At 41.7% G+C, this 140,775-nt stretch overlaps 1 protein-coding gene across 1 annotated transcript; it reads left to right on the top strand.

Moving 5' to 3' along the window:
• Window positions 1-21,225: 21,225 nt before the first annotated feature.
• Window positions 21,226-138,154, top strand: nyap2a (neuronal tyrosine-phosphorylated phosphoinositide-3-kinase adaptor 2a). The gene is made up of 7 exons (XM_035748323.2): window positions 21,226-21,862; window positions 26,251-26,483; window positions 59,093-59,400; window positions 97,397-98,521; window positions 114,763-114,963; window positions 116,732-116,841; window positions 126,141-138,154. The coding sequence occupies exons 2-7, from the start codon at window positions 26,281-26,283 to the stop codon at window positions 126,378-126,380; spliced, it is 2,187 nt and encodes a 728-aa protein (XP_035604216.1). The 5' UTR covers window positions 21,226-21,862; window positions 26,251-26,280; the 3' UTR covers window positions 126,381-138,154.
• Window positions 138,155-140,775: the final 2,621 nt, after the last annotated feature.

Here is a 140,775-nt window from a genome sequence, read left to right as displayed (position 1 = left end):
CTGGCTAGCTAACCTAGGAAATCGCTCTAGACTACACAATTATCTTTGAAACAAAGACGGCTATGTAGCTAGCTATGTAGCTAGCTACGATCAAACAAATCAAACCGTTGTACTGTAATGAAATGAAATGAAAATGTGATACTACCTGATCGGGTTGTTGAATTCGATTTAGTAGACGTGTGTGTGGTGACGTTGGCTAGCTGTTAGCTGTTAGCTGTTGGCTAGCTAGCAGAGTCTCCTACGTTAAGGACGACAAATAGCTGGCTAGCGAACCTCAGTGAATTAAGATAATCACTCCAAGACTACACACTCTAAACTACACAATTATCTTGGAAACAAAGACAGCTATGTAGCTAGCTAACACTAAACTAATCAAGTCGTTCAGTTGAGTGAATAGCACTACAGTGATGCTAATCTGTGGGCGTTAGCTAGCGTTTGCTAGCTCCTGGGCGAATAGCAGTGAAGGCTATGTTAGGGCGACGAAATACGATAATTATGCAATTATCTCTGATACAAGGACGGCTATGTAGCTAGCTAAGAAGAATTGCTAGGATTAGACAAATCAACCGTTGTACTATAATGAAATGTAATGAAAAAGTTATACAACCTGCAGAGCGAAGTGCGAATGCGACCGCTCACCCCAACCCGGAAGCAGACCGAGGCTTTGCATCTTTCCTTGTTCTTCTAGACATTAGTGCTGCTTTTGATACCATCGATCACCACATTCTTTTGGAGAGATTGGAAACCCAAATTTGTCTACAGGGACAAGTTCTGGCCTGGTTTAGATCTTATCTGTCGGAAAGTTATCAATTTGTCTCTGTGAATGGTTTGTCCTCTGACAAATCAAATGTAAATTTCGGTGTTCCTCAAGGTTCCGTTTTAGGACCGCTATTGTTTTCACTATATTTTACCTCTTGGGGATGTCATTCGAAAACATAATGTTAACTTTCACTGCTATGCGGATGACACACAGCTGTACATTTCAATGAAACATGGGGAAGCCCCAAAATTGCCCTCGCTAGAAGCCTGTGTATCAGACATAAGGAAGTGGATGGCTGTAAACGTTCTACTTTTAAACTCGGACAAAACAGAGATGCTTGTTCTAGGTCCCAAGAAACAAAGAGATCTTCTGTTGAATCTGCCAATTAATCTTAATGGTTGTCCAGTCATCTCAAATAAAACTGTGAAGGACCTCGGCATTACTCTGGACTCTGATCTCTCTTTTGACGAACATATCAAGACCGTTTCAAGGACAGCTTTTTTCCATCTACGTTACATATCAAGACCTTACAAAAATCAGAAACTTTGTGTCCAAAAATGATGCAGGAAAATGAATCCATGCTTTTGTTACTTTTAGGTTAGACTACTGCAATGCTCTACTTTCCGGCTACCCGGATAAAGCACTAAATAAACTTCAGTTAGTGCTAAATACGGCTGCTAGAATCCTGAGTAGAACCAAAACATTTGATCATATTACTCCAGTGCTAGCCTCCCTACACTGGCTTCCTGTTAAGGCAAGGGTTGATTTCAAGGTTTTACTGCTAACCTACAAAGCATTACATGGTCTTGGTCCTGCCGTACATACCTACACGCACGCTACGGTCACAAGACGCAGGCCTCCTAATTGTCCCTAGAATTTCTAAGCAAACAGCTGGAGGCAGGGCTTTCTCCTGTAGAGCTCTATTTTATGGAATGGTCTGCCTACCCATGTGAGAGACGCAGACTCGGGCTCAACCTTTAAGTCTTTACTGAAGAGTCATCTCTTCAGTGGGTCATATGATTGAGTGTAGTCTGGCCCAGGAGTGTGAAGGTGAAAGGAAAGGCTCTGGAGCAACGAACCACCCTTGCTGTCTCTGCCTGGCTGGTTCCCCTCTCTCCGCTGGGATTCTCTGCCTCTAACCCTATTACAGGGGCTGAGTCACTGGCTTACTGATGCTCTTCCATGCCATCCGTAGGAGGGGTGTGTAACTTGAGTGGGTTGAGTCACTGACGTGATCTTCCTGTCTGGGTTGGCGCCCCCCTTGGGTTGTGTCATCTGCATTTTTTATGTATTTTTCCGTTATATTATTAACGAAAGCATAAAGATGTCGATGAAGAAATACAAAATGTCTCCAGCTGTCCATCACTACTGTAAATAAAAACACTGCATTTTATTTGTTTAAATCTACATTCTTTATGGTAACCACAATGTCACAAATCATTTGTATCTACCTTTCCAATTACTTTTAGAGTTGGGATTTACAAATATGCGCTTTTCAAGTCATTTTTCGTTAAATCCAGTTCGGATTTAAGTATAACTTTGGACTGACGCCTTTAGTGAGAGGTCTAATGCTTCAATATTGGGGTGGCAGGGTAGCCTAGTGGTTAGAGCGTCGGACTAGCAACCGGAAGATTGCAAGTCCAAACCCCTGAGCTGACAAGGTACAAATCTGTCGTTCTGCCCCTGAACAGGCAGTTAATCCAGTGTTCCTAGGCCGTCATTGAAAATATAATTTGTTCTTAACTGACTTGCCTGGTAAAATAAAATAAAAAATCATGCCCTTCCGAATTAATATCTAAGGGGAATTGTTCGTGCCATAATTAGTTACATTGTTTTACTTTGAGAATTTCTAAGGGGCTTTATATAATTTGAAATTAATTAACAATAATAATAGTAAATTGCTTTGTTTAAAAAATAACGATATTTTGGGGATTTGAAATAACCGAAAGTGAGCGAGGAAAAAGGCCATTCTTGAACATGGGGTGAGACACTGTTACTAATTTGTAAATAAAGCCAGTTTGTTATTTAGAATGATTTATTTCTGTTTTTAGTGGGAGAAAAACCAAAAGCCTGTTGTCGCCTCATGGGTCTCCCAGTCACAGCTGGCACAGGATCTGTAGTAACGCAGTACATTTCCACATCAAAGTTTCTCTTAGAATACAAACCTTAGTGCAACAACAGTTTTAGTGAGTAATACTGACGAGTAGTAACAAAAAAATGTATTTCTCCGAGTGTGCAGAACAGAGGAATAACAATTATTACACTATTGTTCTGAATTCAATCACCTTCTTCATCCTCATCATTCAGTCAATCATTCAATTTTGATGTTGTGCACAATTATAAGTTTCTATTTGGTTTATGTAGCCAATTCATTGTCAGTGCCTTGGGACCCAAAAGCATAATCAGTGCTAAAACTCCCCCTTGCGTTGGTCTGGAACAATGAAATAGTGACGCAGGGTACTGTAGGCCTACCGTAGGTTTTGTAGGTATTTTATTTATTTATTTTGGTGCTACCTGTTCCAGGGATAGGACTGTAACCACCAGAGGACTTGAAAATGAGTCGGAGCTGAGAGAATCAAAACTAAAGGTATTTTGGTTTCAGTGTATTTTCTTTAAAACAAATGTACAGCTGAAGTCAGAGGTTTACACGCACCTTACCCAAATACATTTAAACTCAGTCTTTCACAATTCCTAATATTTAATCCAAGTAAAACAATTCTGTCTTAGGTCAGTTAGGATCACCACTTTATTTTAAGAAAGTGAAAAGTATCAATAAAAGTAGAGGGAATCATTTATTTCAGATTTTATTTCTTTCATCACATTCCCAGTAGGTCAGAAGTTTTACATACACTCAATTAGAATTTGGTAGCATTGCCTTTAAATTGTTTAACTTGGGTCAAACATTTCGGGTAGCCTTCCACAAGATCCCACAAGAAGTTGGGTGAATTTTGGCCCATTCCTCTTGACAGAGTTGGTGTAACTGAGTCAGGTCTGTAGGCCTCCTTGCTCACACACACTTTTTCAGTTCTGCCCACACATTTCCTAGCTCAGGGCTTTGTGATGGCACTCCAATACCTTGACTTTGTTGTTCTTAAGCCATTTTGCCACAACTTTGGAAGTATGCTTGGGGTCATTGTCCATTTGGAAAACCCATTTGCGACCAATCTTTAACATCCTGACTGACTTCCTGGCTGTTGCTTCAATATATCCACGTCATTTTCCATTTTTTTTTTTTTTACCTTTTAACTAGGCAAGTTGAAAACTATAACAACAAAAAAATCCTACTTACTGAATTAATTTTTTCTCAGGTTTTTACCTCCCAAATCAGTTCTGTTATACTCACAGACATTATTCTAATAGTTTTGGAAACTTTAGAATGTTTTCTCTCCAAATCTACATTAAAATATGCAAATCCATATCCATATTTTATTTTCTGGGCCTGAGTAGAAGGCAGTTTAATTTGGGCACGCTTTTCATCCAAAATTCCAAATGCTGCCCCTACCCAAGAGAAGTTAAATAGTTGAGATTGGAGTTTTGTGGGTACGTCTACAGCGAAGAGGCGACTCCGGGATGCTGTTCAAGTCAAAAGGTTGGACACACCTACTCATTCCAGGTCGACTTTTGTACTATGGGGGATAGCAGATTGACATAAACCAGTTGTTACGGATACCAGTATCCTGTGTGTGTATCCTGTGTGTGTGTGTGTTTCTTTTCTCTCCTTCTCCCCTCACAGGTGAAAATCATCACTCCCCAATCAGTCAACAATCAATCATCAATCAGAAGACACACCTCCTCCTGTTTCCTACCCAATCACAGTTCCTTTCCCCTGGTTTAAAAACCCTGTCAGTTGTTTGCTCTACAGCTCAATCTCTCTGTAAATGCCATGTCTGTAGGTCTTGTGGTCTCTTTGTGTATTAACCTCTCTTTTGTTTGAGCACCTCCATAGCACTTTGTCATCACCTGTGAGTATTGTTTTTGGTTATTGTGTTTGATTGCTGGTGGGAAAAGGGAAACCAAGACAAGTCGCCCATGGGCATACACTACCCGTAGGTAAACTTTGTTAAATACACTAGTTAGAACTGGGTGGATCACCCACTGTATTTTTGGTTAGTTAGCTGTTGTTAAAGTAGGCTAGTCTAGCTTAGGGGTGTTTTTGAATACTTATTGTTTCTTTCCTTGGGTCCAGCTCCCCCTTTTCCTGCCCCCCATTACCGTGTGTTTCACAATAAACCCTGAGTTTGACGGTAGATTTCAGTTGTTGTGGTTATTTCGTTCACTTTTACTTTGTCACTATAATTTGCATGAGTTGTTACGGGTCTCATTACCACCCCCCAAGTTTGCAAATGACCATCTGGATGATCCAGAGGAGGAATGGGAGAAGGTCATGTGGTCTGATGAGACAAAAATAGAGCATTTTGGTCTAAACTCCACTCACCGTGTTTGGAGGAAGAAGGATGAGTACAACTCCAAACACACCATCCTAACCGTGAAGCATGAAACATCATTCTTTGGGGACCCTTTTCTGCAAAGGGGACAGGACGACTGCACCGTATTGAGGGGAGGATGGATGGGGCCATGTATTGCGGGATCTTCCCAACAACCTCCTTCCCTCAGTAAGAGCATTGAAGATGGGTTGTGCTGGGTCTTCCAGCATGACAACGACCTGAAACACACAGCCAGGGCATCTAAGAAGTGGCTCCGTAAGAAGCATCTCAAGGTCCTGGAGTGGCCTAGCCAGTCTCCAGACCTGAACCCAATAGAAAACCTTTGGAGGGAGCTGAAAGTCCATATTGCCCAGCAACAGCCCCAAAACCTGAAGGATATGGAGAAGGTCTGTATGGAGGAGTGGACCAAAATCCCTGCTGCAGTGTGTGCAAACCTGGTCAAGAACTACAGGAAATGTATGATCTCTGTAATTGCAAACAAAATATTTGGTACAGAAACCTAAGTTCTGATTTTCTGATGTATCAAATACTTATGTCATGCAATAAAATGCATATTAATTACTTAAATATCATACAATGTGATTTTCTGGATTTTCGTTTTAGATTCCGTCTCTCACAGTTGAAGTGTACCTATGATAAAAAATGCCAGACCTCTATATGCTTTGTAAGTAGGAAACACTGCCGATTTAGCAGGTTATCAAAAACATGTTTTCCCCACTGTGTGTGTGTGTGTGTGTGTATATATGTATACTGCTCAAAAATTAATGGAACACTTAAACAACACAATGTAAAGTGTAAGTCCATCACACTTCTTTGAAATCAAACTGTCCACTTACGACGCAACACTGATTGACAATACATTTCACATGCTGTTGTGCAAATGGAATAGACAATAGGTGGAATTTATAGGCAATTAGCAAGACAGTGGAGATAAAGGAGTGGTTCTGCAGGTGATAACCAGACCACTTCTCAGTTCCTATGCTTCCTGGCTGATGTTTTGGTCACTTTTGAATGCTGGCGGTGCTTTCACTCTAGTGGTAGCATGAGACGGAGTCTTCAACCCACACAAGTGGCTCAGGTAGTGCAGCTCATCCAGGATGGCACATCAATGTGAGCTGTGGCAAGACGGTTTGCTGTGTCTGTCAGCGTAGTGTCCAGAGCATGGAGGCGCTACCAGGAGACAGGCCAGTACATCAGGAGACGTGGAGGAGGCCGTAGGAGGGCAACAACCCAGCAGCAGGACCGTTTCCTCTGCCTTTGTGCAAGGAGGAGCAGGAGGATCACTGCCAGAGCACTGCAAAATGACCTCCAGCAGGACACATATGTCCATGTGTCTGCTCAAACGGTCAGAAACAGACTCGATGAGGGTGGTATGAGGGCCCGACGTCCACAGGTGGGGGTTGTGCTTACAGCCCACAGATGAAATCAGGTTCACACTGAGCAGGTGACGGATGTGACAGTCTGAGATACGCCGTGGAGAACGTTCTGCTGCCTGCAACATCCTCCAGCATGACCGGTTTGGCAGTGGGTCAGTCATGGTGTGGGGTGGCATTTCTTTGGGGGCCTCACAGCCCTCCATGTGCTCGCCAGAGGACTGCCATTAGGTACTGAGATGAGATCCTCAGACTCCTTGTGAGATCATTTGCTGGTGCGATTGGCCCTGGGTGCCGACTAATGCAAGACAATGCTAGACCTCATGTTGCTGGAGTGAGTCAGCAGTTCCTGTAAGATGAAGACATTGATACTATGGACTGGCCCGCCCGTTCCCAGACCTGAATCCAATTGAGCACATCTGGGACATCATGTCTCGCTCCATCCACCAACACCACGTTGCAACACAGACTGTCCAGGAGTTGGCGGATGCTTTAGTCCAGGTCTGGGAGGAGATCCCTCAGGAGACCATCCGCCACCTCATTAGGAGCATGCCCAGGCGTTGTAGGGAGGTCATACAGGCACGTGGAGGCCACACACTACTGAGCCTCATTTTGACTTGTTTTAAGGACATTTACATCAAAGATGGATCAGCCTGTAGTGTGGTTTTCCACTTTAATTTTGAGTGTGACTCCAAATCCAGACCTCCATGGGTTGATACATGTAATGCTCCGGGTGTCGTGGGTGTGGAGTCAAATGCAGGAGACAGAGTTCAATGCTGTGCGTCTTTTAATAGCACCAACGCACCACAGGGTGCTCACAAAAGTTACGTTCCCAAACTCAGGGAATCAAAAAATACAATGGAAAAAATCACGACCAGGCACAAACACGTACCTTTACAACAGAGCCGAAGGTTACAATGAAATAATCCCGCACAACAACCAGGCGGGCCGGCTGTCTAAAAGACAAACTAATTAACATGAACAGGTGCTACCACTAAACATACAAGGAGGGGGAGGAAAAACAATCAGTGGCAGCTAATAGGCCGATGACGACGACCGCCGTGCTCCACCCGCCCGGGAAGCGGAAACGCCCTCGGTCGGACTCGTGACAATACATTTGATTTCCATTGATCATTTTTTTTTTTTTTTTTTTTTTTTTTTGTCAGCACATTCAACTATGTAAAGAAAAAGTATTTAATAAGAATATTTCATTCATTAAGATCTAGGGTGTGTTATTTTAGTGTTCCCTTTATTTTTTGTCTACAAATTTCTTGTTAACAAACTATAGTTTTGGCAAGTTGGCTAGGAAATCTACTTTGTGCATGACACAAGTAATTTTTCCAACAATTGTTTACAGAAAGATTATTTCACTTATAATTCACTATCACAATTCCAGTGTGTCAAAGTTTACATACACTAAGTTCACTGTGCCTTTAAACAGCTTGGAAAATTCACAAATTACGTCATGGCTTTAGAAGCTTCTGATAGGCTAATTGACATCGTTTGAGTCAGTTGGAGGTGTAGCTGTTGATGTATTTCAAAGCCTACCTTCAAACTCAGTGCCTCGTTTCTTGACGGTATGGGAAAAGCTAAATACATCAGCCAAGACCTCAGAAAAACTATTGTAGACCTCCACAAGTCTGGCTCATCCTTGGGAGCAATTTCCAAATGCCTGAAGGTAGCATGTTCATCTGTATCAACAATAGTATGCAAGATTAAACACCATGGGACCAAGTAGCTGTCATACCACTCAGGAACGAGATGCATTCTGTCTCCTAGAGTTAAATGTACTTTGGTGCGACAAGTGCAAATCAATCCCAGAACAACCGCAAACAACCTTGTGAAGATGCTGGAGGAAACCGGTAGAAAAGTATCTATATTCACAGTAAAATGAGTCCTATATCAACAACCTGAAAGGCCACTCAGCAAGGAAGAAGCCGCTGCTCCAAAACTGCCATAAAAAAGCCAGACTACGGTTTGCAACTACACATGGGGACAAAGATCATATTTTTTTTCGTCTGCGATGTCGTGACTGCTCGAGCCTGTGGATTTCTGAAGATAACGCGCCAAACAAAAGGAGGTATTTTGGATATCAACAAAAGGAACATTTATTGTGTAACTAGGAGTCTCGTGAGTGAAAACATCCGAGGATCATCAAAGGTAAGCGATTTTAATCTATTGCTTTTATGACTTTCGTGGCCAAACTACATGGCTGCTAGGTTTTTGTATAATTTTGTCTACTGAGGGAGATGTTCTTACGCTTGTTATGCTTTCGCCCGAAAAGCTGTATTAAAATCTGACACGCCAGGTGGATTAACAACAAGCTAAGCTGTGTTTTGCTATATTTCACTTGTGATTTCATGAAAATGAAACATGTTTAGTAATTTAATTAGAATTTGGCGCACTGCAATTTAGCGGGTGTTGATGAAAATGATCCCGCTAAAGGGATAGGTGCGTCAAGATGAACCTCTCTGGGATATGTGGGGCGGTAGCGTCTCACCTGGCCAGAGAAAAGGCAGAGCGTCAAATTCAAATAAATTACTATAAAAATCTAACTTTCATGAAATCACACATGCAAGACTGCAAATTAAAGGTACACTTGTGAATCCAGCCAACATGTCAGATTTCAAAAGTATTTTCAAAGAAAGCAAACGATGCTATTATCTGAGGACAGCACCATAGTAAACAGAGAGAAAAGCATATTTCAACCCTGTAGGTGCGACACAAAACGCAGAAATAAAAATATAATTGCCTTACCTTTGACGAGCTTCTTTTGTTGGCACTCCAATATATTCCCATAAACCTCACAAATTGTCCCTTTGTTCGATAATTCCGTCGATACATATCCAAAATGTCCATTCATTTGGAGCGTTTGATCCAGAAAAACACAGGTTCCAGCTTCAACAACGTGACTACAAACTATCTCAAAAGTTACCTGTAAACTTTGCCAAAACATTTCAAAGTACTTTTGTAATACAACTTTAGGTATTTGTTAACATAAATAATAGATGAAATTGAAGACGGGATGATCTGTGTTCAATACAGGAGGAAAGCAAACTGTAGCATGCTTTTTGGTCACGGGCCTCTATCTAACAGTACACTTCAAGTTACCCTCGTTCAAGATGGCCGTACTTCTTCATTACACAAAGTAAAAACCTCAACCAATTTTTAAAGACTGTTGACATCCAGTGGAAGGGACGGAAACTGCAAGAAGGTCCCTTAGAAATCTGAAAAGAGTGTCTTTTTAAGTCAATCTGAATGCTTTGTCCTCGGGGTTTGCCTGCTAAATAAGTTATGTTATACTCACAGACATGATTCAAACAGTTTTAGAAACTTCAGAGTGTTTTCAATCACAATCCACTAATGATATGCATATCTTATCTTCTGGGGATGAGTAGCAGGCAGTTGAATTTGGGCATGCATTTCATCCGGACGCGAAAATACTGCCCTCTGTCACCAAGAAGTTGAGGACAACAAAGTCAAGGTATTGGTGTGGCCATCACAAAGCCCTGACCTCAATCCTATAGAACATTTGTGGGCAGAACTGATAAAATGCGAGCAAGGAGGCCTACAAACCTGACTCAGATACACCATCTCTGTCAGGAGGAATGAGCCAAAATTCACCCAAATTATTTTGGGAAGCTTGTGGAAGGCTACCTGAAATGTTTAACCCAGGTTAATCAATTTAAAGGCAATGCTACCAAATACGAATTGAGTGTATGTAAATTTCTGACCCACAGGGAATATGATGAAATAAATTATTCTCTCTACTATTATTCTGACATTTCACATTCTTAAAATAAAGTGGTGATCCTACCTGACCTAAGACAGGGAATTTTACTAGGATAAAATGTCAGGAATTGTAAAAACTGAGTTTAAAAGTATTTGGCTAAGGTGTATGTAAACTTCCGACTTCAACTGTGTATATACAGTACCAGTCAAAGGTTTGGACACACCTACTCATTCCAGGTTAACATTTTTACTATGGGGGTAGTAAATTGACATAAGATAGTAATTTTGCTGTTCATTAGGCCAACTGATCTTACAGGCTGCGGAAATTTCATGGTTGCCCTTAGTTTGAATATGTAATCCGGAGGCAAGTGTTTGTATTTATATTTATTATTGATCTCCATTAACTGCTGCCAAGGCAGAATTAAGGCAGTTATACAATTTTAAAACATTATAATACATTCATTACAGAATTTTCAACACACTAAGTGTGTGCCCTTAGGCCCATACTCCACAACCACATATCTACAACTCAAAATCCATGTGCCTATGTTTGTGTTACACTTTATCGAAGAGCAGGACTGTGAAGTATTTTAATTGCTTTTTAAATCTGATTCTACTGCTTGCATCAGATACCTGATGTGGAGTAGAGGTCCATGTAGTCATGACTCTATGTAGTACTGTGTGCCTCCCATAGTCTGTTCTGGACTTGGGGACTGTGAAGAGAGACCTGGTGGCATGTATTGTGGGGTATGCATGGGTGTCCGAGCTGTGTGCTATTATTTTAAACAGACAGCTCGTACCTTCAGCTTGTCAACACCTCTTACAAAAACAAGTAATGAGGAAGTCAATCACTCTTCCAATTTGAGCCATGAGAGATTGACATGCATGTCATTGTTAGCTCTCCGTTTACTTTTAAGGGCCAGCCGTGCTGTCCTGTTCTGAGCCAACGGAATAGTAGGCCTGTAGGACCTGCCTTTTTGATAGTGTTGTTAAGAAGGCAGAGCAGTGCTTTTATTATGGACAGACTTCTCCCCATCTTAGCTACTGTTGTATCAATATGTTTTAACCATGACAGTTTTCATTCCAGGGTTACTCCAAGCAGTTGAGTCACCTCAATTTCCTCAATTTCCACACTGTTCATTACAAGATGTAGTTGAGGTTTAGGGTTTAGTGAATAATTTGTCCCAAATACAATGCTTTTCGTTTTGGAAATATTTAGGACTAACTTATTCCTTGCTACCCATTCCTAAACTAACTGCAGCTCTTTGTTAAGTGTTGCAGTCATTTCCGTCGCTGTAGTAGTTGACGTGTAAAGTGTTGAGTCAGCAAATCATTAGTAAAGATTGTAAAAAGCAAGGGGCCTAAACAGCTACCCTGGGGCATTCCTGATTCTGCCTGGGTTATGTTTAAGGGGCTTCCATTAAAACCTCTTGGAACTACCCATCCCGGATCTGGGAGAATTGTCATCAACTACACTAATTAGCATAGCGCAATGGCCAAAAAATATTAATAGAAAATATTAATATCATGAAATCACAATTGAAATATAGTGAAACACAGCTGAGCCTTTTGTTAATCACTCTGTCATCTCAGATTTTGAAATTATGCTTTACAGCCAAAGTAAGACCAGCTTTTGTGTAAGTTTCTCGATAGCCTAGCATAGCATTATGTCCAGCTAGCAGCAGGAAGCTTGGTCACGAAAATCAGAAAAGCAATCAAATTAACTGTTTACCTTTGATCTTCGGATGTTTTCACTGATGAGACTCCCAGTTAGACAGAAAATGTTCCTTTTGTTCCATAAAGATTATTTTTATACCCAAAATACCTCCTTTTGTTTGTCACGTTATGTTGAGAAATCGACCGGAAATAGCGGTCATGACAACGCCGAAAAAAAAATCCAAATTATGTCCATAATATCGACAAACATGGCAAACGTTTTTTATAATCCATCCTCAAGGTGTTTTTCAAATATCTATTCGATAATATATCAACCGGGACAATTGGCTTTTCAGTAGAAGCGAGAGGTAAAATGACTACCTCAGTCTTCTACGCAAGAATCACTCTGAGAGCCCTCAGCTGGCCACTTATGCAATGTAGTCGTTTATGCTCATTCTTCAAAATAAAGGCCTGAATCTATGTCTAAAGGCTGTAGACACCTTAGGGAAGCCACAGAAAAGGGAATCTGGTTGATATCCTTTCAATGGGAAATAGGGATGCATAGAAAGACGGGGGTTTCAAAATAAGAGTCACTTCCTGATTGGATTTTTCTCAAGATTTTGCCTGCAATATCAGTTCTGTTATACTCACAGACGATATTTTGACAGTTTTGGAAACTTTACTGTTTTCTATCCTAAACTGTCAATTATATGCATATTCTAGCATCTGGTCCTGAGAAATAGGCGGTTTACTTTGAGAACATTATTTTTCCAAAAATAGTGCCCCCTAGTTTCAAGAGGTTAAAGAACACCCTCTGTGTTCTGCTAGACAAGTAACTCTTTATCCCCATTATAGCAGGCGATGTAAAGCCATATAGCACACAACTTTTTCCAACAGCAGACTATGATCGATAATGTAAAAAGCTGCACTGCAGTCTAACAAGACAGCCTCCACAATCATTTGTTACCCGATTCGGGAAACTAGGTGTATGTCAAAAATCACAACTTCACAGGAGAGCCGTTTTTTAAAATCAAAATGCGTTTTTTGGCAGAAATGCCTTCTCGAACATGTAAATGTTCATGTGCCTCAATAAACAACTTGCATGGCATCTGTAAATACGAATAAAATTGTTAAATTACAAACCTTGTTGGTTAAGCCACAGAAAATACAGCAACCATGATTGGTTGAGATAATGAGTTGGCTGAACATGCCAAGAGATTAGTTCAGATTTGTCTGCCATGTAGAAGGCTTCTGTCTATTTGAGTTCGTCAGTCTGTGTTGGTAATCCTGTTGAAAGCTGCTTTTTTAAAAATGTATTGTGTGGAGCTGCATAAGTGCTGCTCTCCATTTTCTGAAGGATCAAGTTTTGAAATCGGTGGAATTCGAGAATGACAGCTAAAGAGATGGACAAAACACCTGTCTCCGGGTTACATCTTAAATCTAAGGGCAACCGTGGTATGGCATACCTGACAGTGAGACATGTCCATCATGCATGATGATGTATACAGGTAAGACAGTCTAGCGTTAGCTAGCTACATTGGAAAGAAAAAACTTTGACATTTGAATCCTACAGACGAAGAAACATATATGTGACATAAAAAAAAAAGAGATATACATGAAAAATCATTATTGGACACCATTTTTCTACAGTGAACCGGTTTCACAAGCTTTCCACGCGCTAATTAACAATCATTTTAAATTTAAAGGCTCTCGTGGAATAACCGTTTATGTGCACCACTCAGAATGGACGGACAAGCGCACAACCTTTCTGTTGCTGATGAAAATCGCAGAAATGTGGGAAAGAAACGTAAAACAAAACTAAAAGAATGGAAAGACAGGCAAAGGAAGATCTTACGGGATGCGGGAAAACCCTATACAAATCGTAGCTAGCTATAGGTAACTAACATGTATGTCAAATTTGAAAAAAACATATTAGCTGATAGGAAAAGCTGTCCAAATAGAAGGTATGTGGAAGAACCGTAGACATTTATCAAACAATCCAAGCTAGCTAGCTATAGTCAGTACAAATCTTAAAAGTAACTAACATGTATGTTCTGGGTTGTCCAATTTGTAACTATAGAGAACATATTAGCTAAAGTTAGTTGGCTACTAACTCATACATTATCGTTACAAATGTTATTGCTAGATCATAGAAGAAGTAGACATTTAACATTTTACATTTAAGTCATTTGCGCGACTTACAAATTAGCTAGCTAGCTACTTTTTCTCCATCCACCGGATGATTCGACATGGCTACAGTAGCTAGCTAGTTACACTGTATTCTGCAGGGAAGAACGTGTTCCACGACGTGCAGAAAGGATTTTGGAAAGTTGACTGATGAACAGCAAGCTGCATCTGTTCAGTCTTGTAGCAGTTTCTACACATGTTCCCATACGAAAGAAACATGACAAGCGTCTGTTCAACAGATTCTCTCGTTGATTCTCTCCGGCTTAGAACAGGTTAGAAATAAGACAAAACGCCTATTATTATAATAGCTACATTGAACCCTTGCATAGTTTCACTTTGACAGTAATGATACGTACATTAACGTTAACTCTAAAAGTGCTGTGTTACACAATGGTGCAATACAAACTCATTCTGTGTATAGATTGGGAGTGTGTGAAAGATGGAGGTCCTGATCAAGCAATATCCTGAATGTGCTACAATATATTAAATTCTGAATTCATCATTGTCAATTTTTATTGCAGCATGAGTTGAAACTGAGACGTAAACCTGAGGGTACAAAGGAGAACAAACGACGGAAACAAACCTTCAAATACCATGTACAGCAAGCAGGCCAGAGATTGAATGTGTGCAAGGTTACTTTCATGTCTGTGTTCCAGCTAACCAACAGCCGTCTTCAGGCAAGTGAAAATATGAATTGATGTCTATATGAATATCAATTACAAACATATTGTATTCTCTGTACTAGTTTTTAATAACCTGCTAATTGAAATGTAATTGTTTTGGTCAGGTTATTCAGGAAAAGTTAGCTAAGTCAGGTGAGGTTGCAGGGTCTCCAGATCAGGCTACTGAGGCTAGGTCTCCTTTAGAAGATGGAAGAGGGAATGGTTTTCTGAACGTTTTGTAATATTGACCTTCGGGACCTGCATAATGGACATGCATATTGGCACATCACATTGATCCATATTTGATATTTACAAGTTGTGCTTGTTTTGATTGAATTAATTTAATTGTATTCTATTTTTGTAGTTCTATGGTATGTTCACATTGAGGGCTTCATTTTAAATGAGACTAAGATTTCATGACTCAACTTTTAAGAATAGTCATCAGTGCTAAAGTTGATAGACCACCTTTAAATGAACCTCCATACAAATGAATTAACTGCATATTGCATTGAAGTTATTTACATGAAGGGCATCTGTACTTGAAAGTACTTAAAACATCATATCAGATGTTAAAAAAGGACATCTTACAAGAGTCATGCAAAATGTCACATATACTGTTCTTCCACAAACTGAAATCATCACTGGAGATATACTGTTCTTCCACATTCTAAAAATTAAAACGGCAATAACAAAAGTATTATTTGAAATAACAAAAAAATATTAATTGTTGTTGGAAGATATGGGTATGGTGAATTATTTGTCAACCATAAAACACCTAATGTGGTACACACAATTAATAATATAAAAATAACTGATTATCTTAAAATGGACAAATTGTCACACGTGGTTCTTCGTCTGTAGGATTCATTTGTAGAAATGTTAAAATAATGTAGCAGAATATAACACAATAAATATGGTAGGAGAAAATCGAAAGAAACACCAACTGGATTTTTTTTTTTGGAGAGACCATCCTCTTAGAAATGCAAGAGAAAGCTCAAAACAGCTCCCTAAAATAGCTCAAATTCCTATGGCTTCCACAGGGTGTCAGCAGTCTATGTTCACAGTTTCAGGCTTGTAAATTCAAAAATAAATAAGAAATACGTTTTTGTATGAGGACACAGTCTTCAAAATCCGTGTCATCGCGTGCCATGATGAAGTTGCACACCTGCTAAAAAAAAACATCCGAAAGACGTATTATAGTTTGATAACATTTTAGGGTGTCTGAGTAAATACAAACGTATTTTGACTTGTTGAAAGAAAGTTTAGGGATAGATTTTCGGATTCCTTTCTCTGTTGAGCGTGTGGATAACTACAATCGATGGGGCCAACTATACAGACTTTTTGGGATATAAAAAAGGATATTATCGAACAAAACAACATTACATGTTGTCTCTGGGACCCTTTGGATGACAAATCAGGGGAAGATTTTCAAAAAGTAAGTGAACATTTAATCTTTATATGTGAATGTATGAAACCTGGCCGGTGGGAAAAATATTTTGATGTGGGTCGCCGTCCTCAAACAATCGCATGGCATGTTTTCTCTGTAATAGCTACTGTAAATTGGACAGTGCAGTTAGATTAACAAGAATCTAAGCTTCAGCTGATATAATACACTTATATGTACCTAAAATGTTTAACCACTATAATAATTATTACAATTTATTTGATTTACACACCCTCCAGTTAAACCGGAAGTTGATCTGCAAGCGGGACACCGATCCCTAAGGAGTTTTAACTAGCTAACGTTAGCTGTCTGCCTCGTTAGCTAATGTTACGTGATGTTTGTGATCTTAAACATTGTTTACCTAGCTAGGTTCATTGTTTACCTAGCTAGCTAGCTACATGTCTTTAGTTAAAGTGTACTGTCAGCTGGCTAGCTAATGTTAGCTGGCTGGCTCCCTGCTGACGTTGCTAGTTATATCCCAGAGCCATTTTCTTTTCTAGTTAGATCCTAATGTTAGCTAGTTAACATTGCACCTGATTGGTTAGCTTCCAGCACTGTGGCATTGTTGGCACTGTCTTCATTGTTGTTTAACTAGCTAACGTTAGCTGGCTGGCTCGTGTGTGTGATCTTACACTTTATTTACCTACCTTGGTTCACTGTTTACCTAGCTAGCTACATGTCTTAAGCTAGAGAGGACTGTTAGCAAGCTAGCTATCGTTAGCTGGCTGGCTCCCTAGCTGACATTAATATTCGTATCCCAGAGCCGTTTGCTTTTCTAGTTAGAGCCTAATCAAATCAAAGTTTATTTGTCACGCTCTCCGAATACAACAGGTGTAGGTAGACCTTACAGTGAAATGCTTACTTACAACACCTAACAACACAGTGCAATTTTAAAGTAAAAAATAGGTATTAGGTAAACAATAGATAAGTAAAGACATTTTTTTAAAACTGTATAATGACAGTGAAAATAACAGTAGTGAGGCTATATACAGGTTGTAGCGGTCCAGAGTCAAATACTCCGACTACTTTTGGAAGTAAGAGTTATTTTGCACCTCCAGCCAATCACAATCACTTTATGGAAACATATTGCAGACTTGTTGAAAAAGATGTTGTTCATCTCCTTAAGTACATATCTTTCCACAATTTACAGAAGAATGTAAACACGCTTTGCTTGAATTACAATCTGATACGTCAGTTCGTACCCGCCCTGCTGATAAGGGTGGGTAGGTTGTACTCATGGATAGGACAGTTTATGTAAATGAGTGTCAATAGACAACTGTTTGACAACACATTTTACAAGAAACTCAGAAATGACCCCACTCCCCAATTTCAGAACACGATCTGTACTGTCCTAGATGGGTATATAAGTTCTGTTCAGATAGCCCAAAAATCACACAACCTTTTGGCTATTCAAAACCCTAAATTTGCCACTTTTTATACTTTGCCGAAATTACACAAGAATGTTTACAAACCTCCAGGACGCCCTATTGTAGTGGGCATTGATGCAGTCACGGCCCCTCTATCGACTTTTGTTGACTTCTTTTATTGGACCACTTGCAGAACAGCTCCACTCCTTTGTAAAGGACACCAGCAGTATTGAATCTCTTGATCCCTCTCCCTGAGGATACTTTGTTAGTCACTTTTGATGTTGAGTCATAATACACAAATATTCCACACGGGGGGCATTGAAGAAAAGGAACATTTTCTTCTGCAATGTGACCCTAGTGAACTACCTTCCAGTGCATGTATTATAACATTGGCTGAAATAGTACTCACACACAACTACTTCATGTTTCTAAATTATTTCTTTATTCAGAAGATGGGTACTGCTATGGGACCACCCACGGCTCATAACTATTCTAATTTGTATGTGGGTTACATGGAGAAACAGTCTATTTTCAATCCTCTCAAAAATGTTTTCTTGCCTAACATCATTATTTGGAAACAGTTTATTCATGATATTTTTGTTCTATGGAGGAGTGATAGAGAACAGCTTCAGGCGTTCCATGCTTTTCTTAACTCCTCTTCTGAGCATCTGAGATTTATTATGCAATCTGATACACGTCAAATCAGTTTTCTTGATCTTCTGATCTTGTGTGAAGATAATGTTCTATACACTGATCTTTACAGGAAACCTACTGATCGTAACAGTTTGTTGAGGGCTGATGTCACCCACTTCCCTTGAAAAACAGTTTGCCCTAAAGCCAATTCTGTTGAATCAAAATCATTTGTAAAAAACGTTCAGATTTCGACAGAAATATGGCTGGGCCGCAAAGATAATTCAAGGAGAGGGGGTACAAACATGGTCAGATTAATACTGTCATTGAGAAAATTCAAAACAAAGCATGACCTTTTTCAAGGTCAGTCTCACAAAAATAAGCATTCTTGCATTCTAACTACCCGCTATTCAAAGTGCTCTGAACAAATCGTTCACAAACATTGGCACATTCTAAGATTTGATGATGAGTATCGGTCGGTAATGTTTTCGGACCATCCCTTGGTCGTAATCTCACGGGGCAGAAACCTCAGAGATCAATTGGTAAACTCTGATTTTCCACCCCAGGATATTCCTGCACAACATGTATTTGCACCCCTACTGAATGGAAACTACAAATGTAATGGCCGTGCTCAATGCAATGGTAAATGTAGATCCTTCGAACACCCCCAAACAAGGAAACAGATCCCAATCAAAAGGTGTTATCACGTGCTCCACTAAGGCAGTAATTTATCTTATAATGTGTCCTTGTGGTAAAAATGATGTGGGTAAAACAAAGTGCGAATTAAAAGTACATATCTCGGAGCATCGTACAAAATGCCCACTTTTTGGAGGAAAACCACTCGATTTCATCTCTGCGTTATAATGGCATCGGACATGTCCCTCTCTCTAGGAGAGGAGTTGACCTCGACAATTTATTGTTAAAACGAGAGGCTGCCTGGATCTTTAATTTAAAGACCCTTGCTCCCTTTGGTCTCAACGTAGACTTTGATCTGAAGCCATTCTTGTGATTTTTCTATTGTAAATGTTTGTACGCTTATGTAGCCAAATTGTATCTATGATCATACGCTATCATTTGTTTTTTGTATGCTATTTTAATACATGAGAATTAACCAATGATATCAGGCCACACACAGCCATGATTACAGACACCTGTGTGTCTTGACACTATATAAACAAGTCTCACAGTGTTTGTCATTATACCCTGATAAAGACAGCTTGTCTGTCAAAATGTTGAACATACATTTTTTTTGCAGCTGAGCTCCTAGAGTGTGCAGCTCACCTTTTATTTTTTCTAGTGTTCCACTCCGCTAGCCAGCACCTCGCCTAAATAGGTTTGTGTTTCTTTCGCCTCTAAGTTAGCTGGCCAGCCAGTCCAAATAATGACCATATAATGTAGCTGACAGTGTTTTTACTTTAGCTCATTTGTGTTCATTATTGTAGAGGCAGGTAGCCTAGTGGTTAGAGTGCTGGACTAGTAACCGAATGGTTGCAAGATTGAAAATAAGATTTTTTTGTTAACTGACTTGACTAGTTAAATTAAGGTAAAAAAAATGAATACAAATATTATAGGAAAATAAACTCAAGATCATTATTTACAAGTGAATGCCGATCCAATTACAGAAAATAGCTGACAGTTGTGAGCGTGATTAAATAAAAACAGGGCATTCTACCAGAGAATTTTAGAACTTGGACAATGTCTCATTGGCCTAACGTTATATCCTAATTTCACTTTGGTAAAGGTCATGCTCGTCACATTACCGTCGCTGGTAAACACATTCTATATCAAATAAAATCTAAGTTAATTTGTCACATGCACAGGATCCAGAATAATAATAATATATGCCATTTAGCAGACGCTTTTATCCAAAGCGACTTACAGTCATGTGTGCATACATTCTACGTATGGGTGGTCCCGGGGATCGAACCCACTACCCTGGCGTTACAAGCGCCATGCTCTACCAACTGAGCTACAGAAGGACAGAAGGTGTAGTGAAATGGTTACTTGCATAGTGGAGTCTTTTGTTTTGACAATTAGCTAGCTAGCTAGACAATGTGTCACTTTGCAAGTGCCAAACACTGGCCATGCATTCTGCAAGTTTGATTGTCTATTCAAACTATTTGAAAGTAAATTCTACAGCAAATACGACACTGTAGCCTGCTCTACCCATACTGTCAAATTATTTAAATAGGCTACTGATCTATTTACTTTCTAGCATGTTTGGCGATTAAATGAGTGATGGCGAAATAGTAGCCTAATGTGTGTTGCGTAGTGGGAATAATAATAATAATAATAATAATATATGCCATTTAGCAGACGCTTTTAAACCAGTCATGTCATAAAAGGAGAGACAAGTCCGGCAATATGATAATGGTTTCGGCCTATATAATAAAAGTTAAAGAAACATATTAGGCTACATGTTGCTATGCAATCTCCTTACCAATGACAAATGCAACTGTTTTTACATTAGGCCTACGTTTTAATGTTTTCATTAGCCTACCGTTATTATAATTGATCCAACACGAGAAGTTGGGCATAAGCATGGTCTGAGATGTGCATGGAGATACGCACACTTTCCGGTCAAGTTCCAAATTGATAAATACTAACCTTTGTTTGAAAACTAATTATCTGGAGAGCGAGATGAGACAGAGCATAAGGATGTGTGGAAGAGATACCGCATTGTGGGGGTAGAGCGAAGGAGAACAGGCAGTTGTGAGCCAGTGAGGAGCAGGGGAGGAGATTGAAGTAGAAGGGATTAGATTAGCACACTTGTTCTTCATCTGTGTTGTGGTTTACCACTCGGAATCAGGGATTAATTCACAGCCACTCTGCCACTCTGTGCTTGTCAGGCTGCCTGTGAGGCTACTACTGTATCATCATGAGAGGCAGCTGGAATGTGATAGAGAGCCAGACTGCCAAGGAGGTGACACCATCACCAGGGAGTGAGAGTTGCCCTGGACCATTTCTGCTTCTGATCGCTGCCTCCTGCACCTAGCCTTCTCAGTTTGTTTTGCTGTGTTGTGTGTATGTGAGAGAACAGTGTGTGTCTGTGTGGATATGTGTGTGTGACACAGAGAGAAACACAGCCGCAGCGGAGGAAGGAGGAGCCAAGCAACTAGGGAGGGAGCTGGATGCTTGCGTGTTGCCGTGACAGCACCACAGCCTGCTGTTTCTAGTGACGACTGATGCAAGAATGTGTGTCTGAACTGTTCTAGGGAGGGGGAACCAGTGGTTGTCTGTGTCCAGCCCAGCTTGCAGTGTCCTGGGTGCCCCTTCTGTGCCTGTCTATCTGTCCGTCACTGAGGTTGGAGGTGGCCCTTGCTTTTTTACAACGCGGTACTCAGTCACTGGAAGATGGTCAACCTCCTCTTCCTCCTCATGCGTCCCTGTGATCTCCAACAGAAGCAGCAGCACTACCAGGCTCTCTCCTCTGTCATGCTCTGTACCACTGGGGGCTCTATGGTGCTAAGCTCCGGGTGATCCTGTTTACCTGCAGCTCAGCCCCCTCTCCTCCCTCCTAGCCTGTGTGGTGGACAGGACTGAACACCCACTAGTGTGGTCAACCTCTAGGTTACCCTGGTCTGACCCCAGCACTACCCAGCCACTGTAAGTATCATTCCCCTTTGCCTGCTACACTATCCTGCTTTTATTCTGTTTTCCGGTTCCGCTTCAGCGTCTGCCTATGGATCTGTTTCAATGCTCTACTGTCAACATTGATTGTTTGTAGAATGTAGTCTACCTACTTCGAGCTATATGTTGTTGGTTGTATACAGTATATGTTAATAGGGAAAGACAGTCCTCAAAAAACACCTTGGAGTATACAGTAAGCCCATTATATTGTACATACTGTCTATCCATATTGTTATTTGTATTCAGACTATTTGTTAATGTCAGTTGTATACAGAATCTATGTCCATTGTAGCTATATTGGTGGTGCACTGCTCACCACAAACCACTGCAGATATAAAATTTCACGCTTCCCGTCTCTGAGGCGGAACAAATGTGTCTCAAACGATGAATTAGGAACTCCCTTTTCTGCATTATGTCACCCTCACCGTGAGATGCTGTTGCCTGGCAACAGCCGGGCTCACTCTCCATTCCATTTTTAGAATGCAGCTGTGAGTCCATCAGGAGAGCAAGGAGTGGGGGGTGGATTAGGAGAATTGGGCCAAGGATTAGAGGAGAAATTTAGAATAGGAAAAAGAGGGACAAGCGGAGAGAAAGAGAGTGGGTAAGTGAGAGAGTGGGTAAGTGAGAGTGCAGGGAATGACAAAGGAGAAAAGAGATCGATTAACTCCTTTTACATTCTGCACCTTGATTTATTCACACCCATGTGCACGGACACACACACACATACCTTCCCCCTCACCACATACAAGAGAACTCATCCTCCAATCCCTATAAATACAAACAAAAATATGCACTCCCACCCCATCAGCTATGTATCGGTGTGTGCATTTGTGGGGGGGGGGGCAAGTCTGGGCTAGCAGCAGATCAGCCTTTTAGCCTGCTAGCCATGTAGAGTCTTGCAATGGGCTACACACAGCTTGCATATCACCAGCTGGCTGAGGTCCGTACCACTCCCCCATTGTCTGTGTTCAAAACCATGATGTATCATTGATAAATTGTCACTGACTGACAAATAAATCAAATAAAAAATGAGTAGTTATTTATGAGGCGATTTGTAGATCAGTCAGTCTCGAATCAACTTCAATGTCGGCTGCAATGTTAAAGGTGCCCAGTATCTCTGGCATGATGCAACTGTTACTCTGAGCGAGAGGTTTCTCATCCAATCAGATCTCTCTGTGGTCTCTGGTGTGGCTAATAGGATCTCAACAACATACCCAAATTCACCCAAAATGCACTGCAACATAGGCTCACAAAAAATCTCTGTGATTTATATATTTATAAACCTTATTTTGACAGGGAAGTCATACTGAGACTAGGGTCTCTTTCGCAGATGAGCCCTGCATAAATACATCAAACACACACAATATACAAAATTACAAAAAATATTAAGAAAAACAGACACATTTATCAACATAGGTCTCTGATCATTACTCTGAACTGACCAAAGGGGACCAGAACATCTCATTTCAAAGAGCTCTGTAAGGTGTTCCACATAAAGGGTGCAAAAAAAATAGAAGCAGCTTTACCCAACTCTGTGGAGAATGAAGTGGCATCCAGTGTTATCCAAGCCTGAGACCGGCTTTGGTCATTTGTAAGTCTAAATTGTATTAATGATGATAGAGGCATAGGAAGTTTCTGCATGAGTGCTTTGTAGATAAACACAATATAATTCTTCTCACTCCTTACATGCGAAGAGGCCCAACCCACATTTTGATACAAAACACAATGGTGAGTTCTACAACCATCACCAGTAATAAACCTGAGGGTACAATGGAAAACAGCATCTCATGGTTTAAGTGTAGATGCTGCTGCATGCATGTAGACAATATCCGCATAATCTAAAATAAACATAAGTGGCCTCTGCGATTTCCTTCCTAATTACAAAAGTCAGACATGATTAATTTCTGTAAAATAAACCAACCTTGATCTTCAACTTCTTCACCAGCTCAGTGACATGTTTTTTAAATGGTCGTTTGTCAACAAGCCAGACACCAAGATATTTGAAGGATGGCACTCGTTAAATTTGTGTACCGTTCAAGCTAGTCATTACAAATGTATTTAAATATGGGTTATGGGACCTAGAAAAAAGCATTGGTTTTGTTTGCATTTAGCACAAATTTTAGATTTGCTCTCAAACAACTACACACACAATCCAAAAATGATAGACAGGATCATTTCAAATATGCTCACAAAATCATACACAACGCTGTTTGTGCTCAAACACACACACAGTCTTGTTGACATTTTTTTATTAATGCAAATCTACTCTAGATCCATACAAAAAAAATTACTACTACCCCACTGGGCACACCATGTCATTTCAACGTGGAAATGTGGGTAACGTTTGATTAACAAGCTGATCAATGAGATTTCAACCTTTATTCACCCACTCGAAAAGACAGCCAAAAGTGTGCTGAATTCCCAATCTGTTATTAAACCTCTTAGGGCTCGCGAACCGCTAGCGTGACACCTGTCGACAACCTCCGGTGAAATTGGTGCGCGCCAAATTCAAATGACAAAATCTTAATATGAAACATTCATGAGCATACAAGTGTCTTATATCATTTAAAAGCTTAACTTCTTGTTTAATGCAACTGCATTGTCAGATCTCAGAAAGGCTTTATGGTGAAAGCATACCATGCGATTATCTCAGGACAGTGCCCCACGTCAAAATACTTTTTCAACCAGCACAGGCTTCACAAAACCACAAATAGTGATTAAATAAATCACTTACCTTTTGAAGATCTTTTCCTCTGTTTTCAATGCCAAGGGTCCCAGCTACAAATGAATGTTTGTTTTTTTCGATAAAGTCCTTCTTTATGCCCAAAAAAGTCTGTTTAGTTTGCGCCATTGATTTCAGTAATCGACTCCTTCAACATGCATCCAAAGGAATCCAGAAAGTTCCGGTAAACTTTGTCCAAACAAGTCAAACAATGTTTGTAATCAAACCTCAGGTACCCTAATATGTACATAAATGATAATATTTCAGACTGAAAGAACGGTGTACAATAGGAAAGGAAAATAACGCAGAGCGCGCACTCATTCACTTTGGAAAAACTACTCGTTTTTCAAGAAACAAACCTGAAACAAACCTGAAACCCTGACATCTAGTGGAAGGATTAGGTTCTGCAACCTGGGAGCTATTTTTATATATAGACCCATAGACTTGCATTGGAAAGGCCTGTGACCTCCTGCCATATCAATTCTGTTATACTCACAGACATTATTGTAACAGTTTTAGACACTTCAAAGTGTTTTCTATCAAATTCTACCAATTATATGCATATCCTAGCTTCTGGGCCCGAGTAAAGACAGTTTACTTTGGGCACGTCAGTCAGGCGGAAATTCAGTATACTGCCCCCTAGCCTTAAATAAAATAAAAATGTATTTGTCCCTTGCGCTGACTATAACAGGTGTAGACCTTATCGTGGTATGCTTACTTACAAATCAGTAACCAACAATGTAGTACAACAAAGAGTTAATTGCTAAATAATTGCAAAATAAACTAAAGTAAAAAACAAAATATAAAGTAACACAATAAGATGTGCGGATGTACAGGTTAGTCGAGGTAATTTGCACATGTAGGTAGGGGTAAAGTGACTATGCATACATAATAAACTGAGTAGCAGCAATGTAAAACAAAAGTGTGTGTGTGTGTGGGGGGTCCAATGTAAATTGTCTGGGTGCCATTTCAATAATTGTTCAGCAGTCTTATGGCTTGGGGGTAGAAGCTTCTAAGCTTCCCAGTGATGTTTTGCGCCTTACGCACTACCCTCTGTTGCGCCTTACGGCTGGATGCTCTCGACGATGCAGCTGTAGAACCTTTTGAAGATCTGGGGACCCATGCCAAATCTTTTCAGTCTCCTGAGGTGGAAAAGGTGTTGTCGTGCCCACTTCACGACTGTCTTGGTGTGTTTGGACCATGATAGTTTGTTGGTGATGTGGACACCAAGGTACTTGAACCTCTCAACCCGCACCACTACAGCCCCATCAGTGTTAATGGGGGCGTTGCCCCTGAAAGTGAATATAATGCTAACGATCTGATGTTGTGTCAATGGTTCAAATTCAACATATTACATACCAGATTTGACTGTTGAAAATTGTTTACAGTGATGACATAATCCTATGGTTGTAAAGTCACCCTCAAAACAACAGTTTACATTGATGACTTTATTAAAATCCAATGTATTTTCCACATAGACTCCACGTCACAATATGTTGACAAATATTTGCGCCCAGTGGGACATTGCATGTCATTTCCCTGCTCAACGTCGTTATACACCAGACGTCATTACTATTGACTTGACCTCCTTATCGTGTAACTCAGCCCTGTCTGTGTGTCTACCCTATCCCTCTACTTGCAGTGCTTTCTGCTCCACTGCCAGTGAAAAACAATGACTTCTCAAGAGGAGGAAGCATCGTTCAGCAGGTTCTTCCAGTATGTGGAGGACAGTGGACTCAGGGCCTATGACGGACTGGTCATCCAGAATGCCTCTGACATCGCCCGTGAGAGCGACCGCGTCCGCAAAGAGACCAACTGGGCCTACCTTCAGGAGAAACACGATAAGAAGAGAAGACAGGAAGAAGCCATAAAGAGGTAAGACAAAGAGCTCATGCGCATGCACACAAATATGAACTAAGACACGTCATATGTATAAAAACCTGTGTGAAATCAATGACAGACTGTGGGAATGACAGACTGTGGGACTGTGTTAATTTTAACTTCACAGGACAATGACTTCACACACACATATACAGAGAAATACACACCAATGCAGTAGAGGAGAACTGGGACGAAAGTCACACTTTTTGTTTCTTTCTAATTGCTCAGAGATTGATAGAACTAGAGACACCATATTTTATTACAAACAGACAGATGTCCTCCACCATTAGTAATTTAATTTCTAGGGTAAATGAGTTTAAATTAAATAGACCGAGAAGAGAACTAGCCTAACGTTACTTTTGTACCTGCCGGTTGGGACTGAAGGAACATTGTCTCGGGACGGAAGTAAGTGCACAATATATTTCTTATCTCCATGTTTCTGGTTTGTAGTATGTTACTTTAAACAAATGTGACCGACCAGCTCAATTCAGTCTTATGTAGCAAAATTTGAAATTGTACAGACTCAGAGCTACAAAATGGTATATCATACACTGCAGTTGAGGAACAATGGGAAAGTGATTCTGCTTTGAAAGTTGATAAACCCGAACCACTTTTGAGAAAATGGCACATGAATGTTTTGGTACACCTACTGTAGAGCTCTTCTTTGTCTACACCTATTCAGCATTGTTCATATCCTCTTAAGTCTTAGCCCAACCCATCTCTTTAAGGATTCACATGTGAGGCCATGTGCTACACAGAGTAATTAAGGTAGTGTAGTAAACAACAAAAGATTTCAAGACTAAAAGTGGTGAAAGTATTAACTTACAGTAAAGACAATATTGACTGTCAAATAAAAGTTTATTTTTCACATGCCCAGGATACAGAATGGTTAAACAGTACAGTGAAATGATTACTTTGCAAATTTGCATAGTAGTAATATCAAAATTAGAAAGTGTCCAGATGAAAATATTTTATAAATATTTTACACAAAACAAAACTATAAATGCAACATACAACAATTTCAAAGATTTTACTGAGAGACAGTGGTTTTTCCTTTAAAAGTTACGAGCTTATGCCGCGACTGTTAGTGGGAGATGGTGTCATTGTACCACACTGTCACAAGAGGGAGTTAGAACGCTGATCTATCGGTAGTCTAAACTGTGGCAATTAATGAAGGTGTTTTCCGTCTGAGTCTCTCCTCTGGCACTGGAGTCCTGCATCAGGCAACAAAAAAAACTGTCAGCGATCCTGGAGTTAAGAGAGAACTTGGGTAAATGCAATGAGGGAAATTCACTTGACATGTGGACCGACAATTTTCAAAAAGTAGGCACGGTGGGATTTTGGTTTCTCTCAATCCGAAACCAGAAATAAATAATTCATAATAACAAACTGGCTTAATTTACAAATTAGTACAAATGTCTCACCCCATGTTCACGAATGGCATTTCCCTTTATTCAGATTACAAATGCTCACTTCCAGTTATTTGAAATGAAATCTCCAAAATATTGTTATTTTTTACCAAGTTAATCTGCTCATGTTGTGAGTGTTCAATTTGTGACATTTGTCACGCCAGCCTTTGCTTTGGCTCCCCTTCCTGTTCAGCTCAGGCATTCGGCATCGCCGGCCTTCTAGCCTGTTAAGACTCCCATTCCTGTGCAGGTAGCGTGTCTACAGCTCAAGCTCATTACCATAACGCACAATGCGCAAAAATATTCCTAAAAATATTTAACCTCCACACATTAACAAGTAAAATAGCTCAAATGAAAGATAAACAAGTTGTTTATCTAGCCAGCAAGTCAGATTTCTAAAATGTTTTACGGCGATAACATAGCACATATTTATGTCAAACCACCACCGCAGACATATCTCATTAGCATAGCCAAGTAGGAAAAAATATGCAATCAACAAACGCAGGATTAAAAAAAAAATCATTTCACTAACCTTTTGAAATCTTCATCAGATGACAGTAATATAACATGTTACACAGTACATTCATTTTTTTTTCAATAATATGCTATATATATCCATAAATCTCTGTTTACAATTACGCATCGTTCAAAAAATGCTACATTAAATAGCTCCGGCAGATAACGTCAGCTAACAAGGAATACACATCATAAACTTTGACTAAATATGCATGTTTTACATATGTATAGGAAGATACACTTATTCTAAATGCAATCGCTGTGTTACATGTATTTTTAACGTTACAGGTAGAGTTCACTAGGCTAAACTAGGAGTCGGCGCTCCAAAAGTACCATTCTGGCTCCTCTACCTTGGAGTCGACAGAAACCCAAAATTAACACATAAATATTTCCTTACCTTTGCTGTTCTTCCATCAACAGAACTGGAAGGGATTATACTCACCAAGCCAGCGTTTAGTTTTCAAGTCTGCGTCTTTCGGTTCTCAAAATACACGCATTTCGGTCAAAATGAAGGCAAAAATTGAAGTGGATGCGCACCAAAACGTCGAAATTATATATTATATGTCGAGTTAACTTGTCAAACTAACTTCATAATCAAGCTTTAACATGTTATAAAGGTGTACAGCAATTTTGAGAACAAACAGAAACACAGGCACCATTCAATCGATCTTGGAAAAAAGAGAGGACTTGACCACTGCGCACAGAAAAGTGACAGGTGTTTTTGAGTGACTGGGAGCTTACCGCGTGCTCAAACTCTCGCGAGCGGGCGATTCTCAAAATGAGAAGCCCCATTGAAAGCTGAGATCACGCTGAACACGTGGAGACTGTTCCTGGCGCTGTAACTGTTTGGGAAGGGTGTTTGCGATGAGGTCAAAGGTGGGCCAACTTTTCAGATGAGAAGAGATAGTTTGGGAGAATGCAGATTTTGAGAGTTCTGCTTTACATAGAGACAAAATTTAAACGATTTTAGAAGCTTTAGAGTGTTTTCTATTCGATAATATTTTTTATTTGCATATATTAGCAACTTTTGACAAAAATGTATCATGTTTTATATGGGTACCCAATTCCTCCAGAAGGGGCAGTAATCAGGGGTAGCCTTAACAGGCTAGCACCCCCACAACATGATGCTGCCACCCCCGTCCTTCACTATTGGTAAGGTCTTCTACGGCTTGAAAGCCTCCCCCTTTTTCCTCCAAACATAATGATGGTCATTATGGCCAAACAGTTTTGTCCCAATGTGCAGTTGCAAACCATAGTCTGGCTTTCTTATGGCGGTTTTGGAGCAGTGGCTTCTTCCTTGCTGAGAGGCCTTTCAGGTTATGTCAATATAGGATTCGTTTCACTGTGGATATATATACTTTTGTACCTGTTTCCTCCAGCATCTTCACAAGGTCCTTTGCTGTTGTTCTGGGATTGATTTACACTTGTTGCACCAAAGTACGTTCATCTCTAGGAGAAAGAACGTGTGTCCTTCCTGAGCGGTATGACGGCTGCATGATCCCATGGTGTTTATACTGTACTTTATACTGTGGTTTGTACAGATGAACTTGGTACCTTCAGGCGTTTGGAAATTGCTCCCAAGGATGAACTAGACCTGTAGAGGTCTACACATTTTTTTCTGAGGTCTTGGCTGATTTCTTTTGATATTTCCATGATGTCAAGCAAAGAGGCACTGAGTTTGAAGGTAGGCCTTGAAATACATCCACAGGTACATCTCCAATTGACTCAAATTATGTCAATAAACCTTTCAGAAGCTTCGAAAACCATGACATCATTTTCTGGAATTCTCCAAGCTGTTTAAAGGCACAGTCAACTTAGTGTATGTAAACTTCTGTGTTTTCAATTATTTTCTATGGGAAACTATATTTATGAGGAACCTGGTTACAGTTCCTATGGCTTCCACTAGATGTCAATAGTCTTTAGAAATTGATGGATGTTTTTCTTTTGAGAAATGAATTAGTAGGATTGTTCATTGTGAGTGTCAAGCCAAGTGGACTCTTCTGTGTGGCGCGCGTGAACTGGAGCTCACTTCAGTGAACTGGAGCTCACTTCAGTGAACTGGAGCTCACTTCAGTGAACTGGAGCTCACTTCAGTGAACTGGAGCTCACTTCAGTGAACTGGAGCTCGCTATCTGCTATAACACATTGATTATTTACGTTTTAGGATGTCTAAGGTTGGATTAGGAAAGTTGTTTGGACCAAGTTTACAGGCAACTTATTAGATACTTTATAGTCATGTTGGGCGAGTTGGAACCGGTGTAATTCTGAATCAAACACGCCAAATAAATGCACATTTTGGGTATATAAAGAAGGAATTTATCGAACAAAAGGACCACTTGTGAGGACCACATTTTGGAGTGCCAATAGAAGAAGCGCATCAAAGGTAAGGCATGAATTATATCGTTATTTCTAGACATTTGTGTCGCATCTGCCTGGTTGAAATATGTTTTTCATGTGTTAGTATGTGGGGCTCTGTCCTCAGATAATCGCATGGTTTGCTTTCGCCATGAAGTATTTTTGAAATCTGACACAGCGGCTGAATTTACAACAAGTTAACCTTGATTTTATGAAAGTTAAATATTTATAGTAATTTAATTTGAATTTGGCGCTCTGCAATTTCACCGGATGTTGTCGAGGGCGTCCCACTGATCCGAAAGTAGTTAAAGTCTTGTTCATCTAACTGCATTGTCTGATTTACAATAGGCTTTACAGCGAAAGCATGCCATGCAATTGTTTGTGGACCGCGCCCCACATCAAAATATTTTTCAAACAGCACAGGCTTCATAAAATCACAAATAAATATTCACTTACTTTTTGAAAAGTAAGTTGACTGTGCCTTTAAACAGCTTGGAAAATTCCAGAAAATTATGTCATAGCTTTAGAAGCTTCTGATAGGCTAATTGACACAATTTGAGTCAATTGGAGGTGTACGTGTGGATGCATTTCAAGGACCTTCAAACTAAGTGCCTCTTTGCTTGACATCATGGGGAAATCAGCCAAGACCTCAGACTTCTTTTTGTAGACCTCCACAAGTCTGGTTCATCCTTGGGACCAATTTCCAAATGCCTGAAGGTACCACGTTCATCTGTACAAACCACTGTACGCAGTAAGTAAGTATAAACACCATGGGACCACGCAGCCATGATAGCTTTCAGATGGACATTCGTTCTGTCTCCCAGAGATGAACGTACTTTGGTGAGAAGTGCAAATCAATCCCAGAACAACAGCAAAGGACCTTTTGAAGATGCTGGAGGAAACAGGTACAGAAGTATCTATTGTATAGCCACAGTTAAACGAGTCCTATATTGACATTACCTGAAAGGCCGCTCAGCAAGGCTACGGTCTGCAACTGCACATGGGGACAAAGATCGTACTTTTGCTAGTAATGTCCTCAGGTCTGATGAAACAAAAATAAAACTGTTTGGCCATAATGACCATCGTTATGTTTGGAGGAAAAAGGGGGAGACTTGCAAGCCGAAGAACACCATCTCAACCTTGAAGCACGGGGGTGGCAGCATCATGTTGTGGGGTGCTTTGCTGCAGGATGGACTGTTGCACCACACAAAATAGATGGCATCATGAGGCAAGAAAATTGTGGATATATTGAAGCAACATCTCAAGACATCAGTCAGGAAGTTAAAGTTGGTTGCAAATGGGTCTTCCAAGTGGACAATGACCCCAAGCATACTTCCAAGTTGTGGCAAAATAGCTTAAGGACAACAAAGTCAAGGTATTGGTGTGGCCATCACAAAGCCCTTACCTCAATCCAATAGAACATGTGTGGGCAGAACTGAAAAAGCGTGCATGAGCAAGGAGGCCTACAAACCTCCCTCAGTTACACCAGCGCTGTCAGGAGGAATGGGCAAAAATTCACCAAACTTATTGTGGGAAGCTTGTGGAAGGCTACCCGAAATGTTTGACCCATGTTAAATCAATTTAAAGGCAATGCTACCAAATACTGATTGAGTGTATGTAAACTTCTGACCTACTGGGAATGTGATGAAAGAAATAAAAGCTGAAATAAATAATTCTCTCTAATATTATTCGGCCATTTCACATTCTTAAAATAATGTTTGGATCCTAACTGAACTAATACAGGTAATTTTTACTTGGATTAAATTTTAGGAATTGTGAAAAACTGAGGTTAAATGTTTACATACACCTTAGCCAAATACATTTAAACTCAGTTTAGCCTACCTGTGTGTGTATATATATATATATATATATATATTAGTCTTACAGAGCCTTTTCATAAGTCCACTCAAGTTTCTTCAACTATCTTCTGACTGTGATTAGAGTGATGTTGTACCGTGATGCCAGCAGATTCCAGATTTCATTTGCCGATCGTTCATCATCTTCAACCATCAGTGAGTCGAATCGGTCTTGCTGGAAATGGAATACAATGTAAAAATGTTCAACATACAGTAAAGTCCAGCAGTCGATTTAAGCATTATTTTTGATCATTACTATGCCTACATTACAGTATTGTAGCCTACTATACCTGTTAATTTTCCTGGGCTTCGTGATCGGCGTAACACAGGCGAATAGCACTGTCTGTGACCATAGTCCCCAAGTCTAACCGTATTTGACCAACATGTTTAATTAGTCAAGGTTCCTTGCTCTTCCACACTTGATTGTTTATCAGCAGGACAATAGACTCCTACCGAGTTCTCCAAATGCATTGTTTTCTAACCACATCTGGATGGATCCAAAACTATGGGAATAAAATAGGCTAATGGGAATAAAACATACTGAATGACAGAAATATTGGAATAAAATAGGCTAATGAAGGCATCAAATTCTTGCTTACTGGAACACCCAAAGTCATCCAATTGTTATAACAAGATTTGAAGCAATAGCCTACCTGTGTGTGGTCAACTATTTCAGCACCGATTCGTGCTGCTCTGAGACAAGCATGGGGACTGGTCTTGATAATGATGATGAGATTTTAGTTTTCACTGAATCTTTGTTTTGAGTTTTGGTTAGCCTACAATTTGGGTGTGTAAATGTACAGATTATTTTGCTTTTCACTCACAGTCACCGGTCACATTGTACAGCGCTATATTGTCCGTAAAGCCTGAGGGTTTAGTTTATTGTTTTTCTTGGAATAGAAACAACATAATATCAATCAAAAATGTGTTCATAAATTCTCTAGAACAGCCAATATTTAAAACAGTCAAATGCTTCTCAAAGATGCCCTCTGGTGGTCAAACTAGCACTAACTTGCATTAATGGCAACAATGGCTGACACTTACATAATGTGCCATAGAATTCTGCGGCAGCCTGCAAGCTGTGCTGCAGTACGATGCAACTTTTAAAGGAAGAACCACTCGAGTTCAAATAAGAAAATCAGTCAATTGAAATAAATAAATTAGGCTCTAATCTATGGATTTCAGGACTGTGAATACAGATATGCATCTGTTGGTCACATACTTTTTTTAAAGTTAAGGGTGTGGTTCACAAAACCAGTCAGTATCTGGTGGAATCACCATTCGCTCCATGCAGCACGACACATCTCATTGGCATAGAGTTGATTAGGCTGATGATTGTGGCCTGTGGAATGTTGTCCCAATTCCTCTTCAATGGCTGTGCGAAGTTGCTGGATATCAGTGGAAACTGGAACACGTTTTCATACACGTCAATCAAGAGCATCCCAAACATGCTCAATGAGTGACATGTCTGGTGAGTATGCAGGCGATGGAAGAACTGGGACATTTTCAGCTTCCAGGAATTGTGTACAGATTCTTGCAACAATGGGGCTGTGCATTCTCATGCTGAAACATGAGGTGATGGCGGCGGATGAATGCACGACAATGGGCCTCGGGATCTCGTCATGGCATCTCTGTGTATTGAAATTGGCATCGATAAAATGCACTCGTGTTCGTTGTCCATAGCTTATTCCTGCCCATATCATAATCCCACCGCCACCATGGCATACTTTGTTCACAACGTTGACATCAGCAAAACCAGTCACCCACATGACACCATACACGCTGTCTGCCATGTGCACATGTGTAGACATATAGACAATAGTGACCCATCCACTTAGCTAGCTAGTTAGCTGGACAATGATCTAAAACCCCAACCCATACTATTAGCAATACAAAGTGATTGTCATAGCTAGCCACATGAAATGCTGTAGTATGAATCTGCAAGTAGCTAAAACTAACCATCTAGGTTCAATGTTAGATAGCTAGCTAACAGGCTATACATATCAATGCAAATGGCTTTCTGGGATACAAATCAAATTGCTACATAGATCATACATGTAAAGTTAGCTAGCGAGCCAGCAAGCTAATGTTCGCTAGCTAGCTAACAGTACGCTTTAACTTTAACAACTTCCTGAAAAAATGTAAAACCAATAAAAATCTAAAAATGTAGCTAGCTAGACTTTAACCCATATACATGGAAGAACACTTGGTATCTTGTCCATTTGGTTTGTAACTAGCTACAGCTTGTTTGGGCCGTTGCTGTGTTAAGTCACTCCGGATCACACTAACTGTGTGCAGAAAGTAGTCCCACAACTTTTCCCCACTGAGCTTTGTCGATAGTGCATGCTAAACTTTGCTCAGCGATGTTGTTGACAGCAGAAACAACACTTTTGCAGTTTTCCTTGGCTAATGTTATATCTTTCAAAAAAGCAGCGGAAGCAAGGCTTATCTACAAATACTGAGCAGCTCATGTTATAGACAGAAGCGTGCTACTCTCGGCATGTCCAGCCCATCGATTATCTCAGCCAATCATGGCTAGCAGTAAGGTTCCTGTTTTTTCCCGTGGCTAAACCAAGTAGGCTCGTAAATATAACATTTTTATTTGTATTTACAGATGGCATACAAGTTTGTCATTAAGGCACATGAAAATGTACATGTTCCAGAAGACATTTCTACAAAAAACACACTTTGATAATACATATATTTTTAAACATTCAAATGCATCTCCTGTGAAGTAGTGATGGACACCTCGCTTCTTGAAATGGGTCACAGATGTACTATCAGTCGTTTTAAATAAGTATTGCTTACGGTTCGACATTTATGAAAATGAACCACGTGTCAACATCACAAGGTTGTGTAACCATAATATTTTGCCTTACAATATTAATCGAAATAAAATAGATCAACTAATAGCTATTTTAACCATAATTTTCTCATCTCACTTTAACCTTTCTAGGGCAGGCGTTCCGCTAACAGAACCCCTCGACAACAATCCTCTGAAAAGGCAGAGAGCGAAATTCTAAAATATTTTTTATAAATATGTAACTTTCACACATTAACAAGTCCAATACAGCAAATGAAAGAAACTTCTTGTTAATCTACCCATCATGTCCAATTTCATAAATGCTTTACAGCGAAAGCACAACATATGTTAGATCACCGCCAAGTCAAAAAAACACAGCCATTTTTCCAGCCAAAGATAGGAGTCACAGAAAGCTGAAATATAGATAAAATGAATCACTAATCTTTGATTATCTTCATGAGATGACACTCATAGGACATCATGTTACACAATACATTTGTTTTGTTCGATAATGTGCATATTTATATCCAAAAATCTCAGTTACATTGGCGCCGTTACGTGCAGTAATGTTTTGATTCCAAAACATCCAGTGATTTTGCAGAAATACTCATAATAAACATTGATAAAGGATACAAGTGTTATTCACAGAACTAAAGATAGACTTCTCCTTAATGCAACCGCTGTGTCAGATTTTTTTTTTTTTTTACTTCACGGAAAAAGCATAATCTGAGAACGGTGCTCAGAGCCCAATCCAGCCAGAGGAATATCCGCCATGTTGGAGTCAACAGAAGTTCGAAATAACACTATAAATATTAACTTACCTTTGATGATCTTCATAAGAAGGCACTCCCAGAAATCCCAGTTCGACAATAAATAGCTGATTTGTTCCATAAAGTCCATCATTGGTTGACATTTAGTGGAGGCCGTAGGAAGTGCAACTTGACTCCATAGACACTGTGTATTTGGTAGGCCAAGCTTTGAAAAACTACTAACCTCAGACTTACCACTTCCTGGTTGGATTTTTCTCAGGTTTTTGCCTGCCATATGATTTATGTTATACTCGGACATCATTCAAACAGTTTTAGAACTTCAGAGTGTTTTCTATCAATACTAATAATAATATGCATATTAGCATCTGGGACAGAGTAGGAGGCTGTTCACGCTGTTCATCCAAAAGTGAAAATGCTGCCCCCTATCCCAAAAAGGTTTTAATGGGAATTGTAGTAGGATATCTTTCAAACCATTTGCAAAGGCTATTCATGCTTATCCCTACAAATCATGTGCTTTCCTTGTGTCTTGATAGAATACATGTCTTTATTCCCTTCACAAACAGCACTCATCATGATTATCACATTTCCATTGACCCCCAAAATCATAAAGATATACATATTTAAGCGCTAACCTGTTGATAAAAGCTTATGTGGAAAGCAGATCCATCAAGTCAATTGATTAAGGCATAATTATAATAATGTTATATTTCGGTTTAAAACATTCTGTAACTTGTTGATACTTTGCTAACATTATAAAAGCAATATGAAAGTCATCAGTTTACATTGTGTTTACTTTCATGTCACCTGTCTCGCGTGTAACTTCTCCCAGGCTAACACCCAAGACTAGCTAGCATGATACTTGAAACCTATTGTAACGTAGACACAGGGAGTCAGTTAGTGAGTTTAATGATAACGAACATGGAATGATACAAAACAAGAGAAGGGTCTGACATGGGAACACAAACAATACTACCCGATGACTGACAAAACTAGTGCTAGATAAAGGGTAAGTAATGAAGGTATTAATGAAGTCCAGTTGTGACTGATAGGGCCCAGGTGTGTATAATGATGGTTGCCAGGTGTGCGTAAAGATGGGTTGCCAGGACTGGTGGCTAGTAGACCGTTGACGTCGAGCGTCGGTGCGGGACCGCGGGATTGGACGTAACACCTATGTTGTAGTTTAGTCACAAAATGGGTTAAGAAAATGACATATGTTTGGAACCATAAACAATTAAACACTTTCAGTTCTGTTTTTTTTACTTGCATTGCTCAAAACAGTTTTTTTGTCCTCTACAAGTAGGAACATGCTGACTTCACCTAATCATTCTAGCTTCTGTGTTATCTGAGAAAATGGGCCTGTTACTATCGCCCTGTGTTACTTTTGTCCCAGCTCTTTCCTAGTACACACACAAATATGTACAGACTGAGGCAGCAAAGATGTACAGAATGAAATCCCTGATTTTGCTTATACCATCTCACTCTCAAATCAAATCAATGTTTATGGTCACATGCTTCGTAAACAACAGGTGTATTGTAACAGTGAAATGCTTAATTACGGGCCCTTCCCAACAATGCAGAGAAAGAAAAATAGAGAAATAATAGAAAAGTAATGATAAATACAAAATGAGTAATGACAACATGACTGTATATACACGGGGTACCAGTACCGAGTCGATGTGCAGGGTTAATAAACAGTAGCAGCAGCGTATGTGATGAGCCAAAAAGTTAGTGCAATGCAGATAGCCCGGGTAGCAAGTTGGTTAACTATCTTATAGTTGGTGTGGGGGTAGAAGCTGTTCAGGGTCCTGTTGGTTCCAGACTTAATGCATAGGAACGGCTTGCCGTGCCGTAGCAGAGAGAACAGTCTATGACATGGATGGCTGGAGTATTATTTTTTTACACCACCTGGTGTTAAGGTCCTGTATGGCAAGGAGCTTGGCCCCAGTGATGTACTGGGACGTACGCACTACCCTCTGTTGCGCCTTGTGGTCAGATGCCAAGCAGTCAACGTAGCAAATGGTGATGCTGCCAGTGAAGATGCTCTCAATTGTGCAACTTTTTGAGGATCTGAGGGCTCATGCCAAATCTTTTCAGCCTCCTGAGGGGGAAAATGCATTGCAGTGCCCTCTTCACAACTGTGTTGGTGTGTGAGCACCATGATAGATCCTTAGTTATGTGGACACCAAGGAACTTGAAGCTCATAACCCCATTTCACTACAGGCCTGTCAATGTGAATGAGGGCGTGCTTGGCCATCCCATTTCCTGTAGTCCACAAACAGCTCCTTTGTCCAGGATCCAGATGAGCTTGGAGGGCAGAAGGGTGTTGAATGCTGAGCTGTAGTCAATAAACAGCATTTTCACATAGGTGTTGTCCAGGTGGGAAAGTGCAGTGTCGAGTGCAATATAAATTGTGTCATCTGTGTGTCCTTTGGCGTGGGTCAAGGGTGTCTGGATGATGGTATTGAACGTGAGCTATGACAATCCTTTAAAAATATGTCATGGCTACAGATTTGAGTGCTACGGGGCGATAGTCATTTATACAGATGACCTTGGCATTCTTGGGCACATGGACAATGGTGGTCTGCTTGAAGCATTTAGGTATTACAGATCGGGTCAGAGAGATATTGAAAATGTTGAAGACACCTGGTCAGTGCATGTTCTTTGTTTCTCTGTGACCACAGTCGGTCTTATAGCTGAAAGTGACTTTGGCTGAGTTTCTACCCCCATCCCCCCACCTATTTTAAGAGCACTTGAGAGAATTATCATAATAAGATCTGGGTCTGTCCAATGTTTGCATGGTATAGTAGGGTATGACACCTGTACACTGTGAATGGAGCTGGAAGTCGCCTGACCACTTGGTACTAATGGGGATGTTTGGATTAGGAATGGAGTCAGATTTCAGCTAGTGTCTGTGTCAGGGAAAGTGTGTTTGTGTGTGTGTGTTCTCTCAGTTGTTGGGAGTCTAAAACTCGAGTTTTGGAATTACGAGCAAGATTTACTCCAATATTTCTACATGATGAATTGAGCTAGCTATCCTATCATGTTATAAAATTGTTACTGAACAGATTTGTAACTGTACTTTGGCTGTATCTACAGTATGTGAAGAAAGTGTATTCATTCAGTTGAATGGTGCATAAAAAGTCAAGACCATGACCTTCAACGTGTATAAAGTAAAGACCATTCAAAATTGTTAAAAGGGAGACCACCATGACAAGCTAAAAAAAAACATGTGATAGAGAAATGGATAGATGGATTTCCACCCCAGAATTCTTACTGATGGACAGAACAACATAATGTAACTCCAAGTAAATCACACTTCTGTGAAATCAAACTGTCCACTTAAGAAGCAACACTGATTGACAATACATTTCACATGCTGTTGTGCAAATAAAATAGACAACAGGTGGCAATTAGCAAGACACCCCCAATAAAGGAGTGGTTCTGCAGGTGGTAACCACAGACCACTTCTCAGTTCCTATGCTTCCTGGCTGATGTTTTGGTCACTTTTGAATGCTGGTGGTGCTTTCACTCTAGTGGTAGCATGAGACGGAGTCTACAAACCACACAAGTGGCTCAGGTAGTGCAGCTCATCCAGGATGGCACATCAATGCGAGCTGTTGCAAGAAGGTTTGCTGTGTCTGTCAGCGTAGTGTCCAGAGCATGGAGGCGCTACCAGGAGACAGGCCAGTACATCAGGAGACGTGGAGGAGGCCATAAGAGGGCAACAACCCAGCAGCAGGACCGCTACCTCCGCCTTTGTGCAAGGAGGAGCAGGAGGAGCACTGCCAGAGCACTGCAAAATGACCTCCAGCAGGCCACAAATGTGCATGTGTCTGCTCAAACGGTCAGAAACAGATTCCATGAGGGTGGTATTGGCAAATTCGCCACTGGCGCCCTGTACTCTTCACAGATGAAAGCAGGTTCACACTGAGCACATGTGACAGTCTGGAGACGCCGTGGGAACGTTCTGCTGCCTGCAATCTCCTCCAGCATGTCCGGTTTGGCGGTGGGTCAGTCATGGTGTGGGTTGGCATTTCTTTGGGGGCCGCACAGCCCTCCATGTGCTCGCCAGAGGTAGCCTGACTGCCATTAGGTACCGAGATGAGATCCTCAGACCCCTTGTGAGACCATATGCTGGTGCGGTTGGCCCTGGGTTCCTCCTAATGCAAGACAATGCTAGACCTCATGTGGCTGGAGTGTGTCAGCAGTTCCTGTAAGAGGAAGGCATTGATACTATGGACTGGCCCTCCCGTTCCCCAGACCTGAATTCAATTGAGCACATCTGGGACATCATGTCTCGCTCCATCCACCAACGTGGCGTTGCACCACAGACTGTCCAGGAGTTGGCGGATGCTTTAGTCCAGGTCTGGGAGGAGATCCCTCAGGAGACCATCCGCCACCTCATCAGGAGCATGCCCAGGCATTGTAGGGAGGTCATACAGGCACGTGGAGGCCACACACACTACTGAGCCTCATTTTGACTTGTTTTAAGGACATTACATAACTGTTGGATCAGCCTGTAGTGTGGTTTTCCACTTTAATTTTGAGTGTGACTCCAAATCTAGACCTCAATGGGTTGATACATTTGATTTCCATTGATAATGTGTGTGTGATTTTGTTGTCAGCACATTCAACTATGTAAAGAAAAGAGTATTTAATAAGAATATTTCATTCATTCAGATCTAGGATGTGTTATTTTAGTGTTCCCTTTATTTTTTTGAGCAGTGTATTTTTATTTGTTTAACACTTTTTTGGTTACTACATGATTCCATATGTGTTATTTCATAGTGTTGATGTCTTCACTATTATTCTACAATGTAGAAAATAGTAAAAATAAAGAAATACCCTGGAATGAGTAGGTGTGTCCAAACTATATATATATATATATATATAGTAAACATATACACAGCAACAACACAGACATTTTTTATGTAACCCTAATTTTACCAGGTAAGTTGACTGAGAACACATTATCATGTACAGCAATAACCTGGAGAACAGTTACAGAGGAGAGATTTATGAGCCAATTGTAACCTGGGGATGATTAGGTGACCATGATGGTATGAAGGCCAGCTTGGAAATTTTGCCAGGACACCAGGGTCAACATCCCTACTTTTACAATAAGTGCCATGAGATTTGTAATGACCATAGAGAGTCAGGACATATGTTTAACATATGTAATGTCCCCCCCAATCACTGCCCTGGGGCACTGGGATATTTTTTTAGACTGGAGGAAAGGGTGCCTCCTACAGGCCCTCCAACACCACTTCCAACATAATTTGGTCTACCATCCAGGGACTGACCAGGACCAACCCTGTTTAGCTTCAGAAGCAATCCAGCAGTGGGATGCAGGGTGGTATTCTGCATGAAATATATGAATGCCTTCAAGGTATATACAAGATAAGTATCACACAAATCCATTTTCATTGAAAAGCAATACTGATTCTGGTACAATAGTGTTAGTAGCTGTCATGTCTGGACTATCATTGAATGTGAAGACTTATTTATATAAAATCAGTTCTCTGAGTTGAATTATTACGTGATTAAACTAATCATGTCAACATTAATTAGCTAGGAAGTCGGGGCACCACGGAAAATGTTGAGATTTACAGAGTTGTAATTTTCTGAATATAACTTTTCAGATATTTTAATATCTGATCAATTAGTCATATAGGCATATACTTTGCACATGAACGGCTGCTCATTCTGAAAGAAATTGCAATGTACATGTTTATGAATGGATGTCGTTGTTGTCTCTCCGTTGAAACTCTGTTGAGACTCTAGGGGCAGTATTTCATTTTTGGCTGAAAAAACGTTCCCGTTTTAAACAAGATATTGTGTCACGAAAAGATGCTCGACTATGCATATAATTGACAGCTTTGGAAATCAAATCAAATCAAATCAAATTTATTTATATAGCCCTTCGTACATCAGCTGATATCTCAAAGTGCTGTACAGAAACCCAGCCTAAAACCCCAAACAGCAAACAATGCAGGTGTAAAAGCACGGTGGCTAGGAAAAACTCCCTAGAAAGGCCAAAACCTAGGAAGAAACCTAGAGAGGAACCGGGCTATGTGGGGTGGCCAGTCCTCTTCTGGCTGTGCCGGGTAGAGATTATAACAGAACATGACCAAGATGTTCAAATGTTCATAAATGACCAGCATGGTCGAATAATAATAAGGCAGAACAGTTGAAACTGGAGCAGTAGCACAGTCAGGTGGACTGGGGACAGCAAGGAGCCATCATGTCAGGTAGTCCTGGGGCACGGTCCTAGGGCTCAGGTCCTCCGAGAGAGAGAAAGAAAGAGAGAATTAGAGAGAGCATATGTGGGGTGGCCAGTCCTCTTCTGGTTGTGCCGGGTGGAGATTATAACAGAACGTGGCCAAGATGTTCAAATGTTCATAAATGACCAGCATGGTTGAATAATAGAATAGAATGGAATGGAAAGAAAACACTCTTACGTTTCCAAAACTGCAAAGATATTATCTGTGAGTGCCACAGAACTGATGCTACAGGCGAAACCAAGATGAAACTTCAAACAGGAAGTGAGACAAATTTTTGAGGCGCTCTTTTCCAATGTCTCCTTATATGGCTGTGAATGCGCCCGGAACAAGTCTACATTTTCTGCCGTTTCCCCAAGGTGTCTGCAGCATTGTGACGTATTTGTAGGCATATCATTGGAAGATTGACCATAAGAGACTACATTTACCAGGTGTCCGCCTGGTGTCCTCCGTCAAAATTGGTGCGTAATCTCCAGCTGCAAGTATTCTTCCAAACTTCCACGAATGACATATCATCGACTAGATATGTGAAAAACACCTTGAGGATTGATTCTAAACAACGTTTGCCATGTTTATGTCGATAGTATGGAGTTAATTTGGAAAAACGTTTGCGTTTTAATTATTGAATTTTCAGGTTTTTTTCTCATCCAAACGTGATGAACCAAACGGAGCGATTTCTCCTACACAAATAATATTTTTGGAAAAACTGAACATTTGCTATCTAACTGAGAGTCTCCTCATTGAAAACATCCGAAGTTCTTCAAAGGTAAATGATTTTATTTGAATGCTTTTCTTGTTTTTGTGAAAATGTTGTCTGTTGAATGCTAGGCTTAATGCTATGCTAGCTATCAATACTCTTACACAAATGCTTGTTTTGCTATGGTTGGAAAGCATATTTTGAAAACCTGAGATGACAGTGTTGTTAACAAAAGGCTAAGCTTGAGAGCCAATATATTTATTTCATTTCATTTGCGATTTTCATGAATAGTTAACCCATATCAAGATTGGCCCTTTTCTCGCTCACTTTCTGTTATTTGAAAACAAAATAATCTCCAAAATATTGTTATTTTTTAAACAAAGTGATTATATTTATTATTAATTATTTTAGAATGATATAAAAATCAAATCAAATCAAATCAAATGTATTTATATAGCCCTTCGTACATCAGCTGATATCTCAAAGTGCTGTACAGAAACCCAGCCTAAAACCCCAAACAGCAAGCAATGCAGGTGTAGAAGCACGGTGGCTAGGAAAAACTCCCTAGAAAGGCCAAAACCTAGGAAGAAACCTAGAGAGTAACCAGGCTATGTGGGGTGGCCAGTCCTCTTCTGGCTGTGCCGGGTGGAGATTATAACAGAACATGGCCAAGATGTTCAAATGTTCATAAATTACCAGCATGGTCATATAATAATAAGGCAGAACAGTTGAAAGTGGAGTAGCAGCACGGTCAGGTGTACTGGGGACAGCAAGGAGTCATCATGTCAGGTAGGCCTGGGGCATGGTCCTAGGGCTCAGGTCAGTTGAAACTGGAGCAGCAGCACGGCCAGGTGGACTGGGGACAGCAAGGAGTCATCATGTCAGGTAGTCCTGGGGCATGGTCCTAGGGCTCAGGTCCTCCGAGAGAGAAGGAAAGACAGAAGGAGAGAATTAGAGAACGCACACTTAGATTCACACAGGACACCGAATAGGACAGGAGAAGTACTCCAGATATAACAAACTGACCCTAGCCCCCTGACACATAAACTACTGCAGCATAAAAACTGGAGGCTGAGACAGGAGGGGTCAGGAGACACTGTGGCCCCATCCGAGGACACCCCCGGACAGGGCCAAACAGGAAGGATATAACCCCACCCACTTTGCCAAAGCATAGCCCCCGCACCACTAGAGGGACATCTTCAACCACCAACTTACCATCCTGAGACAAGGCTGAGTATAGCCCACAAAGATCTCCGCCATGGCACAACCCAAGGAGGGGCGCCAACCCAGACAGGATGACCACATCAGTGAATCAACCCACTCAGGTGACGCACCCCTTCCAGGGACGGCATGAGAGAGCCCCAGTAAGCCAGTGACTCAGCCCCTGTAATAGGGTTAGAGGCAGAGAATCCCAGTGGAAAGAGGGGAACCGGCCAGGCAGAGACAGCAAGGGCGGTTCGTTGCTCCAGAGCCTTTCCATTCACCTTCCCACTCCTGGGCCAGACTACACTCAATCATATGACCCACTGAAGAGATGAGTCTTCAGTAAAGATTTAAGGGTGAGACCGAGTTTGCGTCTCTGACATGGGTAGGCAGACCGTTCCATAAAAATGGAGCTCTATAGGAGAAAGCCCTGCCTCCAGCTGTTTGCTTAGAAATTCTAGGGACAATTAGGAGGCCTGCGTCTTGTGACCATAGCGTACGTGTAGGTATGTACGGCAGGACCAAATCAGAGAGATAGGTAGGAGCAAGCCCATGTAATGCTTTGTAGGTTGGCAGTAAAACCTTGAAATCGGCCCTTGCTTTGACAGGAAGCCAGTGTGGAGAGGCTAGCACTGGAGTAATATGATCAAATTTTTTGATTCTAGTCAGGATTCTAGCAGCCGTATTTAGCACCAACTGAAGTTCATTTAGTGCTTTATCCGGGTAGCCGGAAAGTAGAGCATTGCAGTAGTCTAACCTAGAAGTGACAAAAGCATGGATTAATTTAAGCCCCTTAGATATACTCACAGATATATTACTAACCCTGTTGTTCACATGCGTAGCAGGCAGTGAATTCTACAAACAACGTTTCTAGGATGGGCTATTAGCAGGTCAATATATATTGGTCGTATTGGTCATGGCTCCCGAGTGGTGCACAATGTGATTGCCTTGTAGTTCTCCAGTTTTATCCACTGAGATAGCGGTGGGCGCACAAGGCTCAAGGCACGGGGCATGGGGTGTGGGACGCACCGCAGAGCAGTGCACAGAAGACGGACCTAGCCCATGGGGAAGGGAGGAGGAGGAGGGGGGGGTGACCCCAACCCCAACCCCGCCACAGAGAGACACTTTAAGGGGTATTGCATTAATAATGGCGCTGACTAGGGAAACGGTCCTGCTGTTCTTAGTGCATGTCTGCACGTTTTAACCTAAAGAATGTAACTAATAATGGTGCAAAAAATGCAAGTTAGATATGATTTCAGAGGGCAAAAATTATGACATTTTAAAGTGTTTGACCCCTCGCTAAATGAGTCAATCAAAAGGTAGAGTAAAATGATTTACAGAAATATTGGAATAAAATTCTCTCATGAAGGCAAACAATTTAGAATACTCCAAAACTATTATGATGTAGCCTACTCCCGATTCTCCATTCCATCCTAGCAGAAACCCTGAGGGTTTAGTTTTTCTTTTTACTCGGAATAGAAACCCCATAGTTTTAATGAAATGTATTGAGACAAATTCTTAAAATCAATCCCATGTACTATGTTATTACAAAAAAAGTGTCAAAATTCTCTATTAATGCCAATATGGGAGACAATCAAATGCTTCTCAATGAAGCCCTCTGGTGATCAAACTAGCACCAACTTGCATTAACGTAAAGAGTGGCTGACAATAAATAATGCGCCATAGAACGTGTTATTTGTTTACATTGGATACAAGTAGAGACTCAGAGCTGCAAAAATGGTATATCATACATTGCATTTAAGGAACAATGGGGAGGTATGTCAAGCCCTGGCCATAGAGAGGGTTTTATTCTCTATTTTGGTTAGGCCAGGGTGTGACTAGGGTGGGCATTCTATGTTCAGTTTCTATGTTTTGTATTTCTGTTACAGTAATTATATTCCTCTATGTTTTAATACCCAATTAAAACTAAACACTCTGTCAATTTGTAAGACTCTTATTTGTATAAAATGGACAGAGACCAGTCTTAAAAGTCAACCAGCAGTGTTTATTCTCGAGAGTACTGCCCATTATACATTTTACCACAGGTTATAAACTGAAAATGACATCATTAGTTTTAGTACTAGCCCGTCTCATCTTCGCTCCAGTACAATGACTGTATGATTCTCAAGCTTTCTCACATCGTCTCTCCCTATTAAGATAATTTATGAACAGAGCCAAGGTCTGCCTGTGTAGATAAGCATTCTAGCCAGTCTGGCTATAAGTTCATTCATTTCTACCAAGGAACAGACAGTCATTGTTGTAATTCTTGATTATATTTACACACATTATATTCAGTACTAGGATTATAAAGAAAATTCATACATATACAGTAATATAATATTATTCTGATTAGTCAATCCTGATTGAAATGTATACATAATTAATCATTATTGATAAAAATTCCCTTAACATATGATTAAATATTATACACACAATCACACATGTAGTTATATTGAAATATTAAAAAGCATACTTCTATTTTTATTAGAAATATGTATTGCTATCAAAATATCACTTAACATTACTTGCATTCTCACTGACTGTTTTTAGGTCTACATCAGAATCATAACTCTTCTTATCAAGATTTTCGTTACAATCTTCATTAAAAAAGACTAATATTGAAACAAGATACAACCTAACCTCCCTAAATATCAAAAATGGTCTCAACAAACATAAGTTCCCCGCAAATGAAGGATCCAGATTTGTCTACTTGTTCTGTAGACATGCATTCAGCACTCCACGGGTCAGACCCTGGAATCGGCCCGTACCTCACCATCTGTTGTCATCGATTTCTCCAGAGTCCTGGAAATAAGGCCTCGTACACAGGGAATTAGACAACAGCCCCACAAAACTAAAACAGTCACACAGGTGAATGTAGCCCATAATACAGTGATCATAATATTTGTCCATTTTCCAAATGTACTATCAAACCAATTAGTCAGATAAGTATCCACCCCAGAGTTTTCTGCCAAACAGTGTGCCAGGGTGGTCAAACCAGCTGAGGCTTCGGTAACTGATTCGTCCGGAGCTGTGTCATTTGGTATGAAAATACAACACATGGTCTCGGAGATCACGCATACTCCTCCCTTTTCAGTCAATAACATATCTAATGCAATTCTATTCTGCCAAGCCATCAGGCTAGTTGCTTCAGTCTGTTCTGCCAAACCTTTAATAGCATCTCTGGTATAATTGGTAAAGCGCTGTTGATTATAATAAATATAATTAATCCAGTCCATGTTCTTATTGAGAGTAGACCACCACGAAATGCTTAACTCTAATCCTGTTACGATCTGATTTCTTGCTTGGAACTCATCTGGTATCCCCAGTAGAACCCCAATGTTATCAATATATACTCTCTCGTCAAAAGACCCAGATGGCCAAACGGGAGAAAAGAAGTACTCCAACTTCATGTCTTGGTGTTGAATGAGTGTGAAAGCCATTCCCAAATGTACAAGGGAGCATAATCCTGTCCAATCTGACGGTAAAACCTCGCCCTGACATCATTCCCCCACACAACCTCCAGATGTCAGCCCTGGCCCACTTTACCTTACTGAAATCCCCAGAGTTCAAATCGCCTATCAAATTAGACATGGTCTCGTCAGTGATAATATTCTCTGTCCAATTGCAGGTACTAACTTCCCCTACATATTTTCCAAGAGTACTGTACTGGGCCAAACAGTAATAATCTCCTCCGGTCACTGTAAAGGGACGAAGTCTTGATTTAAAAGGGGAACCTGTGGATATAAATAGTAACTGTAACTGTCATTATCTGGCATTCCTGCCATACTGGCCCAACCTCCTCTACCCGGAACCGTACTAGGGTGTCGACCGAAAACTGGTCATATCCAACATACAATAACCCTAGATCCTCTTTCATTACTTTTTAAAGGGTAAGGCGTATCTTTATGCAATAGATCCCCCCCCCCTCCGGACTACAGTTAAAAACTCTTACCTTCACTATACTCCACCTCCTTCCATAAAATTGTTGATTTTAGAAAAAACATGTCTATGAGTGGCAATCTCTAAAGTCCTAACATTTCCTTAATCAGTCTATCTTAATCCTAACAAAAATCCTAAATCATCACAGAAGTCATATATTCCTGTCAAATGTAATCCTATTTAAATAAAAACCTCATAGTCAAACAAAGCCAAAATAAATGCTAAACATATCAAATCCTTCCTACACTAATAAGCTTTTTCCTTCAGGGATCCACAGTATTTTATCTGACAATAACATGAATTAAACTTAAAATCAGTTTAATTTAATATATGTTGTATAGTGTGTGGACTACCTTATCTACAGTAATTTATCACCCCTAAAAACTGAAACTTATTTTTCTATGTAATTTCCTGCCCTTGGCTTAATACGGTGTCCTGTCCAAACCTCAAAGGACCATCCACCCCCATTTTATTATCGATGATTAATATGATTTCTGTTCCTGTTGCAATACATTTACTTTAAAAACCAGTATGTCCCATGACCACAAATTCATTATTCAAATGACTCCCCCTGTGGCTGATCAGACCAACTGGGAGAGCCATGGAAGCGTGGTCAATGGTTATACCACCCTTTTATAGTCATGTTCCATACCACATTAGACCTATTAACTTCTTGCGGCGACCCATCCCGGATCCGGTATCGTGACTACGGCTCAAGCTCATTACCATAACATTACCATAACGCAAAATGCAAAAAAATATTCTTAGAAATATTTAACCTCCACACATTAACAAGTCCAATAGCTCAAATGAAAGATAAACACCTTGTTCATCTACACAGCAAGTCAGATTTCTAAAATGTTTTACGGCGAAAACATAGCACATATTTATATTAGATCACCACCGAAACAAAAGACAAGCGGCAGCCATTTTGTCCCAGAAAATATAACATTTAAAAGTAGGATTAAAAAATAAATTATTCACTAACCTTTTGAAAATCTTCATCAGATGACAGTAATATTACATGTTACACAGTACATTTTTTTTTTCAATAATATGCCATTTATATCCATAAATCTCTGTTTACAATGACAACATTTCAAAAAATGCTACTCAAATGTCCGGAGAAATTATGATAGCTCTGACAGATAACGTCAGATAACAAGCAATAAACATGACTAAATATACATTTTCTACATATAGTGACAAAGATACACTTCTTCTTAATGCAACCGCTGTATTACATTTATTTTTAACGTTACAGAAATCATCCACTGGGCTATACAATGAGACGGCGCTCAGATATTAGCAGTATGTCTCCTCTACGTTTGGAGTCCACAGAAACCCAAAATAACCACATAAATATTCCCTTACCTTTGAAGTTCTTCGATCAGAAGACGTAGAAGGAGTCATACTTACCCAATACATCGTTTGGTTTCACGTTGTGTGTCTCTGTATTAGCATATGCTAACAGCTTCAGCTGAAATGCATCCAAAATGACTTCTGGTCCAGCACTCTTGCGCATCAAAACTTCCAATTTACATATTATATGTCGACTAAACTGGTCAAACTGTGCAAAATCGAGCTTTATGATGTTTTTAACATGTAGAACAAAGATCAGCGCGAACAGACAAACCGGCTTCAATTGCTGGACCATGGAAAATAACTTTCTCCAAATCGGCCGCGCACAATAGAGTGCATGTTTTTCAGAGTGACACGAGCATTTTCGCCCGCCAAACGTCGAGGGCTCGTGGGATTCTCACAATGAACGCGTCATTTGAAAGCAGACATCGCGCTGAACAAATACATACTGTTCACAGATCGGTAGCTGCCTGGGAAGGGTGGGGGCGATGACGTCAAAGTTGACCCAACTTTTCTCTTCACAAGAGAGAGTTTGGGAGAAAGGCTGCCCTGAGAGTTCTGCTTTACATACAGACATCATTTAAACGGTTTTAGAAACTTTAGAGTGTTTTCTATTCAATAATAATTATTATATGCATATATTAGCAATTTTGGGAAAAAATATTTTCAGTTTACTATGGGCACGCACTTCCTCCAAAGGGGGCAGTATTGAGGGCTAGTCTTAAGAGGTTAAAGAACCCTTTATCCTTAAAAATCAAAATTCACTTGTGTAATTAAAACTCATAAAATAAAAACTCATAAAAGTTCCATATGTTAACAATTTCTTTGTTGTTTGGCCGGGTGTGGTTCTCAATCAGAGGCAGCTGTCTATCATTGTCTCTGATTGAGAACCATACTTAGGAAGCTTTTTCCCACATAGGTTTTGTGGGTGGTTTTCTGTTTTTGTGTCTTCACCAGACAGAACTGTTTCGTGTTGTTACATTTTGTTATTTTGTCTCAGTGTTCAGTTTGTTTAATAAATAAGCATGAACACTTCCCACGCTGCGCTTTGGTCCACACCTTCTTCCAACAGCCGTTACAAAGTCATTCTTCTTTGAAAGTTGACAAACTTGTAAACTTACTTTTGAAAAAATGGCCTTTGAAAGTTTTGGTACCTACTTTTATTTTTTTATTTTTTATTTCACCTTTATTTAACCAGGCAGGCTAGTTGAGAACAAGTTCTCATTTGCAACTGCGACCTGGCCAAGATAAAGCATAGCAGTGTGAGCAGACAACACAGAGTTACACATGGAGTAAACAATTAACAAGTCAATAACACAATAGGAAAAAAAAAGTGGAGTCTATATACATTGTGTGCAAAAGGCATGAGGAGGTAGGGGAATAATTACAATTTTGCAGATTAACACTGGAGTGATAAATGTTCAGATGGTCATGTACAGGTAGAGATATTGGTGTGCAAAAGAGCAGAAAAGTAAATAAATAAAAACAGTATGGGGATGAGGTAGGTAAAAATGGGTGGGCTATTTGCCGATAGACTATGTACAGCTGCAGCGATCGGTTAGCTGCTCAGATAGCAGATGTTTGAAGTTGGTGAGGGAGATAAAAGTCTCCAACTTCAGCGATTTTGCAATTCGTTCCAGTCACAGGCAGCAGAGAACTGGAACGAAAGGCGGCCAAATTAGGTGTTGGCTTTAGGGATGATCAGTGAGATACACCTGCTGGAGCGCGTGCTACGGATGGGTGTTGCCATCGTGACCAGTGAACTGAGATAAGGCGGAGCTTTACCTAGCATGGACTTGTAGATGACCTGGAGCCAGTGGGTCTGGCGACGAATATGTAGCGAGGGCCAGCCGACTAGAGCGTACAAGTCGCAGTGGTGGGTGGTATAAGGTGCTTTAGTGACAAAACGGATGGCACAGTGATAAACTGCATCCAGTTTGCTGAGTAGAGTGTTGGAAGCAATTTTGTAGATGACATCGCCGAAGTCGAGGATCGGTAGGATAGTCAGTTTTACTAGGGTAAGTTTGGCGATGTGAGTGAAGGAGGCTTTGTTGCGGAATAGAAAGCCGACTCTTGATTTGATTTTCGATTGGAGATGTTTGATATGAGTCTGGAAGGAGAGTTTACAGTCTAGCCAGACACCTAGGTACTTATAGATGTCCACATATTCAAGGTTGGAACCATCCAGGGTGGTGATGCTGGTCAGGCGTGCGGGTGCAGGCAGCGAACGGTTGAAAAGCATGCATTTGGTTTTACTAGCGTTTAAGAGCAGTTGGAGGCCACGGAAGGAGTGTTGTATGTCATTGAAGCTCTTTTGGAGGTGAGATAGCACAGTGTCCAAGGACGGGCCGGAAGTATATAGAATGGTGTCGTCTGCGTAGAGGTGGATCAGGGAATCGCCCACAGCAAGAGCAACATCATTGATATATACAGAAAAAAGAGTCGGCCCGAGGATTGAACCCTGTGGCACCCCCACAGAGACATCCAGAGGACTGGACAGCATGCCCTCCGATTTGACACACTGAACTCTGTCTGCAAAGTAATTGGTGAACCAGGCAAGGAAGTCATCTGAAAAACTGAGGCTACTGAGTCTGCCGATAAGAATATGGTGATTGACCGAGTCGAAAGCCTTGGCAAGGTCGATGAAGACGGCTGCACAGTACTGTCTTTTATCGATGGTGGTTATGATATCTTTTAGTACCTTGAGCGTGGCTGAGGTGCACCCGTGACCGGCTCGGAAACCAGATTGCACAGCGGAGAAGGTACGGTGGGATTCGAGATGGTCAGTGACCTGTTTGTTGACTTGGCTTTCGAAGACCTTAGATAGGCAGGGCAGGATGGATATAGGTCTGTAACAGTTTGGGTCCAGGGTGTCTCCCCCTTTGAAGAGGGGGATGACTGCGGCAGCTTTCCAGTCCTTGGGGATCTCAGACGTTATGAAAGCGAGGTTGAACAGGCTGGTAATAGGGGTTGCGACAATGGCGGCGGATAGTTTCAGAAATAGAGGGTCCAGATTGTCAAGCCCAGCTGATTTGTACGGGTCCAGGTTTTGCAGCTCTTTCAGAACATCTGCTATCTGGATTTGGGTAACGGAGAACCTGGAGAGGCTTGGGCGAGTAGCTGCTGGGGGGAGCTGTTGGCCAAGGTTGGAGTAGCCAGGCGGAAGTTGAGAAATGCTTGTTGAAGTTTTCGATAATCATAGATTTATCGGTGGTGACCATGTGTCCTAGCCTCAGTGCAGTGGGCAGCTGGGAGGAGGTGCTCTTGTTCTCCATGTACTTACACCTGTATTTGGGGATTCCTTTTCCTATCGCTTCCTCAAGGTTTCAACAGTCCTCAGACATAGTTTCAGTATTTTATTTTGAAAAATGAGCCAGAAAGCTAACATCGCGTCAGGTGGTAACATTAGTTTTTCTCGCACAACAGAATTTGGACAGCTATTGTTTTCCCTCTCCTACTGATAAAGACATTTGCGGATGATATATTATCGATGATATATTTTAAAAACAACCAGCAACCGCTGCTTAGCATAGCGCAACAGTCAAATAATTGTACAAAAAATATTCATATTCATGAAATCACAAGTGCAATATTGCAAAACACAGTTTAACCTTTTGTTAATCCACCTGTCCTTGAAATTATGCTTTTCAGCGAAAGCAAACCAAGCATTTGTAAGTTTATCAATCGCATGACAAAACATTAAGTACACTTAGCATCAGGTAGATTGGTCACGAAAATCAGAAAAGCAATCAAATTAATCGTTTACCTTTGATGATCTTCGGATGTTTTCACTCATGAGACTCACACTGGGCGTACAGACGCCCAGCAGGACACTGGAGGGGAGTGGGTTCTGCATGTAGCGCCTGCTCAATGTCCGCATCCAGCTCCCACACTACCGGCACTACCAGGCAGGTGGCCGGGAGTATGGGGGTGGGATCCATGGGCCTCTCCTCTGTGTCATACAGCCGGGACAGTGTGTCTGCCTTAGCATTCTGGGAACCTGGTCTGTACGAAAGGGTGAAAAACATGGCCCACCTTCCCTGACGTGGGTTCAGCCGCCCGGATGTACTCCAAATTGCGGTGGTCAGTGCAGATGAGAAAAGGGTTTTGCCCCCTCAAGCCAATGTCTCCACACCTTCAAAGCCTTGATGACAGTCAACAGCTCCCGGTCCCCACGTCATATTTTCGTTCCGCCGGGCTGAGCTTCATTGAGAAGAAGGCACCTTCTTGCGGGGAAAATTCAGGAAAAGTGACATACAAAAAAATGTGTTTAACAGAGGGCTCTGGGTGAGAATGGTGCCGGCTCACCTGGGGTGACACCAGACTGCCCTGCCAGCTGCCTCGATCCGCAGAGGAACCGACCGGCATTGTGACCTCTGCGGCCACAGATGGTGCACGAGATGGAACCTCCTCCGGTCTCCCTGCGCACTGCACCTCCCAACTCCGTGGGCATCGGGGTGGTGGTGCTGGGGGATGGAACCGACAGACTACGCTCTGGACGTCCCCGGGTAGGCAGCAGGTTATCCAACCCGAATGGACAGGTCCACCAGGTGGTCGAAGATGAGGGTGGTGTGCCTGCAGGCCAACACCCGACGGACGTCCTCGCGCAAACTGCAGCAATATTGGTCGATCAGGGCCCTGTCGCTCCATCCCACGCCGGCGGCCAGGGTCCGAAATTCCATTGCGAACTCCTGGATTCTCCTCGTCCCGTGCCTCAGATGGTAGAGACGTTCACCCACCGCTCTATCCTCGGGCGGGTGATCAAAGATGGGTGAAATCCTCGAAATGGTCCAGCGTCTCCTTCTCCACACATGGCATTGGCCCACTGCAGGGCTTTCCCTTATAGGCACAAGACGAGGACGGACACCCACTCATGGCCCGAAGGAGCTGGGTGAACGGTTGCCAGGTGAACGGTTGCTCTAGCTGCAAGAGGAAACCCTGGCAGAGTGCGAAAGAGAATTGTAATAAGTTGCCTTAGAACAAGCATTTAGGTTTAGGGTTGTTGTTCTAGAAATACATATCTAGATAGAGATGTGTATTTCTCCCTGGCAGAGTGCAGCTGTCCCGTCGTACTCCTGGGGAAGGGCGAGACGAATCAAACTGGGACAGGATGAAGAGGAGGCGAGTAGTGGAGGCCCTGGTTGGGGTGGTGGAGGCGCTGTAGGAACTCCCTGTCTCTCCCAGCGGTCCATGGTTTGGACGATGTGGTCCGTGGCAGCGCCGAGATGGTGGAATATCGCAGCTTGATCCTGGACGTGCTCCTGGACTCCTATACCAGGGGTACCTGCTCCTGTTCGGTGCGTAATTCTGTAAGGGGTGCGTAACTGGTGGCAGGGAAGTCAGACGCAGGAGAGCAGAACTAGGTAATAGCTGGAGCAGTTTAATTTCAAAACCAACGGCATAAAGAAATAACCAACATGGGAACAAAACCCGACGCGCATCTGTAAACATGTGCACAAGCACTTACAACAAACAATTCCGCACAAAGACATGGGGGGAACAGAGGGTTAAATACACAACAATTAATTAGGGAAATGAAAACCAGGTGTGTAGGAAAACAAGGCAAAACAAATGGAAAATGAAAGGTGGATCAAGGATGGCTAGAAGACCAGTGACACAGACCGCCGTACACCGCCCGAACATGGAGAGGAACCGACTTCGGTGAAAGTCATGACAATATGTTTATTTTTGTTTATTGTGCTGAATTATATTCTGTTAAACACATATGTGTATGTTGTTTTAATATTCTGTTTGTATTGTAATGTGTACAGGGCTCTTTTTATTTTTAATCTCAATGTGACTCCCTGTTTAAATTAAGGTTAAAACCATCAAGCGGTATGATGAAACTGGCTCTCACGAGGACCGCCATAGGAAAGGAAGAACCAGAGTTCTCACTGCTGCAGATAAGTTCATTAGAGTTACCAGCCTCAGAAGGTTCAGCCCAAATAAATGCTTCAATGAGTTCAAGTAAAAGACACATCTTAACATCAACAACACAGAGAAGTCTGTGTGAATCAAGCCTTCATGGTTGATTTGCTGCGAAAAAAACATGACTAAAGGACACCAATAAGATGAAGAGACTTGCATGGGCCAAGAAACACAAGAAATGGACATTAGACCAGTGGAAAACAGTCCTTTAGTCTTATGGGTCCAAATTTGAGATTTTTGGTTCCAACCTACATGTCTTTCTGATACGCAGTGTAGGTTCCCACCGTGAGGCATGGAAAAGGAGATGTGATGGTGTGGGGGTGCTTTGCTGGTGATTTATTTAGAAGTCAAGGCACACTTAACCAGCATTGCCACCACAGCATTCTGCAGCGATACGCCATCCCATCTGGTTTTCTCTTATTGGGACTATCATTTGTTTTTCAACAGGACAGTGACCCAAAACACACCTCCAGGCTGTGTAAGTGCTATTTGACCAAGAAGGAGAGTGAGGGAGTGCTGTATCAGAAGAGCTGGCATCCACAATCACCCAAACTCAACCCAATTGAGGCGGTTTGGGTAGAGTTGGACTGCAGAGTGAAGGAAAAGCAGCCAACAAGTGCTCAGCATATGTTTCAACTCCTTCAAAAATGTTGGAAAAGCATTCCAGGTGAAGCTGGTTGTGGGAATGCCAAGAGTGTGCAAAGCTGTCATCAAAGGAGGCTACTTTGAAGAATCTAAAATCAAAAAGCTATTTTGAATTGTTGAGCACTTTTTTGGTTACTGTCTGATTCCATGTGTTATTTCATGATCTTCACTATTAATTCAAATTCAGCAAAAAAAGAAACGCCCCTTTTTCAGGACCCTGTCTTTCAAAGATAATTCGTTAAAATCCAAATAACTTCACAGACCTTCATTGTAAAGTGTTTAACACTGTTTCCCATGCTTGTTCATTGAACCATAAACAATTAATGAACACTTGTGGAGTGGTCGTTAAGACACTAATAGCTTACAGATGGTAGGCAATTAAGGTCACATTTATGAAAACTAAGGACACTAAAGAGGCCTATCTACTGACTCTGAAAAACACCAATAGAAATATGCGTCCCTGCACATCTCCGTGAACGTTTCTTAGGCATGCTGCATGGAGGCATGAGGACTGCAAATGTGGCCAGGGCAATAAATTGCAATGTCCGTACTGTGAGACACCTAAGACAGCGCTACAGGGAGACAGGACGGACAGCTGATCGTCCTCGCAGTGGCAGACCAAGTGTATCAACCCCTGCACAGGATTGGTACATCTGAACATCACACCTGCGGGACAGGTACAGGATGGTAACGACAACTGCCCAAGTTACACCAGGAACGCACAATCCCTCCATCAGTGCTCAGACTGTCCGCAATAGGCTGAGAGAGGCTGGACTGAGGGCTTGTAGGCCTGTTGTAAGGCAGGTCCTCACCAGACATCACCGGCAACAATGTCATCTATGGGCACAAACCCACCGTCGCTGGACCAGACAGGTCTGGCAAAAAGTGTTCTTCTCTGACGAGTCGCGGTTTTGTCTCACCAGGGATGATGGTCGAATTCACATTTTTCGTCAAAGGAATGAGCATTACACCGAGGCCTGTACTCTGAAGCGGGATCAATTTGGAGGCGGAGGGTCCGGCATAGTCTGGGGCGGTGTGTCATAGCATCATCGGACTGAGCTTATTGTCATTTTAGGCAATCTCAACACTGTGCATTACAGGGAAGACATTCTCCTCCCTCATGTGGTACCCTTCCTGCAGGATTATCCTGACATGACCCTCCAGCATGACAATGCCACCAGCCATACTGCTTGTTCTGCGCGTGATTTCTTGCAAGACAGGAATGTCAGTGTTCTGCCATGACCAGCGAAGAGCCCGAATCTCAATCCCATTGAGCACATCTGGGACCTGTTGGATCGGGCTAGGGCCATTCCCCCCAGAAATTTCTGGGAACTTGCAGGTGACTTGGTGGAAGAGTGGGTAACATCTCACAGCAATAACTTTCAAATCTGTTGCAGTCCATGGGGAGGAGATGCCCAGCAGTACTTAATGCAGCTGGTGGCCACACCAGATACTGACAGTTACTTTTGATTCCCCCTTTGTTTAGGGACACATTATTCAATTTCTGTTAGTCACATGTCTGTGGAACTTGTTCAGTTTATGTCTCAGATGTTGAATCGTGTTATGTTCACACAAACATTTACACATTTTAAGTTTGCTGAAAATAAACACAGTTGACAGTGAGAGGACGTTTCTTCTTTTTCTGAGTTTACAATGTAGAAAATATAAAAAATAAAGAAAAACCCTTGAATGAGTAGTTGTGTCCTAACTTTTGACTGGTACTCTATATGGCTGGGAGTCTGTGCTTACTCTTTTCTGGGTTTGTGAGCGGAGTCTACAAACAAACATAGAACTGCCGATTAATACTTTGATGAACTTTGCAAGTGAAACACAATATTTTCCGCTAAACTTGCTATTTTGACTGTAGGTATATACTGGGTGTACAAAACATTATGACACATTTCCATGAGAGGTGCATCTTTTTTTGTATTTATTTTAAATTTACCCTTATTTTACCAGGTAAGTTGAACACATTGTCATTTACAGCAACGACCTGCGGAATAGTTACAGGGGAGAGGAGTCCAGGTGAAAGGTATGATCCCTTATTGATGTCGCTAGTTAAACCCGCTTCAATCGGTGTAGATGAAGGAGAGAAAATAGATATGTGTGCCATTCAGAGTGGGCAAGACATAAGATTTACATGTCTTTGAACAGGGTATGGTAGTATGTGCCATGCTCACCGGTTTGTGTCAAGAACTGCAATGCTGCTGGGTTTTTCACACTCAACAGCTGTGTGTATCAAGAATGGTCCACCACCCAAGGGACATCCAGCCAACCTGACACAACTGCATTGGAGTCAACATGGGACACCATCCCTGTGGAACGCTTTCAACAGCTTGTCCTTGTAGAGTCAATGACCAAACATGGTGAATTAAGGCTAGGGCACCTCAATAATAGGAAAGTGTTCTTAATGTTTTATGCACTCAGTGTATATGGGACAGATAGGACACATATTTAAGCTGTCTGTATATGTTCTCTGTTGTTGTCGTGTGTGTGTGTGTGTGTGTGTGTGTGTGTGTGTGTGTGTGTGTGTGTGTGTGTGTGTGTGTGTGTGTGTGTGTGTGTGTGTGTGTGTGTGTGTGTGTGTGTGTGTGTGTGTGTGTGTGTGTGTGTGTGTGTGTGTGTGTGTGTGTGTGTGTGTGTGTGTGTGTGTGCCTGAGGCTGTGTGTGCACGTGTGTGCATCAGCTGTCATAGTCATAGGCAACTTGGTAATATGGAGGAGAAGGTGCTTTTTGGGTCCATGATTGTGTCTTTGCATCTATGACATTTGGAATCATTTTGCATATGTAATGTGATTTATGGATGAAACAAAATTATTTAAAAGATGTTTCCTGGCAGGATCGGTGAGGATGTGGCGAGGGTGACGGAGGGAAGCTACGCAGGGAAACACTTCCGCATGGGCTTCATGACCATGCCGGCACCCCAGGACCGCCTTCCCTCCTCCTGTGGCCAGGGCTTCACTGTGCGTTCCCAGTCTCTACACTCTGTCGGCGGGGGTGATGAGGATGGGAGCCCCAACTCCCGTAAGCTACCGCCGCCCAAACCCAAGAGAGACCCCAACACCAAGCTCAGCATCTCCTCTGAGGGTGTGAACTCTGGATCTGCCTCCAGCAATTGCAACAGAGACAGCCTGGTCAAGTTTGACCGTGAGTGGCCTGGGCTGTGTGTGTATGTGTGTGTCCATGTCAACTTCAAATTAGATTAATGTTCTTATGAGGAAACCTTTTAGGTAGTCTGGTCCTATATATTGTATATGGCATGACAACAAAAGAGAATTTGGCTACAGTACATACAATGTGGGAATTGTCATCATTTTTTGGTACATACAACAACACAAAACAGTCAACATGAAGCCGCATTTTGTTGTCCTAGCACAAGAACAGGGTTAAACCATTTTCTGTTTACAGTCCCGCACAGCACTGCCATAGGCTACTGTCCTTATTTACATAAAGTATACCAAGTTGCATTACTTTAATTTTAACATTCCAAAAGTTATATCCCTAAATTTGCTATAGTGCTATTAACTGGCCTGGAATGTCCATCTTTTTTTTTAAAGATAGCAACACCAAACTTGATATGTACCATCCGGATGGTGTCATTGACCGACATGACACGTTTCAAGTTAATGGAGCAAAGTGACATGCAGTTATCATGCGTTTAATTAAAAGGGGAAACAGTTTGACATATTTTGATTGGCCAATTTTCATGCCATCTTGGGAGATATCAAACTTTTAAAAACTTGTTAAAGACAAGTGCCCTGAGCATACATACCATGTTTCGAGTCAATAGGACTAACAGTTCATGAGAATATGATTTTTTAAGAGTTTGACAAAATTAGGCCTATACACTGTATAGCATTTGCAAACAGCTATTGTTTCAATTCAACCCAGAATGTATCTAAAAATAGACAGTTCAATAGGCCAAGGGATTCCTAGGATTTAATTTCATACGAATTAAAGCCAGAGGTTCAGATGGAACTATCCAAGCAGTAGACACATCTCTTTTAAATGTTGATATTTGTGACATGTTTCAGGAAACTAGACATATGTCACAGGTCACTACATTTGAACATCTTTTTTAAAATCAAAATCAAATCAAATTGATTTAAAAAGCCCTTCTTACATCAGCTGATATCTCAAAGTGCTGTACAGAAACCCAACCTAAAACCCCAAACAGCAAGCAATGCAGGTGTAGAAGCACGGTGGCTAGGAAAAACCCCATAGAAAGGCCAGAACCCAGGAAGAAACCTAGAGAGGAACCAGGTGCTGAGGGGTGGCCAGTCCTCTTCTGGCTGTGCAGGGTGGAGATTATAACAGAACATGGCCAAGATGTTCAAATGTTCATAGATGACTGGCAGGGTTAAATAATAATAATCACAGTGGTTGTCGAGGGTGCAACAGGTCAGCACCTCAGGAGCAAATGTCAGTTGGCTTTTCATAGCCGATCATTCAGAGTATCTCTACCGCTCATGCTGTCTCTAGAGAATTGAAAACAGCAGGTCTGGGACAGGTAGCACTACAAAATGCGTTCTTTTGGCAGAAATGCCTTCTGGAACATGTGAACTTTCATGTGCCTTAATTAAAAACGTGTATGCTATTTGTAAATACAAATAAAATAGTTAAATTATGAGCATAGTTGGTTTAGCCACAGAGAAAGTAAGCAACCTTCCTGCTAGCCATGATTGGCTGAGATAATGATTGGGCTGGACATGCCGAGAGATGAGTTTGGATTCGTCTGCCATATAGCGCACTTCTGTCTATTTGAGCTGGCTAGTATGTGTAGGTAATCATGTCTAAAGCGGCTTTTTAAAACAAGTATATTGCTTAGTAGAACTGCATAAGTGTTGCTCTCCACTTTCTGGAGGACCGAGTTTTGAAATCAGTGGATTTAGAGTATGACAGCTAAGGAAATGGAGAAAACATCTGTCTCCAGATTACATCTTCAAACTAAGGGTAACCATGTCATCCGTGACAGGGAGAAGCATCTGACCATAATGTATACGGACGGGTAAGATAGTCTAGCCAGCTACATTTTCTGAAATTACATGTTTCTAATTTGGACATAAAGTCTTTTCATTTCAAGTTAGTGTACTGTTAGCTAGCTAGCTAACATTAGCTGGCTGTCTCGCTAGCTAATGTTACATTTATGATCTTATTATTCATATCTCAGAGCCATTTGCTTGGCTAGTTATAGCCTAATGTTAGCTAGCTAACATTGAACCTGGTTGGTTAGCTACCTGCAGATTCATGCAGGGTAGTAATGTAATGAGTTGGGATTATGGTTCATTGTTTACCTAGCTAGCTAGCTACTTGTCTTAACAAAATACTCCACTATGCAGGGAACCTCTACTCCGATTTCAGAGCACTCTCGCCTGAGTGTGCCAGAGTGCAGAATAACTGATGAATTTACAATTGCTCAACACCCATTGAGTATGGCCTGTGTCAATACATCTCAGCCAAAAAGAGTAATTAAATTGTGGCCAGCTGCAGTTATAGCTGCATAGCTCTGGAAAACATGAAAATAGCCTAGCCAGCTCTGCTAGGGCAAGTAAAATGGTCAGAGGGGGGTGTTCTCTCATGTGTGTCTGGAAGTAGCTAGCAAGTTAGCCACTGTTAGCCAATTAGCTTGGGTGTTTGACTGCCGTTGTGAGGTCAGAACATTCGGATCAACCCTACTCATCGGCCAGAGCGTCCAGTGTGCATCCTGAATGCTCCGAGAGCGAAACCTTCTAACTTTACAAACGGACAATCTGACAGCACAGTTGCAGTCACCAACGCTCTGGATAACATAACAGCATAACCAGCTCCGCCACAGCAACTAATGTTGAATGAGCTGTTCTCACATTTGTGTCTGGAAGCAATCTAGCAAGTTAGGTTGGGTGCTTGCCTGCTGTTGTTAGTACAGAATGTTCAGATCAAACTTTAAAGAGATGGGTGGGACTAAAGCCTAAGCGGGTGTGAACGATGCTGAATCGATGTAGACAAAGAAGGGCTCTCCAGTAGCAGTACCAAAACATTCAAAGGCCATTTTCTCAAAAGTGAGTTTACAAGTTGATCCACTTTCAAAGCAGAATTATGTTCCCATTGTTCCTCAACTGTAGTGTTTGATATACCATTTTCAAGCTCTGTGTCTCTACTTTTATCCAATGTAAAAAACACAATTTAAAATTTTGCTATAATAAGACCGATTTGAACCAGTCTGTCACATTTGGTTTGCTTTGTAAACCAAAAACATTTCAATATTACTTTTGTAATACAATAAGTAGCCTAACGTTAACTTACAAACTAATGTTATACTCAACCTTAAAAGGAGTAACACATTAATGCCCACATTTTGGGGTATTAATATATAAAGCAACGGTGTGCATGTTCAAGATAACATGAATAGGTCCTTGCAGGTCTGTGGAGAGCTTCACTATTCAAATCAAATCAAATCTAATTTTATTTGTCACATACACATGGTTAGCAGATGTTAATGCGAGTGTAGCGAAATGCTTGTGCTTCTAGTTCCGACAATGCAGTGATAACCAACAAGTAATCTAACTAACAATTCCAAAACTACTGTCTTATACACAGTGTAAGGGGATAAAGAATATGTACATAAGGATATATGAATGAGTGATGGTACAGAGCAGCATACAGTAGATGGTATCGAGTACAGTATATACATATGAGATGAGTATGTAGACAAAGTAAACAAAGTGGCATAGTTAAAGTGGCTAGTGATACATGTATTACATAAGGATGCAGTCGATGATGTAGAGTACAGTATATACGTATGCATATGAGATGAATAATGTAGGGTAAGTAACATTATATAAGGTGGCATTGTTTAAAGTGGCTCGTGATATATTTATATTTATTGCTGTAAAGAACTCGGCATTGACCATTTGCACCAATATACTTTTAATGTAATCTCAACTGCAATCCAGGTCTTTTGGTTCTGCAATTAGATGAAGCACAGTGATGTTGTAGACCTATAAATAAACAGAATATCTGACATTGTATTCCCGTTGCAACTTTGCTGTGCTTTTAAATATTTGAAAGCAAATGTAGTGATAGACATTTGGGTGACAACTAAACAAAAAATTGGCTATTGTTTTTCCATTGGAATTGGTTGTGCTTTTAGATGTTTGAAAGCATAGTGATAACACAAAAGGAAAGTCATCAAACCTTTGGCTGTCTTTTTGAGCGGGTGAATATAGGTTGTAATCTCATTGATCAACATCTCAAATAAATATTACCCGATTATTCACTTTCCTCAATTACCCTGACAACCTGTACCCCCGCACATTGACTCTTTAAAAAAAAACCTTTAGCCTATTTCGCAAATCTTTTCTTAACTCTTATTTTTCTTTAATAAACTGCATTGTTGGTTAAGGGCTTGTAAAAGTAAATATTTCACCTGTTGTATTAGGCGCTGTAGTATCTGGGATCTACATCTGTTTATATTAGTTACTGTGCTGTTACTAAGCAGTAATGCATTATAATGGCAGTGTTACGTTACTACACCTAATAGGAAATGCACATGCGCACTGGGGTGCCGCGATCTGTAGAGCACGAGGGGTTTTGACTAAACGAAAACTAACTGTACTTCCGTCTCCTGCCTGGTCATTTCTCCACAACACGAATATTACAGGCGCATGTGACTAATAAAATGTTATTTTATATTCACATTGAAATGACGTGGTGTTCCCATGTGGGATGGGGCTGAAGAAATTGAAACACTCAAATTATTACCTTAACTAGGCAAGTCAGTTAAGAACAAATTCTTATTTTCAATGACGGCCTCAGAACAGTGGGTTAACTGCCTGTTCAGGGGCAGAACAACAGATTTGTACCTTGTCAGCTCGAGGATTAGAACTTGCAACCTTCCGGTTACTAGTCCAATGCTCTAACCACTAGGCTACCCTGCCACCCCAAATGTATGGATAGAGCTATGTATGGAAGGACGAACCATTCATAATAACAAAATCAGAGTTTAAACCTTGTTTTGTGGCAATACGGTGTTTACAATTCCTTTGTTTTACAAGCAAAGGAGTAAAACCAGTTTATATTTTGGGTTCTGATGGGGTACATCTGTTGAACGAAACTCCTGAAACATTTAAGTTATATTCTTCAAGAATGAATCAGTATAAATCATTCATTAAAAGTAAAAAATTGATGTAGCAACTGCAGATTGCCCCTTTGAGGCAAATGTGTTCCTCGTGAGGAGAGAGGCCTCTATATACAACTTATTGATTTGGTCAAACTGGGGTGTATCTTTGTGTGTGTGTCAAATAAAATAAAATTGTATTTGTCAAATACACTGAATACAACAGGTGAAGACTTTACTGTAAAATTCTTACTTACGAGCCCTGTCCCAACAAAGCAGAGTTAAAAAATGTTTATGGTAAAAAAGTAAATAGCAGTAACAAGGTCATGTACATGGAGTACCGGTACATAGCCAATGTACAGGGGGGTATGACATACAGTGGGGCAAAAAAGTATTTAGTCAGCCACCAATTGTGCAAGTTCTCCCACTTAAAAAGATGAGAGAGGCCTGTAATTTTCATCATAGATACACTTCAACTGTGACAGACAAAATGAGAAAAAAAAAATCCAGAAAATCACATTGTAGGATTTTTAATTAATTTATTTGCAAATTATGGTGGAAAATAAGTATTTGGTCAATAACAAAAAATTATCTCAATACTTTGTTGGCAATGACAGAGGTCAAACGTTTTCAAACTTTCTATCCAAGATGGCATAGCAGTTCAGATGTCTTTTGTCCTCGTCTTGTCGTGTCCAGTATATATATATATATTTACAACTTTTTTCACATACATTTTTTTACATTTTCCATAAACTCATCTTCAAAACACTCTCCTGCAATCCGCCTCACCAATTTATATTTATAAAAAAGTATTATTTATCTCAAATCTGTAATCCTCCAAGATGCTAGCCAGAAACTTCAAGAAGCTCGCCAGAAACTAGACAGAAGCTAGTCAGGAGCTAGCCAGAAGCTAGCCAGAAGCTAATCCAGAAGCTAATCAGAAGCTAGTTAGCTTCTTTACTGGCAAATCGTTAGTATTCAGCTAACCACGGTTTGTGGTCATCAGCTATCCTTTAGCTCGAAAATCTATCGCCAGTTTTGTACTGCGCAGCGCTACTCGGAACAGAACATACCGGACCAATTTTTCTCTCCATGTCCCTGGATTTCAACCGCCAACTCTGGACATTCATACCTGGATCTCACAGCTAGCTAGCTGCTATCCGTGTGACTATCGCCTTTCGTCGATTCCGGAGCAAACATCAATTATTCCTGAGCAAGCCAGCTGAAGAGTTCCATCAATCACTCCTGGGCTGCAGTCACCTATCCGGACCCGTTTTACTGCCTACGCGGAGCCCCACAGGGCCTTCACAACTGGACTGCCGACGTTATCTACCCGAAGGAGTTATCCGGCTGGCTCCTCCGTCGCGACATTACCTGAACGCCCATCTGCGGCCTGCTAACCGTTAGCTGTCTTATCGGCTGCTATCTGAATAGACAATCGGACAATTTATTTATTTATTTTTATTATTATTTTTTTTTTTTCTTCTTGTGCCTCTATAACTATATTTATTGTTTTTATTTTTGTTGTTGTGTGATTTGGATTAATCCCCTCTACCACACGGAACCCCACTAATCTACTGATGGAACGCAAGAGGTGGCTAATAACAGACCTCAATCCTATGCTAGCTTGCTACCGATGGCCTGGCTAGCTGTCTAAATTGCCGTGACCCTCAACCAACCTCTCCACTCACCGGACCCTTTTGATCACTCGACTAAGCATGCCTCTCCTTAATGTCAATATGCCTTGTCCATTGCTGTTCTGGTTAGTGTTTATTGGCTTATTTCAGTGTAAAGCCTCTAGTCCTGCTCACTATACCTTATCCAACCTATTAGTTCCATCAAATCAAATCAAATTGTATTTGTCACATACACATGGTTAGCAGATGTTAATGCGAGTGTAGCGAAATGCTTGTGCTTCTAGTTCCGACAATGCAGTAATAACCAACAAATAATCTAACTAACAATTCCAAAACTACTGTCTTATACACAGTGTAAGGGGATGAAGAATATGTACATAAGGATATATGAATGAGTGATGGTACAGAGCAGCATAGGCAAGATACATTAGATGGTGTCGTGTACAGTATATACATATGAGATGGGTATGTAAACAAAGTGGCATAGTTAAAGTGGCTAGTGATACATGTATTACATATGGATGCAGTCGATGAATAATGTAGGGTAAGTAACATTATATAAGGTAGCATTGTTTAAAGTGGCTCGTGATATATTTACATAATTTCCCATCAATTCCCATTATTAAAGTGGCTGGAGTTGAGTCAGTGTCAGTGTGTTGGCAGCAGCCACTCAATGTTAGTGGTGGCTGTTTAACAGTCTGATGGCCTTGAGATAGAAGCTGTTTTTCAGTCTCTCGGTCCCAGCTTTGATGCACCTGTACTGACCTCGCCTTCTGGATGATAGCGGGGTGAACAGGCAGTGGCTCGGGTGGTTGTTGTCCTTGATGATCTTTATGGCCTTCCTGTAACATCGGGTGGTGTAGGTGTCCTGGAGGGCAGGTAGTTTGCCCCCGGTGATGCGTTGTGCAGACCTCACTACCCTCTGGAGAGCCTTACGGTTGAGGGCGGAGCAGTTGCCGTACCAGGCGGTGATACAGCCCGCCAGGATGCTCTCGATTGTGCATCTGTAGAAGTTTGTGAGTGCTTTTGGTGACAAGCCGAATTTCTTCAGCCTCCTGAGGTTGAAGAGGCGCTGCTGCGCCTTCTTCACGATGCTGTCTGTGTGAGTGGACCAATTCAGTTTGTCTGTGATGTGTATGCCGAGGAACTTAAAACTTGCTACCCTCTCCACTACTTTTCCATCGATGTGGATAGGGAGGTGTTCCCTCTGCTGTTTCCTGAAGTCCACAATAATCTCCTTAGTTTTGTTGACGTTGAGTGTGAGGTTATTTTCCTGACACCACACTCCGAGGGCCCTCACATCCTCCCTGTAGGCCGTCTCGTCGTTGTTGGTAAATCAAGCCTACCACTGTTGTGTTGTCCGCAAACTTGATGATTGAGTTGGAGGCGTGCGTGGCCATGCAGTCGTGGGTGAACAGGGAGTACAGGAGAGTGCTCAGAACGCACCCTTGTGGGGCCCCAGTGTTGAGGATCAGCGGGGAGGTGATGTTGTTGCCTTCCCTCACCACCTGGGGGCGGCCCGTCAGGAAGTCCAGTACCCAGCTGCACAGGGTGGGGTCGAGACCCAGGGTCTCGAGCTTGATGACGAGCTTGGAGGGTACTATGGTGTTGAATGCCGAGCTGTAGTCGATGAACAGCATTCTCACATAGTTATTCCTCTTGTCCAGATGGGTTAGGGCAGTGAGCAGTGTGGTTGAGATTGCATCGTCTGTGGACCTATTTGGGCGGTAAGCAAATTGGAGTGGGTCTATGGTGTCAGGTAGGGTGGAGGTGATATGGTCCTTGACTAGTCTCTCAAAGCACTTCATGATGACGGAAGTGAGTGCTACGGGGCGGTAGTCGTTTAGCTCAGTTACCTTAGCTTTCTTGGGAACAGGAACAATGGTGGCCCTCTCGAAGCATGTGGGAACAGCAGACTGGAATAGGGATTGATTGAATATGTCCGTAAACACACGGGCCAGCTGGTCTGCGCATGCTCTGAGGGCGCGGCTGGGGATGCCGTCTGGGCCTCCACACATGCAATGACATCTCCTGGTTTCAATGATGTTTCTAGAGACAATATCTCTCTCTTCATCACTCAATACCTAGGTTTACCTCCACTGTATTCACATCCTACTGCTATTTTATCGCCCCCATAAACCTCCTTTTACTCTCTGTTCCAGACGTTCTAGACGACCAATTCTTATTGCTTTTAGCCGCACCCTTATTCTACTCCTCTGTTCCTCTGGCGATGTAAAGGTTAGGCCCTGCAGTGCCTAGCTCCACTCTTATTCCCCAGGCGCTCTCTTTTGATGACTTCTGTAACCGTAATAGCCTTGGTTTCATGCATGTTAACATTAGAAGCCTCCTCCCTAAGTTTGTTCTATTCACTGCTTTAGCACACTCTGCCAACCCGGATGTTCTAGCTGTGTCTGAATCCTGGTTTAGGAAGACCACCAAAATTTCTGAAATTGTCATTCCAAACTACAACATTTTCAGACAAGATAGAACCGCCAAAGGGGGCGGTGTTGCAATCTACTGCAAAGATAGCCTGCAGAGTTCTGTCCTACTATCCAGGTCTGTACCCAAACAATTTGAACATCTACTTTTAAAAATACACTCTAAAAACAAGTCTCTCACCGTTGCCGCCTGCTATAGACCACCCTCTGCCCCCAGTTGTGCTCTGGACACCATATGTGAACTGATTGCCCCCCATCTATTTTCAGAGCAAGTGCGACCTAAACTGGAACATGCTTAACACCCCAGCCATCCTACAATCTAAACTTGATGCCCTCAATCTCACACAAATGATCAATGAACCTACCAGGTACCTCCCCAAAGCCTTAAACACGGGCAACCTCATAGATATTATCCTAACCAACTTGCTCTCTAAATACACCTCTGCTGTCTTCAACCAAGATCTCAGCGATCACTGCCTCATTGCCTGCATCCGTAATGGGTCAGCGGTCAAACGAACTCCACTCATCACTGTCAAACCCTCCCTGAAACACTTCAACGAGCAGGCCTTTCTAATCGACCTGGCCGGGGTATCCTGGAATGATATTGATCTCAACCCGTCAGTAGAGGATGCCTGGATATTTTTTTTTAAATGCCTTCCTAACCATCTTAAAATAAACATGCCCATTCAAGAAATTTAGAACCAGGAACAGATATAGCCCTTGGTTCTCCCCAGACCTGACTGCCCTTAACCAACACAAAAACATCCTATGGCGTTCTGCATTAGCATCAAACAGCCCCCGTGATATGCAGCTGTTCAGGGAAGCTAGAAACCATTATACACAGGCAGTTAGAAAAGCCAAGGCTAGCTTTTTCAAGCAGAAATTTGCTTCCTGCAACACGAACTCAAAAAAGTTCTGGGACACTGTAAAGTCCATGGAGAATAAGAACACCTCCTCCCAGCTGCCCACTGCACTGAATATAGGAAACACTGTCACCACTGATAAATCCACCATAATTGAGAATTTCAATAAGCATTTTTCTACGGCTGGCCATGCTTTCCACCTGGCTACTCCTACCCCGGTCAACAGCACTGCACCCCCCACAGCAACTCGCCCAAGCCTTCCCCATTTCTCCTTTTCCCAAATCCGTTCAGCTGATGTTCTGAAAGAGCTGCAAAATCTGGACCCCTACAAATCAGCCGGGCTAGACAATCTGGACCCTTTCTTTCTAAGATTATCTGCCGAAATTGTTACCACCCCTATTACTAGCCTGTTCAACCTCTCTTTCGTGTCGTCTGAGATTCCCAAAGATTGGAAGGCAGCTGCGGTCATCCCCCTCTTCAAAGGGGGGGGACACTCTTGACCCAAACTGCTACAGACCTATATCTATCCTACCATGCCATTCTAAGGTCTTCGAAAGCCAAGTCAACAAACAGATTACCGACCATTTCGAATCTCACCATACCTTCTCTGCTATGCAATCTGGTTTCAGAGCTGGTCATGGGTGCACCTCAGCCACGCTCAAGGTCCTAAACGATATCTTAACCGCCATTGATAAGAAACATTACTGTGCAGCCGTATTCACTGATCTGGTCAAGGCTTTCGACTCTGTCAATCACCACATCCTCATCGGCAGACTCGACAGCCTTGGTTTCTCAAATGATTGCCTCGCCTGGTTCACCAACTACTTCTCTGATAGAGTTCAGTGTGTCAAATCGGAGGGTCTGCTGTCCGGACCTCTGGCAGTCTCTATGGGGGTGCCACGGGGTTCAATTCTTGGACCGACTCTCTTCTCTGTATACATCAATGAGGTCGCTCTTGCTGCTGGTGAGTCTCTGATCCACCTCTATGCAGACAACACCATTCTGTATACTTCTGGCCCTTCTTTGGACACTGTGTTAACAACCCTCCAGGCGAGCTTCAATGCCATACAACTCTCCTTCCGTGGCCTCCAATTGCTCTTAAATACAAGTAAAACTAAATGCATGCTCTTCAACCGATCTCTACCTGCACCTGCCCGCCTGTCCAACATCACTACTCTGGACGGCTCTGACTTAGAATACGTGGACAACTACAAATACTTAGGTGTCTGTTTAGACTGTAAACTCTCCTTCCAGACCCATATCAAACAGCTCCAATCCAGTTAAATCTAGAATTGGCTTCCTATTTCGCAACAAAGCATCCTTCACTCATTCTGCCAAACATACCCTTGTAAAACTGACCATCCTACCAATCCTCGACTTTGGCGATGTCATTTACAAAATAGCCTCCAATACCCTACTCAACAAATTGGATGCAGTCTATCACAGTGCAATCCGTTTCGTCACCAAAGCCCCATATACAAATTGCGACCTGTAAGCTCTCGTTGGCTGGCCCTCGCTTCATACTCGTCGCCAAACCCACTGGCTCCATGTCATCTACAAGACCATGCTAGGTAAAGTCCCCCCTTATCTCAGCTCGCTGGTCACCATAGCATCTCCCACCTGTAGCACACGCTCCAGCAGGTATATCTCTCTAGTCACCCCCAAAACCAATTCTTTCTTTGGCCGCCTCTCCTTCCAGTTCTCTGCTGCCAATGACTGGAACGAACTACAAAAATCTCTGAAACTGGAAACACTTATCTCCCTCACTAGCTTTAAGCACCAACTGTCAGAGCAGCTCACAGATTACTGCACCTGTACATAGCCCACCTATAATTTAGCCCAAACAACTACCTCTTTCCCTGCTGTATTTAATTAATTAATTACTTTTGCTCCTTTGCACCCTATTATTTTTATTTCTACTTTGCACAATCTTCCATTGCAAATCTACCATTCCAGTGTTTTACTTGCTATATTGTATTTACTTTGCCACCATGGCCTTTTTTTGCCTTTACCTCCCTTATCTCACCTCATTTGCTCACATCGTATATAGACTTGTTTATGCTTTATTATTGACTGTATGTTTGTTTTACTCCATGTGTAACTCTGTGTCGTTGTATGTGTCGAACTGCTTTGCTTTATCTTGGCCAGGTCGCAATTGTAAATGAGAACTTGTTCTCAACTTGCCTACCTGGTTAAATAAAAGTGAAATAAAAAATAATAAAAAAATAAAGTTAGAAGCAATAGGATTTGAATCATTAGCCTACAACTATTTCAGCATCTTTTCACGCTTCTCTGAGACGAGCATGGGGACTGGCCTTGATAAATCAACAATAGTTGTACTTGGACTGAATCTCCATTTGGGAATTGGTTTGACTACAATTATGGTGTAGAAATGTTATGCTCTTAGTGTAACCTTTAGTTAAGACATTTTTTTTATTTACAAGTACAGCCTACTCATTCCTCCCAGTCAGGGAATTGAACCCCAGTCTCCTGCATGCCTGAGCACAACACAGGAATTCTTTAGCTAAATAGCCTAATACTGTGTAGACTACTCCCAACCATCAAGTTGTACAGCGACTTATTTTCCGTTCCATCCTCACTGAAACCCAGAGGATTTTTCGTTTCTCTTGGAATATCAACAACATAATATTAATCAAATGAATCCCAAACTCTAAAAGTAATTGGAAAGGTAGATACAAATTATTTGTGACATTGTGATTAAGATAAAGAATGTAAACAAGATGCTGTGTTTAATTTACAGTAGTGATGGACAGCTGGTGGCATTTTGAAAACAGGTTTTTGAGCATTTGTAGCCCGATTATCAGGACAACATACTCTTTATAGACCGGCTTCTGTATGTCTGAACACCCCCCGAACTGCAATATATTCAACGCTTAAGTACTCTGAAGTGTTACATTTCTCACTCAAAACGGGCGATACGGTATTTCTTCATCTTTATGTTTTCATTCAAAATGCAGATGGTTATTTAAACCGCATTTTAGTTGCACTTCCACCCTGCTCCACGACCAAGTGTAATACCTTGCTGAGATGATCAATGTATTTGTTGCATTGTTGTATCGTCAATTTCTCAAGTCAAAATGTCTTGATGGCCTCAAACGTTTGGCGACATCTTCTAATTCCATGGTTTTTCTTTCTTTTTAATTTCTTTTTTTTTTACATTGTAGCATAATAGTGAAGACATCACAACTATGAAATAACACATATGGAAACAGTTACAATCAGTTACAAATTCTTATTTACTAGGACAGCCTACTCCTTCCTCCCAATCAGGAATTGAACCCCAGTCTTCCACATGCCCACACAACACAGGGATAATTTAGATTAACAGCCCAGCACTGTAGCAGACTCATGACCGCCACGTTGTACAGTCTTCGGCCAAAAGTTTCGAGAATGACACAAATATTCATTTTCACAGTCTGCTGCCTCAGTTTGTATAATGGTAATTTGCATATACTCCAGAATGTTATGAACAGTGATCAGATTAATTGCAATTAATTGCAAAGTCCCTCTTTGCCATTCAAATGAACTGAATCACCCCCAAAAAAACATTTACACTGCATTTCAGCCCTGCCACAAAAGGACCAGCTGACATGATGTAAGTGATTCTCTCGTTAACACAGGTGTGAGTGTAGACGAGGAAAAGGCTGGAGATCACTCTGTCATGCTGATTGAGTTTGAATAACAGACTGGAAGCTTCAAAACAAGGGTGATGTTTGGAATCCTTGTTCTTCCTCTGTCAACCATGGTTACCTGCTAGGAAACACATGCCATCATCATTGCTTTGCACAAAAAAGGGCTTCACAGGCAAGGATATTGCTGCCAGTAAGATTGCACCTAAATCAACCATTTATGGGATTATCAAGAACTTCAAGGAGAGTGGTTTGATTGTTGTGAAGAAGGCTTCAGGGCGCCCAAGAAAGTCCAGCAAGCGCCAGGATCGTCTCCTAAAGTTGATTCATATGCGGGATCAGGGCACCACCAGAACAGAGCTCGCTCAGAAATGAAAGCAGGCAGGTGTGAGTGCATCTGCACACACAGTGAGGTGAAGACTTTTGGAGGATGGCCTTTTGTCAAGAAGGGCAGCAAAGAAGCTTCTCTTCAGGAAAAACATCAGGGACAGACTGATATTCTGCAAAAGGTACAGGGATTGGACTGCTGAGGACTGGGGTAAAGTCATTTTCCCTGATGAATCCCCTTTCCGATTGTTTGGGGCATCCAGAATAAAGCTTGTCCGGAGAAGACAAGGTGAGTGCTACCATCAGTCCTGTGTCATGCCAACAGTAAAGCATCCTGAGACCATTCATGTGTGGGGTTGCTTCTCAGCCAAAGGAGTGGACTCAGTCACAATTTTGCCTAAAAACACAGCCATGAATAAAGAATGGTACCAACACATCCTCCGAGATCAACTTCTCCCAACCACCCAGGAACAGTTTGGTGATGAACAATGCCTTTTCCAGCATTATGAAGCACCTTGCCATAAGGCAAAAGTGATAACTAAGTGGCTCGGGGAACAAAACATTGATATTTTGGGTTCATGGCCTTATCGTTCGGGAAGGCTTATATTTAGCATAGGTATAATTTTACAAGCCCTACATTCATTAGATAATTCCTGACTGTTTGAAACGCAGTGTATTGACCTATAACTGCGCAACAAATCTTTTTTCTATTGTGAATCGCCTACAATTTTTTAAATAATTGAGTTATGATTTTTAGGCCACATCGCCCAGCCCTAGCTTGGAGGGGACTATGGTGTTGAATGCTGATCTTGTCCACGTGGAAGAGAGAAGTGTGGAATGCAATAGAGATTGCGTCATTTGTGGATCTGTTGGGCCGGTATCTGAATTGGAGTGGATCAAGAGTGTCGGATGATGGTGTTGTGTACCATGACCAGCCTTTCAAAACATGGTTACAGATGTGAGTTTAGGCAGGTTACCTTTAAGTTCTTAGGAACAGGGTCAATGGTGGTCTGTTTGAAACTTGTTGGGATTACAGACTGGGACAAGAACATTTTGAAAATGTCCATGAAGACACTTGCCAGCTGGCAATTATTGATGAAACCCCTGAATGATATGGTAAACTCCTCATTGTTATCGGATATTCCAGTCTGTGCTAGCGAAGCAGTCTTGTAGCTTAGCGTCCGCTTCTTCAGACCACTTCCATATTGACCACTGGTACTTCCTGTTTGAGTTTTTGCTTGTAAACAGGAAACAGGAGGATGGAGGCATGGATGCAAGGGCCTTGTATGCGTTTCTGTGGGTAAAGTAAAAGTGGTCCAGAGTGTTAGCGCCTCTGGGGCACAGGACAGGTGTTGGTAAAAGTGTTTGTCTCCCCACATTAAAGTCACCTCCCACTAGAAACGTTACCTTTGGGTGAGCATTTTCTCATTTATTTACTTCACAGTCATTTCCCCAACCGCAGTAGCAGCACGATGGTAGCAGCAGTGGCAGTGTGCTGCTGATGTGCAGTATATGTCTATACTCTGAATCTTTCAGGAGAGAAATATAGGATTCTTCTTCTTCTCCTCACCATTGTCTGTATGCAATTGTCATCACTTCCCTCTTTCATATCTCTCTCTCTTTCCCACTCTTGGCATTCCTCTCTTAGGCTTTCAAATGTCTTCCTACATACTACGGTTGAATATTTGCATGATATTTTGCTAATCTTCCATCCTGAGAATAAATCACTTTTCTCCAGCACTTTTCTCCTGGGTAATCCGGTGTTTCCTGTCAAAACCGGAAGTGTCATTTCAAAGCATATAAAGCACATAAATATGTCTGAATTTCATTTGAGCTTTGATCGGCATTAAAATTCAAGCCTGATGCTACCTGAGCTTGATGAGCCAAACATTACTGATATTTTATGAGCTAAAGATGTTTTTATGAGCCCAAGCCCAAAAATGCCCAAATGACCGTGCCATTATCCAACACATGGATAGCACATTACGCATTACAGAAAAACGTAAAAGCCCATACATGTAGCTATGCTGTCTTGGATAAATAAATTAAACAAGCTCTAGTAGGCTAATCTTTTTGAGTGTGGACTGTATTACTGTATTGTAATATAATGTATTATATACTGGAATTACACATTCAAACCATGAAGCTGGGAGAGAACATGCAATGCTGGTGCAGGACATATGGCCCACAAAGTTGCAATTATAGGCTAGCGAATTTGATTTTAATTTTGAAATATAATACGACCTATTTAAAATTGTTATGTTTAGTAGGCTGACCCATATATACCATTCATAATATTTATTCTAATGTTGTGCGATGTGCGTTTACGCTGCTGCCACTTTGTTTATCATGTATGCATAGTCACTTTAATAACTATACATTCATGTACATACTACCTCAATTGGCCCGACCAACCAGTGCTGCCACACATTGGCTAACAGAGCTATCTGCATTGTGTACCACCACCCGCCAACTCCTATTTTACGCTACAGCTACTCTCTGTTCATCATATACAGTGGGGAGAACAAGTATTTGATACACTGCCGATTTTGCAGGTTTTACTACTTACAAAGCATGCCGAGGTCTGTAATTTTTTATCATATGTACACTTCAACTGTGAAAAACGGAATCTAAAACAAAAATCCAGAAAATCACATTGTATGATTTTTAAGTAATTAATTTGCATTTTATTGCATGACATAAGTATTTGATCACCTACCAACCAGTAAGAATTCCGGCTCTCACAGACCTGTTAGTTTATCTTTAAGAATCCCTCTTGTTCTCCACTCCTTACCTGTATTAACTGCACCTGTTTGAAACTCGTTACCTGTATAAAAGACACCTGTCCACACACTAAATCAAACAGACTCCAACCTCTCCACAATGGCCAAGACCAGAGAGTTGTGTAAGGACATCAGGGATACAATTGTAGACCTGCACAAGGCTGGGATGGGTTACAGGACAATAGGCAAGCAGCTTGGTGAGAAGGGAACAACTGTTGGCGCAATTATTAGAAAATGGAAGAAGTTCAAGATGACGGTCAATCACTCTCTGTCTGGGGCTCCATGCAAGATCTCACCTCGTGGGGCATCAATGATCATGAGGAAGGTGAAGCATCAGCCCAGATCTACACGGCAGGACCTGGTCAATGACCTGAAGAGAGCTGGGACCACAGTCTCAAAGAAAACCATTAATGACACACTACGCCATCATGGCTTAAAATCTTGCAGCGCACCCAACGTCCCCCTGCTCAAGGCAGCGCATGTCCAGGCCTGCCTGAAGTTTGCCAATGACCATCTGGATGATCCAGGGGAGGAATGGGAGAATATCATGTGGTCTAATGAGACAAAATAGAGCTTTTTGGTCTAAACTCCACTCGCCGTGTTTGGAGGAAGAAGAAGGATGAATACAACCCCAAGAACACCATCCCAACCGTGAAGCATGGAGGTGGAAACATCATTCTTTGGGGATGCTTTTCTGCAAAGGGGACAGGACGACTGCACCGTATTGAGGGGAGGATGGATGGGACCATGTATCATGAGATCTTGGCCAACAACCTCCTTCCCCCAGTAAGAGCATTGAAGATTGGTCGTGCTGGGTCTTCCAGCATGACAACGACCCGAAACACACAGCCAGGGTTCCTAAGGAGTAGCTCCGTAAGAAGAATCTCAAGGTCCTGGAGTGGCCTAGCCAGTCTCCAGACTTGAACCCAATAGAAAACCTTTGGAGGGAGCTGAAAGTCCGTATTTCCCAGCGACAGCCCCGAAACCTGAAGGATCTGGAGAAGGTCTGTATGGAGGAGTGGGCTAAAATCCCTGCTGCAGTGTGTGCAAACCTGGTCAAGAACTACAGAAAACGTATGATCTCTGTTATTGCAAATGAAGGTTTCTGTACCAAATATTAAGTTCTGCTTTTCTGATGTATCAAATACTTATGTCATGCAATAAAATGCAAATTAATTACTTAAAATTCATACAATGTGATTTTCTGGATTTTTGTTTTAGATTCCGTCTCTCACAATTGAAGTGTACCTATGATAAAATGACAGACCTCTACATGCTTCGTAAGTAGGAAAACCTGCAAAATTGGCAGTGTATCAAATACATGTTCTCCCCACTGTATGCATAGTCACCTTAACCATATCTACATGTACACACTACCTCAATCAGCCCGATGTGGCCTCGCTACTTTTATAGCCTCGCTACTGTTATTTTTCTATGTCTTTTTACTGTTGTTTTTATTTCTTTACTTACCTATTATTCACCTAATACCTTTTTTGCACTATTGGTTATAGCCTGTAAGTAAGCATTTCACTGTAAGGTGCTGTTGTATTCGGTGCACGTGACAAATAAACTTTGATTTGATTTGATATATTACTCTTTCTCTTGCTTCATTCCATCCTCGCTTTCAACAGTTAACTGAAATCCGGTTCGTTGTCCTTATCGTCAGCATTGTAATGACATGTTTGAATAATATTGGACTACAATAAGATGCAGACAGCCTTCACTTCTCTTCATGAAGACTGAATGGTTATGGGTCTGAATAAATAACTGCTCCTTTTTTAATGAACTCCAGGAGATAAGAAGCATTTTCTAAGGCATGAGGCCATGCATAACCCATTATTCATTAGCTAAATATAAGGCTAACACTGCATAGAATGTATTACCTGAAAGAGTTAGGGTAGGACATTATCATCATTAACAAAAGTATGTGGACACCTGCTTGTCAAACATCTAATTTCAAATTCATGGGCATTAATATGGTGTTGGTCCCCCCTTTGCTGCTATATGGTCCCTCCAGCCAAGACTTTCCACTAGATGTTGGGACATTGCTGCGAGGACTTGCTTCCATTCAGCCACAAGAGCATTAGTGAGGTCGGGCACTGATGTTGGGCGATTAGGCATGGCTCACAGTCGGCGTTCCAATTCATCCTCAAGGTGTGTGATGGGGTTGTAAGGTCAGGGCTCTGTCTCGGCCAGTCAAGTTCTTCCACACCGATCTCGACAAACCATTGCTTTATGGACCTCACTTTTGTGCACGGGGGCATTGTCATAATGAAACAGAAAAGGGCCTTCCCCAAACTTTTTCCACAAAGTTGGAAGAACAGAATTGTCTGTATGCCATAATGTATGCCATTATGCGGTAAGGTTAAGATTTCCCTTCACTGAAACTAAGGAGCCGAGCTTGAACCATGAAAAACAGCCCCAGATCATTATTTCCCCTGCACCAGACTGTAGATTTGGCACTATGTATTGGAGCAGGTAGCGTTCTCCTGGCATCTGCCATACCCAGATTCGTCCGTCGGACTGCCAGATGGTGAACCGTTATTCATCACTCCAGAAAACGCATTTCCACTGCTACAGAGTCCAATGGTGGTGAGCTTTACACCACTCCAGCCGACGCTTGGAATTACAACATGATAATATTAGGCTTGTGTCCGGGTGGCTGGTAGGCCATGGAAACCCATTTCATGAAGTTCCGCTGAACAGTTCTTATGCTGACGTTGCTTCCAGAGGCAGTTTGGAACTTGGTAGTTAGTGTTGCAACAAAGGACAGACCACTTTTTATGCTCGATGCACTTCAGCCCTCGGCGGTCCCGTCTGTGAGCTTGTCAATGTAAATAGTCCAGGTGGCCATTTTATTAATTGTTCAGCAGTCTTATGGCTTGGGGGTAGAAGCTGTTAAGGAGCCTTTTGAACTTAGACTTGGCACTCTGATACCACTTGCCATGTGGTAGCAGAGAGAACAGTCTATGACCTGGGTGACTGCAGTGTTTGACCATTTTTTGGCCTTCCTCTGAAACCGCCTAGTATATAGGTCCTGGATGGTAGGAAGCTTAGCCCCAGTGATGTACTGGGCCATACACATTACCCTCTGTGGCACCTTACGGTTGGATGCCGAGCAGTTGCCATACAGTGGTTCCTCCTTTAAAAGTTGCAGTGTACTGCGGCGCAGTTTGCATGGTGCTGCAGAATTCTATGGTACGTTATTAAGTGTGAACCCCTGGTACCATCAATGCTAGTTAGTGCTAGTTTGACCACCAGAGGACATCTTTGAGAAGCATTTGAAAGCCTCCCGACTGGGAGGAAGGAGTGGGCTCTCCTTGTAAATAAGAATTTGTTCTTCACTGATTCCATATGTGTTCTTGCAAAGTTGTGATGTCTTCACTATTTTTCTACAAATTTGTTACATTGTTTTAGTTTGAACGTGCAAACTGGCACTGAGAACAGAACAGCGGGAACGTTTCTCTAGTCAGAGCCATTATTAGTGCAATGCCCCTTAAAATGATGCCAGTGTGGCGGGGTGGGGGTCAATGAGGGGTGGGTAGATGAAGGCAAATGGTAAACCGGCCACCTCTTCCCTCGATTCTACTGGCCAGTCACTTGATAATAATCTGGATAACTTCCTATCGTGGATATACCACCAACGGGACTCTCGAAACAGCAATGTTCTTTGCTTTTCTGAAACATGGCTCTCCAACTTGATGGATTCTCCATTCACCGGGCGGACAGGACAGTGGAGTCTGGGAAATCTTCATCAAAACCAACTGGTGTGCTAACTCCTGCACGGTGGAAGTGTCCACCTGTCTTGGAATACCTAATGGTCAAATGCTGACTCTTCTACCCCCCGAGGGAGTTTACATCTGTTATCATGACTGCTGTATAGATTCCACGTCAGGACTAAACAAATAACAAGCGAACTGTACGAGGCTATAAACATGCAAGAAAACCTGTATCGAGAGGCTGCTTTTCTAGTTGCCACTGATTTTAATTCTGTGTCACTAAGACACGTGATGCCCAACTTCCATCAACACATCTCCAACGGCACCAGGGCAATAAAGTCCTAGACCACTTCTATTCTACCTACAAGCAAGAATACAAGGCCCTCCCTCGTCCACTATTCGGAACATCCGATTATGACTCCGTACTCCTGCTTCCTGTTTACAAACAGAAATTGAAATAGGGAGTACGCGTGACTCGCTCCGTTGAGAAATGGCCACCGGAATTAGAGATTATGCTACAGGACTTCTTTGCACTGCTTTGCTAGCACTGATTGGAATATGTTTCGAGACTTCACCGATAGCATTGATGAGCTAACCACCTCTGTCCCCAGCTTCATTAGAAAGTGCATTGACTGCATTTTCCCCACGGTGATGGTTCCCTGCTTCCCCAATCAAAAGCCCTGGAATAACACAGAGGTTGAGAACAGGGCTACCACACACAGAACTATCGTAGACAACCCTGAGGCTAAGCTGACAGGAATAATTACAAGTCCCACAATGACCAGTTGGCAGGCATATTCACAATAATTTTCAACCTATCCTAGTACCAATCTGTAATCCCCACATGTTTTAAGATGATCATGCTCATTCCTGTTCCCAAGAACTCTAATGCTTTATGCCACAAAGTAGCACCCACTTCTGTAATCATAAAGTGCTTTGAGAGGCTATTTATGGCACACATTAACTCCACCATCCCAGATACACTCGACCCACTCCAATTTGCATACAGCCCCAACAGATCCATAAATGACGCAATCTCAACATGCCTTTGGCTTTGAGTAAGGCCAATGTGTCTATGTATGCGGGTGACTCAACACTATGCACGTCAGCTACTACAGAGACTGAAATGACTGCAACACTTAATTTCGGAATGGGTAGCAAGGAATAAGTTAGTCCTAAATATTTCCAAAACCCAAAGCATTGTATTTGGGACAAATCCTTCACTAAACCCTAAACCTCAACTACATCTCGTAATGAATAATGTGGAAATTGCGCAAATTGAGGTGGCTAAACTGCTTGGAGTAACCCTGGATTGTAAACTGTCAAGGTGAAAACGTATTGATACAACAGTAGCCAAGATGGGGAGAAGTCTGTCCATAAAAAAAGTGCTGCTCTGCCTTCTTAACAGCACTATCAAAAAGGCAGATCCTACAGGCCCTGGTTTTGTCAAACCAGGACTACTGTTCAGTCGTGTGGTAAAGTGCCACAAAGAGGGACTTAGGAAAATTGCAGTTGGCTCAGAACAGGGCAGCACAGCTGGCCCTTAAAAGTACACAGAGAGCTAACATTAATGAGATGCATGTCAATCTCTCATGACTCTCAAAGTGAAAGAGTGATTGACTCCCTCATTACTTGTTTTTGTAAGAGGTGTGGACAAGCTGAAGGTCTGTTTAAAATACTAGCACATAGCTCAGACGTCCATGCATACCCCACAAGACATACCACCAGAGATTTCTTCACAGTCCCCAAGTCCAGAACAGACGCACACTACTACATAGAGCCATGACTACATGGAACTAACTATATTCCACATCAGGTAACTGATGCAAGCAGTAGAATCAGATTTAAAATGCAGGTAAAAATGCACCTTATGGAACAGCGGCGACTGTGAAGTAACACAAACATAGGCACAGACACATGTATGCACATACATGATAACACACGCACTGTAGACACACGTACACATGGATTTTGCATTGTAAATATGTGGTAGTGGAGTATGGGCCTGAGGACACATACTTAGTGTGATGTGAATTCTGTAATAAATGTAATGTAAAAAAAAAATGTTTTATGTATAACTGCATTAATTTTACCGGACCCCAGGAAGATTACTGCCTTGGCAACAGCTAATAGGGATCCATAATAAATACAAATACTAATTTCTCTTCACACTGCCCTCACCCAAATAGATAAGAGGAAAACTTGTGAGAATGTTGTTCATTGACTACAGTTTAGCTTTCAACACCATTGTCCCCTCCAAGCTCGTCACCAAGCATAAGACTCTCGGTGTGAACACCACCCTCCTGCAACTGGATCTTGGACTTCCTGACGGGTCGACCCCAGTTGCTGAGGGTAGGCCAAATCATCTCTGCCACGCTGACCCTCACCACAGGGGGTCTACAGGGGTGTGTTCTTAGTCCTCTACTCCCTGTTCACCCACGATTGTGTGGCCATGCGCGACTCCAACATCATCATCAAGTTTGCTGACGACACTACGGTGGTATGCCTGATCACCAGCGACGATGAGTCAGACTACAGGGAGGAGGTCAGTGTCCTGGCGGTATGGTGCTAGAGCAACATCCGTAAGACAAAGGAGCTGATCGTGGACTACAGGAATCGGGGCAGGGGGTGGTGAGTAAAACCCCCTGGGGCTGCAGTGGAGCAGGTCGAGAGTTTCAAGTTCTTCTGTGTCCAAATCACTAAAGACATAAAATGGTCCAAACACACAGTCATAGTTTTGAAGAAGATGCGACAGTGGCTCTTCCCTTTCAAGAGGTTGAAAAAGTTTGGCATGGGCACTCAAATCCTCAAAAAGTTCTACATCTGTAGTATTGAAAGCATCTGGACTGGAGGAATCACTGCCTTGTATGGCAATAGCACCGCCCTCAATCACATGGCACTACAGAGGGAGGTGCGGAGAGCCCAGTACAGAACTGAGTACAGAACATTGCATTCGGAAAGTATTTGTTATGTTATAGCCTTATTCTAGAATCCATTAAATCGTTTTTATCCCCTCATCAATCTACATACAATAGCATATAATGACAAAGCAAAAAACGTTTTTTAGACATTTTTGGAAATGTATTAAAAATAAAAAACTGAAATATCACATTTACATAAGTATTCAGACCCTTTACTCAGTGCTTGGTTGAAGCACCTTTGGCAGCGATTACAGCCTTAAGCTATCTTGGGTATGACGCTACAAGCTAGGCACACCTGTATTTGTGGAGTTTCTCCCATTCTTCTCTGCAGATCCTCTCAAGCTCTGTCAAGTTGTATGGGGAGTGTTGCTGCACAGCTATTTTCAGGTCTCTCCAGAGATTTCGATCGGGTTCAAGTCTGAGCTCTGGCTGGGCCACTCAAGGACATTCAGAGACTTGTCCTGAAGCCTTTCCTGTGTTGTCTTGGTTGTGTGCTTAGGGTCGTTGTACTGTTGGAAGGTTAACCTTCACCCCAGTCTGAGGGCCTGAGGGCTCTGGAGCAGGTTTTCATCAAGGATCTCTCTGCACTTTGCTCCGTTCATCTTTCCCTCAATATTCTACAGACAGACAATTCCTTCGACCTCATGGCTTGTTTTTTTTTGCTCTGGACCTTATACAGAGAGGTGTTTGGCTTTCCAAGTCGTGTCCAAACAATTGAATTTACCACAGGTGAACTCCAATCAAGTTGTAGAAACATCTCAGGGATGATCAATGGAAACAGGATGCACCTGAGCTCAATTTCGAGTCTCATAGCAAAGGGTCTGAATAGTTATGTAAATAAGGCTTTGTCATTATGGGGTACTGTGTGTCGATTGATGAGGAAAAACATGATTTAATCAATTTTAGAATAAGGCTGTAACGTAAAATGTGGAAATAGTCTTTCCGAATGCACTGTATATCAGGTGGTATGTAAGGAAGGCCCGAAAAAATTGTTAAACTCCAACCACCCAAACTATAGACTATTCTCTCTGCTTCCGCATGGTAAGCGGTACTGGTGCATCAAGTCTGACACCAACAGACTCTTGAACAGCTTCTATCTCCAAGCAATGAGGCTGATAAGTAGCTAACAAAATAGCTACACAGACTGTATCTTTATTGACCTTTTATTGACCGCTCAAAGGGCCCACACACTCACACACACATTAACATTTGTTCATCCTTTATCCTGTTGCCTAGTCACCTTGCCCCTATATGTACATTATCTACCTCCATCACTCAAGTATCCCTGCAAATTGTAATTATGGTATTGACCCTGTATATTATTTGCTTGCTTACTAACTTATTGTGTTCATCATATTTCTTCTTTCTTGTGTTTTTTTTTAGTATTACATTGTTATTGATTATTGCATTATTAGTTTGAGTTTGTAAGAAAGGTATTTTACTGTACTTGCATGTGAAATTTAAAAAAATTGACACTTGAAACAAATTTTTGTATGAGCATATGTCCTGAGATGTGCAAACAGTCCAACAGGGAGATTGTTTTGGATTTGGTCAGTACTAAAGTCCATGGTGAATTTCAGGTTTGTGTTCCATTGCGCCAGGATAACAAATAATTCAAGGAGCTCTTCTTCACTGCCTGTCCACAGCATCAGTATGTTGTCAATGTATCTGTACCAACCCATGATGTTAGGTAGGAAAGAGGGTAACACTTCATTTGGATAGTCTCAAGTAGATGGTTTGAAGATGTTCATATGGAAGACTTGAAGCACAAGGCAAAAAAAAATAGACTCTTGGAATTATCTTGTTTGAACGACTTAGTATCTTGTTCAAATTACTTAGTGTCTCGTTTTAACGACTTAGTAAAACGGTTGTCAGAACGTGTAAGGGTTGTTGTAGCCATTCATTCACTAATTCCATCCATTAATATTATTATTCATGTACAGTTCTTTGATAGCCTAAATCACGGCTGCTTTTGAATGCTAGAACAGTGGGCGAGTGTGGAGCAAGGAGCAGAGCGTAATCGAGCAGATTTTTAAAGAATTGTCAGTAGTCTCTCCCTTTTCACAAGCTCTGGGCATGCTCTGCCAAGCATTTTCATTTCCTTTATCACTATTCTTTTAATTAGGCCTATGTGGTGGTAATATTTTAGCCTACCTCACCAGCAGTAGCCTATATCTAGTTTATATTGTAAGCGGTGCGTAACTGGTGGCAGGGAAGTCAGAAGCAGGAGAGCAGAACTAGGTAATAGCCGGAGCAGTTTAATTGCAAAACCAACAGCAACAAAGAAGTAACCAACATGGGTACAAAACCCGACGCGCACCAGTAAACATGTGCACAAGCACTTACAACAAACAATTCCACACAAAGACATGGGGGGAACAGAGGGTTAAATACACAACAATTAATGAGGGGAATGAAAACCAGGTGTGTAGGAAAACAAGACAAAACAAATGGAAAATTAAAAGTGAATTGACGATGGCTAGAAGACCGGTGACGTCGAACGCGAAAATATTACAACCGCATAGGCCTAATTAAAATAGTGAGGCTGAGTATGCCTCGAGCTTGTGGCTGAGCAGTACCAGAGCAAAATTGGAGCGGGAGAGATGGCCGACACCATTTTTTATCTGCTAAATTTACGCTGTGCTCCTCGCTCCACACTCGCTCACTTACATGTTATGGCATTCAAAAGCAACCCTGCTTTAGGCTATCAAAGAACTGTCAATGAATAATCATATCAACGGATGGAATCAGTGAATGAAAGGCTGCAGCAACTATTACCCAGTCTGACAAAATATTTTTTTATTGAACACACACGAATGGTGCATAAGTACTTTGTAGAAAAGACAAGTTGACAACCTATTTTTACTAAGTCATTCAAACGAGATAGTAAATTGTTCAAATGAGATCATTCAAGAGTCTACATATTTGTTATTTATTTTTGACCTTGGGCTTCAATATGAAACCATCTACAAACCATAATACGTGGGACTATACAAATAAAGTGTTATCCCCTTTCCTACCCAGCGGCATGGGTTGGTACAGATACATTGACGACATACTGATGCCGTGGACAGGTAGTGAACAAGAGCGCCCTGACTTCTTTACTCTCCTCAACACATGGAACAAAAACCTGACATTTACCATGGATTTTAGTACAGACCAAAATCCAAGACAATCTCCCTGTTGAAAGGTTTTCACATCTCAGGAGATGTGCTTGGACTGAAATGAGTTAATTAAAAGTTTACAAAATGTACGTCACATGTCAAAATGTATGCCTTTCTTGCAAACTCAAAACCCAAATATGCAATAATCAACAACAATGTAATACTAGAAAAAAAACAAGAGAAACATGAAGAACACAATAAGTAAGTAAGAAAATAGCTGCAACCATATAGGCCTAATTAAAAGAATAGCGATAAAGGAAACCAAGCGTGCCCAGAGCTTGTGGCTGAGGAGTACCAGAGCAAAATTGGAGCAAGAGAAAAGGCTGACACCATCTTGTCACGAAACGATAGAAACGGACCAAGGCGCAGCACATGATTTAATAATGGTGAAAACTTAACAATAAACGAACAACGAACCGTGACTACAGAGGTGCTACATACCTGTACACTTACTCAAAATACAATATCGCACAAACACAGGTGGGAACAAACACTACTTAAATATGATCCCCAATTAGAGACAACAATTACCAGCTGCCTCTAATTGGGAATCATACAAATCACCAACATAGAAACATGAAAACTAGAACACCCACATAGAAATAATAAACTAGACTAACCCGCCAGTCACGCCCTGACCTACTCCACCCTAGAAAATAAGGACTCTCTATGGTCAGGACGTGACACATCTTCGTACTTACATGCCCTGGCATTCAAAAGCAGCCCTTTCTTAGGCAATCAAAGAACTGTCAATTTATAATCATATCAATGGATGGAATCAGTGAATGAATGGCTTCAACAACCATTACACAGTCTGACAAGCTGCATAACAAATGGGGCCTAATTAAACTAAATAACAATTAAGTTGTTCAAACAAGATAAGTAGTTCAAAGTCTTAGTATCTCGTTTGAACGACCTAGTATCTTTTTTGAAGGCTTAGTTAAAAACAAAAAATAGATACTAAGTAATTTAAACAAGATATAAAGTATTATTATTTTATTTTGCCTTGGGCTTCAGGGCTTCTGTATTTTCAGTAGATGTTCAATAACTGTCAACAACATTTCAACAAACCCTAACCTTAACCCTCATCCTAACCCTAACCCACTGACATGATAACATTGTACATATTTTGTTTACAGTTTATTTTCCTAGCATTGATGTTTACAATGGCTCCACCTCTATTGCTAGAGATACGTCAACTTCTGTCCTCAACACTCCCCGAAGAAGACTATTGCAGTCGAATTACGCTGCAGTTGTTCATCCCAATTTTATGTAAACTATAGCCTGATCTGCTCCTATTTATGTATTCTTTGTAAATATTATCTGTAAATTGTTAACTAAAATGTTATTTACTGTATGACAAATGATACTACAATCAATATTCTTTACACAGATTTCTTATGCAATTGATTTATACTCCCCTATCATCTCTCACTGCAAAGTTACAGAATCAAAGAGTTAGATGGCCAATCCTTAAGGAGTCAAACCTACCATACAGCAGACCCAATCTGATGAGATTTGTATCGAAAACAAAGCCAAAAACAAGAACAACCAAACAACAACAGCAATACACATATATCAACAAAAACAACACACATACAGTTGAAGTCTGAAGTTTACATACACTTAGATTGGAGCCATTAAAACTCATTTTTCAACCACTCCACAAATTTCTTGTTTAACAAACTATATTTCTGGCAATTCGGTTAGGACATGTACTTTGTCCATGACGCAAGTGTTTTTTCCAACAATTGTTTAATGACAGATTATTTCACTTCTATCACAATTCCAGTGGGTCAGAAGTTTACATATACTAAGTTAACTGTGCCTTTAAACAGCTTGGAAAATTCCATAAAATGATATAATGGCTTTAGAAGCCATTGATAGGCTAATTGATGTCATTTGAGTCAATTGGAGGTGTACCTGTGGATGTATTTGAAGGCCTACCTTCAAACTCAGTGCCTCTTTGCTTGACATCCCGGGAATATCAAAAGAAATCAGCAAAGACCTCAGAAAAAAAATTGTAGACCTCCACAAGTCTAGTTCATCCTTGGGAGTAATTTCCAAATGACGGAAGGTACCACGTTCATCTGTACAAGCAATAGTACGCAAGTATAAACACCATTGGACCATGCAGCCATCATACCGCTCAGGAAGGAGACGCGTTCTGTCTCCTAAAGATGAACGTTCTTTGGTGCGAAAAGTGAAAATCAATCCCAGAACAACAGCAAAGGACCTTGTAAAGATGCTAGAGAAAACAGGTACAAAAGTATATATATCCACAGTAAAACGAGTCCTATATCAACATAACCTGAAAGGTCGCTCAGCAAGGAAGAAGCCACTGCTCAAAAAACTGCCATAAAAAAGCCAGACTACGGTTTGCAACTGCACACAGGGACAAAGATCATACTTTTTGGAGAAAGGTCCAAAGATCATACTTTTTGGAGAAAGGTCCTCTAGTCTGATGAAACAAAAATAGAACTGTTTGGCCATATTGACTATCATTATGTTTGGAGGAAAAAGGGGGAGGCTTGCAAGCCGAAGAACACCATCCCAAACGTGTTCTGCAGGAGGGACTGGTGCACTTCACAAAATAGATGGCTTCATGAGGCGGAAAATTATGTGGCTGTATTGAAGCAACATCTCAAGACATCAGTCAGGAAGACGGATGGTCACAAATGAGTAATCAAAGTGGACCATGACCCCAAGCACACTTCCAAAGTTGTGGCAAAATGGCTTAAGGACAACAAAGTCATTGTATTGGAGTGGCCATTTATAAAATCAAATCAAATCAAATGTTATTTGTCACATACACATCGTTAGCAGATGTTAATGCGAGTGTAGCGAAATGCTTGTGCTTCTAGTTCCGACAATGCAGTAATAACCAACAAGTAATCTAACTAACAATTTCCAAACTACTGTCTTATACACAGTGTAAGGGGATAAAGAATATGTACATAAAGATATATGAATGAGCGATGGTACAGAGCGGCATAGGCAAGATACAGTAGATGGTATCGAGTACAGTATATACATATGAGATGAGTATGTAAACAAAGTGGCATAGTTAAAGTGGCTAGTGATACATGTATTACATAAGGATGCAGTCGATGATATAGAGTACAGTATATACGTATGCATATGAGATTAATAATGTAGGGTAAGTAACATTATATAAGGTAGCATTTTTTAAAGTGGCTAGTGATATATTTACATCATTTCCCATCAATTCCCATTATTAAAGTGGCTGGAGTTGAGTCAGTGTCAGTGTGTTGGTAGCAGCCACTCAATGTTAGTGGTGGCTGTTTAACAGTCTGATGGCCTTGAGATAGAAGCTGTTTTTCAGTCTCTCGGTCCCAGCTTTGATTTCTTTGCTTTCTGGATGATAGCGGGGTGAACAGGCAGTGGCTCGGGGGGTTGATGTCCTTGATGATCTTTATGGCCTTCCTGTAACATCGGGTGGTGTAGGTGTCCTGGAGGGCAGGTAGTTTGCCCCCGGTGATGCGTTGTGCAGACCTCACTACCCTCTGGAGAGCCTTACGGTTGAGGGCGGAGCAGTTGCCATACCAGGCGGTGATACAGCCCGCCAGGATGCTCTCGATTGTGCATCTGTAGAAGTTTGTGAGTGCTTTTGGTGACAAGCCGAATTTCATCAGCCTCCTGAGGTTAAAGAGGCGCTGCTGCGCCTTCTTCACGATGCTGTCTGTGTGAGTGGACCAATTCAGTTTGTCTGTGATGTGTATGCCGAGGAACTTAAAACTTGCTACCCTCTCCACTACTGTTCCATTGATGTGGATAGGGGGGTGTTCCCTCTGCTGTTTCCTGAAGTCCACAATCATCTCCTTAGTTTTGTTGACGTTGAGTGTGAGGTTATTTTCCTGACACCACACTCCGAGGGCCCTCACCTCCTCCCTGTAGGCCGTCTCGTCGTTGTTGGTAATCAAGCCTACCACTGTTGTGTCGTCCGCAAACATGATGATTGAGTTGGAGGCGTGCGTGGCCACGCAGTCGTGGGTGAACAGGGAGTACGGGAGAGGGCTCAGGACGCACCCTTGTGGGGCCCCAGTGTTGAGGATCAGCGGGGAGGAGATGTTGTTGCCTACCCTCACCACCTGGGGGCGGCCCGTCAGGAAGTCCAGTACCCAGTTGCACAGGGCGTAGTCGAGACCCAGGGTCTCAAGCTTGATGTGTGTGGGAACAGCAGACTGATATAGGGATTGATTGAATATGTCCGCAAACACACCGGCCAGCTGGTCTGCGCATGCTCTGAGGGCGCGGCTGGGGATGCCGTCTGGGCCTGCAGCCTTGCGAGGGTTAACACGTTTAAATGTCTTACTCACCTCGGCTGCAGTGAAGGAGAGACCGCATGTTTCCATTGCAGGCCGTGTCAGTGGCACTGTATTGTCCTCAAAGCGGGCAAAAAAAGTTATTTAGTCTGCCTGGAAGCAAGACATCCTGGTCCGTGACTGGGCTGGATTTCTTCCTGTAGTCCGTGATTGACTGTAGACCCTGCCACATGCCTCTTGTGTCTGAGCCGTTGAATTGAGATTCTACTTTGTCTCTGTACTGACGCTTGACTTGTTTGATAGCCTTGCGGAGGGAATAGCTGCACTGTTTGTATTCGGTCATGTTACCAGACACCTTGCCCTGATTAAAAGCAGTGGTTCGCGCTTTCAGTTTCACACGAATGCTGCCATCAATCCACGGTTTCTGGTTAGGGAATGTTTTAATCGTTGCTATGGGAACGACATCTTCAATGCACGTTCTAATGAACTCGCACACCGAATCAGCGTATTCGTCAATATTGTTATCTGACGCAATACGAAACATATCCCAGTCCACGTGATGGAAGCAGTTTTGGAGTGTGGAGTCAGCTTGGTCGGACCAGCGCTGGACAGACCTCAGCGTGGGAGCCTCTTGTTTTAGTTTCTGTCTGTAGGCAGGGATCAACAAAATGGAGTCGTGGTCAGCTTTTCCGAAAGGAGGGCGGGGCAGGGCCTTATATGCGTTGTGGAAGTTAGAGTAACAATGATCCAAGGTTTTTCCACCCCTGGTTGCGCAATCGATATGCTGATAAAATTTAGGGAGTCTTGTTTTCAGATTAGCCTTGTTAAAATCCCCAGCTACAATGAATGCAGCCTCCGGATAAATAGTTTCCAGTTTGCAAAGAGTTAAATAAAGTTCGTTCAGAGCCATCGATGTGTCTGCTTGGGGGGGGGGATATATACGGCTGTGATTATAATCGAAGAGAATTCTCTTGGTAGATAATGCGGTCTACATTTCTACATATAAATACATTTATAATGCGGAATTTCACTAACTGCTCTCCCAAGGCAACAGCCTCGGGAAACATTTCAAATGGAGAGGAAATAAACATTTTGTTAGTTTTCACTTTGCGAAATCTTATTCAGTCCAAACAATTCAAATTCAAAATTCTTACTTTCCAATTAACTTCGCATTTCCTTTGTTACTTTCACTAGTCTACATCTCTGTTTCCTTTAACTCAGAAGACCTCTCAATCACCATCACCCAGTACACATACCTTCTGCTGCAACACTTGTTTCCCTCTACAATCTATACTATATTCTACCTCTGTCTTTCCGTCTAACGTTTACTTTACCAGGTGAACAAAAAGTTTTAAATTACAGTGGAAACAAACATAATTACTCGTGACCCCTCCTCCGTTTCATCAATTCAAGAATTGTTAAGAATAAGACGGAATAATGTATCTCACGAGATTAAAACCCCTAGGGTTTTCCTGAGTCTACTTGGAGTGTTTGGTTGTGACAAAGAACGCATTTTGTTATACATTTATTTGAAGAAGAAAAGAGGAGAAGAAAAGACTTGCTTGGGCCAAGAAACATGAGCAATGGACATTAGACCAGTGGAAATCTGTCCTTTGGTCTGATGAGTACAAATGTATGATTTTTGGTTCCAACCGCCATGTCTTTGTGAGATGCCTAGTAGGTGAAGCATGGAGGAGGAGTGTGATGGTGTGGGAGTGCTTCGCTGGTGACATTGTCAGTGATTTATTTAGAATTCAAGGCACTCTTAACCTCTCTAGGGTATGTGGGACGCTAGCGTCCCATCTGGCCAACATCCAGTGAGGTTGCAGAGCGCCAAATTCAATTACAGAAATGCTCATTATAAAAATTCAGAAAACAAAACATATTTTACATAGGTTTAAAGATTAACTTCTTGTTAAACCAACCACAGTGTCATATTTATAAAATGCTTTTTGGCGAAAGCATACCTATTCCAGAACATACCTAGCCCAGAACATAGCCCAGTTGACAAATTATTACAAACAGCAACCAGCCAAGCAGAAGCATGGAGATAAATGGAGAAAAAATGAATCCCTTACTTTTGATGATCCTCATATGGTGGCAATCAGAAGACATTGATTTAGTCAATAAATGTCCCTGTTGTTTGATGAAGTCTCTTTATATCCAAAAACCGTTTTGTTAGAGCGTTTTCTTCAGTAATCCACAGGCTCAAACTCAGTCAAAACAATCAGTCAAAAAAATCCTAATTGTATCTGTAAAGTTCATAGAAACATGTCAAACAATGTTTATATTCAAACCTCAGGTTGTTTTTTAGCCTAAATGATCTATAATATTTCAACCGGACAATAACGTTGTCAATATAAAAGGTAAACAAGAAATGTACATGCACGAGAGTCCACTCGTTCAGACTGGTCTTACTCCCTCATTTATAAGAATAATAGCCTGAAACGATTTCTAAAGACTGTTGACATCTAGTGGAAGGCATAAGAACTGCAAATGGAGTCCTAAGTCAATGGATACTGTAATGGCATTGAATAGAAAACTACAAAACCCCCCCCAAAAAAACTTCTGTTATACTAAGACTATTGTAACAGTTTCGGAAACTTTAGAGTGTTTTCTATCCAAATCTACCAGTTGTATGCATATCATATCTTCTGGGCCCAATTAGCAGGCCGTTTAATTTGGCCATGCTTTTCATCCAAAATTCCGAATGTTGCCCCCTACCCTAGAGAGGTTAAACATTATGGCTACCACAGCATTCTGCAGCGATGCAGAATCTGGTTTGCGCCTAGTGGGACTACCATTTGTTTTTCAACACGACAATGACCCAAAGCATATCTCCTGGCTGTGTAAGGGCTATTTGACCAAGAAGGAGTGTGATGGAGTGCCGCCTGACCTCCACAATCACCCGACCTCAACCCAATTGAGATGGTTTGGGATGAGATGGACCGCAGAGTGAAGGAAAAGCATCCAACAATTGCTCAGCATATGTGGGAACTCCTTCAAGACTGTTGGAGAAAATGCCAAGAGTGTGCAAAGCTGTCATCAAGGCATTGAAGTATCTATAGTGTTAAAAATATATTTTGATTTATTTAATACTTTTTTTGGTTACTACATGATTCCATAAGTGATATTTTATAGTTTTGATGTCTTCACTATTATTCTATAATATAGAAAGTAGCAAAAATAAAGACGAAACATTGAATGAGAAGGTGTGTCCAAACATTTGACGTATTATACATGTTGTTGCTATTATTAGGCTAACAGAAGAACACATATCTTTGGACAGATCCAGGGAGGCCCGCCCCGAGTCTCAGGGATTGCTGGTGGTCATAGGGACAAAGAAAGTCACTTCCTGCCGCTAATTAACTAATGGATAGTAAATGAATAATTTAATAGGCAACTTATTGGAAATGTCCGAATAATTGGCATACCAATACCTACTGCAGGCCATATGCATTTCATTTTAATTTCAAAGTTCCAATTAGTTGTTTACTCACATAAATGCTGCATATTATTGTTAAGAAAAATGATCACTTCCACGGTGGAGGGTTCAGGCATGGTTCTCCTTTTGTCCATGGTCCAGCTTGCCGAGTCGGATACTATTTCACTGCTGCTGCTGCTGTTGGCCGGGACGCAAATCACACTTCTCACCAACTTGGCTATCCGTGGATATACTGTGCTCTTTTGGACTTCCACCAGCCCAACAGATCTCTTTTGTCTGCCATCACAGGCCTCTGTTGTATATCTTGTCACGTCATCATCATCTTCTTCATCAGCATTCTCTGTGACTTTTTTCCACTCTGAAAAGTCCAACTCTCTTCTCTTGGCGGGTTGTGGCATAGACACAGTATTCTGTAGGCTCCTCTGATGGTGGCACAGCCATGGATTGTAAAAGTTTGCACACATGGTCATAGACATCTTGCCTGTCTTGGGCGGCCAGCATCCTCAACTGGTTGAACTTGGGCCAGATGAATGTTGCCACCTTTTGTAGGTCTTTGATGTTCACCTTCCTCTCCAATCAACCGCTGTGATGCTGTCGCACAGCAGCCTGCTGTTGCTAGGCAAGTACGTGGGGCTGACAGTGATACCTTAGTCTCTCTAACCTGAGACAAACCAGGTTAAATAAGAGTAAGATACTTTTCCAGTTCCTTCTGTGTGTCAAAAAAATGGCTTTAGGAACTCCAGGGGATACTGCATGTAATTCTTTTGACTTTCTCTGTGGGGCTCTTTCTGCGGACCTACAGCTTCTTGTGCACTTCATTGTACATGTCCTGAACAGAGTTGAGGGTCAGGTACACCGTATTAAACCTTGTGTCTCCCATCTGCAGCTGGCTCTTTGAGAGTTGCACAGCCAGCCCAGACTGCTTGACAGCTGTAGAGCGTATAATAAGCACATCATAAACTTTCAAACCCGTTTCATGGCAAATACGATGCCCATGGAAAGCTATATGAATGAATTAGGCCTAAATTATTATTATTATTATTATATTGGCTATATTCATTATATTCCTAAATGCACTGTTGCTAAAGGTATTACATGTTTATATAAAGCAAAATAATTAGGATAACATACTGCATTGTATTAATTTTGCTTATATCATCATATCATATGTAACCTACCTGACAAGGTACTTTACTGCTGTGAGCGTTTCAGCAATGTCAGGTGCATCGATGGCCAGTGCTGCTCCCTCAAGGCCATGTCACAGCACCGTGTATAGAACTTGGTTCTGTCAGTCCAGTCTCTGATATGGCCAAAGGGCTAGAACGATGTTGGAGCGCTGGTCAGTTTCCCAAACAATGTGTTGCTTATTGACGTAGAGTTGAGGCCAAATTTGGTCACTAGCAGCTTCACTATTTCTCCCGGTTTTTACATCTTCTGCTGGAAACTGTGCTGTGGTCAGGTTGGAAATCTGGAAATCTGCAGTAATATAATGGCATGTTATCGTCAGATAACTAAGCTGCCGATAGTCGTCAGTCCGTATGTCGGGATGTTTTAACTTCTCTGTCAGGTTCTCTCTTTTCGTCTGCCAGGCTCAGACATCTGGCGGAGACAGTCTGGTGGAGGGGCAGAACAGAGGTAGCATGCACCTTCCCGTAAGTAGCCAGCACATCAATACGCTTTTGGGCAAGCTCGTCAAAGCCTGCCCCTTCTACAGTATTGAAGAGCCAAACATCCTTGCCAAACATCCTTGTCATGTACCGACTACTTTACTTTAACTTCTTGACGCTACCAATCCCTGTAGCGGGATAATTTTCATCTTCAACTGCTGAATAGCATATCACAACAGTCAAATAATATTACTAGAAAATATTCATATTCATGAAATCACAAGTGCAATATTTTGAAACACAGCTTAGCCTTTTGTTAATCACCCTGTCGTCTCAGATTTTGTAATTATGCTTTACAGCGAAAGCAATCCAAGCGTTTGTGTAAGTTTATCGATAGCCTAGCATAGCATTATGTGCACTTAGCATCAGGAAGCTTGGTCACGAAAATCAGAAAAGCAATCAAATTAACCGTTTACCTTTGATGATCTTCGGATGTTTTCACTCACGAGACTCCCAGTTACACAGCAAATGTTCCTTTTGTTCCATAAAGATTATTTTTATACCCAAATTACCGACGTTTGTTTGTCGCGTTATGTTCCGAAATCGACAGGAAAGAGCGGTCACGACAACGCAGACGGAAATTCCAAATAGTCTTCACAATGTCCACAGAAACATGTCAAACATGTTTTATAATCATTCCCCAGGTAGTTTTTAAAATATATATTCGATAATATATCAACCGAGTGTGTAGCTTTTTCCATAACAGCGGGAGGAACAATGGCCGCTTCACTCAATTGCGCACCATCTCACTCTGAGAGCCCCCACCTCTCCACTTACGCAATGTGATCCTTCATGCTCATTTTTGAAAATGAAAGCCTGAAACTATGTCTAAAGACTGTTGACACCTTAGGGAAGCCACAGAAAAAGGAATCTGGTTGATATCCCTTTAAATGGAGGACAGGCACGCATAGGAACACAGAGGTTTCAAAATAAGAGGCACTTCCTGATTGGATTATCCTCAGGCCTGCAATGTCAGTTCTGTTATAGTCACAGACAATATTGTTACAGTATTGGAAACTTTAGAGTGTTTTCTATCCTAATCTGTCAGTTATATGCATATTCTAGCATCTGGTCATGGGAAATAGGCCGTTTACTTTGGGAACGTTATTTTTCCAAACATAAAAATAGTGCCCCCTAGCTTCAAGAGGTAAAGTGGCACAGTTACTTTTTTGTTAACAAATGCAGACATATAGGTTTGGCCTGGGGAAGAGGCCGTCGCACCAAAATGGCACTACAGAGAAGATGTACCAGTTGTCTTGATGTCATACTTTAAAAATGCCCCGTACTCTTTGCATTTTTTCATTGCCAGAGGATTTGCCAGGTCAAATGTTTTCCAGAGATCAGACTTCCCCTTTCACTCCTGAGCAACCAATATTCATTCGCCTGTGGCAAAACCCTTCTTCACATCCTTCGCATCCATTTTGCTGTGTTGTAACAGTTTTCTGAGGTTATAACCAATTTATTAATGCAATTATGATTGGCTCTCCTATGGTCCGGCCCTACCTTATCGGTCATGCCCTACATGCACGGTATATGCACTACATGCAAGTGCCACGTGAATAGAGCATGGTAATGTTTGAAGGGAGTAGGGAATGCTTTTGCTGTCTAAACAAATGAGGGATTTCATTAACAGAACTTTTCAGTAAGAGAAACAACAAGTAAAACAATGAATTAAAATGACTTTAATTAGGTATAGCGTCAGGAACATGGACAATGGGATACACACTGTTGATGGCTGCACTGCCTGTCCTGCTCGTTGACAGAGAGGAGGAGAGATACAAGGTGCTGCATTTAAAAAATATATGTTTTATGTACACAGCCAGACAAGCCCGAGCTGGAATTTGAGCCTGGCTTGGAATGACAACTCTACCCCCAACCTTGAGCCTAATGCTAACCCTAACTCTGAAGAAACAAATATCCATGTACTTGCAAGTGGGGGGAAAAAGTCCAGTGTGGCAGTCTCCTGTACCTCTCCATATATATTTATTTATCTGTGTCTTTCAGAAGGGTTAAAAAGCGCAAGTAAAATTTTGGCGTGACCAATAAAGTGATCTTAATCTTAAACAATTCTGCCTCTATTGTCCTTTGTATCATGGTTATCTGCTGATGACCTGTTTTAACGCTACTGTCTGTCTGTCCCCCATGCAGGGTCCAAGTCGCGACCTTTCAGTGAGGAATACAAGCGGATCCCTCCTCCCAAGCCAAAGAGGAACCCTAACACGCAGCTGAGTACCTCCTTTGATGAGTCCTACATCCAGAATCATGGCAACAGGAAGGAAGGAAGGAGGGAAAAGTCCTCATCACAGAGCCAGAGCCCAGCCCCAGATACGGAGGACGAGGACGAGCCTGTCTACATCGAGATGGTCGGTAACATTCAGAGGGAACTGAAGCAACGCCTCTTGGAGGACGAGGACCAGAGTGAGTCGGTCTACGAGGAAATGAAATACCCCATGTTCGACGACATGCTCCAGGACGCTAAGTGGGAACAGGACATGGAGCAGGGTCGTTCCTCCTCCTCCCACACCACCCCCCGGGGGTCCCTCTGTGACATCCCCGCCCCCTTCCCCAACCTGCTCACCCATCGGCCGCCCTTGCTGGTCTTTCCGCCAGCCCCTGCCCAGTGCTCGCCTAACTCGGATGAGTCACCCCTCACTCCGCTGGACGTCACAAAGCTGCCCATGCTGGAGAATGTTGCCACTGGGTACACCAACAAGCCCGGGGGAGGTGCCTCTCCCACGACCGCTGAGGCTCCGCCCCCCTCCTCCTCCCCCCACCACCGCAAGGGGGAGAGAGAGAGAGACAGGAAACGAGAACGGGAGAAGGAGAAGGATAGAGAGCGGGATCTCCAATTCACCCACACTATCACTGCGTCTGGTCGCTCCTCTGCCCCTCCCCTGCCCTCCACTCTCTACAAGGCATCGGCGTCGGCTCATGGGTATCCCAGAAGCCATTCCGCATGTCCCTCACCTGTAAGCATGGGTCGCTCGATCACACCGCTCAGCCTCAAGCGCCCACCACCTTATGACGCCCTGAAGATAGGTGGCAGCATGCCCCGATCCACCTCCTCCGTTGCGCATCCCGCCAAGAGCTCAGTTGGTCAGGAAGGGGGAGGCAAACTGAGTAACTCTTCTTCGGCCCACAGCTCCATGCAGAATGTGTCGCGTTCCCGCACCCCTACAAGCCCTCTCGATGAACTCACCAACCTGTTTACTGGTGGCCGGAATATGCTAAAGAAGGGATCGGGAGGGAGGAAGGTCAAGGAGTCCGCTGAATGTGAGTGCCTATGATTAGGTATTGGCACATACAATATTTTGTTCATTAGGGTTAAATTGTCTCAAATGATCTATGTAAATTCAGAGGGTGACTGCTAAAAAGTTGCTAAAAGGTATTGAATAAATTCACACATGGATTATACCTGTCAATCTGTCTCCTAACCAGAGACCACGAGCAATACCTAGAGACACAGGCCATGTCAGTGAGAAAAAAGAGTGAGAGGCAGTGTTAGAGGGAGAAATATAGAGAAACAGTGTTGGGAATAGAGGAAAAAACACAAAGAGAGAGGGAGGCAGTGTCAGAGGTGTTTTCAAGACGTTCAAACATTCAAAGATGACCAGCAGGGTCAAATTGTAGAGAGTACAACAATTCAGCACCTCAGGAGTAAATGTCAGTTGGCTTTTCATAGCCAAGCATTGAGAGGTTGAGACAGCAGGTGTGGTAGAGATAGAGAGAGGGAGGGAGAGAGAGTCGAGAACAGCGCATCTGGGACAAGATAGCATGTCTGGTGAACAGGTCAGGGTTCCATAGCCACAGGCAAAACAGCAGAAACTGGATCAGCAGCATGGCCAGGTGGACTGGGGACAGCCAGGAGACATCAGGCCAGGTAGTCCTGAGGCAGTCCTGAGACATGGTCCTGTAGAGATGAGTCAGAACAAGCTAGGACTGTGCGATATAATAGGGAGTTGTGGTTTCCAAAACACCAATATTCTACACAGTTTAGTGCAGAACACTGGCAATAAACTACAATGACCATAATGTATTGCTCACCCACTTTGGGGTGTCAGGTAGCCTCGTGGTTAGAGCATTGGGCCAGTAACCAAAAGGTTGCTGGATTGAATCCCAGAGCTGACAAGGTAAAAATCTGTCATTCTGCACCTGAGCAAGGCAGTTAACCCACTTGGATGTTGATTATGGCAGCCCCCCGCACCTCTCTGATTCAGAAGGGTTGGGTTAAATGCGGAAGACACATTTCAGTTGAAGGCATTCAGTTGTACAACTGACTAGGTATTCCCCTTTCCTTTCCTTACTTGTCAGGGAGAGAAGAGAGAACGCACAAGAGGGAAAGAAAGCAGTTGCTTTGCGAGGTACAGTATCTCTACCTGAAAATACATGATCTTAGTCAGTGGTTACCAAAAATATATATTTTTTAAACATGTTTTAAAAAACATAAGCCTATGCAACATTAACTTATATAAAAAAAAAGTCTAAGCCGTTATTTAATAAATTTTATTTTGCCTTTACTACTGTAGCCCATAGAAACGCATTGAATAACACAGTCATAAATGGCAAAAAAGTAACAAATAATCAGGAATAAGGTTTTGAAGTGTCTGTCCTGTATCTAGGAGATATAAGAAAGCTCAGGAAATACAGTTGAAGTCGGAAGTTTACATACACCTTAGCCAAATACATTTAAGCTCAGTTATTCACAATTCCTGACATTTAATCCTGGTAAGAAATCCCTGTCTTAGGGTCACCACTTTTTTTTAAGAATGTGAAATGACTAATAAATTATTTCAGCTTTTATTTATTTCATCACATTCCCAGTGGGACAGAAGTTTACATACACTCAATTAGTATTTGGTAGCATTGCCTTTAAATTGATTAACTTGGGTCAAACGTTTCGGGTAGCCTTCCACAAGCTTCCCACAAAAGGTTGGGTGAATTTTGGCCCATTCCTCCTGACAGCGCTGGTGCAACTGAGTCAGGTTTGTAGGCCTCCTTCTACGGGATTGAGGTCAGGGCTTTGTGATGGCCACTCCAATACCTTGACTTTGTTGTCCTTAAGCCATTTTGCCACAACTTTGGAAGTGTGCTTGTGGTCATCGTCCATTTGGAAGGCCCGATTACGTCCAAGCTTTAACTTCCTGACTGATGTTGCTTTAATATAGCCATATCATTTTCCTTATTCATGATGCCATCTGTTTTGTGAAGTGCACTAGTCCCTCCTGCAGCAAAGCATCCCAACAACATGATGCTGCCACCCCCGTTCTTCACGTTTGGGATGGTGTTCTTCAGCTTCGGCAAACATAACAATGGTCATTATGGCCAAACAGTTCTATTTTTGTTTCATCAGACCAGAGGACACTTCTCCAAAAAGTACGATCTTTGTCCCCATGTGTAGTTGCAAACTGTAGTCTGGCTTTTTATGGCGGTTTAGGAGCAGTGGCTTCTTCCTTGTTGAGCGGCCTTTCAGGTTATGTCGACATAGGACTCGTTTCACTGTGGATATATATACTTTTGTACCTGTTTCCTCCAGTATCTTCACAAGGTCCTTTGCTGTTGTTCTGGGATTGATTTGCACTTTTCACAACAAAGTACGTTCATCTCTAGGAGACAGAACACATCTTCTTCCTGAGCGGTATGATGGCTGCGTGGTCCCATAGTACTTATACTTGCATACTATTGCTTGTACAGATGAACGTGGTACCTTCAGGTGTTTGGAAATTGCTCCCAAGGATGAACCAGACTTGTGGAGGTCTACAATTTTTTTTCTGAGGTCTTGGCTGATTTCTTTTGATTTTCCTATTATGTCAAGCAAAGAGGCACTGAGTTTGAAGGTAGGTGCTTGAAATACATCCACAGGCACCTCCAATTGACTCAAATTATGTCAATTAGCCTATCATAAGCATCTAAAGCCATGACACAATTTTCTGGAATTTTCCAAACTGTTTAAAGGCACAGTTATTTTATTGTATGTATACTTCTGACCCACTGGAATTGTGATACAGTGAACTATAAGTGAAATAATCTGTCTGTAAACAATTGTTGGAAAAATGACTTGTGTCATGCACAAAGTAGATGTCCTAACCGACTTGCCAAAACTATAGTTTGTTAACAAGAAATATTTGGAGTGGTTGAAAAACGAGATTTAATGACTCCAACCTAAGTGTATGTAAACTTCCGACTTCAACTGTATTGTGTATGGGTTACCTTCAGACGAGTCCCGTGACACTTGTGAGAAAAAAAACAGAGATTACCATTGTGTATTTGAGAGTCTCCCCTTTCCACATAGTGGTCATACTAGTTTGAAGGCCAAACCGTTTGTACGCTACTGTTTTCACAAGAAGGCCAATTTTCAGGACGTCTCATGCTCTGACAAACATAGCTGTATATCGGCCGACATTGGCAGATGTGGTGGATTGAAATGCAGTCCATGCAAAAGACTGATATCTCTAGTTTAAATTGACAGAATCTGTCGGGATTTTTTAAATTATGTTACTTGAAGGCTGTGTCAATAGACTCTTAAGGATTCAAAACTGTTCTGTAAGTAATGTTTGTACAGTAGGCTATAGGCTTTGGTTGAATTGCCCTGCCAGTGGTGTTCTTCTCAGACCATTTAGAAATTATACATATTTTTAAATCTATGTGACCACAATGGTAATAGATTATTTGTTGTATTCGTTGTGAGACACAGCGGAGTGAGCCTAATAATTTGCCTTCTTTATTTTACTGGACTGATGGCCTGCATCAGGGGCGGAGGGAGGAAAGGAGGCTGCCTCACCTGTCTCACCGTTCCTCTGCTCTCCCTCCTTGCGCTGAGAAAAGGGGACACAGTCTTCCAGCTGATGCACCAATTCATGTTGTTACACCTATGACCAGAGAAAGTTAAATATTCCTCAATACTAAAAAAGACACATGCTACTAATAACAATGGAAGCTTATTGAAACACTTCGTTATACTCATTGATTGCATCTCCAGTGCTGGTTATAGCATGAGTGCAAGTATGGAGAACATGCATTTTATGACTTAAAGTGGCTTCGGAAAGTATTCAGACACCTTGACTTTTTCCACATTTTGTTACATTACAACCTTATTCTAAAATGGATTTAAAATAAATAAATAAAATCTCATAAATCTACACAGTACCACATAACAACAAAGCAAAAACTGTTTTTTAGACATATTAGCAAATTTATATATGAATTTATTTTAATCACATTTACATAACTAGTCAGACTATTTAGTCAGTAGTTTGTTGAAGGACCTTTAAAAGTGATTACAGCATTGAGTCTCTTTGGTATGTTGCTACAAGCATGGCACACCTGTGTTTGGGGAGTATCTCCCACTCTTCTCTACAGATTCTCTCAAGCTCTGTCAGGTTGGAAGCTCTATGGACAATTCCTTGAACCTCATGGCTTGGTTTTGCTTGGACATACACTGTTAACTGTGAGACCTCATATAGTCAGGCGTGTGCCTTTCCAAATAATGTCCAATCAATTACATTTAACACAGGTAGAATCCAATCAAGTTGTAGAAACATCTCAAGGATGATCAGTGGAAACAGGATGCACCTGAGCTCAATTTTGAGTCTCAAAGAAAATACTTACGTAAATAAGATATTTTTATCGTTAAAAAATGTGCACAAATTTCTAAAAAACAGTTTTTGCTTTGTCATTGTGTGTAGATTGCGAATGATTTTTTCATCCATTTCAGAAATAGGCTGTAAATGATCAAAATGTGGAAAAAGTCAAGAGGTCTGAATACTTTCCGAAGGCACTCTGTAAAAGTGTTGAAGATGTTATTCAGCACTGTCAATACTAATTTAAGCAGGAACTTATAAAAACATCAGCTCTTTGTTGTATTAAATGAGTCTCTCTCTAGTCAGGGTTTTAAAAGTTTTGAAATCTCACTGTATCAACTTTGCTGTCCGCTCGAGGCTTGTTTTTACAGTCTTTGGCTCGATGAAACTCTGCAAACACAGTAATCTGAGCTTTCTGATTGGTCGGCAGTAGGCCTATAGCTGCATTTAATTTTCTCTCTGGGCCTGCAGGGTATGCAGAGTTCTACCTTCAAACACATTAAATGGTTAAAAATGGGAAGTCATTATTTTAAATAAAACAAATATTTTATTATGTAAATTAACGTCAATAAATGATGGTTAATAAGTGAGAAGCAGTAATGGGCAGTCACTACCATCATGTGACTTATTTATTTTTTTAATATTCTGTGTTGTTTATAGCATTCAACCCACATAATGCATATTGCATCTACTGTACTGTGTAAAAATCGAAATAAAAAACTGTGATCATAACCAAACCGACCTCAAAAAATACTAATCGCTCAGCACTAGTGTGTGAGCCCGGATGTATCAGAGAGCCAGCGAGATGTGGAGAGAGACAGCAGACAGTGTGTGCTGTGGGATTGAGGGAGCATGGAGGAGGCCAAATCAGCAGGTGGTGTGTGTGCACGGGCACTGTCAACCAGTGTTAGGAGTATGTGTCCAGCAAGGAGGATTAGCATGAATCTAGAACTTCTGTGACACACTGCCTCTCCCATAAACCTGTCATGATGCAGATCACAAGCACGGGCACACACACACACAGAAAGACTCCCTCAATCTCACACACTCATCCCCCCACACATGTGCAGACTAAGAATAAAAAAGCAACTGAAGAGGATGTCATCCAAGTAAACGAACACAAATATGTTAAGCATATCCCTAAGCACATCGTTTATGAGCGCTTGGAACACCGCTGGGGCGTTGGTCAGGCCGAAGGGCATCACCAAGTATTCATAGTGACCAGTAGGCGTGTTGAAAGCGGTCTTCCACTCGTCACCAGGTCTGATCCGCACAAGATGGTATGCGTTCCGCAGGTCAAGCTTAGTGGAAAAAACTGCTTCCTGGAGCAGCTCGAAGGCTGTGGCCATAAGGGGTAGCGGGTAACGGTTACGGACGGTTATGGCATTGAGTCCCCGGTAGTCGATGCAAGGACGTAATCCACCGTCTTTCTTGGCCACAAAGAAAAACACTGCTCCCGCCGGGGAGGTGGATGGACGCATGAGGCCTGCTTCCAGAGCGTCCTTGATGTAGGTATCCATAGCAGCTCGTTCGGGTGGAGATAGGGAAAAGATCCGACCCCTGGGGGGGCAAGTGCCCGGAAACAGTTCGATGGGGCAATCATAAGGTCTATGGGGTGGTATCATGGTGGCCCTCTGTTTGCTAAATACCAGTTTGAGGTCATGGTAACACTCGGGAACTCGGGTCAAGTCGATGGATTCTAAAGACTCGGGAATTCGGGAAAATACAAGTAGCTTGGCACGTAGGACCCCACTGCTTGATAGTGCCCACAGACCAGTCGATGTGAGGGTTATGGCTGTGAAGCCAGGGGTATCCAAGGACGAGAGGGAACTCGGAACAGGAGATCAAATGAAAGTTCATCAATTCCTGGTGTTGTGAAACTGAAAGTCGCAAGGAGGTAGTGACATGAGTGACAAGTCCAAATCCCAAAGGGCTTCCATCCAATGTAGTAACCCTCATGTGGTCACTTAGAGGTTCAGAGGGAACGCCATTCTCCTTCGCCCAGACACCATCCATGAAGTTATCTGCGGCTCCAGAGTCTACCAAGGCTTGAAGGTGAAGCTTGTGGTTGTCCCAGGAAAGGGTGACTGGAATGAGCAGACGGGAGTTGGACGGATGGGAGGAGGTTATGTTTCCCGTTACAGTTCCCCCCGGTCTGTACGGGACAGAGCGTTTCCCTGGAGCCCGGGACACGTGGAACGGAAATGGCCCGGTTTGCCGCAATATAGACAGCGTCGCTCCCTCATCTGGCGGTCTCTCTCAGCCTGGGAGATGCGTCCAATCTGCATGGGTTCCGGTGGAGCCAGCGAGGATAAAGGTGTGGACTCGGAGCTGGGACTGATAGGGGCTAGAGGTCTACGGTTGAGTTCTCTCTCTCTCAGACGCTGGTCATTGCGTGAGGCCAACTTGATCAGGGACTCGAGATTGTCCGGTGGTTCCCGAGTGGCCAGTTCATCTTGGATAGTGTCGGAAAGGCCTTTCAGAAAGCACACTGTGAGCGCCTCGTTGTTCCAGCCACTCGCTGCTGCCACCGTGCGGAACTGGATGGCATAGTCCGTCACGCAGCGCCGACCTTGGTGGAGAGTCAGGAGCTGCTTGGCTGAGTCAGGACCACTGCTTGGGCCTTGAAACAAAGGCAGAGTAGCTGGCACAGCAGGAACTATGGGCATCCCACACAGCAGTAGCCCAGGCCAGGGCTTTTTCCGACAGCAGGGTGATGATATATGCGATCTTAGACCGGTCGGTGGGGAACGACGAGGGTTGCAGCTCGAAGGAGAGAGAACATTGGGTGAGAAACCCTTTACAAGCACTTGGATCACCTGAGAACCATTGGGGAGGTGGAAGACGAGGTTCAGCCAGAGGGTTAACTGCCATGGGTACGTGAATCTGAGGTACTGGGACGGGAACTGTTGCCGGGGTAAGTCGATCAGATATCTGCTTTATGGAAGTCAGCATCTCCGACAGAAGATGAGAATGTCTAGCCATTAAGGCCTCTTGCTGAACCAGGGCGGCTTCGTGGCGTTGGACAGTCTCCTGGTGGTGGGACAGCATGGCAACAAGGTCCTGGGAACTGGCTGCCTCTGGGTTCATTATTGGCTCTGTGTTTCTGTCAGGACCCGGTTACGAACCCGGGTCTCCGGAGTGAGAAACAGTCACTTAACCAACTGAGCCACGAATAGTCGGCAGAACCCAGAAGATGAGGCAGACACAGCAGTACTTGAGACGGTGTATTTAATGAAGTAAACAAGTGAAGTTCTTCAGGAAAACATGTAACTCCACAACCTCAAAAGGAATTCCACAAGAACAAAGGTAATCCTCCAAGACAAAAAAGGTAAATCCACAAGGTGGAAGGTATAGCACAAAAAGCCTCAAAAGATACTCAAAAACAAACAAACAAGAACAAAAAACAGAATTCCACAAGAGTCCACCGGGATCAACAAGAGTTCACAGAGTACTAGGGCTGGGTGCTAACATACAAACACAGAGCAAAGAACTGAGGAAAACAAAGGGTTTAAATACAATCAGTGGAAACGAGGCACAGGTGCAAATAATAATGGGGATCAAGGGAAAACAAAAGGTCAAAAGGCACAATGGGGGCATCTAGTGACCAAAAACCGGAACAACCCTGGCCAAATCCTGACAGACTTGCCATGCTGATATCAGTCTCCTGTCAATGGACTTGGCTGTGCTTGTCTTATTGTTTTATAGTTTCCGATTGGCTTTTTCTCTGTGCCATGGGGGAGATATTTTGGGCCCTCTGATTGGCTGCGATACCTCAACGAAGCTCTGTGCATCCAATAAAAGTATAACCTCCAGGATCCAGCAGCATGGGGCTAGAGAGGCAGGGGAGGTTAGAATATTCTGGAGCATAGCAGTGTAGCAGTGTAGCAGTGTAGCAGCAATATAACACAGCATGGCTGGCCTATTTATAGGCCTGGCATTGCATGCATCCTGAGACTCACAGCACAGCACAGCACAGCACAGCACAGAGAGTAGCAGGAATACAACACGCGAAAAGGAATAGGAACAAATACATGGTACGGATGATAGTCGAGAGTCGTAGTGTTTACCCACATGGAAAATATGTATACAGTACCAGTCACAAGTTTGGACACACCTACTCATTCAGAGGTTTTTCTTAATTTATTCTATTTTCTACATTGTAGAATAATAGTGAAGACATCAAAACTATGAAATAACACTTATGGAGTCATGTAGTAACCAAAAAAGTGTTGAACAAATAAAAATATATTTAGATTTTAGATCCTTAAAATTAGCCACCCTTGGTCTTGATGACAGCTTCGCACACTCTTGGCATTCTCTCAACCAATTTCACCTGGAAAGCTTTTCCAACAGTCTTGAAGGAGTTCCCACATACGCTGAGCACCTTTTGGCTGTGTTTCCTTCACTCTGCGGTCCAACTCATCCCAAACCATTTCAATTGGGTTGAGGTCGGGTGATTGTGGAGGCCAAGTCATTTGATGCAGCACTCCATCACACTCCTTCTTGGAGGTGTGTTTTGGGTCATTGTCCTGTTGAAAAACAAATGATAGTCCCACTGCTATGGTAGCCATGCTGGTTAAGTGTGCCTTGAATTCTAAATAAATTACTGACAGTGTCACCAGCAAAGCACCCCCACACCATCACACCTCCTCCTCCATGCTTCACGGTGGGAACCACACATGCAGAGATCATCAACCGTTCACCTACTCTGATTCTCACAAAGACACAGCGGTTGGAACCAAAATTTGGACGAATCAGACCAAAGGACAGATTTCCACCATCTAAATGTCCATTGTTCGTGTTTCTTGGCCCAAGCAAGTCTCTTCTTCTTATTGGTGTCCTTTTGTGGCGTTTTTTTTGCAGCAATTCGACCATGAAGGCCTCATTCACGCAGTCTCCTCTGAACAGTTGATGTTGAGCTGTGTCTGTTACTTGAACTCTAAAGCATTTATTTGGGCTGCAATCTGAGGCTGGAAATTCTAATGACCGTATCCTCTGCAGCAGAGGGAAGTCTGGGTCTTCCTTTCCGAGAAACCTGAATTTTTCCGGATTTACTGACCTTTGTGTCTTAAAGAAACGATGGACTGTCATTTCTCTTCCTTTATTTTGAGTTTATTTGAAATTCCACAAATGAACTTTTAACAAGGCACAAATGTTAATTGATATGCAATTCCAGGTGACGACCTCATGAAGCTGGTGTAGAGAACGCCAATAGGGTGCAAAACTGTCATCAAGACAAAAGAATGGCTTCCTAAGTATAAAATATATTTAGATTTGTTTAACACTTTTTTGATTACTACATGATTTCATATGTGTTTTTTCATAGTTTTGATGTCTACAATTATTCTACAAATTAGATACTAGTAAAAATAAAAGAAAACCCCTGGAATGTGTAGGTGTGTCTGAACTTTTGACTGGTACTGTAGATGTTTACTCAAATATGGAAATAATTTTTTTAATGACAGATGGCTGCTATATTTAGTTTTATTTTGGTTGAGAAAGGTTGGTTTGAGAATGTTTTACTAAGAGAGACTGAACCAGATTTTCCTGGAGCCCCACCTCAAGTGTAGCTTCTTAAAGTAATACTTCAATGAATGTTAATATTCAGTTCTGTTACAAATGTCTCAAAATATCTAGGTAAATTCAGAGTGACTGCTAAAAAGTTGCAAAAAAGTATTGAATATATCCACCTACGGATTATACCTGTCTTCTACCCTGAGAGATAAATAAAGAGAGACAAGCCATTTAAGAAAGAAAAAGAGAGGAGGGGCAGGTGGAGGCACTGTCAGAAGGAGAAAGATAGACAGTGTTGGAAATAGATTAAGAGGCACAAAGAGAGAGGGAGGCAGTGTCATATGTGTATGTGTGTGTGTCGTATGTATCAGAGAGCCAGTGATATGTGGAGAGAGAAAACAGACCGTGTTTGTATGTATAATGGATCCCCATTAGCATCTACCCTTTCTGGGGCCCAGCAAAATTAAGGCAGTTATATACCATTTAAAAAACATTACAATACATTTCACAACATACAGTTGAAGTCAGAAGTTTACATTCACCTTCAGCTTTTATTTCTTTCTTTCATCACATTCCCAGTGGGTCAGAAGTTCACATACACTCAATTAGTATTTGGTAGCATTTCCATTAAATTGTTTAACCTGGGTCAAACATTTTGGGTAGCCTTCCACAAGCTTCCCATAATAAGTTGGGTGAATTGTGGCCCATTCCTCCTGACAGAGCTGGTGTAACTGAATCAGGTTTCTAGGCCTCCTTGCTCCCACAAGCTTTTTCAGTTCTTCCCACAAATATTCTATGGGATTGAGGTCAGGACGTTGGGATGGCCACTCCAATACCTTGACATTGTTGTCCTTAAAGCCATTTTGCCAAAACTTTGGAAAATGCTTGGGGTCATTGTCCATTTGGAAGGCCCAATTGTGACCAAGCTTTAACTTCCTGACGGATGTCTTGAGATGTTGCTTCAATATATCCACATACGATCTTTGTCTCAATGTGCAGCTGCAAACCATAGTCTGGCTTTTTTATGGCAGTTTTGGAGCAGTGGCTTCTTCCTTGCTGAGCGGCCTTTCAGGGTATGTCGATACAGGACTTGTTTTAGTGTGGATATATATACTTTTGTACCCGTTTCCTCCAGCATCTTCACAAGGTCCTTTGCTGTTGTTCTGGGATTGAATGGCACTTTTCGCATCAAAGTACTCTCTAGGAGAGAAAGTCTCCTTCCTGAGCGGTATGTCGGCTGCGTGGTCCCATGGTGTTTATACTTGCATACGATTGTTTATACAGATGAACGTGGTACCTTCAGGTGTTTGGAAATTGCTCCCAAGGATGAACCAGTCTTGTGGAGGTCTACATTTTTTTCTGAGGCTGATTTCTTTTGATTTTTCCAGGATGTCAAGTATAGAGGCACTGAGTTTGAAGGTAGGCCTTGAAATACTTCCACATGTACACCTCCAATGAACTCAAATGATGTCAATTAGCTTAGAAGCTTCTAAAGCCATGACATCATTCTCTGGGATTTTCCATGCTGTTTAAAGGCACAGTCAACTTAGTGTATGTAAACTTCTGACCCACTTTGTGATACAGTGAATTATAAGTGAAATAATCTGTCTCTAAACAATTGTTGGAAAAATGACGAAGTAGATGTCCTAACCGACTTGCCGAAACTATAGTTTGTTAACAAGAAATTTGTGGAGTGGTTGAAAAGCTAGTTTTAATGACTCCAAGTGTATGCAAATTTCCGACTTTATTTAAGTGTGTGCCCTCAGGCTACTACTATACTATCACATATCTACAACACAAAATCCATGTGTATGTGTTTATAGTGTGTATGTTATCTGCAGTGGAATTGAGGGAGCATGGAGGAGGCAAGACTAACAGGTGGTGTGTGTGTGTGTGCACAGACGCTGTCAGTCAGTGTTTGTCCAGCAAGGAGAAGTAGCATGAGCCCAGAACTTAAAACCCCGTTTTTTCCCCAATTTCGTTGTATCCAATTGGTAGTTAGTCTTGTCTCATCGCTGCAACTCCCGTATGGACTCGGGAGAGGCGAAGGTCGAGGGCCGTGCGTCCTCCAAAACACAACCCAGCCAAGCCGCACTGCTTCTTGACACAATGCCTGCTTAACCCAGAAGCCAGCCGCACCAATGTTTCGGAGCAAACGCCATACACCTTTACCCGGCCCGCCACAGGAGTTGCTAGGGTGCGATGGGCCAAGAACATTCCTGCCGGACAAACCCTCCCCTAACCCGGACGACGCTCAGCCAATTGTCTACCACCCCATGGGTCTCCCGGTCACGGCCAGCTGTGAGAGAGCCTGGACTTGAACCAGGATCTCCAGTGGCACATCAAGCACTGCGATGCAGTACCTTAGATGATTGCGATGCAGTAGCTTTGACCACTCGGGAGCCCAGAACTCCTGTGAAACAAATGCTTCTCCCATAGGCCTATCATGATGCAGATCACACACACACACACGCTCCTGACCAATTGTGCTATTTTGTGTTTTTCAACCTCTCCTTGGCCAAGTCTGCAATACCTACATGTTTGAAGCAGACCACCATCGTCCCTGTGCCCAAGAATGCCAAGGTGCTCAATGAACAGCATTCTCATGTAGGTGTTTCTTTCGTCCAGGTGGGAAAGGGCGTGTGGAGTGCAATAGAGATTACATCATCTGTGGCTCTGTTGGAGCAGTATGCGATTTGGAGTAGGTCCAGGGTGTGATGATGGTGTTGATGTGAGCTGTGACCAGCCTTTTTCAAAGAAATTCTTGACTAGAGATGTGAGTGCTACAGGGCGACATAGCAACACGAAAACACACTCTCTCTCTCTCTCTCTCTCTCTCTCTCTCTCTCTCTCTCGCCCTCTCTCTATCCTCTGCTCTGGCTGGCAAATGGACCGTGCTCAAGAAGGTTATTACGGCTCATACACTTGCCAGTGAATATAATTGAAAAAAGCTTTCATCTGCTAGCAAAGCAATTTCCTTAATGCCTTTAGCGCACATGAAGGACGTGATGAATGTGGTGGCAAATGGACAGGCTGTGAGCGCAGGTTGCAGGGTTTAAAAAGACAGCCCAGCCGCCCAGCAGAGGACAGGAAAAGAGGCATGAGGACGTGTGGGCGGGCGGAGAAAGCATGAGTAGAATAAGCATGCATAAATGGACAGTGTAGAAGAGAAGGGATGACCAGAACACGACACCATGATCTCGCTGGTGTAGGGTGCTAGACCATTCAACCTGAGGGGTTGTACAGAGATAATAGGCCATCTGGCATTGCTATAGCTTCCTCTTGGCACAATGTAGACAACCTTAGACATCTGCAAAATTTTGGGAAATATGGCCTCCTCCTTTCTAGCTACACCCCTCTGCACCCAACAGTATTCAGCTCTATAGTGACACCCCGTGGTCATATCATACTGCAGTATCTTAACATCCCAAAAGACCCAAGGACTCCTTAGGGACCTGTGCTGTGTTGATCTGAGAGGATTGGAGTGGTGCCCTGAATGAAGATCTGATCCTTTCTTATCTACATACATTTTTATTTTTATTTATTTGGGGTGATTTAACATTTATTTAGTCAGAGATTGTAACGTTCGTCATAACGAGGAGACCAAGGAGCAGCGTGAGATGAATACATTCCTCTTTATTTAAACGAAGAACACTGAAGAACACTGAAGAACACTGAAGAACACTGAAGAACACTGAAGAACACTGAAGAACACTGAAGAACACTGAAGAACACTGAAGAACACTGAAGAAACGTGCCGCTATAAACACGAGTGCTGACATGCAACTACACATAGACAATAACCCACAACACCAAAATGGATAATGGCAACCTAAATAGGATCCCCAATCAGAGACAATGATAAACAGTTGCCTCTGATTGGGAACCAATTCAGGCCACCATAGACCTACATTTAGCTAGACAAACCAAAACCCCATAGATATACAAAAAACCCTAGACAAGATGAAAACACACATACCACCCTCGTCACACCCTGATCTAAACAAAATAATAAAGAAAACAAAGATATCTAAGGTCAGGGCGTGACAGGGATGTCATATTGAAACTCATGTTTTTTTTTTGTGACGCTTGCACAATATTCAAAATAATAAACACATGCATCAATACAAAATAAATACACTCTGGAAGTAAACATGAACCTTTGCTTAGACAGGGAAGTCATATCAAATGAAATGTATACAACAGGGAAGCAATTACAAAATACACATAATCAATCAACCAATCATGGCATTAAAACAACCATAGGGGAATAGGTTTGTCCAATTTTTCCTGGAGTTCATTCCATGTCTGGGTAGCATATAATCGAATGCAGTTTTCCCTAATCATGATGAGGTACGGGGGACATCAAGAACAAGCCAGTTCTGTGAGCAAGTCAATGGCTGTGTTTGCACAGGAAGCCCAAATCAGATCTTATGCTAATTATTTCCATATCTGATACCTATCTGATCTTTTCACTAATGGGTGAACAGGTGAAATGGGTGAACAGACAAAATAAATATGAAATCAAATTGTTTGACTTCCAATTTATACCACTTCCAAATGCGGATCTCAGTGGAGGCTCTTCAGAGGAGGAATGGAAGAACCATCCTCCTCAGTGAAGTTCATAAAAATGTAAATTGTAAAACATTTTAAAAGTAAAACCTTTTAGATAATACTATACTAAACATAATCACATCACCAAATAACTGATTAAAACACACTATTTTGCAAAGGTCTACAGTAGCCTCAACAGCACTTTGTAGGATAGCACCATGGTGCAGCCGGAGGAAAATTAGCTTCCGTCCTCCTCTGGGCACATTGAATCCAATACAAAACCTAGGAGGCTCATGGTGTTCACCCCCTCCCATAGACTTACACATTATGACAACTTCAGGAGGTTGTTCTCCAGCCTATCAGAGCTCTTGAATGATGAACTGACATGTTGTCCACCCAATCAAAGGATCAGATAATTAATCTAGCACTGACAGCATAAGCTACAGCTATCTAGCACTGCGGTGAATAAAAGGTGGTGAGTAGTTGACTCGAAGAGAGAGGGAGACAATAGTTGAACAGTTTTGAGTAAATTAATTTCTTCCAAAAAGAAGGAGAAGCAAGAGAGAAATAGAGAGAGATTTTGTCATTTTTTTCACTCTCAGTTTCAGCAAATGCATCTAGCTAGCTTAGCCTACTAGCCTACTGAAACACACTGCTCAAACAGAGGGATGCTATGTTAGCTAGCTGGCTATGACTTTCCAACACAACACTGGAACTCCTCCAAATCAAGGTAAGCTTTTGATTTGTTGTGCATTAAAGTCCACAAACAAATACTATGTGGCTGTTATGAGAGTGAACTCTGTTTACGTGTGATCAAAGGTGTATTCATTCCGCTGATTCTGTTAAAAAAATGTTTCTTAAAAGTAAAAAAAACTGCAACTGTTGTACAAATGATTACACCCTATATCAAATCAAATTTATTTGTCACACTCTAGCCAGCTAGATGCAGGCTAGAGTGTGCAAGGCGGTATTGAATGTCACTGTCTATCACCTCAAATTTGTCTCTCGACCTGTAAACTTTCATTCATAGGCTAGGTTGTAGCAACCTCATGAGTATAGGGAAAATGAAAGTACCATGTGAACTGGGTGAATTGAATATGAATCAGAGTCATCCAATATGCAGTAATAGAAATAAGGCCTTGCTCATAAAACATGTTTTGTCCTCCCTCATCTTAAACGGCACTGACCACCACTGGTAGATCTCAATCCTGATACAATTCTCATGTTCCACATGTGACCTCAGTCTGGACCCTCAGATCAGATTTTTTTGCTGTGAATTGGCTTTTTTGCATATGACCTGCCGCTACTATGACAAGCACCCAAAATGTAAAGGAACAGTGACAGAAAATGAGCATTTCATCTGTATGCTACTTCATTGGCTACATCAGTGTAAATGCACAAATCTGATATGGGTCACATGTAAATCTGAGTGTGGACAGTCATAAATAAAAATTGGATATGAAAAACAAAACTGAATTAGGTTCTTAGTTTGGTAGTATAAACACAGGTGGTATGCCTCCAATTAAAAAGAGATGAAAGATCGGTATGCTGCGCTTAAACAGGCAGACAAATTCTGGTATTATTTCCATGTATTGGTCTTTTGACAGCTCTTTCTACAATATTTGGGAAAAAGATCAGAATTGGGCTGTATGTGTAAATGCAGCTGTATGGTGTTTCTGTAAAACTGCATTATACAGCAATGGAAACCAGGCCACCCTAGATGGTGGCCTGGTTTCAGTAATAACAGGAAGGGGACTATGGTACACTGAGTCCAGAGGTTTTAGTGTAGTGGTGGCGTGCATATAGATTGTGTATAAGCATTTACTAAATGTAATAGCCTTTTCAAAACAACCCTCTCCCTCCCAGGTGAGGCCAAGACCAGGAGCCACAGTACAGAACCTCTATCTAGGCACGAGAGCAAAGCTCACCACGGAGGCAGCCAGGAGTCTCCCAAATCCCAGGAGTGGGATGGGCCCTCCGGACATTCACCCAACCCCACTGCCATGCCCAGCCGCCTGGGACGCTCTTCTGTCAGCCCCACCATGATGCTGGGGAGTGGGGTCACAGGTGAGGGCCTCTGCCTGGAGTTACACACAATTATTTTTTAATTACAGAAATGAATGTAAAAGAGAATGTGTTTTAGATGGAAATAGTTCAACAATTATTAGACTTCCAATGTTGGAGCCCATAGTGTTCGATTGGTAAGAGCTAATAATTTGGAAGACACATGAGAAGTCTCTACAAAATGTATTGGCATGACATTTGAGAATTACAAGTAGGCTATATGAGTATTTTATAACATAAAAAAATAATTATATCATGGAAGGCTAAATAATTCAGATATGGTGAAAGAAATGAATGTTTACATCATCAAATTTTAATGTGTACAAAATGTGGCTCAGAATCCTTGATACAGTGCATTGGGAAAGGATTCAGATCAGTTGACAATTTGTGACTTTGCAGATTTACTCCAAAATGTTTTATTTTTTATTCCCTCATCAATATACACACAATGCCCCATAATGACAAAACAAAAACAGGTTTTTAGATATTTTTTAATGAAATATCATAATTACATAGCTATTCAGACTCTTAGCTCAGTACTTTATTGAAACACCTTTGAGTCTTCAAGGGTGTGATGCTACAATCTTGGCACACCTGTATTTGTGCAGTTTCTCCCATTCTTCTCCGCAGATCCTCTCAAGCTCTCTCAGGTTGGATGGGGAGCGTTGATGCACAGCAATTTTCAGGTCTCTCCAGAGATGTTTGATCAGGTTCAAGTCTGGGCTCTGGCTGGGCCGCTCAAGGACATTCATAGACTTGTCCCGAAGTCACTCCTGCGTTGTCTTGCCAGTTTGCTTAGGGTCATTGTCCTGTTAGAAGGTGAACCTTCGAACCGGCGTTCTTCGTTTGTAGAAAGAGAGTCGGACCGAAATGCAGCGTGGTGGTTACTCATGTCTTTAATGAAGAAAAACGGAACGATACATGAAATAACTAATAAATACAAAAACAACAAACGGAATGTGAAACCTATTACAGCCTATCTGGTGAACACTACACAGAGACAGGAACAATCACCCACAAAATACACAGTGAAACCCAGGCTACCTAAATACGGTTCCCAATCAGAGACAACGAGAATCACCTGACTCTGATTGAGAACCGCCTCAGGCAGCCAACCTATGCTACACCCCTACTCAGCCGCAATCCCAATGCCTACACAACCCCAATACGAAACACAACATTTAAACCCATGTCACACCCTGGCCTGACCAAATATATAACGAAAACACAAAACACTAAGACCAAGGCGTGACAGGATCTCTGTGTACTTGGCTCCGTTCATCTTTTCCTCGATCCTGACAAGTCTCCCATTGCCTGCTGCTGATGAGGGAAAAAACATTTAATTCATTTTAGAATAAGCCTGTGACTTAACAACATTTGGAAAAAGTCAAGGGTTCTTAATACTTTCCGAATGCACTGTAAATTAAGATTGATCTCTTCTTGAATTGACTGTTGAGTTGGTTAAAGTCATATGCAACTGAAATGCAACTTGTGTGACCACTATGCATTTCTGACATTCAGTGCAACTGAGATGAAGTTAATAAAACGCAGGTGCTGAGGACAGAGCAGTCAAGGTTAGCTAACCGAAATAATTATGTTTCATTATTTGGTTTTAACTCCTTTTGAAGGCTAAAGCACAGCTAAACGAAGGACAGGGCAAATGTGCCTATAGGTCCTGACAACACTATCGGCCCTTACAACACAGGTCCTCAGACCATCCCTAGCAACAATGTACTGTACATCCTAACCGACTGAGCACGTCTCCCTACAGAATCCAAAGCGGTGTGTAAGCTGGGCCGGTCAGCCTCTACATCGGGGGTTCCTTCCCCGTGCGGGACTCCCCAGCACCAGCCCTCCGAGCCCCAGCCAGGCTATAGTCAGGTACCGCCGCATGCCACCACAGAATAAGAGAGCAAGCTAGAAAGAAAGTGCTTGTGAGCCCATGTGGGGCCCTTGTCCCTGTCTCTCTGTGTTCACCTGTGTGTCGGCTGTCTGACCCCATCCCCAAATCGTATTTTCCTCACCCCGAAGCACCATCCCCCTGTCACCTGTCCCACCACTATGTAGCTGTTTTGTCTCGTCTGTATTGCATTTATCCAGGGTCACTCTGCTTATTTGTGTTTTGTGGAGACATCTTCATCCTGTGGTATGTCAAGTTAATTGGTATACTCATATATACAGACATCAAACCTCAGTGATATAATAATCTGTTTCCATCTCAGGACAAGGAGCCAGGGCAAACTTTCTTACTCCCTCCTCCTTTTACTTTTAACACTATACCTACCTGTCCCTCCTTAATTTAGCTGGCCCTTACTTACTTCAGCTAAGCCCTTCCCTTTGTACACTGACTGAAACTTCCAATTTACTGGAACTGTACCACTGCACTTTGACCTTACCTCCACCTGTGCCTTTAGCTGGCCCTTAACCTGGATTTCGATCTGGTCCATAACTGGCACCTTCCATCTTCCCTTTTCTTTTACCTCTATGACCATCTATGCTATAACCTGACCCTTTAATCTAAACATTGATCAGGACTTTGACCTATGCCTGGCATTTTAACTGTTCTGTCTTTTACACAGCATTTTACCCGCTTTTCTCCCTGGCAGCACCTTCAGTTCCCAAACCCCTAGCAGATGTGCAGCTTCTACTTCTAAAAATGACCAAACGTGACTAATTTAATGTTTGATGTATGTATATACAGGGCCATGAAAAAGCATTTGCCCCTTTCTGATTTGCTCTATTTTTGCATACTTTTGATACTGAATGCTATCGGATCTTCAACCAAAACCTAATATTAGATAAAGGGAACCTGAGTTTACAAATAACAAAATATCGATCTATTATTTGTATTTATTTAATTAACAAAGTTATGCAACACCCAGTTCCCCTGTGTAAAAAAAGTAATTGCCCCCTTACACTCAATAACTGTTTGTGCCACCTTAACTGCAATGACTGCAAAGAAAGCTTCCTGTAATTGTTGATCAGTTGCATAACTTTGTTTATGAAATAAATTAAATCATGTTGTAATTGTTGTGTTATTTGTTCACTCAGGTTCCCTTTATCTAATATTAGGTTTTGGTTGATTACAAAATCGAATAACTAATATGCAAAAAATTTGAAAATCCGAAAGGGGGCAAATGCTTTTCCGCAGCACTGTATGTATACACAACATACAGTGCCAGTTAAAAGTTTGGACTCATTCCAGGGTTTTTCTTTATTTTTACTATGTTCTACATTGTAGAATCACAGTGAAGACATCAGTGAAGACAAATTATGAAAAAACACATATGGAGTCATATAGTAACCAAAAAAGTGTTAAACAATTCAATATATATATTTCAGATCCTTCAAAGTAGCCACCCTTTGCCTTGATGACAGCTTTGCACACTCTTGGCATTCTCTCAAACAACCTCATGAGGTTATGAGGTAGTCACTGGAATGCATTTGCTGCAGAGTATAACTTTCATTAGAGTTACCAGCCTCTGAAATTGAAGCCCAAATAAATGCTTCACAGAGTTCAAGTAACAGACACATCTCAACCTCAACTGTTCAGAGGAGACTGTGAATCAGGCCTTCATGGTTGGATTGTTGTGAAGAAACCACTACTAAAGGACACCAATAAGAAGAAGAGACTTGCTTGGGCCAAGAAGCACGAGCAATGGACATTAGACTGGTGTAAATCTGTCCTTTGGTCTGATGAGTCCAAATTTGATATTTTTGGTTCCAACCGCCGTGTGACTACCTCTTGAAGCTGGTTGAGAGAATGCCAAGATTGTGCAAAGCTATCATCAAGGCAAAGGGTGGCTGCTTTCAAGAATCTAAAATATACGTTTTTGTTTACTACATGATTCCATATGTGTTATTTTATAGTGTTGATGTCTCCACTATTATTCTAAAAAGTAGACAATAGTAAAAAAATAAAGAAAAAACGTTGAATGAGTAGGTGTGTCCAAAGTTTTGACTGGTACTGTTAGTGGAATGTTTAATGAGAGCACTATGTGTTTGTGTATGCTGTTGGTTATGGAACAAGTTTTTACTTTTCTTATATCTCTTTATGAGTGATCAACCATTCTTGAACATGTCTCATTGATGTATACATATGTATCTCTCTTCTGGGGAGGCAGCATATGATGCTTCAGAAGTGACATGCTACACACACAATACACAAACAACATGCACACACACTCACTCACACACACAAACATATACACACACACACACACACACACACACACACACACACACACACACACACACACACACACACACACACACACACACACACACACACACACACACACACACACACACACACACACACACACACACACACACACACACACACACACACACACACTGACAGGTCACTCAACCATTTGCACGAATCAGAACTAAGCTACCCAGCCTTCTTCATTCTCACTCCCTAGCTCTTAGAAAAACTAGTCTAACTAAAAACAGAAGGCCTATCCTACTGAAAGTCATCCAATCAAAACAGAGGCCAAGAAAATAAAACCTTGTCAAATCGTTCTGTCATTCCTCCCTTTCTGTGTCCTTTTTGTGTCTGTGTCCTTGTCTATATATTGTGAGAATGCTGAAAAAGCATTTGTTGTTATGTGTGTTTTCCAATGAATGTCTTACTGTGTGCATGTTTGTGTATTTGTGTGTTTGTGTGTATGAACATGCAGTGGGCCATGTTTCACAATTACATAAATACTGCTTAAACTTCCTATCTGAATAATTGAATATTTGATGACCATAATGTCTACACTTGAATTTACTGTTATATACGCCTTGGTCAATGATGACACTGTGTTTTACTGTTCATGGAAAGGAGGACAGTCTTATACACATCAATACATCATGTAGTGTTATACACATGGAGACTACGTAGGCTACTGACAATACATACCTGATCTATTCAGACAAAATCAACACACACTTCACAACCAACACATCTGCCAAGACAATACATACATTAACATAGACTTGTGGTCTCATTCAACAAACACTACTGTCTGTACCTTTCTGTCTATAACATAAACCTAGACCATTGGTTCCCAACCTTTTCTTAACCGTGGCACACCTTGATGGGATGAAACATTCTGTGGCACACCTAAACTTTTCCTAATAATTTATTTTGTGGTAATCTGATCCATACGGCAAATAATCCATTTTCTGTATCGTTTTTTCTTTCATAGAATAAATAGGGTTTATTTAAACTACTTTCATAGTTCCTTACTCATGTTTAATTTGTGTGGACCCATTTAAAGCATCCTGCAAATCTCCAATATAAAGAAAAACTCTTGTAGCTCCAGTAAAATAGGTCTATATGTTAATAGGTTAATTTTGAATGGAAGAGTCTAGAGATGAGAGGTTTTCGGTATTGTAAAGGTGCAACCACAAACACAAAGCAATGCTCCATTTGATTCTTTGGCAGAGGCTGTGGTACTGCTAAGCCTCGTCAGACTTGCCTGTGCAAAGGGTTCTCACAAGAGAAGTAAAATTATACGAATGACCATGTTCGTTGTGCACCCCTCATATGATACAAATGTAACAACAGCTCCAGCGCATTGGACTTGAAACAACGGTACAGATGCAACCATGTGTGCCATTCAATATATTATCTACAGTCATGGCCAAAAGTTTTGAGAATGACACCAAAATACATTTTCACAAAGTCTGCTGCCTCAGTTTGTATGATGACAATTTGCATATACTCCAGAATGTTATGAAGAGTGATCAGATGAATTGCAATTAATGGCAAAGTCCCTCTTTGCCATGCAAATGAACTGAATCCCCCAAAAACCATGTCCAATGCATTTCAGCCCTGCAACAAAAGGACCAGCTGACATCATGTCAGTGATTCTCTTGTTGACACAGGTGTGAGTGTTGACGAGGACAAGGCTGGAGATCCCTCTGTCATGCTGATTGAGTTTGAATAACAGACTGGAAGCTTCAAACGGAGGGTGGTACTTGGAATACTTGTTCTTCCTTTGTCAACCATGGTTACCTGCAAGGAAACACATGCCGTCATCATTGCTTTGCACAAAAAGGGCTTCACAGGCAATGATATTGCTGCCAGTAAGATTGCACCTAAATCAACCATTTATCGGATCATCAAGAACTTCAAGGAGAGACTGATATTCTGCAAAAGGTACAGGGATTGGACTGCTGACGACTGGGGTAAAGTAATTTTCTCTGATGAATCCCCTTTCCGATTGTTTGGGGCATCGGGGAAAAAGCTTGTCTGGAGAAGATAAGGTGAGCGCTACCATCATTCCTGTGCCATGCCAACAGTAAAGCATCCTGAGACCATTCATGTGTGGGGTTGCTTCTCAGACAAGGGAGTGGGCTCACTCATAATTTTCCTAACACAGCATTGAATAAAGAATGGTACCAACACATCCTCAGAGAGCAACTTCTCCCAACCATCCAGGAACAGTTTGGTGACAAACAATGCCTTTTACAGCATTATGGATTACCTTGCCATAAGGCAAAAGTGATAACTAAGTGGCTCGGTGAACAAAACATCAATATTTTGGGTCCATGGCCAGGAAACTCCCCAGACCTTAATCCCATTGAGAACTTGTGGTCAATCCTCAAGAGGCAGGTGGACAAACAAAAACCCACAAATTCTGACAAACTCCCAGCATTGATTATGCAAGAATGGGTTGCCATCAGTCAGGAAGTGGCCCAGAATTTAATTGACAGCATGCCAGGGCGGATTGCAGAGGTCTTGAAAAAGAAGGGTCAACACGGCAAATATTGACTATTTGCATCAACTTCATGTAATTGTCCATAAAATCCTTTGACACTTATGAAATACTCGTAATTATACTTCAGTATTCCATAGTAACACCTGACAAACATATCTATACACTGAAGCAGCAAAATTTGTGGAAATTAATATTTGTGTCATTCTCAAAACTTTTGGCCACGACTGTAAGTGGCACTGGTGCGCCCAAGTCAGAATCCCATGGTCATTCCACAGGTCACGTTTATAAGTGTTAGAAGAGTGTTCCAAAAAATTTAACCTGAGAGTTCCTCAAGTCACACCAGTGTGCCGCGGTAAACCGGTTAAAAACCACTGACCTAGACTACTCACAATTTCACACCAACAACACACACTTCAGGACACATACATCTATCACACAAATACAGTGTCTAGTGAAAGTCTACACACCCCTGTCACAATTGTCACATTTTGCTGCCTTAAAATTGGATCTAAAAGGGGATTCAATTAGATTGTTCCCATGTGAAACGTATGATCCCTTATTGATTTCACCAGTTAAATCTACCTCAGTATAGATTAATGGGAGGAGATAGGTTAAATATGGATTTTTAAGCCTCGAGACAACTGAGACATGGATTTTGTATGTGTGGCATTCAGAGGGTGAAAGGGCAAAACACAAGATTTAAGTGCCTTTGAACAGGGTATAGTAGTAGGTGCCAGGCGCACTGGTTTGAGTGTGTCAAGAACTGCAATGCTTATGGGTTTTTCATGCTCAACAGTTTGCCGTGTGCATCAAGAATGGTCCAACACCCAAAGGACATCCAGCCAACTTAACACAGCTGTGGGAAGCATTGGAGTTGACATGGGCCAGAATCCCTGTGGAAAGCTTTCAAAAGCTGTTCATCGTGGCAAAAAGGGTGCAACTCAATATTAGGAAGGTGTACCTAATGTTTTGTAGACTCAGTGTTTATCCATTGTTTTTTATAAGAAATGCTGAAGCTCGGTAGATTTGGTTGAGAATCATTATTGGCGGCAATCTTCAAACCTTTGCAAGCTGTTTTAATGTCAGGACTGAGAATGGACTCCTCAGGAACACTCAACAACTCTTGGACAGCCATTCTGTTATCTTTGGCAAAAACATTTGTTTAATTGTCCCACTGAAAAATACAACTCTATTCCAGGGTTCAGAACATCTATTCAAAAGACGGAGGCACATTTTCCTCTACCTTTTTACCTGGGCTTTGCTCCTTTCATATTATTTTGATCCTTTTATAACTCTACAGCCCCTGCCAGTGACAAGCATACTCATAACATAATGCTGCCACCACAAAAGGGATCAACAATATGACATTCACTCCACATTGCTGGCCAGTATGACAACATGAAAAGAAGGAAGCCTTTATTAAAACAAATCTATTTCAAATCATCCATTATGTTTGCAAAAAGGTCCTTAAGTAACACTGCAAGACAACATGGCAAATAAATACACTTTTTGCCTTCAGGTTTAGGACAAATCCAATAAAACACATCACAGAGTGAACCCCTCTGTATTTTGAAGTAATGTGGTGGCAGCATTATATTATGTTTATGCTTGTTACCGGCAGGGAAAGATGAGTTTGTCAGGATCAAAATAAATATATATACAGTACCAGTCAAAAGATTGGACACACCTTTTCATTCAAGGGTTTGTCTTTATTTTTACAATTTTCTACATAGTATAATAATAATGAAGACATCAAAACTATGAAATAAAACATATGCAATCATGTCGTAAAAAATTATTCCATATGTTTTATTTCATAGTGTTAAACAAATCAAAGTATGTTTTATATTTGAGATTCTTCAAATGTAGCCACCCTTTGCCTTGGTGACACCTTTTCACACTCTTGGCATTCTCTCAACCAGCTTCATGAGGTAGTCATCTGCAATGCATTTACATTAACAGGTGTGCCTTGGTAAAAGTTAATTTGTGGAATTTCTTTCCTTCTTAATTAATGCGTTTGAGCCAATCAGTTTTTTGTTTTTATTTTTTATTTTATTTAACCAGGTAAGCTAGTTGAGAACAAGTTCTCATTTACAACTGTGACCTGACCAAGATAAAGCAAAGCAGTGCGACAGAAACAACAACACAGAGTTACACAAAAAACAAACAAGCGTACAGTCAATAACACAATAGAAAAAAAAGAAAGTCAGTGTGTGCAAATGGGATTAGGCAATAAATAGGCCATAGTAGCAAAGTAATTCCAATTTAGCGGATTAACACTGGAGTGATAGATGAGCAGATGATGGTGTGTAAGTAGTAATACTGGTGTGCAAAAAAAGCAGCAAAGTATATATATATATATATATATATGAGAATGAGGTAGGTAGATTAGGTGGGCTATTTACAGATGGACTATGTACAGCTGCAGCGATCGGTTAGCTGCTCAGATAGCTGATGTTTGAAGTTCGTGAGGGAAATGTAAGTTTCCAGCTGCAGCGATTTTTGCAATTCGTACCAGTCACTGGTGGCAGAGAACTGGAAGGAAAGGCGGCCAAAGGAGGTGTTGGCTTTTGGGATGACCAGTGAAAGACACCTGCTGGAGCGCGTGCTTCGGGTGGGTGTTGTTATCGTGACCAGTGAGCTGAGATAAGGTGGAGCTTTATCTAGCAGAGATGTATAGATGACCTGGAGCAAGTGGGTCTGGCGACGAATATGTACCGAGGGCCAGCCGACGAGAGCATAAAGGTCACAGTGGTGGGTGGTATAAGGTTGGCAGGTTAGCCTAGTGGTTAGAGCGTTGGACTAGTAAATGAAAGTTTGCAAGTTTGAATCCCCAAGCTGACAAGGTACAAATCTGTCGTTCTGCCCCTGAACAAGGCAGTTAACCCACTGTTCCTAGGCGGACATTGAAAATAATAATTTGTTCTTAACTGACTTGCATTGTTAAATAAAGGTAAAATAAAAAATAAATAAGGTGCTTTGGTGACAAAACAGATGGCACTGTGATAGACTACATCCAATTTGCTGAGTAGAGTATTTGGAAGCTATTTTGTAGATGACATTGTCGAAGTCGAGGATCGGTAGGATAGTCAGTTTTACAAGGGTAAGTTTGGCGGCGTGAGTGAAGGAGGCATTGTTGCGAAATAGAAAGCCAATTCTAGATTTGATTTTGGATTGAGGATGTTTGATATGAGTCTGGAAGGAGAGTTTACAGTCCAGACACCTAGGTATTTGTAGTTGTCCACATATTCTAGGTCAGAACCATCCAGAGTAGTGATGCTAGTCAGGCGGATGGGTGCGGGCAGCGAACGATTGAAAATCATCCATTTGATTTTGCTAGCATTTAAGAGCAGTTGGAGGCCACGGAAGGAGTGTTGTATGGCATTGAAGCTTGTTTGGAGGTTTGTTAACACAGTGTCCAAAGAAGGGCCAGATGTATACAGAATGGTGCCAGCTGCATAAAGGTGGATCGGGGAATCACCCGCAGCAAGAGCGGCATCGTTGATATATACAGAGAAAAGAGTCGGCCCGAGAATTGAAACCTGTGGTACCCCCATAGAGACTGCCAGAGGTCCTCGACGATACTAAAGAGAGGTTCAGAACATCTGCGATCTGGATTCGGGTGAAGGAGAAGCTGGGGAGGCTCGGGCAAGTTGTGGGGCTGTGGGGGGTGCGGAGCTGTTGGCTGGGGTTGGGGTAACCAGGGGTAACCAGGAGGACAGCATGGCCAGCTGTAGAGAAATGCTTATTGACATTTTTGATAATCATGGATTTATCGGTGGTGACCGTGTTGCCTAGCTTTTATCGGTGGTGACCGTGTAACAAGAACATTTCCTGGGACACAGACATGTCTTATATGGTCAGAAAGCTTGAATTCCTGTTCATCTAACTGAACTGTCCAATATACAATAGCTATTACAGTGAACGAATACCATGCTGTTGTTTGAGGAGAGTGCACAACAACAAAAACATTTCATCATGGCAACTGGTTTGATACATTCACCTCTGAAGGTAAATAATGTACTTACATTCAGTAATCTTGCTCTGATCTGTCATCCTGAGGGTCCCAGAGATAAAATGTAGCATTGTTTTGTTTAATACAATCAATTTTATATTCAAATGTAGGAACTGGGTTCACATTTTCTTTCACATTAAACATGTGGATCAGGTTGTGTAGATATGTAGTTAAACCATCTAATGTAGATCCCTTTTTTGATTAAATTTTAAAGCAGCAAAAATGTGATAGCTTTGCAAGGGGTGTGTAGACTTCACTAGGCACTGCACATATTATTGACTGAGTTTATTACACTCAACTTACTTTGCCAGTAAGATTGCACATGTCTGTTGATAGAGACGAATTACACTCATAGTCTCTCTCTTCGAATGCTACTGTCTGTCTATGGCAACACCAACATTCTGGGCACCCCCCTCATACCCTCTGTCCCCCACCCCTCCTCACCCCAGATGATCCCTCCCATGCTGTGGGCTAGCGGAGACAACACCATGATGGAGATGATTGAGAAGAAGCGCAGCCTGTGTCAGGAGATCAAGGCCCGCCGGGGGCCAGCAGACAACAACCTGTGTAAGCAGGACAGCATGCCCATCTTGCACAGCTGGAGGAAGAGCAGCAATGGGACCAAGAAGTATGGCGGCCCTCCCCCTTACTCCACACAGACCACCGTCTTCTGGGACACGGCTATCTGACAGGAGTGAACCACCCTGTCCTGGGCCTTGTAACGGGCCTTGTTCAAATGGAAGAACCAGGACTTGACCAGTATGTCCAGGACTACCTAGACTTGACTAGTAAGAAACACATTTTGTTTTCCGTTGCAAAACATTTTAAAACGTTTCTGTTGCGTGCCCTAATGAACACAACCCTGTCCTCAGACTCCTCCCCCTTCCTTTCACAAGCCAGAGATGGGCATTGAGCTGGTGACAAATCAGAGCACAGGGAGACAAGAGTTCCCCCCCACCTCTCTGTTGTAGCAATTCAAATATCTGGTATATCTCCCTGGTTTCGTATTGCTAATTTATATTTAAAAAAAATTGTACCTCAGTAATTGTCTTAATATTGAATATGCTTAGTACAATTATATATTTTCTAAAGATTAAAAAATATAAAATAATTTGGACATTTTAGTCTACAGTTGTTAAATGGTTTTTCAAACCTCGTCTTGGATATTTATGTTGCAAGGACACTTGTCTGTGCGTTGGAGAAAATAATATGTTGCCAATACGTTGAGCCAATTCAGTAAGAACACCATGGTTTTTTATACAAAAAAATCTAAAGGATAAATGTTCTTATAACGATGAAAAAAGCACTAATTTTAAATTGAATATATTTTGGCATCTTGAATTTAGATGTTGTTGTATTGGAATGCTGTTGTGAACCATTTGAATGATCCACAATGTAGGTTTGGCTTGCTCCACTGCCCTAACAATCACTATGACCATGTCCCAATACTTAGGGCAAATCTGCCATATCATATAGGGCCAGGACCAAAAGTAATATGGTAGCACCTCGGGGCAAATCCTATCAAATCAGTGGTCGGACAAAGAGACAAGGTAACAATTTACTTGACACCCAGTGTCATAACACGTTATGACACGGTCTTAACATGTCATATGTCATAACAACTGACGTAATCTGTCATAACCTGTCATAATATAGTCATAACACTATCATGACACATATTTTTTGTTGTGACATTTATTGCATTATTTTATGGCTGGTTATGACACCTACATAAGTGTCAAACCCACAAAACCCACCACACAAGGCAAAACCTTTCATTACACCATAGCCTACTTGTCAACAGTATATTTATGTTATATAACATTTTCTGAAATTGAACATATTATTATCAATTATTATTGTAATTGCACACAAATTATTGTCAGACATGCACCTACCCCAATGCTCTGTTGCTGATGACTGGGATGAATGCAGGAGAAGATTTCAGGAGCAGGACAAGACAACTTCTTTATGACTGATTACTGACATAAGGGCATATATGGCTTATATGATTATGATGGTCATAATACCTCTTGACAGTGTCATAAAGTATATTTTCTTAATCCAAGTAAAGTGACACAGGAAGGTCATAATGCTTCATGACAGTGTCATAAAGTGTATTGTCTGCAAGCGATTTAAAATATGATGAAAAACAACATGACTATAAATAATGAATTACGACAACAACAAAGCACTTATTAAGAAACAATCTTTCAAATGAAAGGAACCTTCTTAGTAGGGATTTTTGTTTTTAAATAAATGTGGGTTTTGACCGTATTATGTATGTCATAAAATAATGCAATATATGTCACGTTTGTAAATATATGGGTAATGACAGTGTTATGACCATATTATGACAGGTAACAAGTTATATCAGCTATTATTATGACATGGTCATGACTGTGTCATAAAGTATTATGAAGCTGCGTGTCAAGTAAAGTGTTACCGAGACAAGAATATAGGAGACAAGGAGATAGGAGGGAAGGATGCCATTTATTAAGAGTGTTGGGACAAGATGGTTTGTACAGTACCCAACATAATCTTTTCACACGACTGAGTCCAGCCAAACTTCACTGCCCTGGCCTGCCCTGGTTACACATCAACCATAGTTGCTGGAACCGAGCTGGAAAGAACATTGTGAAAACAAAATGTTGACACTAGCAACTACGGTTCGGGTCTACACAAAAGTGTTTAAAAGGTATAAGAGATTATAAGAGAGTCAGTGACCCACAATCACCGTGCCAGAGTGACTGACTGGGCAGTGGAAGACTCGGCCATAGGGATGGAGACACTGTCATGGTGTATTTAATAAAGGCAGTTAAGATTATCCACCTATTCAGACAGGAACTAAGCTTGAATTAAAATTATGTTATGTCTTATCTGAGTCTGGGGGTATTTCTCTTGCCTCCAAATGAAAACAAGTATAGTGAGTTTGAACTTTCTAGTTCAAACACGTTTGAGTTCTGCACATGTTATATAGTTCGACACATGTTAAATATTTCCAAATCGAGTCGTATCAAAATAATGTGAGGAGACATGATTATTGTTTATAAATGACCACACATCATACCATAACATATGCACACACACCAGGAGCCTATTCAGGAGGATGTAGCCTCCGGAGCTAAGGCGTCTCACATTCTGTTTGAAAGCCTGGGGAAGTTCTCATTAGAAAAGATGATCAAAAGTGGTGGATCAAGGCAGTCTAGTGACACATTTCCACTTCTCAAACAAATCAATTATTTTACATGGTTGGAGCTCCAAAAGAGCTGATGTTTCTGAAAAATGTTCTGACTTGCAACAAGCAAGCTAAGATAAAAACAACAGTGATTAGCTAGTTGTGTCACCTAATTATTTGTGATTGGCTGGCTGTGTTATACCTATCATCAGTGATTGTATGGCTGTGACATTTGATTAGTCATGGTTTGCCGGCTTCCTTGATGAGGTTTGTAACAGTAGTCTACAGAGAGTAGTCTACTGTCAGTTGTAGATCATTCCGCTAATAAGGACAGGATCTACAGTGGCCCAAAATTGTGTCATCACTGTCAATCAGTCTATCAGTGAGCTGTCTGACATCAGCCCCTGGTAGAAGTTGCCCTTGAACACAGATCTAACCATTTAAGGGGGAAAAGACACAACTGTCCTCAGGTCAGTGTCTGGTGACAACTTCATCCTTCTCCCTGACACAGCCAAACTGGCCTGTGAAGTTCTAACACTACACATCTGCTCGGTGAGAAATGTACACTTGGAGCACACATGAGAAATTTTAGAATGCTCAGGGGAGCTATGGCAGTGGCTATGGAGGGACCAGCATGGACCAGCACTCTTGCCATCTCCTTACTCCTCGTCACTATTTTCTTTAATCCTGCTATTTCCATTGCATTTATCCTCAATTGCCCTTGTCGCCTCATTCTGCTTCTCTCTTCATCCTGTTTTGATCCTTTCCCCTTTGAATACTGTGTGAGGCACACACACACAGTATTGACAATGATGTATGCCATTGTGGAAATCCTTGCTATAAACATTGCTTTGGAGACCAGGGTTCACTGTGAGTCAGAGAGATGGTCACTAAAGCTCACAGAAATAGATATATGACCTAAACATTTATGATTACAGACCAGTGACACGGTTTTACTTCAGAGAATTTGTAAGTCGCTCTGGATAAGAGCGTCTGCTAAATGACTTAAAAGTAAATGTAAATGTAGAACGGATCTATCTAACCACACAGTAGGCAGGTTTTCATTGACCCAGGTTTGTTTGACAAAAGCAATGTCGCAACATGTGTAATGGAAAAGGTAGATATACTGTATATAGGAGACCTTTTCTAAAGATCAACAACATTTGTATCCGTTCGACAGGGGTGTATTATTCTTTTGTCGAAGATTATTGGGACAAATCACAATGGAAACGGTGTTTTTCAAATAAATGATGATTGCCCAATATTTTTGAAGGCACATGATGTCAACACGTAACTCTGAAACTCCACACCACATTTTATTATAAATGCCTACTGCATTTTAAATCTATTTTTCAACTATACAAATAATGTTTCTTTGCAGGATCCTTCCAAGACTGGCTGGCTTTTGCGGGTTACCAGAGACATGAAACAGTTAGGTGGGAGGGCATACAGACTGTCACCAATTTATGAATATCCAATTTGCCTAAATAGGTAAAGTAAACTTGATTTTTATTAGACTGTAGGTTTTTGCGAAAAATACGTTTTTAAAGGTGTTATGTCATTACGTTCAGCTGTTCTTATTAATCGAAACAAGATGGTTAAATTATTAGGTGCAGGGGAGAGTGGCATAAGTTGAGCTAAAGGGTTAGTTGAGCCACCTCTTGTTTCTACATTAACATTTTTGTCATTTAGCAGATGCTCATATCCAGAGCAACTAATAATTAGGGCATTCACCTTAAGATAGCTAGGTGGGACAACCACATATCTCAGTCACAGTAAGTACATTTGTACATTGTTTCTAGGAAACCATACACAAAATGAATAATGTCACCAAATATGTAGGAAGATGTCATCATTTCATGGAGTCTGTGAAGGAAGAGACGACATGGAAAAAGTACAATCAAATCTAAACACATTATATTGGTCACATAAACATGGTTAACAGACGTTAATGCGAGTGTAATGAAATGCTTGTGCTTCTAGTTCTGAGAGTGCAGTAATATCGAGCAAGTAATCTAAGAATTCCACAACAGCTACCTAATACACACAAATCTAAAGAGATGGAATAAGAATATGTGCATATAAATATATGGATGAGTGATGTCCCGAGCGGCATAGATGCAATAGATGGTATAAAATATGAGATGAGTAATGTAAGATACGTAAACATTATTAAAGTGGCATTATTTAAAGTGATCTACTTATTAAAGTGGCCAATGATTCGAGTCTGTATGTAAGCAGCAGCCTCTATGTGTTATGACAGCTGTTTAACAGTCTGATGGCCTTGAGATAGAAGCTGTTTTTCAGTCTCTCGGTCACAGCTTTAACCTCTAACGACTCCCAAACCCGCATGCGGGAGCGTAATCATCGCCTGAAACGAATTAGCATAACGCTGAGGACATAAATATCCCTAGAAAATATTCCTATTCATGAAAATCACAAATGAAATATATTGAGACACAGCTTAGCCTTTTGTTAATGATCACCCTGTCATCTCAGATTTTCAAAATATGCTTTACAGCCAACGCTAGACAAGCATTTGTGTAAGTTTATAATAGCCTAGAATAGCATTATACAATGCTAGCAGCAGGCAACCTTGTCACGGAAATCAGAAAAGCAATCGTTTACCTTTGATGAACTTCGGATGTTTTCACTCACGAGACTCCCAGGTATATAGCCAAAGTTAATTTTTTCCCTAAATATTATTTTTGTAGGCGAAACAGCTCCGTTTGTTCTTCATGTTTGGCTGAGAATTTTTTTCCAAATTAGCTCCATAATATCGACAGAAACATGGCAAACGTTGTTTAGAATCCATTCTCAATGTGTTTTTCTAATATCTATTCGATAATATATCCGTCGGGACAATTCGTTTTTCTCTAGGACCGATTGGCGTAATGGCTACCTCTGTACTTTACGTGAGAATCTCTCTCGGAGCCACCATGTGACCACTTACGCAATGTGCCCCCATATGGCTATTCTTCAACAGAAATGCGGAAAACTACGTCACAATGCTGTAGACACCTTGGGGGAATATGTAGAAAGCGTAAGCTCGTTGATGGTGCATTCACAGCCATATAGGAAGTCATTGGAACGCAGCGCTTTCAAAACCTGGGGCACTTCCGGATTGGATTTTTCTCAGGCTTTCGCTTGCAACATAAGTTCTGTTATACTCACAGACAATATCTTTACAGTTTTGGAAACGGTAGAGTGTTTTCTATCGAAAGCTGTCAATTACATGCATATTCTAGCATCTTTTCCTGCCTGAGGTTGAAGAGACACTGTTGCGCCTTCACCACACTGTCTGTGTGGGTGGACCATTTCAGTTTGTCTGTGATGTGTACACCAAGGAACACCAAGGAACTTAAAACGTTCTACCTCCACTGCTGTCTCGTTGATGTGGATGAGGGGTGCTCTCTCTGCTGTTTCCTGAAGTCCACGATCATCTCCTTTGTTTTGTTGACATTGAGTGAGAGGTTATTTTCCTGACACCTCAATCCGAGTGCCCTCAGCACCTCCATGTAGGCTGGTCATTGTTGGTAGTCAAGCCCACTACTGTTGTGTTGTCTGCAAACTTGATAATTAAGTTGGAGGCGTGCATGGCCATGCATTAATGGGTGAACAGGGAGTACAGCAGAGGGATGAGCATGCACCCTTCTAGGGCCCCAGTGTTGAGGATCAGCGAAGTGAAGCTGTTGTTTCCTACCTTCACTACCTGGCGGCCGCCCTTCAGAAAGTCCAGGACCAAATTGCACAGAGCGTCGTTGAGACCCAAGGCCTCAAGCTTAATGATGAGCTTGAAGGGTACTATGGTGCTGTAATCAATGAACAGCATTCTTATATAGGTATACATAGGTATTCCAGATGGAATAGGGCAGTGTGATGGCGATTGCATCATCTGTGGACCTGTTGGGGCGGTATGCAAACTGAAGTGGTTCTAGGGTGGAGGTGATATGATCCTTGACTAGTCTCTACTCCCAGTCATCTTTCCATGGTTAAATGCTGTTGTTGGCGCTTCCAGTTTTGTGTGAATGCCGCCATCTATCCACAGTTTCTGGTTAGGGTAGGTTTTAATAGTCACAGTGGGTACAACATCTCCAATGCACTTCCTTATAAACTCACTCACCGAATCAGCATATAAATCGATGTTATTCTCTGAGGCTGCCCGGAACATTTCCCAGTCTGGGCGATCAAAACAATCTTGAAGAGTGATTCCGATTGGTCAGACCAGCGTCGAAATGTTCTTGTCATAGGTACATCCTGTTTGGGTTGCTGCATAGAGGACGGTAGGAGCAAAATGGCGGGGGAGGGTCTTGTATGTGTGTAGCGGAAGTTAGAGTAGCAGTGATCCAGCGTATTGCTACACTAAATATGCTGATAGAATTTATGGAGCCTTGTTCTCAAATTTGCTTCATTAAAATCCCAAGCTACAATAAATGCAGCCTCAGGATATATGGTTTCCAATTTATATAGAGTCCAGTGAAGTTCCTTGAGGGCCAAGGTGGTAGCTGTTTGAGGGGGGATATACACGGCTGTGAAAATAACCGACGAGAACTCTCTTGGGAGATAATATGGTCGCCATTATATTGTAAGTAATTCTAGGTCAGATGAACAAAAGGACTTGAGTTCCTGTATGTTTTTACGATTACACCATGATTCATTAATCATGAAGCATACACCCCACCATTCTTCTTCCCAGAAAGATGTTTATTTCTGTCGGCGAGACGCATGAAGAAACCCGGTGGCTGAACTGACTCCGACAACATTCATAGAGAGCTATGTTTCCGCGAAACAGAGAATGTTACATGCTCTGATGTCTCTCTGGAAGGCAACCCTTGCCCTAATTTCATCTACCTTGTTGTCTAGAGACTGGAAATTGGCGAGTAATATACTTGGAAGCGGTGGGTGGTGTGCACGCCTTCGAAGTCTGACCAGGAGGTCTCTCTGTCTACCTCTTCTGCAGCGACGTTGTTTTGGGTCGCCTCTGGGATTAGATCCAATGTCCTGGCTGGTGGTCAGAACAAAGGATCCGCTTTAAGAAATGTAAGAAATCCAATGTAAGAAATAATACATAAAAAAGAAAATACTGCATAGTTTCCTAAGGACTCTAAGCGAGGTGACCATCTCTGTCGGCTCCATCTCGCTAGGTAAGCAGGTAAGTGGTAAGCAAGTTAGGTCCAACTAAGATTTTCACAAAATCAAATACATTTCTTGTGTTATAGGATTCATTATTGCTTGTTCTAAACCAAAATAGATAATTGTAAGATTGTTTTATATGTCAGTCGGGGTCTCTATAAGCTAAATTGTGATATTCTAAACCTAGCATGAAAGTGCATCCGTTTAGCTATGTGGGCTAATATAGTGAAAATATTTGCCATGGGGTAACTTGAGGTAGTGGCCACCATAACCCATACAAATGATGATAGCATTTTGTTTGTTTCATGCATAATAGGCCCGATTCAGAATCTATTCAATTTTTTTTGCATTTTGATTTAAGCACTTCTCAGTATTTGGTATTCAGACCTGATGCGCTTTGAACCTTTGATATGCTAAACGGTCGCGGTATACAGCCACCCCTTCATCCCCTTCCAACCTCCCTACATTCATTTCTGTCTTAAATGACCATACAATTATTATCATCTCATGAGTCCAGTCTGATAATATGAATCAAAACACAGGAAAAACTGAATCGGGATTACACTGAAAACAATTACAGTATATTACGGTTTTAAGTGCCTTCTGATATTCTTAAAGTTGAAGCATTGCAATATTTGTAAAATAGGCTATATCAAATAGGCAAATACATAATGACAAAGATACAAAACATATAGGCAATATCAGTGCTTTAATGGTGAATAAAGAAGGAAAATTGTTCATTAGGAAGTGATGATCAAGTTTAATAATAGGCCTACTGCTTCAGAATTCCATCTTACAAGACCTCAAAACGTAGCCACATTAAAGAGGAAGTCTGCATTCTTAAATATAACAAAGGAACACCCCATCACTGTTCTGGTAAAAAGCTGAGGTATGGGGACAAATGTAACCTCTCTCAAATTCATAGACAGAGCTCTGGCTGCAAGGACTGACCATCCATGATATCCAAATGATAGTTTAATTACTTTTTTCCCCAATGACTTTGTTTACAAACAATGGTGTAAACCTGTTTTAGGTTCTTCTGGGGTATAACAGTTTATTTTTTAAAATTTGTTTTACCTTTATTTTGACAGGTCAATGCTGAGACCAAGGTCTCTTTTCCAGATGAGCACTGTATAGCACAATACACATAAAAATACAATAAACACATTCAACATCAAAATACACGTTACTATACACAAAAGTACATGTCAAGCAAAAAACAATCAGACACATTCTTTGGTTAAAAGGTCATGGAAGTTTATGCAAAAGGTTTTATAGACAAAAAGAGCTCAATGCATCGATCCACGAGATTTCAAGGAGGGCCAGTCCACATTATGATACAAAATGCAATGATGTATACTTTCGTAAATTGCTATGATAAAGTGCATCCAATAGCTTCAATAAGCTGCATTCTACATTCATATACAGATGTAGGATCTTCATTTTAGCCAATTTGCTAGAGAAGGAAAATAATCCTGCAGCAACAGGAAATGTGATTTGATTATAATGAATGGAACTTTTTTGTAGGGGTTGATACATTTTTCATGGAAAGACAGGACATGTTCCTATAGAAGGAGCCTATTCAATATTGAACTAGGCCTTTGTAAGTTATATTTTTCAAGAATCAATGGGTATATACAGTCGTGGCCAAAAGTTTCGAGAATGACACAAATATTAATTTTCACAAAGTCTGCTGCCTCAGATTGTATGATGGCAATTTGCATATACTCCAGAATGTTATGAAGAGTGATCAGATTAATTGCAATTAATGGCAAAGTCCCTCTTTGCCATGCAAATGAACTGAATCCCCCAAAATCATTTCCACTGCATTTCTGCCCTGCAACAAAAGGACCAGCTGACATCATGTCATTGATTCTCTCATTAACACAGGTGTGAGTGTTGACGAGGACAAGGCTAGAGATCACTCTGTCATGCTGATTGAGTTTCAATAACAGACTGGAAGCTTCAAAAGGAGAGTGGTGCTTGGAATCATTGTTCTTCCTCTGTCAACAATGGTTACTTGCTAGGAAACACATGCCGTCATCATTGCTTTGCACAAGAAAGGCTTCACAGGCATGGATATTGCTGCCAGTAAGATTGCACCTAAATCAACCATTTATGGGATCATCAAGAACTTCAAGGAGAGTGGTTTGATTGTTGTGAAGAAGGCTTCAGGGCGGCCAAGAAAGTCCAGCAAGAGCCAGGACTGTCTCCTAAAGTTGATTCAGCTGCGGGATCGGAGCACCACCAGTACAGAGCTTGCTCAGGAATGGCAGCATTCAGGTGTGAGTGCATCTGCACGCACAGTGAGGCGAAGGCTTTTGGAGAATGGCCTGGTGTCAAGAAGGGCAGCAAAGAAGCCACTTCTCCCCAGGAAAAACATCAGGGACAGACTGTTATTCTGCAAAAAGTACAGGGATTGGACTGTTGAGGACTGGGGTAAAGTAATTTTCTCTGATGAATCCCCTTTCCGATTGTTTGGGTCATTGGGGAAAAGCTTGTCCGGAGAAGATAAGGTGAGCGCTACCATCATTCCTGTCTCATGCCAACAGTAAAGCATCCTGAGACCATTCATGTGTGGGGTTGCTTCTCAGATAAGGGAGTGGAGTTAGTCACAATTTTGCCTAAGAACACAGCCATGAATAAAGAATGGTACAACACATCCTCAGAGAGCAACTTTTCCCAAGCATCCAGGAACAGTTTGGTGACAAACAATGCCTTTTACAGCATTATGGATTACCTTGCCATAAGGCAAAAGTGATAACTAAGTGGCTTGGAGAACAAACATCGATATTTTGGGTCCATGGCCAGGAAACTCCCCAGACCTTAATCCCATTGAGAACTTGTGGACAAACAAAAACCCACAAATTCTGACAAACTCCAAGCTTTTCTTTTGCAAGACTGGACTGCCATCAGTCAGGATGTAACCCAGAAGTTAATTGACAGCATGCCAGGGCAGTTTGCAGAGGTCTTAAAAAAGAAGGGTCAACACTGCAAATATTGACTCTTTGCATCATCTTCATGTAATTGTCAATAAAAGCCTTTGACACTTATTAAATGCTTGTAATCATACTTCAGTATTCCATAGTAACATCTGACAAAAATGTCTAAAGACACTGAAGCAGCAAACTATGTGGAAATTAATATTTGTGTCATTTTCAAAACCTGTACAGTATTATTGGTTTAAAAGTCAAAAAATTGAAGTAGCAATCACAGATTGCTCCTTTAAATGAGACACAGATAGGCCTACTTAAAACCCAGAATATTAATGGCAAATATAAAGAGTAGCAACAACATCAAAACTTTAAAGCGTATGATATTGCAGATCATTTTTCACCGACTATTGTTGTCCTAGTTTTTCTAAAATGTCTTGATATATTCATAAACATGATATGGAAAGGCTAATAAACATATTACTGCACACATTCCTGTGACACTCCCATTTCCTGCTCCACCTACATACAGTAGGTGTAAAGTGTTACAATATCTGTGTATTCCAAATTTGCCAATGCTAACATTTTTGTTGTTGTAGATTTTGTTTTTAAGAGAAGAAAATGTCGCCCTGAATCTCACACAACTCTGTTGCAATGTTAGAAGACAATCACACTTGCAAACTTACTGCTGCAAGGTGCTCGCACAGTCGAACTGTGCTGCACGGAGAGAAAAAAATCTAATTTTTAAGCAGTGAATCTGCTTGTTTGCATAGAAATAGGATGGATAGAAAGGACACAGTCCTATTTCACACAAGCCCATTCATGATAGATTGTGTCAGGAGCATTGAGTGCATTAACCATTTGATGTTCAATCACTGAGTACATAAGCAGTTATGTCCATTCTATTCAATCCATCTCTATATGTGTTCCAACCCTTATGAATACATTACAGCTCTTCTTTGATTGTCTAGCTTCCACTTATTTGTCCTGTGGGGAGAAGATCTTGAATCTTAGGGTACGTATATATATTATATTTTGTGTATACGTTTGCACTGTGGGGCTAAGACAGAAGCACTGTGATGTCACACTTTTGTCTTTCTTGCAATGAGAGTGTTTGAGTGTTTTTTTATGACTATGTCCGAGGACAAAAAAAAGAGTATGCTTATTGTAATATTAATAAATATCTATTGAGTATGAGATAAATAAATATGTTTTTGCATTTTGCTGTGTGGAGTGGTTGTTTTGCCAGGACAAAGTTAGTTCTCTACAATTAGATCAGGCTCACAAGGATCTGCTCAACAGTATGACTTTATTTCCACAGTGCTTGGTAGGCTACATTCCCTTGTAGTGAGGGCAGATCACGATGGCTTATGAAGACTTCTGCCCGTAGGCCATTTGATATCATTAATAACACCCATTTGGAGATATTATACTGGAAAGAGCCAGAAACCCCACAGATGACTTGCTGGCTGCTTCAGACCCACTAGACACAGACGTCAATTCAATGTCTATGTCACGTTGGTTCAATGTAATTTCATTGAAATGGGGTGGAAACAACATTTTTCAAATAAAAAAATCTAATTTTGTTAACAACAGATGTAGACTAACAGCGAAATGCTTACATATGGGCCCTTCTCACCAATGCAGAGAGAAAGAAAATAGAGAAATAATAATAAATGCACAATTTGTATTGATAACTTGGCTATATGCATAGGGTATCCAGTACCAAGTTGATGTGCATGGGTACGAGTTCATTGAGGTAAATACTGTATGTACATATAAATAGGAATAAAGTGACAGATTATAAACAGCAGCAGCAATGTATGTGAAGTGTCAAAAAAGTTAGTGCAAAAAGGATAGATGCAGATAGTCTGGGAAGCTATTCAGTTACCTATTTTGCAGTCCTATGGATTGGGAGTAGAAGCTATTCAGGGTCCTGTTGGTTCCAGACTTTGTGCATCGGTACCGCTTGCCGTGCAGTCGCAGAAAAAACAGTCTATGACTTAGGTGGCTATGACAATTTTTAGGGCCTTCCTCTGACACCCCCTGGTATAGAGGTCCTGGATGGCAGGGAGCTCGGTCCTGGTGATGTACTGGGCCATACACACTAAGTGATGATGCAGCCAGTCAAGATCATCTCAATGGTGCAGCTGCAGAACTTTTTGAGGGCACATGCCAAATCTTTTCAGCCTTCTGAGGGGGAAGAAGTGGTGACAAGCCCTCTTCACGACTGTGTTGGTGTGTGTGGACCATGATCTTTAGTGATGCAGATACAGAGAAATGTAAAGGTTTCGAGAGCCCCTCTCTAATACAGCCCTTTTGATGTGAATGGTTGCGAGCTCTGCCCTTTGTTTCCTGTAGTCCACGATTAGCTTCCTTGTATTGCTGACGTTGAGGAAGAGGTTGTTGTCCTGGCACCACACTGCCAGGTCTGTGACCTCTCTATAGGCTGTCTCATCATCATCGGTGATCAGGCCTACCACCATGTGTCGTCACTTAAGCTTAATGATGGTGTTGGATTCGTGAGTGGCCACGTAGTTGTGCATAAACAGGGAGTATGGGAAGGCACTAAGCACCTACCACTGAGGGTCATCCAGCGTGGTGGATGTGTTGTTACCCTCAACACCTGGGGGTGGTCCGTCAAGAAGTACAGAATCGAGTTGCAGAGGGAGGTATTTAGTCCCAGGATGCTTAGTGTAGTGATGAGCTTGGAGGGCATTATGGTGTTGAATGCTGAGCTGTAGTCAATGAACAGCTTCTCACATAGGTGTTATTCTTGTCCAGGTTGGAAAGGTCGGAATGTGGAATGCAATAGAGATTGTGTGATCTGTGGATCTGTTGGGGGCGGTATGCGAATTGGAGTGGGTCCAGGTTATTTGAGATGATGGTGTTGATGTGAGCCATGAACAGCCTTTCAAAGCATTTCATAGCTACATATTTGAGTGCTACGGGGCAATAGTTATTTAGACAGGTTACCTTGGCGTCCTTGAGCACAGGGACAATGGTGGCCTGCTTGAAACATGTATGTATTACAGACAGGGTCTGGAAGAGGTTGAAAATGTCAGTGAAGATGCTGGTCAATGCATGCTCTGAGTACACATCCTGGTAATCGATCTAGCCTTGCAGCTTTGTGAATGTATACCTGTTTAAAGGTCTTACTCACATCAGCTGGTGATCACACAGTATTGCGGAACAGCTAGTGCTCTAATGAATGGTTCAGTGTTCCTTGCCTCAAACCGAGCATAGAAGACATTTAGCTCATTTGGTATGCTCACGTCACTGGGCAACTCGCGGCTGGGGTTTCCCTTTGTAATCCATGATAGTTTACAAGCCCTGCTTCATCTGACAAGCGTAAAAGCTGGTATAGTAGGATTTGATCTTAGTCCTGTATTGACGCTTTGCCTTTTTGATGGTTCGTTGGAGGGCGTGGCAAGATTTATTTTAAGTGTCCATTTTAGTTTCCCGTTCCTTGAAAGCGTCAGCTCTAGCCTTTAACTCAGTGTGGATGTAACTGTAATCCATGGCTTCTGTTTGGGATATGTACACTGTGGGGACGACGTCATTGATACACTTATCTATAAGGCTGGTGACTGATGTGGTAAACACCTCAATGGAACACAATGGAACAGTCCTGTAGCTTAGCATCTGCTTCATCGGACCACTTCCTTGTTGATTGACCCACTGGTACTACCTGTTTGATTTTTTGCTTGTAAATAGGAATAAGGAGAATAGAGTTGTGAGGGAGTGCTTTGTATGCATTTATTTTTGTGGAATAAAGGTTATATAGAGTTTTTTGTCTCTAGTTGCACAGGTGACATGCTGGAAGATCTTAGGTGAGAA

The sequence above is a fragment of the Oncorhynchus keta genome, chromosome 33 (genome assembly GCF_023373465.1).
Source record: "Oncorhynchus keta strain PuntledgeMale-10-30-2019 chromosome 33, Oket_V2, whole genome shotgun sequence".
NCBI classification, from domain to species: Eukaryota; Metazoa; Chordata; class Actinopteri; order Salmoniformes; family Salmonidae; genus Oncorhynchus; species Oncorhynchus keta.
The sequence above is the reverse complement of the archived record's forward strand: the minus strand, read 5'-3'. Positions and strand labels throughout refer to the sequence as shown.

What these genes read in the sequence shown, in the direction of transcription:
- nyap2a (XM_035748323.2), top strand. Translation starts at nt 26,281, where the DNA reads ATGACTTCTCAAGAGGAGGAAGCATCGTTCAGCAGGTTCTTCCAGTAT. An exon ending in GCTGGGGAGTGGGGTCACAG is followed by an intron (nt 114,964 to 116,731) that starts GTGAGGGCCTCT and finishes GTCTCCCTACAG; the next exon opens with AATCCAAAGCGGTGTGTAAG. An exon ending in CCCAGCCAGGCTATAGTCAG is followed by an intron (nt 116,842 to 126,140) that starts GTACCGCCGCAT and finishes TCCTCACCCCAG; the next exon opens with ATGATCCCTCCCATGCTGTG.